Source organism: Haliotis cracherodii, unplaced genomic scaffold (assembly GCF_022045235.1).
Source record: "Haliotis cracherodii isolate W230 unplaced genomic scaffold, xgHalCrac1.p SCAF_5, whole genome shotgun sequence".
Taxonomy (NCBI): Eukaryota; Metazoa; Mollusca; class Gastropoda; order Lepetellida; family Haliotidae; genus Haliotis; species Haliotis cracherodii.
The window spans coordinates 66,266,879-66,392,051 of NW_027266308.1; the positions used below are offsets into that span (position 1 = coordinate 66,266,879).

Here is a 125,173-nt window from a genome sequence, read left to right on the forward strand (position 1 = left end):
GGGGTGCCAACTTCATGTTGGCTCATGAAGTAGCTGTGCTACTCATTTCCAATGCCAGTTGTATATGAGAGTACATTATTTTGATGTAAAAAGACCAATGTTTGAGCACAGACAGCGCTATTTTTATTATTAAAGGCTATTATCGACGTTTCCCTAATTCAGGTCTAGAACCCACTGAATAAAAGCGACCAAACCCTTGCCATATTCATACGAAATCTCTGCCAACAGCAAAGTCGATTACAGTAAATTGCGGGTATAACGAACCCAAACGACGACTAATGTTAGTTCGTTATAACCGTAGTTCCTTATAAGCATATATACAGCATAACTACAGCAAATAGCCGGGACAAAGAAGTAAGTTCGCTATATCCGTCAGTTCGTTATAAGCTAGTTCGTTATAAACGTAGTTTACTGTATACGATTCCGAATATAACATGAACAAGTTTTTGAATCACTATCAAATAGTGATGATACCAGGTGGTCACGAAAAGGTGAGCGTGTCCTGCCCCACTGGTGGCACCCGTCACAAACACATGCAAAGGCAAGTCAATTGACGCGACCATGAAGCTTTACTCAATATCTGTATATCGCTGACACCAAAGGGTTCGTGTGTAATGTTAAATATACAGGTAACCTATCTCTACATTGCGAACACAGTACGTTTATTTCCTAATTAAGCCAGTCAACCGAACAGGTATTAACAATGTGTCATTTTGATTTATAGATTCAATATGCCATTGGGGCGAACAATAAAAGGGTTTCGGTTACGCAGTGTGGTTTTAATAAGCGACTATGATATAGCTAGAATGTTGCAGATTGTACAACAAAACAGCTTCCATTCATTCATCTTGTCTCTTGTACGCACACCGTAACTGTATGTAACTCGTTAAGTGCTATATCCTTAACCCTGTTATTACGTGCATTTCTCTTGTGCATATAAATGCTCATAAAATTTAGTTCATTGCTTATTCAATGTATCAGGCCAATTGGATACTAAACAGTCAGGTAAACATCTATGAATGTACTGTTTAAATGTAAATGATGTATTTACATTTATAAATTCTCTCGAAAATAGTGATTTAAACATGTTGAATTGAGTTTTATAACCCCTTAGCAATGTTCCAGTCATATCACGTCGAAGTAACACCAGAAATGGGCTTCGCACATTGTAATCATATGGGCATTTGAACCCCAGGCCTTCCTTGTGGTGAGCAAACGTTTCAACTTCAAGGCTACCCCATTGCCCCTATGTGATCTATTGTATGAGAGGGGTACAAGTTTTCAATCATGAACTTGAATCAAGTTGTTGACTTCAAAAGCATCCTATAGATGGAATAAGTGTACAAGTGAGGTTATTAAGCCCCTTTAAATATTCATCAATATATTTTTGTTTTGTTTTTTATCTTCCGAATCCGGTATCAACTGATGTATTTGTTTCAACCAATGTCACCCCATGTCACTTCTCTCTTTTCTTGAAAATGCAGCAAGAGCACAAATTACTAGTATTTAGCTGGAAACGCATTTATTTTTCAAACTCATTCTACAGTAGCAAATATTTTCTTTGAAGCAAGTACATTGTGAAAAACCGATATGATGTGGTAAAATCTAACCGAAATTAGGATTGATAACAGGTCGACTATGTTTGACCTATGATTGAATAAAAATGAAACTTGGTTGGCTATACCTCTCAAAATTAACTTTTCATTGAATCCTCTGCACTTCACTCGTCTTTGTACACGATCTGGTTTCCAATCCAACCAGTAATAGTAAAGGTCAATCCGAGCAATTCCAAAGTATAGGAAAAATTTTAGTGATGTAATGCACACACACAGGTAAAACGTAATTGTGCCCTTTCAATAAACATACACCGTACACAATAATCATTAAAACGCAGAAGTATTCATTAACTACAGAAGTTTCATCATCCACTCCATCTCCCAGTCAAATATTTTCTGTCGAGCCTCATTTCTGTGTTGACTTCTTGCAAGACTTCTCTTCCTCCTAGAATGGCTCAGTTGGTGAAATGTGAAGGGGGATATGGCGAATCTGCTGTGATCGGAACAGATGTGTCCTGCCCACACGTCCAGGTTTCGCTGCACGTCAGCTCTTATCAGATCAACGTCCAGGTCATCATAGACATGGAACTCGACTTCAGTTACGTTCTTGTTGTAGACCATGAGAACCTTTGAAAGAAATACCCATAAGCAATCGTCACATTGATTGTGTCGTATGTATGAAACATCAATATGCAAGGTCATAGAGAGTATTGTTCGAAGCCACTGACTGCCATATCCTTGAACACAACTACGGGACACTACTCCGATCACTGCCTTATGGCGCATAATACAGCATGGCAACCTATGCACAAAGATCCGAGATGGCGTAATATTAAACAATAAAAAAATCATCTCATAATAATCTATAAGCAACTACATTTGATAAATCATATATATAATTCATAATACTGCATAGCAGTGATTACCTTCAGAATTCCTTTCAAGCTCTTCACATCTTCCTGGTGATCTATGAAGATCTGAACCCTGCCTGCGGCCCTGTAGGCCATCTCCTGCTCCACAAGTTCCATCAGTGGCATCGGATTCTTCTCGGAACTGAACATCAACATCTCAATACTACCTGAAGGCTCTGGTCGATAACGTGATGTCATCAACGGCACTGTAACGAGGCGTTATCACAAGTTAGCTGGAGGCATATAATTCTGTGCTGCAATTTTGTTACTGTAGAAAAAATATGTTTACACTATCCCATGTAAATCAAATCTGGTTTTCATAAATCTCGACTAGGTTTCAAATGAAACCACTAAACAATGTACGATCATGTATGATGATATTATTTGTTATCCACAAGACTGTATCACAAGAGCGATAACTACAACTTCAATTCCTTATTGAGGTTTTCAAAACGTTTCACAGTACACATGTGGAAGACATGTTGCCGTGGGTTTTTTTTAACAATGAACTTTGCATGCATTTGTGACCGGTGCCACCGTTGAGGCAGGATACACCGATCTGATCCCGACCACCTTGTATCATCACTACTTGATAGTGATTCAGAATCACATGGTCATGAAATAGTCGGAATCGTACAATCGATATTATTATTACCATGAACAGGGTTTGGTCGCTTTAATTATGAAAGATATACCCGCCTTTGGGTAAAAACATATCTTACTTAACAAAGAGTACAGCTGAATGTTTTCAACACAGATGTTGCCATCATGGCAGGCGAGGGAATGGACGCTTGACTCTGCGTTCTCGGTGTCAAAGAACGTTGCCCGGTCTGTCAGATCAGGGAATGCTCGGGTAGCTCGGTTTATGAACTTGTCCACAACCACTGAACAAGCCTTCACTTTCTCATCCCATATGTGACCTTCAATGCAAACATGAGGCAAATACACAAACAGCTTCTTTTATCAGGACCAACTACCCATTTCGTACTTCCAGCCTACATATAATATACAGTTAGTTGAAACATTAAAATGTCAAACCACAAACATTGAACCAGTAGATGAATTGCAGGATGAAAAGAAACACATTCCATACTCAGGTGTAATAAATATCAGCTAACAACGAAAACACGTGGACATGTCTTAGACATCAGTTCACAATAGCGTTTCTGCAGTGAATTCTGGCAACAGTGAAATCAATTATCAGTAGACACCAGCCACCATATTCAAATCTGAGAACATTCCCTCAAACCTTGTAACTGAACTATGGTGTATATGTAACCATTCATATGTAATGAAACCATGGTATCTGGCACAAAATGTGCTACCTGTCGCCGGACATCCCCCACATAAATTAACAAGACATTTCTGTATGTCCGGATTGATGTCTGCTCTTGGAAGACGGCCAAACCCAGCAGCTGAGGTCATTCGCTCCTGCAACTTTCTAACTTCCTCCTTGCGGAATGGTAACGTTTCACTGCAGAAAACTGGCTGCTCGGTCGTGGAACATAATCTAAAGTAAAATACAAAGGGCGTTTACCACTCCACAGCGGTATATAGATATGGTTGTTTAATATACAGTTTGAAGCAAATACCAGAGATGTTGTCAAGTGAATTAATATTGCATCTCATCTCAATATACCTACTCATTAATCAAAGTCGTTTAAGGCGCCACAGTCTCAGATGTGTCACAATCTTTCGTTCGTGAGTTCGAATCCCAGATTTTCCAAGATTTTGATGTTTCCACCAGTGAGCTTCTTACCTGTGCTCGAGGGTTATATCAATGTTGTAAACGTATAAGACCTTCATTAGTTTGGGATTTCCTTCCACTGTGAGCTGACACGCTGTGATATGACTAAGATAGTGCACAAAGACCCAACTAACATATATATATACTGAATAACAAAAGTTCCTGTGACATTGAATAAGATTTAATGCAAAGTTATGCTTTTTACCAAATCTGAAACAATTTCGGTAAACAGATAAAAGACTCCGGTAAGTGTTCAAATGCTTTAATTTGCCATACTGACTTCAGAAAATGCGTGATGACACAATGATTGACGTAACGTTCACCTCGATGTCGGTACACTCGAATCCGTCCATCGCTGTGGCTGAGGTGAAAACGAGACTCGTCAGTGAATAGAACTTGTCCCCACTGCATGGCCGTCCAGCGTAGACGCTGTCTGCACCACTATAGACTTGCTTGGCGGTGGTTTCCTCTCAAAATGGAACGTCTGGCGGGTCTTCTGGCGACAATGCCTGCACATCTGAAGATATTCGTCGAAGGCCAGGGACGCTTCTTGCAGTCACTGTTGCTGGCTGGAATCGATTTCGTAGGTGTGTTGTCCGAATCCAGTTGTCTTGTCCATTATTGGTTACGCGTGGTCTGCCACTCCGAGGATGGTCTCTGACTGCATTCGTCTGTTGCCAACGTTGCCATAAACACCAAATGGTGTTTCTGTGGACGTTAAATTGTCTTGGAACATCACGTTGACTCGATCCTGCTTCAAGCATACCAATGGCTCGCAAACGCTCATTTTCGGACAGGCGTGGCATTTCGTAATGTTGAATAATTGCGTAATTTTGTTGTTATTCTGAGTGGTTGTTGTCAGCACGATGCTAAACAATGCATATGTAATCCCGATAACGTACATGTTTTTTATACCCATTCTTGGGCAGTGAAATACATGGGGCTTGCATAAAAGCCAACTTTTGTCTGGAATGCATGCTTTTCTGTAGCAGTTGCGTTTTTGTGACTTGATTCCATACATGTACTACAGTATTGAAAACCAAACTTTACTTTACAGGAACTTTTGTTGTTGAGTACATTTACAATAAAAAAAGAACAGCTTTATTCCCGGTTGTTGTTGGAAGGATGAAACCAGAGGCGATTTTGTAACACTAAAACAGCATTCCTAATATGCTGCTGTCAAAGAGCTTCACTCAGTGCCACACTAAACGAATCACCACACTGCAGCTTTATTACATACCCCTTTTGATGAAACTGGAAGGTAAGGTACTGTTTCGCACCTCCTAGAGGATGCATGTCACAGATCCCTTTGTCAAAAGGATGAATAACAGGACCACCTGAGAAAACAAGGGTTTGAAAATGTTAATTATGCAAACATGTTCGAAAACACAGGTTCACGTTCGGATCTTTATTTGATATGACATTGTAACGTGGAGTTATGACAGAATCATCGTTTCGACTCATGCATATGTGCTGTTACGCATAGGGTAGTTATATCTGTATCTCACCGTCAAGCAACTCCTCTTGTAATTCCAGTATCTGCCTGAAGTAGGTCGTGTTCCGAGCGTTCCAAAGTGTGATGTAGTTCATTTCATTGCCAACTTGAAGTGGTCTGATATCCACATACAGTCGATCCTTGTGACACCCTACTCCTAAACCCCTCATCTCCTGTCTTAGAAAGGGCGTACAGGATCTGAACAACATTTTAGCCAAATGAACTAGTTCAGAATCATGCCGATACCCGGGTGGCCTCAATTCAACGGCCTGTCCTGTTTGGAATCTATACATTTCCTCCACATGCCTAATATCAAAATTTATCATATTTACGGACTGTGTCCGGTATCCGGAACCCTTAATTATTTCTACTTTATCGTCATATTCCTCGGAAATAAGATCTAGACACATGAGCAGCGACGAATCTACCCGCAAATAAGGTCTATTTGGACAACTCATATCTTCGATTGTGTAAAATTCAGATAGATGGGTTTCTTTGTCAAAACCGGTGAACAGGTTTGGAATTATAGCTTCATTTTCTAGTGATTCTGGGTAGAGGTATTCTATTTGCTGATGTGGAGGAGGGGCAACAGCAAGCCTAGCAATGTCCTCATGAGAAAACTCTACCCGTATCCCAATGAAATCTTCCTGACTCTTGACAAACACCTCGATAAATTGGGGGCTTGAAAAATTCATGAAATCAAACCCAGAACATGCAGCCAAAACTGCCAATCTATCTAAACTTGAAATTGGCGAACTTGTGAGCTGCAATCCCCTGAAAATATATTAAATATCATTGGTTTATGACAATATTCATGACAAAATCATTCATATAACATTTGTGGAAAACATTATTGAAATTGATTAACGTAGCACTTATTAATTGTTTGTGTAAATTTGCTTAAACTAGCATTGGTACTATATGCTGATGGTCAGTCTACTCGCAAAACCTGGAACATGCCTTTCAACACTTTTTGTCCAGCCTGGTTAAATCGGAAAATAATTATCTCAAATGATTGATATCTGAACTAATGTGTGATTTGCATGTTCCTATTTAGCAAGTAGAGAGAAACCAATATTTTCTTAATTAACAAACCCAGTGAACTACCAATCATACAAGCCTAGTATAGTTTTCAAATAATATGGCTAATTATCTCTATTGTCGACTGATCAATTGAATAAGATGATGAAATGAAAAGAGTGATTTTATCAAGGGTGCGGGTGAATGATGATGGTTCCTAATTTACACATTGGATCTTAGACGTGAATCTTAGGACCTGCAAATTATATGTTAATGAGCAGATTATGGAGTTCAGCGGAAACACAGGTCATGTACCTTCCTTCCCTGTAATGCAATGGCACGTCTGGTTGTTCAGTAAATGCTCTTTCAACGTTCACGCCTGCAAAACAATTAAAAACAAAAAATGCAGCAGCTATTTCCACAGTATTAGTTCATTTATCTTATACACCTCCATTTTCTGTTATCAATATGACATTAAGTGTTTTTCAATGACGTTTAGTTTTGTGTGAGTCAGGCTAACAAAGTAAAATATGTAAAACCCAACATTTGTTATATAGCCGTACCTATGGCTTCTGTCTGCGCAAGTTTAGCGAGTTGTCTTAGCTTTAGTGCCATCCTGGGTGTCATAAGCCGATTACTGCAATATGACCAAGGCTCTGTTTGGTTTCTGGAGGGAAGACAAGGTGTTCTACATCTTCGTGTAGAGAATCCACACACATTGGTGGAGTTCCCCTCAGGCCTGAACACAACATCACTCCTGTCGTAGTGATACAGCCTGGAACAGAGTATCTGAATTAAAGTAAAGAATAAACAATTTACCCGAGTACCGTATTCGACGTAATGAGCGTCCCGCTCTAAGCGACATTTGCTAAGATATTGGCTAGTGAACAATCCCAATTATCACCCCTTCCGATTGATCAATGAACACAATACTTATTTATTCGCGTATAATACACACTCGTGTGTTATATGCACCCTTAATTATGGGCATTTATTTCTGGAAAAAAATATATCTGTCGGACATAAACATTTTAGGCTGTCAACATAAACCACGAAATTTATCTTTCAACTCTGTTTTTTTGTCACTAAAATAACATTCTAATAAGGTCCCCCTATTTCTAATTTTGAGAGCGCCCTAGGCGCTTATTACGTCGAATACGGTAAACATTTAAGCATGGAATAGCATGGAACAGACTGCTGTAGTCAGCAGCTTTGCAGTGTGGCATGTCGTATTTTCATACCTTTCCATGTCTTCATAGTTCACCCTGCTCAGAACACCTTGAGGTGGACCACACACTTCATCTACACCTTCTCCAGAAGGAACGGTATCGCCTACATTCAAGGTGGGGGCCTCTCTCACACACTTTTGAAATCGACTGTCATTGACTGCGAAACACACAAAAAACAAAGTCAATTGCCAATTTGCGTTTCACCTCGAACGAACTCCTCATTATATTTTACATGAGATACCATTACTTTCTAACAACACTATTTATACTGTATAGGCGATATATGTAATGGAATAAAATTGAATATACTAGATCAAAATCAGTGTTCAAAAGCAAACGAAACAGCTTGTATAGGGCATAAAGGTAAAGGTGTGATGGGAATAATATAAATGGATCACAGAAAATCAGTGACACGCATCAATTTTTACCATCGTCAGCAATAAGATCTTCAAACATTGCTTTTTCAGTACTCGTGTTTGTTACACCGTCCCTCTTCATCGCAACATGGGCAACAGCGAGGTCTCTGTTAATGCTGACATAGTCAAATCCGGAACAGACGCACAGAGAGCCAAGTCTATCAATGGTCGTGTTGGCGGCTAAAAGAGGATACAGCCATGTTAATCAGACTTTAGATATGTTTAGTGTTTAGTCAGGTACATTAAACAAATGACACTGTATTACTTTGCTCAAACAAATATATACACAAACGTAATGTAAAAGCAAAACATATATGCAGTACCATTTACATACATTGTTTGTTTTTTATGAAACACATGCCAAAGACTTTAATCATTGCACGTATGATTAGAATTGGAAATTCTAACTTAACCTAAGATATATGAGATGTGTTTAAATTTACTGTTGACATGTTCATCCTTTGAATACAGATTTGTACAATGCAAATATGATAAAACATTCGATGCATAATGTATTTGTGAGTGTTAAAATAGAAGACGAAAAAACATCAAAACCACTTTTTGTTAATACAAAAACAGTTATATTTATATCTGCAATGCTAGGTTTGGAAAATGTTTTGTGATCAAGTTACTTGACTATGTATTGAGTTAAACTTAATCACCATTGTTATAGCCAAAAAGGTTTTAATTGTCTGAGACTATTCAGGTCTCACTATGGGATAAGTTATTGTACAAGACAAATCATGGTTTTATTTATTATGTATTGTATTACTGATCTTCATTATCATACTCTGAAAGCATTGGCGTCATCGATGTAGACTGGAAGATGTGCAGTGAAATAACAGTTATAATCCAGCTGGTTATTGCATCGTATAGCTCAAATGGACATCACTATCATAAGACGACGGCACCTTATCTCACAAAGTGTAGATCACTCCAATTTGATAAATAGCCGTATTTTGAATAAAGACAAGCCATTATTATGTATCTATGGTAGTCACCTAATCCGCGTTTGTTGGTTCCACCAAAGTTGTAAACGTATAAGTTGCAAAAGTGATAAGAGCCTTTCATAGTCGTTGGATAATAACTAATTTCAATTTAATATTTATTGATTACATTTGCATATCATGACATTGTTATTGTTTTTTCCGTTGCAATACTTGGCCTGAGAGGAGAACACACACAAACATATAATTGTGAGTATTTTTGCTGATATAACAACATAGTATTGTCCGATATGATGTGTTTGTATGAACGTATACCTGGCATTCCTGTCACCGTCACTACAGCAGCTCTGCCTTCATAGTGTAGTGAACTGTTTCCATGGTGCCCATCAGGAAAGGCTGGGCTTGGTTCATCCCAGGCAGCTAGTACTATGAGCGTAGCTATGGGAAATAAATTCTAGTTTTATCCCAGGCATGGTATCATAGTTACACTTGTTCTAACCCAAGGTAGTCATTGGCGCATAGTTTTTCTCAAGTTATTACAAATTTTCAATCTTACGTTTTCTACTGAAACAGTCGGATTTCCCGTGTATTTTAAAGGCGAATAATAGACCAACGGGATCGGGTGTCATCGTTTCCCAATTGCGTGTTGCGATGCTCATGATGTCAAGCACTGGAATGTCTGGTCTAGACTCGATTATTTACAGACCGCCGTCAAAAAGCTGGATTATTGCTGAGCGCGACGTTAAACAACAACCAAACAAAAATCAAAGGCGAATTAGGAAAACAGTTCTGAGATAATCAATATTACCAAACATTTTGCAGAATAATCATATATCACACATATTTAATGTGTTTGCACATTACTTTCATTTCCTGAAATTACCCCTCAAACCCTGGCAGGAAATGTGGCTCAATAAATTATTATGGGAAAAGACACGTACATACCATTTGACCACTCTATTTTGACCATTTGACTTAGTTTAGTGATTGCACGGGCGAGACGAGCTGTCACATATCGACTGGCACAAATGGTTGTTGAATCGGTGCTGTTGCATAGTGAACATGACAATGGGGTCAATTCACAAAGTTCACTTTCCTCAGCGGCAAACACAATGTCCGTTCCTTCCAGAACCTCGAACCTACAAAAGAAACAGAAACTCATATGATATGTCATGATCCAGATTTCATCAAGAAAAGGTGTAAAGTTCACACCCAAAAACCTTGGAACCTGGTCTTCTCCAAGTTCCTCTCGAATAAATTGAATAATAAAATAATTAAAACATGTCAACTTACTCGTTGAACTGACTGCTGGTCCTCACCACCCTGTCGCTCATTGCGCCACAAACCTGGTCCTGTGTGAGAGGAGGGCCGAGCTCTGCGGGGCCATCACAATGGGCCAGACAGGTAATGGACAAACTGGACTCTGTGAGAGTCTCTCTTTTCGATATTTGCGGATTTAACATAACATCCCTGAAATAAAAAATATTGTTACTTTGACTTATTAGCAATGCAAGTTGATGATATAACAACATATAATGTGTCAAGAGTTATGACTAATGGCAACTGTCGTTGCGTGCTCCAGTCAGTAGCATTCTATAGCTTCATGACGACGGCCTATTCATAATCGACAGGACAAGACAAATCAGTGCTCGAGCATAAACAATGATATATGATGACACAATCAATTACGTCACATATTGTAACCACCCTAATCATATTTGTCGGGTTTTGAATTTCCTGCCCTTGTTCTCCATGGGTGTTTTTAAAACAAACGGTTTTTATGCCATGGGGTGATCCCCAGTGTTAATCAAACAACCGCTCTTATTTCTCTAGAACTACGCAGATTGAACTGACTTTATTAAACATGTAACGTTGTCGTATGACTTTCGTATATCAGTGTTGTTTCGTACTTACCATATGTTTAATCCAAATGCTTCAACAGAGAGAACTGACTTTTCAACAGAAAATAATCCATCTACTTCAAGTGTCGCTTCTGTGCATACTTCTAGTCCATTAATGACAGATTCCATTTTCATACTTGGTTTTACTCTGTGTCAATACAAAGTCTATATTTGAGCTGTATGTATTTATATCATCAGGCGACTTTGTCCCATTTTACAAATATTGGTAACCTGGTATCTAAACTGATGTCCTAAATAAAGTGCACCAACTTTCAGAGACGTTTGAAGCAACGCGAAGTCATGTTGAACGTAGAACATATGTATTTAATGGGAGTGGCGAATTAGCATCATATGAAAACAAATTCACTCCATAAAAAAAAGTAACAATGACACGAAGAAACAGAAGGTCAAAATGAGATCATTCACAGTGTGTAACAAAAGAAATGTAAGTCACTGTAAAGTCATAAATCTTGATGAAACATCGCTCAAGGTTCAAACTGTTGATTGGTGGCAGCGGTCGCCTTCTGACTTGCGTGTTCATTCTGTTGAGGAAGTCCCGTGTCAGCCTTGTGGTATGGGGTCTAGGGTTATCAGGCTGGAATACTACTAACGCGTGGCTATTGTTGGATAAGAGGCATCACAACGGGTCGCAAAACTTCATCCAGATAGCTCTGTGCAGTGATGTTGCCTCGTCTCCACAGGCCATGACACCAACGCCTCTTAATGGCTGAACTTCCTGGACACGTTTCGGCGCTATGCGTTCACCTTGACGTCTGTCTACAGTCATCTCAAAACAGGCAAAACCTGCTCTCATCGGAGAAAAGGACTCGACCCCAGTCTCGAACCTGCCAACGCCGAACCCTCCATGGACATATCAACCGGTTATATCGGTGTTGTGGCGTCACGTCATCCCACAGCAGGGTCGATGTGTTCGGATGCCATGTTCCCTCAATTGCCGCGACACGGTGTTGCTGTCGCGGGGATAAAGCGGTGTCGGAGATGAAGTCCACGGATGTAATGGGTTTCAGTGGGTGCGGTCACGCGAGGTCTCCCGCTCCTTGGTGTCTGAACTTTTGACAAAAATTTCGCAAAATGCACGTTTTTCATTATATTCATATTTCAGCTATATTTCATCGAATACACCTGGTTGTATTTGTTCGAAATATTTCACCACGATTTCATTTCTATGTAAGTACATGTAATTTAACCAAAAACCAACGTTTTGGCGTACTTTCTTTTGGACGTCAGTGTAGTCCACGCTTATGTTTACAGAGTGACTTCTTCATCTGCCAAACCAAATTGCTTGATTATTTCATCACTATTTGTCTCATTTACATGTTAGATCCATGAAATTACATTATGTTTTATGTCAAGTTATATACAATGAACAAATAGACACATGTAAACAAGCAATGTGTATCTACATTATTTCCATTGGTGGGTACAGGTTGATCGTTATGTCCTTTACTTTCCAGGAAACAGATGCGTTGAAGAAAATCTGAAAAGTTACAACATGCTGTTTAGACAAAAGACTATTTGCAGTCATTGTTACTGTTCTTCAAAATATGTATATATACTTAGACATTTGGCTAGGATACATTTGTTATTAAAATTCTTCACTTTTTGTTTATTGGATATGTAAACCTGAACAGGGCTAACGGCAAACCTAAGCATAGTGAATTGTGGCGCCGGCCGTGCCACCTTGAAACACTGAGGCTTCAAAGATAATATCTGTCATTTGATATCACTAGATTAATGAACGTTGATCTTGACATTTAGGGTGCGGAAACTACACGTCATTGAAGGTATTTTTGACAATGACCTATCAGACCAAGCAATCAAATACCGGGAATATTATGATTATGTGAAATCATGCAGTCAAACAATTCTATCAACCCTCTGATTCGAATCTTGAAACTTGAGTCAACAATGCGGACATTAATAAAACGACAAATTTGAACATGTTTCTGTGATTGTCATGCTTTGTTTAGACATCAGTGGACATGCGATTGCGATCCTGAATTGTTAAGTGATATTACAACATGTTAGCCTTATATTTGCAGATGTACAAGCTAACACACACATATACATACACACACACACATATATATATATATACAATATACAATATATAAAATATATATATATATCAAGTTGCATACAAGTCACTCTGACCATCAGAGGTATGATATGCTTTGAACTAATACCTTCTGGAAAATATCTACTGTAACGTTGAGTGTATCTGGAACATTCATTTCCACCATGTCCTGTCCATCTGAGGTCCAGGCGTGAGATGTGATGTCTCCGTGTAGTGGTGATGATGCTTCAAACTGTTGGGCTGGAAAGGGGTAACACATTAAAAAATGAACCTAAAGTTTGTACAGGAGGAAAATAAATCTCTAGCCATGTTGTGCATTGTGATTAGATGTATATTTACGTTTTGCTTTGATAAATTCTTTGCTAAGTAATATCACGAACCTCAGTAAAATATCGCTTTTTTCACAACAACGTCTATACACCCTTTTGAGGAATAAGCGAGCAACCTAACAATGTCATTTGGGTTATTCATCCAAAGACACATTGGGTATCATTTCTGAACTGAAGTAGAATGTAGAAACTACCCAGAGTCTTCGATTTAATGACACGCTATCCACTCATGACAGACACGTTATGAATCGCCAGTGTCCTTTACAAAGATGAGGATGTATATCGCCCCCAGTGTCATGTAACACATATAAGACCAAACGAAATTCAAGAAACAGGAAGCTTGTTAGCATTACAATAATGACTCCACATATCACCAGAAAGGACACATATGTATATGTTTTACCCTTTCATCACATTGACATTCTTATACTATCAAACTGTTCCATGTTGTGGTAAAGACGTCCATCTACATATAACTTTGTTTATCGATTAACTGTAAATATACACACATATTGTATATCTGCCACTTGCTCTGAACCCTGTCCTGCCTCTAGCAGAGGCCCTGGAGTAACCAAAGACGCTAGCCAGGGCTTGTGTGTTGTAAGCAAGAGATAGTTCTACTGGAGGTAGTCGCCTGACCACTGCCACAGGTATGCGTATGAGCTGTATCGGCCCAGTCTCCCAAAGGGGTGTTGTGTAGTTCACACCCATTTCCTGGCTAAATTCTACTTCAATGTCAGCCCGTAGTTGGGATACACCTTCAAGCTGTAAGACAAGAATTAAACATATGTGTCGAACATCTGCTGGGAATCGACTCGTTAAGTTTATTTCAGTCACAATAAATCAGCAGTTATCATTAAGTAATTAATTGATACAGTTATATAGAAGGGTTTGGTGACAATAGGTGGCTTTTCATGTGTTCATAATGAAATTACTGTGATGTTTCTCACCTGTGATATGTATTTCAGCAGTTTCGGCTTGTTGTTGACCTTCTTTATGAGTAGTTCACTGTAATCATTAAATAGGAAGTCTTTGGTCCAAGGTATTCCATACACCACAACACGCAGCCAGGGGCATCAGTAATCGCGCGTTGAGTCACAAATTCATTGGTCGTTGGTGTGAAGACCTGTGCTTACTGGTTTCACCCATATTAAAACGTCTACAACATGCTTATCTTTGGATTTTCCTTCCACACTACGTTAAGACTGCCTGACGTTTGAAATATTAAAGCCACTAATTCAAATATTATAGTCCGGGAGACAACAGTCGGTTTGCATATATGTATTTGTCTTAACATGGGGATTCCGGGTCAGAGTTGATCCCCAACAACCTATGTTGGTCATCAGAGGCAACCAAAAGGATCGCGTGGTCAGGCTCGGTAACATGGTTGATTGCGTGCCATCAAACCATACCGCAGTTGATCCTTGTTCACAATATCAGTCACTGGATTGTCAGATGCCTACTCTGTTATTTACAAGCCGCCATTTTGTACCTAAAATATTGTTGAATGCGGCGCTGGAAACAAAAATACGAAACACAACGCTAGCTGTTGTGGTATGAACACACGGATATACACTTTTACAATATACTTACAACACATATGACATATCTGTTCCTCCGTGACAATCTATGCACCTCACGGTAAAGTCATCCTTCAGCTTGAGAAGGTCCTCTTGCGACGGGGAAAAGGACACATCTACCTGTCTCGATCCAAAGGTTTTGTGGACTGCAAAATATTTGTCAGCACCTTTGCTTTGATTATTATGTTCATTGAATGGAATTCTGGTTGAGAAATTGGCGTGCCAGGTGAGATTTCCGAGTATTTTGGTGAGGATGTTCGACAAGTAGCGACGATGACGTAGTTTAGTCTCCAGCGGCAGATCAGGTCGTCCAGGGCTGTAGCGGAAGTGAATGTTGGCTTCCTCTATCATGTCATATGGCCTTTGAAATGAAAACATATCCATTTGGTCAGCATACTATGTTATATTTTGCCATGCAACGCATTCACATTACGTGTACTGTTAATTACATACACTCTTTAAGATACGAAAATTGGACAAAGGAATATATCAGGTAACTAAATAGATTATTAATACTCTAGCTACAGAAGTGCAGGATCAACAATGAGCCTCACTGAAGGTTCGCACAGAAACGAGAAAGAAACTGACAAGTGTTATTCACCTATTTGTGAAGTTACTATTTAATAGTATTTCACATCAAAAAGTTGGCCTTGTCTGTAAGAGGATGTGTGTATGATATTTTGAGAATTTCGCATTGGAGCAAACTTTGAAAGTTACAATATATTTATTCACCAATGCCAGCATAAATTTATTAGTATATTAATTCACTGCAGCTTCGTGTTCCTTTGTACAGAAAAGAAATGTCGCCTTATATATTCACTACTTTCTTTACTGCCAAACGTCGATAACAACATTTTCATAGCTTCAAAACCATATTTCCTACTTTAGATTGTTACGGGGTTTCCTAATTGTTGCAGAAAGTTCATACTATGCAAACACCTTTATCTCACTAAACATTTATATATTAATTTCTTTGAATTACAGAATCCAGTAGTCTACTAAATGGGTCTTGTTCATGATGGTTGGTTCGAACACCTAACATTGTTTTTAGTTTTGTCAGTACCATATCCGTGATCATGGTTTGAAATATTATGAATTATTACTCACTCGCACATACAGGCACGAACGCACGAACGCACGCACGCACGCACGCACTCACGTGTTCATGATGGTGGCAATCCTATAAAATCCTACTCACTCACTCACTCACTCACTCACGTGTTACAATCCAAACAAGTCCATACAGATTTAAGAATTGGGGCCTTAAATTTATACAAGGACGGCAAATAGTAAGTGGGTCCATGTACTCTAGAAATTTTATATGAACGAATCACTGAAAATCAGTGATGACACCGGGTGTTCGCGAAACGGGTAAGCATGCCCTGCCCTACAAGTCGCACCTGCCACTATTTGCATACAAAGGAAAGTGTATGTTTGTTGTCTGACGCCACACAGCAGTGCTCCCACCAGGCGACTGCGGCATGTGGACAACAGAGACAATCAATTGATAGGCATGAAAATCTGTCAGACAACAGCGCATTTACTGATCCTATTGAAACTAAAAACGTAAATTAACTTGTGAGTGTCGCTTTCATAGGCGTTCCGCTTGTTAGAATGTGTATGTGTAAAATTCCCCGTCACTGTGCTTTGACACTAAATGTAATGAAAAGATATTACATTCAACATTATATCCTGCTTTAGTGTAATCTATATTTTCTTTCTGTAAACAATGATAAAATTCAGTCTCTTTTCAAGGACACCTTCCAGAAGATGTCGCAAATATTAAATGATGTTAAGGCTAGATACTATCCATCAAAATGACAGAAACGTTTTGCAAACAGCAATATGGTTTGGAGATCACCCGAACATACTCCCCTATCATCCGCCCTCATTGTATTCCTTGATTAAGTCAATTATTTCAAGTCGGCGTTTTCAAATCGTCTCAAAACTTTATTTGCGTGCTACTTGCTTTTTCGGCGTTCGAAATTATCGTTACATACTTTCACATTTGCCTTAAACACATTTGCTGGAAATCAATAAACAAATCTCTTGGAGTATATTTCCTTTAAGCAATTTGTGTGAGTAACTGGTGCTACCGGAAGGGCATGACGTGCTTACCCTTTTCGCGAACACCTGGTGTCATCTTCAGTGATCCATTCATGTAAATATTTTCACCGTCTTCTTTTATTTTTTAAGCCCGATGGAATCTGTTTCGGCAGATAATCCAGACTGAATATAAAATATTATCCATTACTTATTGTTTAATAGCCCCTGTTTGCAAATATAGTTCCCAAGGCAAACCATCTTTGTCATTAGTTGTATTTTCCTACATTTTACGAAAGCGGTTTAATCACAACACTTCCTTCCCTCCACTTCAAGTATCCTATGGCTCTTCAGAAGTTAGTGGCTTCTGTCAACCGTTATCACTGATAACCGCCTCAATTGCTGTCATCCGTCTTACTATCTCCAACCTGGGCACCAGCTTGTGGTCATGATTATGTTATCATTTTATCTGTAGAGTCATTTCCTCCAATAGAAGTGTTATCGGTCACTGAACCTCTGCTGAGGTCTGAAGGAGTTTCTATTATCTCCACGAAATAAAAGACAAACCAATACGTTCGCTCATCGTTCACCACTACTTCCCCGCTGAACTTTGCAGGAGTGTATGATGGTTAGAATAGACATAATCTCAGTTATTTCTTTAAAAAAAAAAAATCGAAATACTTTCTTTAGAACTACATATATATTTATATATACTCTACAAAAAGTAGGGGATACGAGATATAAATGTTATGATTGGTCAGCGGAAGAAAATCAGGTTTGACAATGACTGACAGAGTCAGAACGGATTCAGAACCAAAAGCCCCATGGGTCAAGAAATGAAGTTTTTCTTTATGTGTCATATGGGATAGTGATGTACATAAACAATTTAGAATAGTTTTGAATATTGATATATACTCCCCCCCCAAAAAGCCAGATTTGTGTGAGGTAGGAAAATACATTTATACGAGGAACCGTACACGGTATTGAGCAAAAACTTTGAGGAGAGAACGCTTGGTGATTGTAGTCATTTCAGGTATCGGTACATAGGAAAAGTCCAAGGTGGAGGTCAGCTGCCATAAATATCGCGTATGTCCCCCTTAAAAACCATAGTGACCTGCCATGTCCTGCCCATGGAAGAGACGAGTATGCGAATCACATCATGGGGAAAGGTAGCCCACTCGGTCTGCAACGCAAAAGCCAACTGCTGCAACGTCTAGGGTTGTGGTTGACGTCGGCGTAGCCTTCTATCCAATTATCCATCAGTTTTCTCTCTCGGGTTCAAATCCGGGGATCTGGGGGTCCGGGGAGAACATTAACGTTGTGGTTGTGTAGACAGGCTCTTGTGATCCGTGCTGCATGCGGTCGAGCGTTGTTGCAATACACCGTTGTCGTTGGTTGCAGTTGGTAGGACGTGTGGTAGGGGACGTCTTGGTGTAGACAACATCAGAGGTTCAGAAAACAATACTTCGACAGTGTACTGTTCACAAATGAATCCAGGTGTCATCTGGACAGCTTTGCTGGTCGTGCAAGCGTCTGCAGGTGTCCAGGAGAACGTTGCGTACCGAGGCTTGTGATACTTTTGTGTTTCGTCAGTTTCTGGTGGAAGTGTATGGGTATTGGATGGCATCCCAACTCATGGGAAAACACAGCTCATCATTGTTGATTGCAATTTGAATGACCTACGCCACCAGAACGACATCATTCGAGATCATGTTCTACCCTTTGGACAAATACAGTGACGTAAAGTAACGTTGGAGCAACATAATGGCATACGATACAGGTGTATAGCCTTGCTGTACTGTTATGGCCGCCTGTTTCTCCAGACTTCCAGAACACGTTTGGGATGAGAAGAAGCGAAGCCTACGATCGCGACATGACCAGAACCATCCGGTAATTCAGACAATCCATTGATTGACGCCATGGGCATCAATCTACGCAATTGGGATACGATGCCATGCATCAACAAAGTCCTGCGAGCCTGACCACCTGATCCCGTTACGGAGGCTCTCAGGCAAGTTGTTTTGTTCGAAATAAGCTATCAGTGAATAGGTACGCTATAGGATGAGACTGTAATGTAAATGTTGACCTTTTGCGGCTTAAATGCAGATTGGTTCGTATACCCCACAGGTCGGTGATAATGAAAATCGAATGCGCACTGATCTACTCATTCGGGTATTAATAATGTAGCTCCATGAGCATTCACTTAAGTGATTTTGCGCATTCTCGTCTTAATTAAAAAATATATATAAATGTACAGTCCATTGGAAAAAATAGACGCGAGATCGAGACTATCGTGATCTCGCGTTTTCATTAATATTTGTATATAACCGTCACCACCCGAATCTGCGAGCTCTTTCACCTATTGAAGGCTGCCATGAGTCGAAACGGTGCAAGCAAACAGAATATGTGTAAGGATTGTTGGAATATGATCCCGGTTATTCAAATTAATTTCGAATCATGTTCAAACAAGGGGAAATATACATTGTTCCGAACTGCAACTGATAGCGTAAAAGTATTGGGTAACCTGAAGTGGTAAGTCGTAGGACCATGTTCGATGATTGATTAAATACAAACTGTTGTGTTTATTTACATTCAGGACACGGCTCACTTGACTATTGTAGGGCAGCGTATTTTCTTGTTTTACAATGATTGTAACTGTGTTGGTTGGGATTCGGTAGATGCTCATTGCATTGAGTTTGGACAGTGATAGTCGTCAGGAAGTTACTATATTTAGATACCAGGTGCTGTGGTGTGTAAACTTCCGGTTCGGTATACCGCGGACGGGGATAGTATGTCATAGAAACATATGGAAAGTTATGTGATGTTCTAGTGCTGCTAGACTGGGTAGGACACGGTATAGAAACTACCAGTAGCTTGCTAGGCTGTATGTAGTCGGACAGGAGCGTGTAAACGTATCTCTCACACATTTGATCTCTCACTCTTTTTCATCGCTTCGGACACAGCTTTCATGTGAAGATCACCCTGGATTCCCAGCCTATGCCTATCTCGGAAGCTTGACCTCTTTCGCCGCTGGGTGAATATGTATCACTGACTTTTGCTACCACCACTGTGGGGAGTGTAAAACCACGCCATTCAAAGTAATTGTATTAATTAGTGCCACGTTTTTAATCGAAAAATTTGTGTTTGTTCAATATTCGGCTAAATTTGTCAACTATCATCAGCTGCTGAAGGGATCATTCAAATCCTGCTGGGTACCATGTAGGAAGAAGACGTCGATATTGCCAGATTGCGAGGTTTTATGTCTTGTCGAAATGTCGCATTATTTAGGAAAAACACCTTTGGGCTATAACACGAGAATACCAGATCTCGTGATTTTTGCCAAACTTCGCCTGCTGGTGATCTGTCTTTTAGCCATTTACCTGGTTTCCAAAGATCGAGGTCGCGAGCAAGTCCATAACAGTTTTCATAATTCGGAAACAGATATAAAAATACTTAAATTACTGAATCAAAATCACATATCTGTCTCTCTATGACAGAGTGAGTGAGAGAGTTGGGTTCAACGCCGCTTTTAACAATATTCAAGTTATATCACGGCGTGTCAGCTTAATGTGGGAGGAAAGCCCGAAGTGATGCAGGTCTCAGACGTTTACCACGAAACCGCGATATACACGTTTACAACGAAAACCCATGAACACGGGTATGGTTCTGACAAACCTAGAAACATAATCGGGGTGAACCGGGATTCGAACCCACAAGCGCCCAGGGACGAAACTCTGCAGAGCGAATCGCGGCGCCTTAGACGACTGGGCTACGCGTAGCCCCCTATGACAGGGAAAATCTTTATGGATTCATAGACACTGAACTTACACGTCATAAACGTTTCTGAACATCCTTCGCCATGGGACCGCCTCCGTGGTCTAGTTGTAGAGCGTCCGCCCGGAGAGGGGAAGGTCCGGGGTTCGATCCCCGGCCGCGTCATACCAAAAGACGTTAAAAGATGGTACTTGTTGTTACCCTGTCTGGCGCTCGGCATTAAGGGGCTAAAACAAGGACTGGTCGGTTCGGAGTCAGTATACTGTGTCTGAGTGGGGTATTCATGTTAAACTACGGCATGGTATCTCAGTGAGCTAGCACTATAAATTGGCATCAGTCCGGACTAGTTCAAGCAGCCACACAAACACACACACGTACATGCACGTCGCTATATGAGGAGGCGACGTTAAACCCCATTTCACCGCACCTCCTTCGCCATGGATAATACAGATCAATTACAATAAGTGCACACTCACCCAGCTTGGACAATATGTATTGAAATACGATTTTCAGTTGGGAAGTAGATGCTGGAGATCTTAGCATATATCCCATCCCCGCCAGATCCCTGTGAAGCGTTGCATCTCCATGCTGTGCTCCCAAGAATAAGCTGACCAACTCTCCAGTCCCTGCCAACATCGTTTTGAGTGGTTACCAGAAGGATCCTGTCATCCACACACACGAGTCTCTGAAAAATATACGTGCACTCGTGATCATAGGGAATATTTGGACAATGTTCTCGATTCTCGATTGAAGCGAGAGATATACGATGATTTTGACGAAATCAGTCGTACAGCTCGTAACTGTCATTTGGAACACCTCATATTAACCTTTTCGAGGTTGTATGAACACCGTTATACCTCACTTTCCTGATCTGGTTAGCGGCGCTCTGTTTAGTTGGATGAACGGTCGTTTGTTCAGCGGTAGAGAGAACTAAGATCTGATTTTAATGTGATTGTACACAAGAGTGCATTTTTGTTTTTAAAATAATGCTCTAAATGGTGTTTCATCTATATGTACAATCGGATCCTTGCATGACCGTGGGACAAAACTCTACGTCGCCTTAGTTACGTCAGGGCCATCCGTACCTGCATGTGCAAAATCAGAAAATACCTAAAATAACATCGAACCTCAGTCGCCGTAAATAAACATGTACACACAAACCTACCTGCAGCCTATCTCACCCACTCACCTTTAGTCCGTCAACGGCATCAAGATCTATAACATCACTGAGGACACCAGAACTATGTAGTTTGAAACGTTCCCCGTTGTCGTCAGTTGTGAAGTCCACGTTGTGGTGGAAGGAGTTGTCAGCAGAGAGACTCTGGAGTCCCACCAGAACGAAAAAGAGAACTAGATTCAACATGACAAGCGTGCGGTTTGTTCAGCTCAAAAGCATGGCGCGATATATACGCTCGATAAGAATCTATCCGTTCGACCACCAATTCATTCCTTGCAGGAGTGAAATACAACCCAGCCAAACTTAATTTGTTATCTGCGTGTCACTCACATTGCCAGTCACGCCCGCTTAACTACTGTAAGAGCATTGGGTAATAAAAATAACCTGTCAGTATATACACTGAGTTATAAGCTAAGGTTTTCACAGAGCTGCGCGAACAACGATATCATGAAGAGCGTTGGCTGGGTGGGAGCAGCCCTCCTGTTGCTGTGCTCATACAGTCAAGGGTATTTCTTTCAAGACGGCTTCGATCATCAGTATACCTACTCCTCTGTGTCTGAACTGTTCGGCCATAAAAATATCACCACTGTTCTTAAGGTAAGTTGACATTACTGTACTGTAATGTGAAGTTTTATTTGTTTTAGGTGTTTCGCTCTAGATATTCTTAACTTATTATTCGAAATGTCCATGTTGGTATACACCTCTCTGACTTATAACGGATCTAAGTCAGAAAGGCTAAGAACCCTGCTGTATATTTTAACAATGTACAGATTAAAAAACAAAACAACAAAGAGGGTTTGGGTGATCCTGGAACAGTTAAGCTGGTTAGGCTCATCAGCGCAGTGCCCTTTCCCACTCTACACACAGTCCCAAATGGGACTTCTCACAGGGATTTCCCGAAAGGGTTGAAGGCTGTATTCCTGGAAGCAAACCCGGGTACTCTCCCAGTGTCAGTCAACAGATTGGGAAGTAATATGTTTTTCCTGAATCACATTAGTGTCAAAAAGGACAGAGAATTCAATGATAAATTTGGTTTCATTGGATCTATCAAAAGGGACAAGATCAGGTTTGTTGGTCTGTATATGTCAGAGGTTGTACACGAGCCTATTCCAATTAATTTAACATATGTCTTTTTCCATGAAGCCCTCTACATATTCTGGATCTCGTGGATGGACCTCTGTGACAAAACCACAAGCAGGAAATTAAACCAACTGTTATTCAACATGCAGTAGACAGCCTCTTTAAAACATACTTTTCATTTAGATACAATAAAAATCCCAGGGGTAGAAGGCCCAGGGACTAAGTGCCGATAATTAAAAAATAATAAATTGTCCAACATATTTTATGCTGCCTTCCGCTCGTCCAAATAACTATCAGCTTTTGCATGTTTCTGCAGCTTTCATCATGCTTTCGGCATTTTTTGTCCTTTGACTAGATCAACTGTTTCGGCAGCCATATTGGATTTAAGTTTTTCAGTGAATTTGTCGTTGTTGAAGATGCATACTTTCCGCAATCTTCTCCTCTGAAGCCACCCGTAGAAACGCATCCAAACTTTTCATGTGTCACATATTTTATTGACGCTTCTTTCTAGTGTCCCGATCCTTTATTGATTGCAAGAAAAACCAATCAGGAGATGAAGCTACATATATTTTAATGACAGTGTGCAGGGGCGGGTCTTTATGGCTTATTGGATGTATCATGGTTATTCAGTACAATTCTGTTTGAAACCTTGCAGTGCTAATATCGGAGGAATCTGCATGCCTCCAACATTTTACTGTGTTATTTAAGGGTGCTAAATGGGTTAAGAACAATTATTTCAAATGTCATGACACTGAGTCAGTTATATTTGTTGTTTAACGCCGCACTCAGCAATATTCCAGCTATATGACGGTGGACCGGACCAGATAATCCAGTGATTGATATCATGAGCATCGATCCACGTAATTGAGATCGATGACATGCATCAACCAAGTCAGCGAGTCTGACCACCCGATCCCGTTAGTCGCTTCTTTCGACAGGCATAGTCGCCATTCACGGCAAGCATGGGTTGCTGAAGACCTATTCTACACCGGATCTTGCACGAGTGCCACCAACAATGTGACTGAGTTGATAAGAACATGTTTTTTCATATGTTTAGTTCGAGATCAGAGCCCTAAACACTACAGAGGATGGGGAGAGACTGCATTCCTTGAGTGTGATCAGTATTGTCCAGTTTGCGGATGGCAGATGTGAGTGTTTTGTTTTTCCTCCGCTAATTAATATTACCTTAAGACATCCAATACAATTCCGTAATGGATCCGGGTCAGAATAGTTAAAGAGACGCTGCTTGTCCTTGAGGTCGAGTCAGTCACATAGGTAGTCACAGTGTATCACCTGGCTGATAGTGTGTCATTGACAATGTGTATTCAGCATTTATAAGTAATATTTTCCTTATTTTGCAGACTTCAGTAATCCGAAAGGTTGGAATCTGAAAACAATGTGAGTTTTCTTGCACATATTATGACACCAAATACTGTTATTGATTTGTGTTTAACTGGTGGTTGGTTTCAATCATTAGACACCGTATTGTCAGGGTATTTCACTGATCGTTTGCCTTTAAATTATGTCTGTATATGAAGTAACCTTGGTTCAAATGAATGACTCTAAGCACCCAACTGAGCGCGTGGGTGAATGGGAACTATCAGGTCCCATCGGCAGTATTTCAGAGCATCGAACATATCGTTTTGGAAAGTTATTCCTGTTAAACGTATGATCAACATAATGTTGTCTGTGACCAGGTTCATATTGACCAATGTTGGTGCTTATTTAACTTACCTATTTTGTCTTAGCTGACTACAAATTTCAAGTGAACTTATGTTAATGTCTGCTTATCTGGAATGAGTTCATTGCGAGCATTTAATTGCTTATTTATTTTTTTCATTGCTTTTATGCCTGCATATTTTGTATATGCAAACATTGTTGTTGTCAGTAGACAATCTGACATTCCCTAGACATTCAGCGACAGGGTCAGTGGGATGCACATGCCTGCCCTCCGTGACAGGAGACCATCCACAGAGACAATACGCACTGTCTGAGTAGAAACATTAACGCCACTGGCATTCGGCGGGTCATTTCTGAGAGTGGTGGCAGTCACGAAGTGATGACCTTTGTACACACTCTGTGATGGAAATCTGTCGACAACATGTCGATTCCGTTCTATGCTGAGGACACTTTGGCTCACACCAAAGACGTTTGCAACGTAACGTTGCTTTGATACAGTTTCAAGCATGCCCGTGCATCTGCCTAATTCTCCTTTGTCACTGAGGGAACCTCTGTCGAAGACGTCTCTGTCGCTGAGGGGGCGTAAAGAAACCAGACAATCAATTATTCAATGGACCAGAAATTCGATAGACAGCACATGCACTGACCCTGTGGAAGGCAAACAACGATATGTCAAGCTTCAACCGCGTCGGCGATGCACAGGCGCAAATACCCTACTGCTTGTAAGCTATCAAATAGTGTGTTCGCGAAAAGGTGAGCGTATTCTACCCCACTGGTGTCACCCGTCATAAACACTTGCAAAAGCAATTATTTACCTGAAAAAACACGGGAACATGTGGCAAAGTCAAAATAGGGGATATAGGGGTATTTTTCACACGTTGCCACTGGATGTCAGTTGTTGGAGACCACCTCTAATTCTAGAGATGTCCTTATAATGTTGTATTAATCTCTCTGCAGATTTTTGTTTCGGACCAACACAAATGGATCTATTGACCTTGTCCATGTCCACCCTGAGGATGAGGACGAGCTGGTGGTCATCAAGAAGGCGGTCACCAGTCTCTTCTCTGTTACTGTCAGGGTATACATTGCGATACTAAATATATAACGTCAAGGCCTGAGATTAATCATTTTCGAGTATCTGCAAAAACATATTGCACTGGGTGTAAAAGCCAAAAAATATATGAATGGCGATGCATAATTATATAATATTAAATAAGAATGCATAAGATTAGCAAATACATTGTACATCAGCAAATTGTTTAGATTTAACATATTTATACACTGCCTACTCTGATGATCTGCTAAGCATATCTATGTAAATCATCAACGTTTCCTCTCTACAGCGCCATGACCTTGTTCTGATATAAGTATATCCAGTTGCTGAGCTTATACTTAATTCAAACCCACATTGATGTATTGTAACGGATATCTTAAATACATTGTGTAAATTATGTATTATTGTTGTAAAGGAAACTGGAGAACGCACGGACTCCTATGAGACCACAGACCGAGATCACCTTGGTAAGTTATCCCTCGTAGCAAAAAATCAACATGTAGTCCAACATCACGAGTTAATCACAGCCATCATAGAGAGAAAGTCCATATGATCTTACAACATGCATAATACTACAATCAGCACACATACATCACACATGGCTTAATTAAAAGAACCACTCCTTGTGTTTGCTAAATGTCTTACGTTTTGTATACTTCTCCAGGCGATCTGACGCACAAGTACAAAGTGGATACGACGCCGTCAGGGAGAACTCTGACTCGTTCCCACTTCAGTCATGACAGGGCAGAGAGAACACACCACAAAGTAAGACCACTCTTGAATTTTATAGATTTAACAGTTCTCTAGATAATACGTTGGAAACATGATGTTGCATGCTTCTCAAGACAAACTGCATGACACTGAATGTAATGAGGGGTTTTCGTAAACAATTCGATCTTCAATCATATTGGGCGAGGGTCTAAATTCACAGCCCTCGTCTACTCAACACCAATCTCCTGTCTGTTGCAGTGCAACTTGCTCTGTACATTGCATTTACTCTCTGTTCTCTTTTTATTCCGGCTTCTTCAGCTCTTCAGCTGGTCTTCAAGCACTCTGAATCAACTCCTTGAACCATGTTTAATCATGGAGGATTTCAAAGGCTACAGTCCACTTTGGGGTGCTTCAAACACTAACACTAAAGACAAATACTGGAGGGTGATATCTCGGTTAACAACGTATGCATAGTTAACGATGACCCCAACACTTATCTGCAGCCTGGTACCTTCTAACACTTCTCTATATTTGTCGCTAACCAATTCTAATCTACTAACTAATTTTAATGGTCAGTCCACAATGACCAATGTGGGAGTGATCATTTCCCAATTATCCTTTCAAGAATAAATCCATCGGATATTTCATCTTCAAGAAGAATTGAAGAAAGGCAATCTGGTCCTTTTTCAAACTCTATGCGCAAATAAGAAAACGAGTGATATTGTTGATCCTATTCCGGTCTTTTGATGACTTTTAAAACAAGGTGCATACCACCTCAGGGCGGCTCGTGATACTGCTACAGGTGTTTAAATATTCATTATCGGTTGCTTTTCCATTTTCTTGATTCCTGTTTAACAACACTGTTAACTATATTTGATCATATCTGGACAATGGATTATGCCCCTTGACCCTTCCAAGATCGCTTACTAGCTGTGTTTGAAAGGCCATAGAAAGCACGGTCAATAACAGATTAATATGGTACTTAGACATATGGTAGCATAATATTATCGGTAAAGTTATTTGGTATAAAAACTAATAGTTATCTAAATTTTGAAATTACTCTGTTTAAGTTTTTTCACATATAAGGAGTATCAAGTGATGCCGTACAACAAAAAGGAAGAAATCTACGAAATAAAGATCGCAAAAAAAAACATAACAATTATCATATTGTAGTGACTGTTAAATGTTTAGGGATAAGGTGAAAAATGTTCTCAGATCAAAAATGTCTAGAAATATTTTTTTATACTGATGATGTTTAGTTGAACTGTTACAGCGATTTACTTAACCCTACTGTGAGGGCTAACTGTTCTGATTTTGAATTGAATTTTTACGGTTTTGTTGGAAAACACTCATGTATTCATTGTACATATTTATCATTTACCGAACATCTTCTGTCTGGCGTAATAATTGAATGTGAAATTACTAAAGCTATTAATTTATTGAATCAGGAAATAAAACAATGGAAGATGGCATACCTTCTAATTTTTTAAAGTCTTTAATAAATTTGCGCTGCTTTATTTTAATACACAGTTCAATAATACACTAGATAATGGTGTATGCTTGGAATATTGGCATCTCTCTTTTCAAGTCTGGTAGTAAAAATGAGCCAAATACTTACAGAGCCATCACACTTTTAGATGTACTGGGCAATGTATTTACAACAATTTTAGGGGGGGAAATGAGAATACGGATGGATGTAATTGTATTAATATATGAGTATCAAACTGCTTTTCGTCCACTTTTCCAACATGAGGCTTCATGCACAATATATCTATGTAAACCAAAAGTGAGATTTGACTGTACGTTCATTAATTTTAGAAAAAAATATGATTTTTGACAGAAACAAACGATTGTATTTGCTACATGGTACGGGTTGCCAAGATAAAAAAAATAATTTCTGCTGTTAAGGTGCGTATAAAGGTCGGAAACTGTAACACAGAGTTGTTCCATTTATCACTTAGTTTACGTGTACTGTTTACTCTTTATTAATGAATTAGCTGATGTCATGTGTGACAATTTTGATCATGGTATACTTGTTACACGGTGTATAAAAGATATAATGTAACTCTGACTGATTGATGAAGTGGTAAAGTTCTCATACACAGTATCATTCTAACAAATACAACTAAATATTTTGGAAGTATTCTGTGATAAATTGGGTTCAGAAGTAAATATGGATAAAAAAAATGGTTGTGTTGAAATGAAATGTGAAAAGTTACTTCTAAGAATTCTAATTATTGAATTGGAAGACCAATGGTCACAACCCGACGTCAGGATCGTCAGATTGTGTGACAGGATCTTCAAGATCGCTTTGTTACTGCTGCGGAAACTTCACGACAGACCATGGGGACACACCAACGACATATTAGTGCGGACTCCGTGCGTCGCCGATTGACGAGCAGACACCTCCACTGTCACAGGCCACACCGAGGACCCATTCTGATACCACGTCATCGCCGAGACCGTCTTCAGTAGGCAACACAACACCAGCATTGGCGCCGCCATCAGGGGAGAAGAGTTATCTTCTCAGAAGAGAGACGTTACTGTCTCTCAACAGCAGATGGCAGAGGTAGAGTCTTGCGGCGCCGTGGGGAACGTTATTCGGATGCTTGTGTTGTTGAGAGAGACTCGTGGGGTGGTCTGAGCATTATGGTGTGGGGTGGAATTGGTCTATCACAGAGGGTCGGCCCTGTGGTCTTCCAGTACATCGGTCCAGGGCGAGGCAATAATGTCACAGCAGCTCGGTACATTGATCAAGTCTTGAGACCACACGCCATACCTCATTTGGCACATCGCCGCAACCACGAGTTTCAGCATGATAACGCCCGTGCCAACACTGCCAGAGCAGCAAGAGACTTCCTCCAGCAGAATGGCATCAGAACCATGCAGTGGCCAGCACTCAGTCCCGATTTAAATCCCATTGAGCACCTGTTGGACGAAATCCAAAGACGGCTGAATGACGTCCGATCAAGGCCGATAATTGCAGCTAAACTGCCTCAGGCTTCCTCAGAGTGTGGGATCAAGTGCCTATGGCCTTCATCAACCACCTCATCCATTCCATGTATCGACGTTGCATCACACGAGATACAGACTCGTGATGCCATTTTTCTCAGAGACTAGTATTGTGTTTCACTGTAAGAACATTTGACACTTTAATTTCAACCCTGATGATCAGTTTTGCCAAGTTTCATCCTTTTAATATGTCTCAAAGTATCTTTACAGTGTTTGGACAAATAAGGTTTCTCATATATCTATCCATGGTGACGTATATCATTTAAGACCGCCCTAGCTGTATTTAATAGAAACATTGCACGTTATTAATGAATTAGCTAATGTAATGTGTGACAATTTGGATCATGGTATATTTGTTACACAGTGTATAAAAGATATAATGTTACTCTAATATTTTGATGAAGTGGTAAAGTTCTCATAGACAGTTACATTCTAACAAATACAACTAAATATTTTGGAAGTATTCTGTGATAAATTGGGTTCAGAAGTAAATATGGATAAAACAAATGGTTCTATTGAAAAGAAATGTGAAAAATAACTTCAAAGAATTCTAATTATTGAACCAGTAATTATTATAATTATCCTGGGATAAGGTTTTCATCAATCAGTCAGCATCATGTGAAACGTTTGCCAGTCAAGCTATTTAATGCCGTTATTCCCGTGTGATCTCTTTTGAGGTGAAACAAATACACTGAGCCGCAAAAGAAACGTCATCCCAAGTGACATTGCATGAAAAGTTGTCATTTAAATATCTGGGTAAGTTTTGTCAAAGTTTCTAAAACTTAACATTACCTTGTCCGGAAAAAATTAAATTTGATGATAAAAAATCAAAGCAGACGTCAATAAAACCGATCACGCAAACGCATCACGGCAACGGCCATGGTAACCCGATGCACGTGAGTTCCGTGCAATTTGAAATGCACATGCGTTCCTCCATTTCTTGCCCTATAAAAATCCATCCAGATCGGATAACATTCCTTCGTTATTGAATTGCTACCACATGCCAAGATTGACAAGAAATCAGCGACATCAAGCCCTTGGACGATTGCAAGCTGGACAAACTGCCCAACATGTAGCAAATGCATTTCAAGCCCACGTTAGGACCATATACAGGCTCCGGCAACGGCACCAGACCACCAACACTACAGATGACCGACCACGTAGTGGAAGACCAATGGTCACAACCCGACGTCAGGATCGTCAGATTGTGCGACAGGATCTTTAAGATCGCTTTGTTACTGCTGCGGAAACTTCACGACAGACCATGGGGACACACTAACGACATATTAGTGCGGACACCGTGCGTCGCCGATTGACGAGCAGACACCTCCACTGTCACAGGCCACACCGAGGACCCATTCTGATACCACGTCATCGCCGAGACCGTCTTCAGTAGGCAACACAACACCAGCATTGGCGCCGCCATCAGGGGAGAAGAGTTATCTTCTCAGAAGAGAGACGTTACTGTCTCTCAACAGCAGATGGCAGAGGTAGAGTCTTGCGGCGCCGTGGGGAACGTTATTCGGATGCTTGTGTTGTTGAGAGAGACTCGTGAGGTGGTCTGAGCATCATGGTGTGGGGTGGAATTGGTCTATCACAGAGGGTCGGCCCTGTGGTCTTCCAGAACATCGGTCCAGGGCGAGGCAATAATGTCACAGCAGCTCGGTACATTGATCAAGTCTTGAGACCACACGCCATACCTCATTTGGCACATCGCCGCAACCACGAGTTTCAGCATGATAACGCCCGTGCCAACACTGCCAGAGCAGCAAGAGACTTCCTCCAGCAGAATGGCATCAGAACCATGCAGTGGCCAGCACTCAGTCCCGATTTAAATCCCATTGAGCACCTGTTGGACGAGATCCAAAGACGGCTGGATGACTGCCGACCAAGGCCGATAATTGCAGCTAAACTGCCTCAAGCGTTCCTCAGAGTGTGGGATCAAGTGCCTATGGCCTTCATCAACTACCTCATCCATTCCATGTATCGACGTTGCACGGCAGTCAGCAATGCACATGACGGACACACGAGATACTGACGCGTGATGCCATTTTCTCAGAGACTAGTGTTTTGTTTCACTGTAAGAACATTTGACACTTTAACATCAACCCTGATGATCAGTTTTGCCAAGTTTCATCTTTTTAATATGTCTCAAAGTATCTTTACAGTGTTTGGACAAATAAGGTTTCTCATATATCTATCCATGGTTACGTAAACCATTTACGGCCGCCCTAACTGTATTTAAGAAACATTGCACCTATACTGCGTTTTGGATCAGCCTTTTTATACATGAAAAGAATCGTTAGAATTGGTAATTGCTTCAAAATAATTTTAATACATCTCTTTTCTACCTGCTGTCTCCTCCTCCTTGTCAATTGGTATTACAATAAAGGCGACAGAACCCTTTCCATATTCATAAGAAATCTCTGCCCAAAACGGATTTGATTGTACAATTTCGACTATAAAGCCGGTAGACCCGACCTTTACCAAACTAATGAAATCAGAGACAAATTATACTCTTCAAATGAAACTTGACATAGATGTAAAACCACTTTTTGCCAAATATCTAAAATAATTACATTAAATGAGAACCAAAAAAGTCAAACAGAAAGATGATGTGTCTATGATTCGCGAAAACACATTCAAAGCGCATAAACGTAGCGTTTGGGGATCAATTTTACAGCTGTAAACCGCCTGTAAAACCGCCTGTAAATCACGTTCAGCACAGGATCCTGCATTTAGGCATGCAGGCCCCCCTGCTGAATGGGTATAAAAATCCACATCAACGGCTGTTCATACAGTCCTTATAACGGCAGTAAAGGTGGTGACAGAATGCCAAGACTGAATGCAGCTCAACGGAACAACGCCATTGGGAGATTACAAGCTGGAGGAACTCAGCAAGAAGTGGCCAGGCACTTTGGCGTATCCAGACAGACAATCTCCGCACTGTGGACCCGATACAACAACACCAAAAGAGTTGACGACAGAGCAAGGTCAGGAAGACCAAGGGTGACAACCCAAGCACAAGATCGATATATCCGGCTGCGACACCTCCGAGACCGCACTACCACAGCCACGTCTACAACCACACAGATCCCTAGGGTACGCAGAATATCAGATCAAACGGTACGCAACAGACTGAGGGAGGCTGGACATTTTGTACGAAGACCTGTTCGACGTCTTGTATTGACCCCGTGTCCTCTGGCGGACCGTCTGTTTTGGTGCCAACAGAGGGTTAGATGGGACGTGCAAGGTGGAGAAATGTACTGTTCACTGACGAGTCCCGTTTCCTACTCACACGTGCTGATGGGCGCACACGTGTCTACAGACGTCGGGGTGAACGTTACGCCCCCAAATGTGTGCAGCAGGTTGTCCCTTTTGGCGGCGGGAGTGTCTCAGTATGGGCAGGATTTCATCACGGTGGTAGGACGCCTCTCGTGCATGTGGCAGGTGCATTGACAGGTGTGCGTCACAGAGACTTGATCCTACAGCCTTATGTTCTTCCTCACGTCAAAGTTCATGGCGGACAGTTCCAGCAGGACAACGCTCGACCGCATATTGCACGTGTTTGTCAGGACTTCTTACAACACAGCAACATCCAGACATTACCTTGGCCAGCCCGGTCACCAGATTTGTCCCCGATTGAGCGTCTGTAGGACGAGTTGGATTGACGCGTTCACAGAAGGAATCCACCTCCCCAAACACTTCCGGCGCTTCTTGATGCACTTCAGCATGAATGGCAGCACATCCAACAGCGTGTTATTGACAACTTGATTGCATCTATGGGTAGTCGGTGTCAAACGGTGATTGATGCTACGTGGTGGGCACAACCGATACTGACATTTACTGTACCCCATGTGACATTAACTGTATCGTGTACGTGTGTCTGTCTAGGTGACACGATTAATGTTTTGAACATTGTGTACATTGATCTTCGAACAGTGTTTCAATTATGGTTTCTGTGTCCTATTTTAAAACAGTCGCATTATTTTACATTTTGAAAGTCAGTGTCAAGTTTCTTTTTTTTAAGAGTATAATTTACAGTACCAGCAAGAATATAATCAGATTAGTTTTCACTAGTTTTAATAGAACACTCGATTATTTCATCATTACTGTATGACTGCAATATTGCCGATGCGATGTAACATTTTAACTTATTCACTCACTCTTAAACAATTCGCTTGTCATTTACTGACACGTGTGCGTCAATGTTTCAATAAGTCAGTGCAAGGTCATACCTTTATACCTACTTTCATAAAAGGGTTTATGCAGGATCGTTTTCCTGGCAATAATTATGCTTAGCATTTGCTAACTAGGTTTGTCTAAAAAAATATGTATTTAATATATGCTACCATAATACCAAGACTCAATATCTAAGTGATACGTAAACAGACGTTCCTCCAGAAATAAATAAGTCATCAAAACATTGATCAAACATCAACAACTGATTAATTTTAGCATTGTTTCATTACAGCAATCATGCACCATTTTTCTAAAACTTCCATTTGCACAAGTTCTGAAAACACATGTGCTAAATAACATATTACATTTGCGCAGACTCTACACTACCAGGATGACGGAACGTTACACAGAGGTCTCGCCTATGACAAAATCCTCTTGAAAGAAAAGCATATTGTGAAGGAAAAAGCAAGGTCAGAAAATACCTCTCTAGTCTTTCTATTAATGTCATCTTAATGTTCTTCAATGCATGTATTCGTAGTACATTTTCCGGAATAGTATTGTTGAAAAGGCGAGGTCAGATAACAAAATATATTTAGTTTTATCTTAGATATGGTCCTTGCCTTCCTCATAGGCTTTTTTGTTATAGTGTCTTCGGGTAATAAGAAAAAGATAAAATACTAGTTGTATAAAACGATAAAACGAATGTGCATGAACACAAATGTTGAGTCCAGCTGATGTTTTTTACGTATTTATTTTTCAAGAGCGTTACAACCGGGAGAGAAGGTCCACGAGATATCGACGTCCGGGGGTACGTGCTAAAGCTGAGATTATTAAATGCAATTGAGATGTTGAAACATATATTACGTTTATCGTTAAAGAGGTAAGTAATTATAATAAGCATAAAAGTAATTATAAAACACATATAAACACAGACAAGTTATGTTTAAAATTCTTCATTTGAACAGATTTTCCTGAAATATGGACTGCTTCAACAACTACCATTCAATTGGACGGGAAAAGGTTCGTTTTTGAAATGTTGTTGTGCATTGTATCAAAACTACGGGACGACGTGAAAGAGTATTCAATAGAATTAGGGTGTTGTGTGAACAGCCGTTTGTTCTGTACAGGATATTAAATGATAATGTTCATTCTTTGGCAACAATGTGTATCATTTATGATATGTTTCATTATAGCTATGTCAACAGTCCACTGAAGGATAATGATGTGCAGGGTCTGGCTCGGGATACACTTGAAATTAAAATGGTGAGTGCAGACTTCATAGCCTTTCAAACAAATACATATCTGTGTTGGATGTTGTGTGCTGGATAATAATGTATTCCGGGGTAGATTTGGTCTCCCATAACCTATGCCTGCCTATGATTTGTGACAAGTGATTGTGTGTCATCCTGCCCTTCCCAGATTTAGCGTTGCTCGTAATATCTGGTTTATCTAGTCTAGACTCATTTATTTATAGACTGATTTGATATGGCTGGAATATTGCTGTTAAACAAAATTGACTCACACTGCTGATAGTATTGTGATGACTCTTATCATTGCAGAGAAAGGCGCATAAACGGATCCACGACGTGCGACAGAACATTTCTCATTACCTGCAGTGTGTTCATATGTATCCCGAGAAAGGTAAACACTATCAGTATATGGAATCCTACTCATATACTGTGGTAAATTCCATTTGATAGAATGAATGATTGAATATTGCTTTACGCCGCATCAACGATACTACAGCTATTCGCGGCGAGGATCCGTCATCCATGTGCAGATAAAGAACACAAATAGGAAAATAGAAGGAAAAAGGAAAATAGAAAATATCAGTCACAGAAAAAATGAGGAAAACTATATATATATTTGGACTAAAATCTATTTTTTGCCATAATGATTTGCCGAATTTCTTTTAAGAATACTAAAATCCTAAGGTTCTGAACTTGAGTAAAATAAGTAAAAAGTTCTTTCATAGTAGACACATCGAAATATTTCAGACGGATTAAAACTGTATCCACACAGCCATTTGAAAGAAACGAAATTAATATTTCTCTCATTTCTAATGGAATAATAGGAACCAAATTTTTCAACAACATCCCAAAGCTATTAAGTGAATATTAATGAATACAGTCAGAAGGTATTTGCAAAACACAAAAGAAAATCCACATTATCATCACAATTTATGTGTCAAATGCCTTCCTTGTTTTCATCTAATGTTATTACTTTTTCACTAATCATTGAGCTGACCGTGTTATTTTTCTTGGACCAACATGTTCAATAACTACAATCCAATGTCTCAAGTTTCACTATTACTTGAAAGTTTTATCACCGACGCCCACCGTATCATGTGTATGTCCTATCGATATTCTGTAAAGGTGACGCTAACCGGACACAGTGTGTGCAGGAGCTCCGGGAGATATTGCAAGCACTACACAAAGAGGACTACAAGGAGTTTGTTCACTCAGTTCTCAACGTGTCTTGTGGGGCAGCGGAGACTAACTGTTCGGTAGAAAGACTCGTCTTCATAGATATCGTCGCACGAATTGCTGATGAAATATCCCAAGAAGTGATCGTCAAACATGTTCTCAACAGGACAGACCCTGATGAAGAGGAGCTACGGCATGTGTTCATACACTGCATTGCAATTCAGAAGCCGATCGTGGTTGGTATATATTTACCGGGACACCTTTGATATGAATTGTAATTGACCTCATAAAGTTATGTTGGTTCAATAATAATACTCATATTCTTAAAACACAGAATCATGATATTTTCTTATTTGTAACAATTGAATTAATTATATATAAGACTGCGTCCGTGGTCTACAGGATACAGGGTCTCCACGGAGAGCGGCCGCGTCATACCAAAATGCGTTGAAAGATGGTACTTGCTGTTACCAGCCTCGCACTCGGCAGTAAGGGGCTACAACAAGGAATGGTCGGCAGTGGTCAGGAGAGTTGGGTATTCATGTTAATCTGCGGCATGGTATCTCAATGAGCTAGCACTATAAAACGCAAGCACACATACACACACACACGCATGAACGTACACATACACACACACACGCACGCACACGCACACACACACCTACATGCACGTCGCTATTTAAGTGCAATAATAACTTCACCTCATCACATATATAAAATTAAGAAATATTCATTCTCATTTTAGCAAGTGGTCCAAGCTGTAGAGGATTACTGCTTTGGTATTGGAGATCAGCATCATGGTATGTCATTAGAACATGGATAAATACAAGCCGAATATGACTCATAATGAAAAAAGGCTAGTCGCTGATATTTTACAGTGTATCATTTTTAGTCCTTCTTCGTATTGGTCTTCTTTGTTTGAAATGTTTTTATTACTATTTGACAGGGTCAATCAATCTGACAGTGGTACAGACACGGGCGTGTTTAGCCATAGGATCTCTTGCCAGGAATCTCCATCTGTACTCGAATTCCTCTGATGCTGTCAGACTGGTTGGGAAGATCGAGTCATGGATTACTAAACATGAAATGCGTAAATAGACTAACTCTCATTAATGTGCTACAATATTAACGTGCAGACGTGTAGAAGTTAAAAGAATTCTCAAAATCGTAGGGTTTATATTAGGTGATATGTTACATAATGTTCATACACCTGTCACCTTCAAAACTAAGTTCTTTGTTGAATCAATCATAGCACAGGAAAGCGTTTAAGCGGAGAGGGGGCGGTCGGGTAGCCTAGTGGTTAAGCATACTCTCGTCATTCTGAAGACACGGGTTCGATTCCCCACATGGGTACAATGTGTGAAGACCATTTATGGTGTCCCCCGTCGTGATTTTGCTTGAATATTGCTAAAAGCGGCGTACAAAATACTCACTCACGCATTTAACAGACATATATCTACCTGTGCTGCTTTAAACGCGATGTACCAACCTGCTAGGGTAACGTACGCCACCTGAAGACATGGGTTCCACCAAAAGGGTGTCATGTGTCTAGGTTGTGCATTACTTTCCGCTTTCCATCCACATACTAGCATAATGTGTTGTAACAAAAATACTGTTTAAACCCACCAAACACCAGCTCAGACGTACATAATGATATACAGAGTTATTTTAAAGTGTATGCTCTGTGTTCACAGATCCGCACTACAGACACAAAAGGTCAGTCCATATTGGAAAAGATAGTCACTACATTATTTCCAAGAAAATACTGCTCCACAGCCTAGGAAATGCTGGGCACCCACAATCACTTAACAGGATCATCTCCCATACTTCCCCTGGGCAGGGTCACCACGACTGGAGACGTGCGGCAGTTGAGGCACTCAGACACTATCGGTGTAACCAGGTAAAAAAGAACAACTGAACAACATAAAGCACAGATGTGTTCAACTTAAAGTTCATAAAAATATTTTGCAAGGACAGACATCAGGTCACTATACATGTAACAAATTTAAACATGTAACATTCATATACGTACATATAATTCTGAACTTTTTTAACAGAGTGCGGGAGCATTGCTTGAGAGTGCTCTTCGAGACGACAAGCAGAGTGTGAGAAGAGCGGCCAAATATCTGTACATCAGGCACCCAAGGGCAAACAACCTGACACGTGAACAAGAAAACATCATTCTCAGGTATTGGGATTGTCCCCGAAACGTTCTTCGAAATAGACTCTAATAGAAGACATAAAGAATGCTAAACGAGGTCTTGTGTAATACCAGAACTATTCATAAAGTTGGTATTACACAGGATCGAGTTTACCATTATATTTATTACTTGCCGTGTATAGTTCAGTTTCACTATCGTCAGTAAATAGGCTGCAGGCATCTACGCGATGTACGGCACAATCCAATTTAACAGAACAATACTTCAAACACATTAAATGTTGACACCTGTTAATTTCATACCATACATCTTCACACCTTTAGTATTCAGGGCCCGCTCGACAAAGCTATCGCAGTTGAGCGTAACATACATACGTAACATAGACTTATGTCGACTTATGTGGAACTGGCCCCACACAACAAGGTTTACAAACACGTCACAATACCGTGTGACGTATTTGTGAATTATTGTTGCAAGATATATCAGCGAGACAATGTCATGTGACGTCAACCTAGTAACAAGGTTGACAGGTCCAACGAGTGTGCATAAGCTCCTCTCAGTGATATATAATCTCTACACGCAATGTCATTTAATAATCCCAGGGATGTTGAGAGTTTTCAATGTGTTTTTGAAACTGGTTCCCGAAGTACATAAGCACGCGCTTTGATATGAATGTGATTAATTTGATATTGTGTAATACCAGCTTATTGTTATTAAACAGTGTTATCTTCAACGGGCGGGGAATATGAACGTGATTGCATATGAGACACACTTTGACTACTGTATATCTATTATAAAATTCCTTCATAAGGTTCTGAACCATGTTCTTTCTCACAACTTTATTGAACTTTATTGAAACCAAACAACATATCCATCTTGGTGATGTGGCAAGGGTTATACTTGAAATGCGTTTGATTATGTTTCAGTCACACATACGCATGGCCAGTCATTGCAAGACTAAGGAGAAGTGTGTTAGATGCTATTCTCTTCCAGTTTAGAATAGGCTTGCCACGCGTGGACTGGAAAAAGGAGATAGGAAGCAGTGCAATTGGGGCCAGTTTCGGTGTCCTTTTTGAGAATGAAATGTCTGCAGTGTTCCGTAAGTTGTATACAAAACGACTAACATTATGCTGATTCCGGATTCCAGCCACTTAGTAGTATATCAGATGAGGAACACTAATATAAGTTGACTGATGTTGTCCAAAGATTCCTATTTTCTATTTACAGTGTCTGAGTTTTAATTATCAGTGGAATCCCCCTTTGCCAATACACGCACGTGTATTTTACCGACCGATTACGCTTCTTTTTGCGTAAAAACTAATCAGTCCTTCTTTGAATATGTGTTTACCTTGTTTGAAACAACTTGCGTTTTACTGAAGCCAAACCATGTGTCCTGCATGAAGAACGTTATTTTTCAATTAATGTGTTTTCTTGAAATATCATGGGTCATTTGCTTACATGAATTATGTGTATTTTATATATACATTAGAAACAACTGCTGTGCGTCCATGAGGTGCACACTGCTGTGATATTCAACGATAAAACTTCTTTTTTTCACAAGACAGAGTGATCTTCTTTCAGGGCCTCTTAGCGGTTTTATTGATATTGATATCCATGACAAATTATGGGCTGAGGCACACATCGGCATCATTGGATTACATATCGACATCCTCCTAATTGAACTGTGTTACAAGGGCAGACTGGAATACAACGCAAACAAATTTAAGGTAAGTATTAAAATGTGTCTTTATTTTTTTCGTTAAACCTAGCAAATCCAACGATAATATATGAACAAACCTAGAATCATATACTAAATTCTATTCCAGGACATGAGCGTCGGGTTAGCACAGAACCTTGCAGGGGCCTACGATGACATGGCTAAACAGATCATGAAGCCGATGACCGATGAAGCCACTAGAATGACCTCTCAGTTTTTGGAACCTGATGGCAAAACCACGAAGAGCAACTTTGATCCACTTGCAAGAGCAGTAAAAGATATACCAGCCAAAACAGATGAAGCCCTGTCCTCGGTGTTGGAACTAAATACTCTCACTCAGCAGTATCAAAGTATGCCATGGGTGACCCGACTACAACAAGCCGTGGATCATGCACAAGCGTTGGTAGAAGGGATAAATACTGATGCCCTCAATTTCTACAAGGTAATAATGATACTACATTTCTATTACATGCATGTGTTTTTGAAATGGATGGGCTTTTAAAACATTATGCGTTTTCTGTTTACATATCTAAAATCTCTGTGGATTCCGGGTTAGAATTGGTTCTCAGCAACATATGCTGGTCGTAAGAGGCGACTAAATGGATCGTGTGGGTCATGTTCGGTGCCTTGGCCGATTACTCAGTCGTTTGACAGTCAGATCAGTCACTGTAAAGACGGGTCCAGACTTAATTATGTACACGCCGTCGTCAAATTGCTAGAATATTTTCATTAAAGTGGCAAGAAACACACGCACGCACGCACGCACGCACGCACGCACGCACACGCACGCACCCACACACACACACTCTAACTCACTCACTCACTCATTCACGGCGGCATGTGATGTTGCTTCTAATATCAATCACCGCTTTGTCCGGTTTATAATTGAGTATTTACAGACTATCGTCTTATAACTAAATATTGATGAGTGCTGCCTTATAAACAATCTAATTAACGATCATTCTGTCAATCAGAAAAGTCTCAACATCAACAATTAAGGTGTAAGCAAATTCCACCATAAAATGTACTTTTACAATAATGTACGTAATATACAAACGTATATCATAATGACATCATTTGTTGAGCAGTTGTCCAGTCCTGTGTATATATGTTTATATTTATATATACAAAACTTTTGTATTTTTATTAATGGAATCTGGTAAATCTTTTGCTAGAGGTCACTTGAATTCAAACGATGAAACATGGTCAAATTTCAAGAAATTTTCGATTAATTCTGAGCATTGTCCTGCCACCTATGAATGATTTTTAATGATTAATTCATTACCTGTTAAATGTCACGGTTGTGTCAATGTCAAGATTAGTTTGAAGGTCAAAAAGTGATGGTCTTACATGTGATTGGATGACGTGGAAGGTCAAGGTAACTCAATATTAGGGCGTCAAACACTTGAAACTCATTATATATGATCCCTGGGGAGGACGTCTCACTCACATCAACTATCGGGTGACATCTTTATGAGTTCAAGTAACTAGACATTAAATTATGGAACATGTTTCAAATTTCATGACTTTTCAGATTCATCTACGAAGACTCAATGCTTTTTACAATCAAAGTAACTGACTAAAAGCCTGTCACATGTCATGTATTTGTTAAATGTCAAAATCGGTTTGAGGGTCTTTCACTCAAGAAATTACTTGACTTCACTGTCAACATTTCACAACTTTTGATGTAGAATCGTGCATACTCTTTCACAATAGCCTGATGGGACTTTGATGACAACATTCAAGGTATCAAGCTTTCAAAACGTTTATAGTAGACATGTGGAGGACATTTCCAAATTTGATGCATTAGTGACAAAAATTGTGTCCAATGCAATTCCTTATTTTGACTGGCACCATGGTGAAAATTGACTTGCCTTTGTGTGTGTTTGTGATAGTGATGCTAACACATGCTCATGATATAGACGGAATCGTACAATCGACTCTGCTATTAGTAGAGTTTTCTTATGATATGGAAAAGGTTTTGTCGCTTTTATTTTATTTTTCAGTATGAATACGGAAAAGTGTGGGAACTTAATATTTGTAACACCACATGCGTTTGGAAGAAGTTTCGCATCGCATATGATTGCTTGTTGTTGAATGTCACTCTCTGGGATTTTAGCGTCCCCGAACTCTCGTGAAAACATGATATCTTGAGCATATATAATTGGAATTTGACAAAACTTACATACATGGCAGTTCAATCCTGAAATTAAAAGTCAGGGTTATTAAACCGGAAAAGCATATAACTTTGGTACTGAGGTAGCCAGAGGCCGCACTGCATTGGTCACGTGGTTTCATTAGCCAGAAGTGATGCCATTGAATGGAAGTGCTACCATCTTTGTTATTACGGCTTTTGACTTTCTGTTGCATTGGGCAAATGTGAGGCCAACTATTACCTCACGATGTCAAAATGGTTCATGATACATGTTCCTCATGTGGAAATGTCAGGACACTCGGGAAAAGATGGGATGGGGGCTGCTCCTGTTTTTGCATGTAATCCAAACACCTTTCAGGTATAGTTTCGAAATTACAGAAAATATCTGACGCAAGTATCGTGGCCTTGCCGGTGGGAGAGAAGGAAATAATGGATAGTGTCAACTCAGCAACCAAACTGATGGGCAAAATATCCAAATATCCAAAGCAAGCATTCTCACACTTGGAAAAGGCCAAACTTGGGTAATCTTATTTTTTCCATTACTTACACGTTAATAATGAAAACGAAATGTGTTTATGGGATCCCAATTCATCAACCTCACTGGTGTCAACAAAAGTAAACATCCATTAACATGCCCAATGGTTTTTAAATTTTATACACATTGGCATATTTCTAAAGTTTCATTTCCATGTATTTCCCTCATCACGTTTTCAATAGTTTAATGAATTACTTACTAATTGACAAAATATAAATTTCAGATTCCAGCTTGGAATGGGTAGAATTTTTTCAGGAAATTCTATCATCAGAAAAGCAACTTCTTTGCTGAAAGGTGACTTCATTTTATCATTTATTCTTTAAACATGAATCAATATAGTATGGGTTGCATAAAGGTTGTCAAAATAGCAATTAGCCTCGGTTAGTTTTGACCATTAATAAGATATAACGTATGTATCTTGCAAGAATTTTGTCTACGAAGAAATCAAGGAAACCTGTATCTGTATGCAATGTTTCCACCCAAAATAGAACAAATTGTTAGTGCAATCGGATTAACTATGCAAAATGGGGACGAAACTTTCCCGACTGAAGTTTTTTTCATCTGTATTAAAGACAATTATAATTAGTATTATTGTTGTTGTTATTTTATAAAATCATTCAGATGAGATTGTACATGTCAGTTTATTATCAATTTACAAAACAAAAAAACAAACGCATTTCATTGCATGTTCCTAATATTCCAAAGTATATCTTCAATATATTCAACGGATAATGCTTTTAATGCAATGCAAGAACGTACTCGGTATGTTATGATTTCACCGTGAAAAAAATCCTTTCTGGAATTATTGTGTCTACAAGTGGGGTTGTTTTAAAAGGAGTATTTTCTTTCAAAAATCCAAGGCATGCTCGTTAGAACATTTAAAAATATTAATTATATCCTGAACTGTTATCGATATTGCACATAGGTGGAAAGATGTGGGGTAGTGTCTAAACAGCAGCGTGCAGTCCCCAATTTACTTGTCATATGTTTAGTCACTGAAAATACATCATTATTGAAGGGCAAAGTTCATCGTGGATGTCCGCGGGAAGCGACATTACCCACGTCATGTCTTCAGTGAAGAGCGTTTTGTCATCTGGGTTCAAAAGACACAGGAGGAAGAAGAGGACGCCTTCGCCGTTTCATCAGGTTAATGATCTTCTCGACAAAGTGGTACGTACAGCTCAAAGCAAGATCTGTCTCTTAAACTGAATTATTCAAAAGTGGTAAGTAATATAATACTCGGAACTCTATGATCAAACGGCATCTCATGTATATATGTTATGAGGTGTTTTACCAATTGAAACCCCAAGGTTAACCCTGAACACGTAAGACCAATGAGTAATACACAAATTATACGTAAGCACACAATTGTAGATTTACAATCACAATAGGCAATCTAATGGGTCAGATGGGTGGTAGCAGTTCACTGCCGAATATCGTGAAATAGTCTCTGCTTTTGTGTTTGAAACTGGCAAGAATTGGATGTTTTCAGATACACGAATGTAGGTATCCCAGGTGCATTGGACAGGTAGACACGATGAAAATTAGGTCATAAGAATGCCTGGAATCGCCCTCTTGTTGCTGTTACATGCAGCCAGCTTTCTAGAAAACTGTGTCACCCCAAAACAATTAAGCCTGTTATAATGTGGCCGAGGCAGCCCTAGATATTTCACGAGCGCTTCAACCATTTGCAGTCACTGACACACTCTACAAATATATAATAATATGACTGGTTAATCAGAAGTTTTAAATCATAAAGACCACCTCTGAGTGAAGAGAAGGCTTACATGTGATACATGCGAGAAAAGTAATTTGATGCGCACGTACATGTATCTACAGCGCCATCCATTCTTTATTTCAAAGTCTTGTTGCGGTTTCCTTAATTCAAATCGACATACATTCAAAATACTGAACTGAATATTTCCGCCAACACCAAAGAGCGTGCGTATATTTTCGTGATGGTACAGCTACGTTACCTGGTCGGTTTAACAGTGCTAAAATAATATTTGAAACATACGCTTGACGTTCGGCTCCAAATTTTAGTCTGAAGGTAACCTAGCTCTGCGACCCGTGAAGATCCGGGGTAGAATACGTCTTCAGCAACCCATCCTTGCCGCTAAAGGCGCCTATGTTTGTCGTAAGAGGCGACTAACGGGATCGGGGGATCAGACTCGCTGACTTAGTTGATACATGTCATCGATCCCAATTGAGTGGATCGATGCTCATGTCAATCACTGGAATGTCTGGTCTAGAATCGACTATTTACAGACCGCCGTCATATAGCTGGAATATTGCTGAGTGCGGCGTTAAACAACAAACCAACCAACCAACCAACCTAGCTCTGCATTGAAAACGCAATATGTTTATCTACTTTGGGGGGTCCTCGGACTGCTTGACATTTCACCCTCCTCTACTTTGTCCTGTGATGCGATGATACATGCGTCACAATAGTTCCTATTTTGGTCCGCGAGAGTATAACTGTTGCTCAACATGTGACACGGAGCATTTTATCCTCACACAATGGCCTGCAATCTGCAATAGAATTGTTAGATACTACAGATAGATTACAACATTCTGTGACATACACAGGTAACATCGCTCTAAATTAAAAGAATATATACAGGGGGATTCAGCAGATGAAATATTCAGGAAAATTGAGACAAAGGCCAGCCAAATCATATCACAACTGGAATCTCTGAGGGACAAAGAACCGCAAGCGTTCCAAGAAGGACTTGACCATCAAAAGCTCACAACTGACAGAATACAATACAACTTCAAAGTGTTTCAAGAGACGTAAGTAGCGTTGGGCCTGTTCATAGACAAAATGTCGAAGTCTAAATGAGTTGATGGTATCGCAAGTTGTTCGTAATCTGTCTATCTGTTACCCTACCAACCGAGTTACGAGATTAGCCTAAAACGTTTCAAGGATTCCTCTTTGGGTTTTTTTTATGTGAAACATGTGGACAACAGTTAACCATCACCTGCTCAAAAACAAAAGACTCAGGGTGCTGATATTTATGTGGTCTTTAAATAATATCCACCATGTACATTAGTGACTGAAAACATGAGTAACGAACCATAACATTGGGTTATAATGATATGCAATGGGCAAACTCAGATCACAACTGCAGACCCTGAACACCCAATCCAAATTTACACAGCTCTTACCTCATGCATGAAATACTGGGAAATTCTAAACTAAAATCTTAAAAGATGGATATTTTAGGGGATATTTAGCTCTGCAGTTGAATTCAAATTAAAATATATTTAGAATAAGAATTTAGCTTATGTGTGTTCTGTAAAATTACAGACAACAATGTGATTTTATAATACCATATTTTGCGAGTTGGAATTCATGTAGAAGTATTATTTTCTGCTTGGCACCTTTTGTCATTTTGATATTGTTGAAAAAAACATATTGCATCTTCGCCGCTGAATGTCCTAACTGGCCTTGAGATTTAAATATATATATACTATTGTCCAAAAGAACGTATACCAAGAGTTTTAAAGTCAATGAAAGAAAAAAACAGAAGCATGTAGAAAGTCAATGTAGCTTTTGCTTAATGAAAGGGTGTACAACGGCTCTAAGAACCCGACGGGCATTCCCTGAATAATAACGAGCTTCGTTTTGACATCACAGCAGATACCTCCCCAGACCATGATTGAACTTGTTGAACACAATTTGGTATTCACGTTAACATCACTCAACGGTGGGGTCGATGTGCTGTGATACTACGTTCTCCTAATCGCCATGACTCGCTGTAAAACAGAGGTTTCAGAGATGATTCGTCTGGAATGGCGGTCTTCAATGGGCGTAGCCACCTGTGGTTTCCGCTTCACGGCTGTCTGAAGTCTGCCCTGTCTGTCGTAAACGTTGCATCAATCTGGTAATGGTGACATGGTGCCTCGAAACGTTCTTGCAATGGCGGCGTGCGAGGCTCCTCGAGTTATGAAACTAGTACTAAAATTTGTAGTTGGTATAGGTAATAAACTCTCCTTTTACATTTAAGATACGGGGTAGAATAGGTCTACAGCAACCCACGCTTGACGTAAAAGGCGACTATGCTTGTCGTACAAGGCGACTAACAGGATCGGGTGGTCAAGGTTGCTGACTTGGTTGATGCATGTCATCGGTCCCACTTGCGTGGATCGATGCTCATGATTTCAATCACTGGATTGTCTGGTCCAGACTCGATTATATACAGACCGCCGTCATATAGCTGGAATATTGCTGAGTGTGGCGCAAAACAACAAACAAACACTGATGTCATTCTTATAATCTGTTCCGTGATTCTAATTCGAACAGTTTGAATGTATACCCATGAAAAAGACAAATCTCAATAACTAATTTTTACAACTTTCTATTTAAAATCCTCAGGATAGAAAAAATGAAGTCTACGATACAGTCCCTGTTTGGATCAAAGTTTCATCCCGCATTCCCTGGTCAAAGACGTCCTTCAGATTCCAACTGCGGTGAAGGGACATATCCCTCTGGTACTAGGAGCAAGTATGGAACTGCGGGAATCGATCTCGTGTTGAAAGAAGGGTGGAAGGTATGGATTTTATACATTTTTGTTGAAAGATGTATGTTACACTTTTAAATTTTGTATTGCATTATCACAATTTCGTTATAATTATCATGGTCTTAAGATAGCAACAGGTAGACATTTTAATCTTCCTAGAAATCATAAGTATGTCCAGTATGTAAAAGAGGGTTATGTTGAAGATGAAAGTCTTCTGTGGATGATCTGTGTGCAAGACAAATACCTGCGTGATAAATAATTGCAAAGAAAATTCTTTGTACATCCAACACAACAAAAGCTACATATGCGCATGGCATCTACTGGTGTAAAAACTAACCTATTACATTTAAGATCCGGGGTAGAATAGGGCTTCAATAACTTATGCTTGTCATGAGAGGCGACTATGCTTGTCGGAAGAGGCGACTAACGGGATTGGGTTGTCAGTGTCGCTGACTTTGTTGATGCATGTCAATGCCAATTGCGTTGACCGATGCGAATGATATCAATCAATGGATTGCTTGGCCCAGATTCTATTATTTATTCGAACCCTTCGCGGAATGATGATTTACAAATAGGTCAACGTGATGGCACGGTGTCCTGTGCACAGATCATAAATCATGTGAAGTTAAGCAACGTTGGTCGCGGAGAGTCCTTGGATGGCTGACCGCGTCTCGGCAACTTGGCTCAGGTTTCAGGGGATTCGGTCCTGCACCACACTGAGACACATGCAACACATGTGGGATCTCCTTGGGGAAGTGACTTTGTTCGAAATGTGCCAATGTTAAAACAACAAAAGTAATAACATGACAAAGGTTGAAATTTAACAAAGGAAGCCAAGGCTCAATTAGCGCAGAGTTAAATTAACACTAATTGGAATAAGTTTTTGACTAATACACGTCAGGGGGATTATTAGCACTGATTGGTAATTAGCATTGGACAAATAGAAGTCAGCTGGGTGATCAGCCTTGATAGGGGGTACAGATTCATTCAATCAATAAGTTAAGGCAATAGGCAGATATGATCCCTGGTTATGGTTCATGGCTGGCTGGTATCTCCTAATGTCAAGGCATCTTGTAGTTCCCTTTGACGCCAATTGTTGTAGTTAGACATGGCCTTGGAAGCTTCCCACATGATGGTGTGGTTGGTTCTTGATGATGTTTTCAAAAATTGCGGATGTTAACGTTGAGGGGTCTTTTGAGGGACCTGTCAAGAAACTTGACCAGAAATCCGACCATACCATCATGTGGGAAACTACCAAACCCCACCGAACAACGGTAACTGGCGTCAAAGGAGTCCTCCCACTTCAAGTCAACACTAAGTTTTTGTTCTAATATTTGTATACAACAATTGGCAGGAAAATATCAAGTCATTTCGAAGGATACATTGTTTTCTAATAGTGTGAATTCCATTCCAATGATACTTTCACACACACAAAACAGTAGTAATAGTCAAAGAATATACAAGTACCTTTTAAGATTAGTCTCTGTTGAACTATTTCTTTAAGCACATCAAATGGCATTATATATACGCTATTCCTCCACCAGGTCATAAACCCTGTAGCTGGTATAGTTCGTCAAACAGGAGCTTCAGAGGTCACGATCAAACCAACTGATGGAGACTTCAAGCAATATGAGATTATTATAGCCAACATCAATTCCTCTGTCGGGAATGAGGACAAACATTTTGAACAGGCACAGGAAATAGGAACATCAGGCGGTAAGAACGGGTGTGACTGGCCTCACATTCATCTTGCTGTCAAGAAGAAATCTCAAGGTACCGGTGATGACATGTGCTTCTACATGGACCCGTCACCCTTTGTCGATACTGTGAAACTGAAACCTGTTTGGCACCAGGAATGCAAAGATTTCACTTTTAAACACATTGGACAAGTTGCTGATCTAATATCAATGCCTAATGCCTTGTCAGAAGTCCTTGGGAAGCTGAAACGAGAAGCACTAGATTGGCTGAAAGGATATGCTGTTAATCTGCTCAACAAAATTATCCCTCCCGATTCGGCGTTAGGGAAGGCTATGAGCTTTATTAGCAGTAAGCTTGGATCACTGTCTGATGTCACCCAGCTGTTCACAGGATTAGGGTAATTATCCGTATTATTTGTTTTATGATCGAGATGAAATGCCTATTCAAAGTCAAAAGTTTTGTAACAAGGATCTTTTTCACACACAGGCCCTTTTATGAATTTTTGGATTAGAAAATGGTTTTTGAAAAAGGTCGAAGAAATGCTACCAAACAAATGTTGCACATATTCCATAGGTTTTGCAATAAATAACGAATATTCGGGATAAATTGCTTCAAATGTTCTAAGATAGCTAAGAACATGACTTTGCCACTATAAGCAGTGGAAGAGTTTAGAAAACCACATTTCTTATGAGATGACAGCATGCCATGCCCCAGTGAAAATGACATCGCATTTTATGTCTATGACCGCAGGAAGTGAGTGAGTGAATATTTATCGTCACATCGGCAATATTTCAGCCATATCGTGACTAAATCAAGTTAGACAGTAATAGTACATACAATTTGATAATAAAACCTGTCGCCAAAGGAAGTAAAATAACTAGATTATCACAGATTTATATTTTAGGACTAGTATTGAACCATAAAAAGATGTCATGATAAATAATGTCAGCAGGAAGTATCATGGTACTTATGGCAACAATTTCAACAGAAAAAATACGTCAGAGACCCCTGTAGTGACTTCCAATCCATGATAACCCTCTTCAAGAGATACGGATTCGAACCACTCAACTTCGACTCTTATTTCTGACAGCAACTCTCAGCCAGTATTATAATGGGCAATATAGGAGCATCTGCGACGGCAGAACATCAACGTCTATGTCTCCACTGGAGCAGACAACTTTTGTCAGAGGACAAACTCCTTTTCAATAATCTTTCCTTCTTCAACGATCAGAATGCATGACACATGCAGATGTTGAGGTGAACATGAGTTATGCCATGTCTACTTAAAGGCGATCGTTTTGGAGGACTCAAATGATTGTGTTTGGTGGGCATTTGAATGCTTGCGAGAGTCCAGGATGAGATTTTGCAACGGTAGTTTCACCGTGTGTGCAACAGAAAGGCCCTGGAGTGACATACCAGGATAATAACGCTAGACCAAATGTTGCTATAATTGTACAGCAACGTCTGACTCAGAATATCGTGAATGTGTTACCCTGGACCTCTTATCTGTTATCATTCGAACATGTCTGGGATGAATTACGACATCATCCAAATCCCCCAGCAACGTTGCAGGAGCACCTGCTTATCCTTCCTTAGATATGGAAAACCATTCTTCATAGTTTAGTGGCCACAGCGAGGCGAAGGTGTTTGACCTGCATCAATAGATTATGTGGAGACACTTGCTAATGACTGTATGGACCTAACTCTCGTGTGACTTCATTTGCATATGAGCATGCTCCTTATCTTACCAACTGTCTGAATTCCATGCACAGTAATAGTCATTTTGTTTATTTGTATGTCATCATGTCACCATTTTGCCTTTAAATATATCATGTTATGAAGTTAAATAATGTGTTTTAAAAATATTTATTTTATTGAAATATTTTAATCAACCAATGCTGAATTTCAGGGGACACATGAATAGTTTCCTCTCATCAATAAACGCCAATGTCAAGAAGAAGGCTTTTGGAGCATTTTCTGAGATGTTACGATCAAATGTCCACTTGAAAACTCGTCTTCCAAAACTGTCTCGTTTGCTTGGAAATGCAACGTCATTACTAAAGAAAGTGCCATTCGGAAAATTGAAAACATTTGCAACTGGTGGTCTTGGTAAACATCTTGGAAGATTTGGAATCCTACCCAAAGGAGGGAGACTAGCCAGCACATCTCTCCTCAAGACTTCCATGTTTAAAAGTAAGAGCCACATATCCAGTAAATCATCAATTTTTGTTTGTATGAAACTGTGCAGCATCCACATATATGTTTGAGAGAGAGCAATGAAAGTGACAAAAGTCAGATACAAGTAAATAGGGCTGGCTGCATACACCTTCCCGAGGCAAGAGAGTTAACTGACTTTAAAAGTCCAGTTTCCACCCTTGCTAAACTAGGCTGGAATTACTGGGCACGATCGTAGCGCCACCAGTGGCTATTACCAGTTATGTCCCTTTTAAGCCTCTCCTATGGACCAATCAGATTCCCCCTCTCTCATCACTTCCGTTTGCTTCACACAAAATGGTGGCGCCAAGTCAGGGCGATCTTATCGATAATCAGGATCTTTATTGTGATCTTACATCGCGAAATGAAAACATGAAAAGATTTCGAAAATATCTGCTGACAACGAGTTGGCGATGCACATGTTTTGCACATCCTGCAATCGACTGAAATCTGCACGACAGTTTACGAACCGGATTTCGATTTCTTTGCGCGATTTTGATTGGACTATGCATAGACTCGTTGGTCCAGCCAAAATGTAACTCCATAATACCAGCCTAGTTCGGCAAGGGTGGAAACTGGACTTTTATAGTCAGTTAACTCTCTTGCCTCGGGAAGATGCGCTGCATAAGGAATGTTTAACTACTTGATGAAGGAAAGCATTGTTATTATTGATATGTGATAATATGAAATTACACGGTCAAACTTCGCTCACTGACCAGTATGTACTCTTAATATCAGTAAATATGGTTTGTATTATGTAGCTGCATGTGGCTGAAGGGTAGAGCAAGGTGCTAATTTTCGCAGAACAGAGATACCCTTATTATGCACGTTGGTTTGTTAGTACTATACCTGTGCTTGTTGGTTTCACTGAAGTAGTAAACGTTTGAGACATGCATTACTTCATGCTTCACTCCCACATCAAGCATCAAGCTGACATGTCCTGCTATATCTAACATATTGTTCAAAGTCGTGTTAAACTAAACGCACTATGCTAAGATACTCTGGTATAAATGAGACATTGTCAAAAGTGGCATCTCGTTCGTGAGCAACTACACATTAGTCTAAACTGGCATACTAAAAATCAGGTTGGTTGGTTGTTTAACGCCGAACTTAACAATGTTCCAGCTATACTCAACAACAAAAGTTCCTGTGACACCAATATTTTAGTGTATTTTTCAAACAAGTAAAGTTTGGTTTTCAATATTGTAGTGCATGTATGGAATCAAGTCACAAAAACGCAACTGCTACAGAAAAGCATGCATTCCAAGCAAAAGTTGACTTTTATGAATGCCCTATGCATTTCACTACCCAAGAATAATATAAAAATATGTGCGTTAACGGGATTTCATATGCATTGTTTAGCATCGTGCTGACAACAACCACTCAGAAAAACAACAAAATTACGCAATTATTCAACATTACGAAATTGCCACGCCTGTCCGAAAATGAGCGTCTGCGAGCCATTGGTATGCTTGATCGGATCGAGTCAATTAAACGCCCACAGACGCACCATTTGGTGTTTATGGCAACGTTGGCAACAGACGAATGCAGTCAGAGACCATACTCGGAGTGGCAGGCCACGCGTAACCAATAGTCAACAAGACAACTAGATTCGAACAACACACCTACGAAATCGATTCCAGCCAGCAACAGTGACTGGAAGAAGCATCCCAGGCCTTCGACGAATATCTTCACAAACCGTAAAGTTGCCGCCTCAGATGTGCAGGGATTGTCGCCAGAAGACGCCCCATTTTGACAGGAAACCACCAATGCAATGCAGTCTGGACCAGACAATGCAGTGATTAATATCATGGGCATCGATCCACGCAATTGGGATCGATGAACCGGCAGTGGTGGTAAGTTAATATTACAATGTGATTTACCCTGTATCCATTTGGTCGCATTTTATTTTCAGAGTGTGCTCACTTCAAGACGGGCTTCCTTTTTGGACATGATCAGATGTGTACTGCTGATGAGGATTGTCTTGGATTCGCCTGTCATATCGATATACCACTCAGTCGTATTAAGGGTGGGATCTCATTGAAAGTCAGGGTTCATCCGCTTGAGGCTAAAGTTGATGTTGAACTAAATGGTGAAGGAAAGATTGCCCCCAGAGGTAATGACATGGATCTTTAATTTACGAAAGTCAATGGTCAAGTAATACGTAATTTATGTCAGTCACTCATGAGGTTCATTGTAGTATCACAGGCCGACAAAGCCAAAATAATAAACCATCGGCATCAAACAATAAATTAACCTAATTCAACGTCAGCGAATAAACAGTCTTGAAAATCTAGTGAAATAGATTTATAAGGCGTTGAGACGAAATTGAGATGAAAATTATGACTAAATCAGAAATGACACCATGTGTTCGCGAAACATTTAAACATAGCCTGCTCTACCGGTTGAACCAACCACTGGCACAACTCTTAGAAAAATGTGGCTTACTCTCATCATGTTGATAAGCAATATGTCATATTTTGTCGATTCTTCTGACGGTCTACTGTTATTTTATTTTTTTTGCAATGACTTACCAAGCTTTCGAGGGTGAAACCTTCATCAAATAGCCATGATGTAAGCAAAATGTGTCTTTCAAAGAGATTTGAAACAAATGTACATACTGCAAAGTATCTAAGCAATTGAGAAAAGTACTTGTCTGAAGCTAGAGGTGCTCTTGAAATTGAGGATTAGGAAATTTAAATCACCCCTCTTGTTATACACGATGGTACAAAAGCTTAAATGGATTAATATCACGTGCTATTAAAGTGAATTTCATCCACTCAGAAAGACATTCAACTGGTTCTTACTCTCGTTTTGCAAACATTTCAAAAGAGCAAGTTATTGTCTAAATTTATTTTGCATTGGTTATGTTGTGTGGGGCCGTTCTGAAATCTTTTTGTAAAGTGACATTATTGTCAATTGTCGAAATATCACTGGTGATGATATGTGCAGCATTGCATTTGCAGGATGTGCTCTCTAATGTATTCAGTTTTTCAGGAATTGCTTGTAGTTTATTAACTTGATAGTAAAGGAGTTTCATTTGAATATGTGGAATTATGGTGCTTGCTGATCTGTTTCTTTGTGCATACGAATGTGGCCAAGAACTTTTAATTAGATTCAGTAATATCGATGATCTTCAGTAATGGTGAAATAGTTATTTCCCTGCAACTGATTTACCAATCTTAACTAGAAATGAAAGAGACAAACGAAACCGCTTCATCTGTTTCATAAAGATATGTGCAAAAAGATTCAGAGTGACCAAAGCCTCCCCACAAGACAGGTCAACTGTCCCATAGCCTTAGAACAATTGGTATAGTCTTTTTTGCTCAAAACATGTTTCATGAGGGGTACATCAGTAAAGTTTTCAAAATATTTTATGGCAGTGCCTTTCAGTGAACAATTAACCAGTCTTTGCATGTCCTGCAAAGGGGGCAACCGGAGGGGCAAGATACGTCTACCGTTCGCGAACACATTGTATCCTGTATTATCACGATTTGAGAGTGATTCATAAACATGTTCATGATGTAGTCCGAATTGTACAATCGACTCTGCTTTATAATCGCACAATGGGGATTTCTTATGATTATGGGAAGTGTTTTAATGCTTATTTTCTGAAGATATTGCCAAAATAAAAAAATCCATGCCCTTAAAATACGTTTTGTTAACTAGTATTACCATTCTTCTGCATCACTAAACAAAATTAAAGATATTGATACTGGTAGTTTAGAAGTGAATGTCTTCAAGAAACAAGGCTGGCATAATGATTCATATTGTCCTTTTCATATTGTTGCAGCACATACTATCGTATAGTATCTTTTTTTAAGGTAACAAGGTCTCAAGGACTGGGGTTAAACTTGGACCAATCTCCTTTAGTCTCAAGAGTTCAGTGGAAATACGGGGAGGTGGATTGGTCATCTCACTGTCTGTTAAACCATGCTACAGATCCATGTGTCACCGTGACATCAAGATCATCAGGAACCTAGCTTTTCACCGGAGGCACAAACGAGATATTTCTGGTAAATAAAACAGATTACTTTGTAGGTTATGTTTTATGTATTGTCTATGGATGTAAGTGAGTGAGTGAGTACTGTTTTACGCCGCTTTTAGCAATATTCCGGCAATATCGCGGTGGGGGACAGCAGAAAAGGGCTTCACACATTGTGTCTTTATGGAGAATCGAACCCGGGTCTTCAGCGTGATGAGCGAACACCCCAGTCCTTGAGACCTTGTCACAAGGCAACCCCACTGCCTCAATGGTGGAAAGAACAGGTTACGTCATTTATCCTACTCACAGAACAACCCATATTTCTGTTTTCTATTTAATAATTGAGGGGTTGATTTTCTTTAATTCTTTCCATAACCGTAAATTAAGGTTTCGCTGAACATGCTGTTGCCCTCTATGAAATATATTGCATGTCTTGAAGCAGTGACAAAAAATACCGTAGCTTTAACAAAAATCCAAAAAGTAATTTCTTATGTGATATTGTGTTGGTGTGCATATTTATGTGTTCACTGAATCCATCGAAACCACTCTTGTTCATTCCGTCCTTGCCTATCTGTAAACAGCTACGGTACAGAGAGGCATTTCAAAGCTGGAAAGCATGGATTTAACCTCAATCACAGATCAGCTGACTAACCTCAATGTACCTGGTAAAGAGTTCATAGGACAGATGAATGAAATGTTGGATGGAATACGAACAAAGGTGCGGAAACGCTTTTCATGAAAACTATATTATTGGATGTGATGTAGAAGATGTTTGGATATTCAAGAATTATTTTACGCAGGAGAACTAAGAGCGCTTCAAAAACGAAGTTAACCGAAAGGGACCTTTAGCTTTTCTTCCTTTGTTTAAGTGCGTGTAGTAAACTAAAAGGAGCGTTGATGGTACGATCAATAAATTGGATACAGTTTCATTGAATTTAAAACGACGGCACATGATCATGATTTGACGACAACTTTATGATGTATGTCATTGTAGTATATTGGGGTCAATGTAATATTGGTGTCACAAATGGTCATGTAATAACCAAAAAAATGTGAAGACCTCTTTTGTTTTGCTGTATGAAGAACAGAAACATGTCTGTTGTATTTTATTATTCCAATTTAATTAATAACACACTGCTTTAAACTGCTTATTCGTTTGAGCAATGTTCCTATTGTTACATGTTATAACGTGACCATTTATTTCACACTACACCACCAGGCAGTGTGAAGTATGTTTCTTTGGAATACCACGTGTTTGGCAATATCAGCTGTTGTTAAAATTGTTCTAATGATCATATTTTCTTGCCAGATAATAGAGCATGCAGCTGACCCAGCTGGGGCTTTAACAGACGAGATGAAAGCTGAAGATGATTATGAAGACCAACAGGATTATCCAAATGGAAAGCCACTCTACTTTCCTTTCTTCCCACCTGGTGCCATGACCTTCCCATATCCAGCAGGACCTGTTATGTTTGTTATATGTAAGTAACCTCTTAATGAAGATTAATATATGACAGGTAAAGCATCTTCTTGATATGAGGCGGATTACAGGTTTTGAAAGAATTTGATTGGTAATGCCCATTAATTTCTCATTATCTAAATTTTCAAGTTGGAGACTTCACGAAAAGTTAACAATCGGGGCGCTTCAGGTTTAGAATATGACGCAAACAATCTAGACACTTGGCATCGAAAATGGGCAAATCTGTTACTGTGGAATACTTGGTTAAAGCTTTAATTACATAAACGTTATGCTAAATAATAGTGTTACCATATTCCAAAACCAACCGTTTTCTATTGAATCTTATGTTTGATCTGGTCTCCAACAAGGGAATTGATAGCTGGCATTGTAGTTAGGCACTACTACTGTGTCTTTGCTCAAATGTCAAACAACTATGACATCTATGTTAGAGACATCATCGCAGGGCCCACTTGCACAAAGCGATCTTAGCGCTAAGACTATTGTAAGCCTATGTTAAAGTATGGGAGTTACGATCATCTTAGCGCTAAAATCGCTTTTTGCAAGTGGGCCCTGGTCTTCATATCCCTCGTAATACCCTTTAGGGCGGTCAGATAGCCTAGAGGTTAAAGCGTTCGCGCGTCTCGCCGAATACTGATAACGGCGTATGACTGGATAACATGGAAGGTCACAGTATATGTGTATGTGTGTGAGAGAGAGACAGAGAGAGAGAGAGAGAGAGAGAGAGAGAGAGAGAGAGAGAGAGAGAGAGAGAGAGAGAGAGAGAGAGAGAGAGAGAGAGAGAGAGAGAGAGAGAGAGAGAGAGAGAGAGAGGTGAGGTGACACGAGGTCATTTTGCGAATTTGGTACACAGTTTATTAAAATAGAACGCTTTTTTCAAATCAGTTAGAATAAACCCTAAATACCCAACTCAACATACATCACATTTAGTCAGATATCTAGGTTAATTTGAAGGGCATTCACTCACAACTGTTTTGTCCAGGAAGTATGGATAGTATGGTATGGAGATCATATATAAGTTGGCGAGTAATGTTCCTACGTTTTACATTTTATATATATGTTCTAAAGGGTTGATCTTAAATTGAGAAGCATCTCGATGCCCTCCAAAGAATGTCAAGGTCACTCTTGTGTCAACAAACATGTATTCCTTAATTAATTACAATACAAAGCATTTGTTTCAATTAACATCACAAAAGCACTTTCTTCTCTGTGTCAAGGTCATGTTAAATGTCAAGATTAGTCACATATGAAAATAGTAACATTTGTAATAACACATGTCCTCTCATGGCTTAGGTCAAGGTCAACGATCTCATAACGGTAGCATTGAGGCACAGTTTGTTTCAGATTGGTACTGTCAGTGATGTAGCGAGGAACATCATATTGTCGCCAAATCCATCCGATGTCAAACTATCGTATTCTTCTATTAGACGCTGGGCCGTCTATTAATTTCGCAAGGGCTGTTGACTTGATACGTTTTACAGTTCCTATGGGTGATCGATCGGCTGCCATCTAATATGAATCCATATGTAGGCTATCAATGTATTCATACGCACGTTTTTTGTGTGAAAAGGCTTAACATATTTAAAAAGGACTTCCGTATCAAAAAGGAATTCTCTATTGAACCACACAGAATCAAGCATTCTTCAATGTCATGGTAGAAATTCTGGCAAAATTATTGCAGGGAACACCAGGATGGGATTCACAGTCCAGAAAAAGCGGGGATGCTTCTTCTTTACACTGATGTGTTACAAAATAGATTAATAACTGAACCAATATACTCACTAAAATGATTGCCGAACACCCGATTCTTACTTCGTTTCGGTCAAAACTGTAATACCCTGAGCTATTTACACGATTGCCGCCTTCTTTGATCAACAAATTATCGTCAAATATAGTTACTTGCATTTTCGTTAGTTCAGTTTTTTCCTTGTTAGTTGCCCTTACAGAGGCATTTCTTATTCCTTTAGATATGATATCTGGCTTTACCCATGCCATTCTGTGTTGTCTATTCTATCCGGTACACCATTTTGTAATTGTTTTACTGTTTAAGCTAGTTATTCTGCCCTTTATTGAAGTAAACATGGTGCTTGTTTGGATGTTTTATGTAAAACATTGGCCATGATTTTTCATTGCAGCTATAGATGCTGGAGCAGAACTTGGTCAAGAAGTTTCTGTGGATGTACAGGCAGTCAAATCAACTATGTCGGTGAGTCTAATACCACATCATGTGTGAACTAATAAACGTTGTGATGTAAAAGTAAAACTAGGATTCTTAATTGCACTTTGAATTTACAATCCAGAAGAACTTTTATCAAAATTCCAGAAGTATCACAGTGGGGGGACACCAGAAATCGGATTCACATGAACCCAGGCAACTAGGCTATCTCCACTGCCACGTCGGGTTAAATGTAGTCAATAATTGGGTAGTACTCTGAACAAATATTATATGATGTTACAAAATTTGTTTGATGTATGTAGCATTGTTCTTTTGTGTATTAGACAAGAATAGGACCATTTGTTGCGGGAAAAGTCAAAGCATCTTTTGGCATATCTATCATAATTGCATCTGCTGGAATATCTCTAACTGGATGGCTGATGAGAACAAGTTTTCCTTTTATACTGGAGATGAACTACGCAAAAGTACCAGCTGTTGCCATGTGAGTACATATAAGTAATCATTGTATACTAATAAATGTGAATAAGCTTTGGATCATGTTTTGGGCATAAGATCAGTGGTATAAAAAACTGGTGAAAGAACAAACTTATAGATTGATAATAGTGTTTTAGTCCCCCGCTATGTAAAATGATGCACACATATTTAAGAAATAAACAATGTATGGTCCATAACATATTTATCAGTGCAGGATTCATTACTCAAATGCATGACTAAGACAGTTTTGGTAATCAGCATAAAATACATGCAGAATCATTTCAAGAGCGATAGCATGGTGCAACTAAACTGGTCATCTCGAACATAGACCAAACACAGTTCTTCAAAGGTTGAAATTTCTGAGAGCATGCCTTTTCTTGGCCACATTTAACCAGGAGAGAGATTCATCAAGCCACGACCTCTTTAAAATTAACTTTAAAGGGTGGCAGGGAAATGGATTTGCACAGAATGTACAGAATTTGTAATAGAATTTATGCAGAGGGGTTGTAGTGCTGAATGATATGATGCTCAACAGTGTTAACCACGAGCAAACTTTGCATTTCATGGATTAATCCAGATGCTTTCTAAATTTCAACAATGGCAGGAACCTGTCTGAAGGAATGATTTACGGACTATATCACTTCACAGAAGGAGTGGGAATCCTTCTTGTGTATGTTGGCATACAACCCAGGTGTCTTACTGGTCTTGTCATCAGACTGGGTGCTCTGCTTGATGTGTTATGAGAAAGAGATTATCACACCTATTATAGATCCTCCTGGTGGCCGTCATCGTTATGGATGATAACACTCGTCCATATTGAGCACGAGTAGGCTTTGATTTCATTCATTCATTCTAACAATTGAATATGATCGAGAGATCCCAAGAAGTGCATTTAAGTTTGCCCTCACTTGATCATCTTGAGCAGGTTTTAGGGTAGCGTGGAAGAATATTCCCAAGAACTAACACCTTCACGCGCATCAAGGGGTGATCTGCATTGTTAAATCTCATGTGACCATTGCACAATGTCTGATCGTTGTGACATCAGTATCTATTGCTTGGTATTTTTAAGGGTAGTTATTGTTGATTACAACATGAAGTTCCAAACAATCTTGATTCTTTACTCTTTCTTATTCTTGTGTCTCAACTCTCATGTACAAATTAAACATTAGATTAATTGTAACAAATAGAAAGGATTTCATTGAGTATATGGCTTTTCAATTTGATTAATTTACACATTAACTTCATAATAGAGCAGTATTATACTAAGTTGGGCTTGTTTAATTTACAAAGGCATGAACATTTAACAATAAGGTGTACAACACAAACCTGCACTGCACTAAATAAACAGGAAGCTTACAATTTCATATACCTTTCATAAATTTAGGCCATGAGGATATTTATGAACAAAGTTGAAGTCTAGGGTGTATTTCCATGAGCCAAGTTTAAACCAGCCACAAACCCTCAATTATGAAAAATTAAGATACTGTGTATGATAGAAATTAAGAAGATGCATCTCTTAACAAATTCCTATTTATGAATTTTCAAATGAGTGACTAAATGTGCCATACCATTGCTTTAGACTTCACTGGCTCCTAGCATGACTTCCTCCTGCATGCTGCTTAAAGCACATGGTGACATGACCACACCAATCTGTGCTTATCTCCCTTCTAAATAAGGTTGATGTAAAATTGGCACATGACCAAAAAATGAAACATAACATTCTAACCCAGGAAATTAAATAAACATCCTAACAATAACAAATTATTTAATATTGTATATTGCTGTTGTTATATTTGTGGAAATTCTAGAAACCAGATTTCATACCTCCTTCACCAATTAAGCTATCTTAATTGATAGAAAATAGAATTAAACATTTTGACCATTACAGTTATGTTTGGGTACTCTTCATTCTTTTCTTGTACAGTAACCCATTTTTCAACTATGGTGTATTGTTAATACTTTACAGTATTTAATTGCATCATTTCAGAGTTGAAAGTTCCATTGATGAGTAAGTTTATTTTTTATGGGGGTTTACATACTATCATAAAATTACAATGTATATTAGAATGTAACTCTAGACAGAATGCATCTTATATTTCAGAAAAAAACTTAATGTAGAGCTGACTCCACTTGAACTACGATTAAGAGCATGGGTTAAAATACTTTTCATTATCAACATGCATTTTGACATATGGCACTGGAGAAGCCCCACATACACTGGTACCATGTGGGAACACCGAGTTGATCTGAATGATAAAACTCCACCACGATTCCCTAACTGTGACCACAGGAAGAGGTCCTTGTCAGGGAGTTGCTCAGTTCGGCAACTTGATGGAAGACATCCCAGTGACACAGCATTCATCTTGGAAGTTGACAGTGAAGATGAAAATAGCCCTCTTACTCTACACTACAGTATTGGTACTTCTCGTGGTGGCAGAGATGTGAGATCATTGGTGGAGATGAGAGGGCCCTCCTTAACATTACCCACAATCTCATTGCCTCATGGAGTTCCTTTGTATTGGACTATCAGGGCTAGAAACCAACAAGGTATTGAGGCAACAGCTATGTGCATGCTCGACACCTTTGACAATACAGTTCCAGATGGAAGAGTGGATGCTGGCTATCAGTTTACAAGTCATAGGACAGTCATCCAAGCCAACGTTGTCGTATTTGAAGATTCTCCGCTTACACCTAATCATTCGGTTGCTGTGGGATACAGTCCCGGGGAATTCGGAAAAGAAATTTTGGATTGGCAAATCCTTTACCTGAAAAACACAAACGAGAGACAGGGCGTCTTGTCCACATTAAAATATTTTGCCCCATCTAAGGCTGGAAAGTTGTCGTCTGCTCCATTTTCTACATCGTATGCAGTTAATGATATTAAATGTGCAAGACTTTGTCTGCAGACAGGATCAAAATGTATTTCCTTTGACTATGAAATGCATACTCAGTCATGTGATCTGCAGGAAACTGTAGTGGGAGCAAATGCAAAACTTCATCTTGCTGCATCTTATTTTCACTACGAAAGGCTTGGTGTTGGTTACAGTGCATTTCTCGAATTCTCCCACTCATCACTTGAACATGGCGCTCAGTATTTTGTTAATGCAAAGATCACCAACACTCTAGGATACATTGCCTACCTGCCATCAACAGGGACTCTAGCTGACTTCACTCCGCCAGAACCTGGTCCTGTGGGAGAAGCTGTCTCTGATGTATTACGGGCAGATGGATGTAAGGCAGCTGTTACTCAGAGATGCATTGATGTTACCAAAGAGCTCAACCACAGGTAAACCTCACTAAATAACGTACTTCTTCTTTGTGTTATTTTCTATGTGTAATATGATTTCACAAAATGGTATACACACATATTATATACCAAAGAACAAATAACATGGAATAAATGTCTTTTACAGAAACATAATTGATGGGAATGCTGGAAGAACAGTTTTTGGGGGCAACAAACCTCTTGAAGATTCAAAGTATACGCTCGCTAACAACTATATTTCAGGTAATCTGTTTTTCCAAGGTATACTATTCCATGGTCTACGTGATTACACATTTGGAAATATATCGAATTGTACTGGGGCACTAGATAGTTGCATCATGAAATACATATACCCTGTGTCTCTGTGTCCCTCCAACTTCTAATGCCTATCAAAGACCCATTGTGGTGATATGCAAAATATATTTCTTAGTATAACAGTGACTAATATGTTCAATGTGTTTTTTGCCATTGTTGACTTTTATGTTTACTTTTATAAAGGAAACTGTGATGGATTCCATGATGACGAGAGTGGTATTTGGGGCTACACGTGGGCTGCTGGGACATCTGTGTGCGGATCTGATGTTGTGAACTTCACCGATCCTCATGCTCAGCTGCAAACCAGGCAAGACTGGACATATACCGGACTGGGCAAGAACCTCCATCTGGCTGATGGCCAGTACTATATAACCTTCCAAGCTATCAACAACGTTGTTCATGGAGGAGCCTTGGTTACAACGGTGTGTCACTCTACACCTGTAACAGTTGATACAACACAGCCAGTTGTACATGAGGTAGGGGATCTGTTGTTTGATGAGGATTTTGATATCTTGGGCGTCTACTTCAATGTATCAGACGATGGATCAGGTATTGCTAGGGTGGACTTTGGTCTTGGCAAAACAAAGTATGACGTATTTGTGAGATCCTACAGTCGTCATCCCTTCCTGAACAGAGCTGACCCATACCTTGTGATAGAAGATCTTGGCTTGGCACCAGGTGTGCAGGCTTGGGTGCGAATCAGAGCCGTAAATTCAGGTAAGGAGAAGCTTCACTAACATTGTTAACTGCAAACTAAAACTGCATATTGGACAATTATTAATTGTGTATGAATCGTTTTTATCACCTGACACTGCTGTGGTATTTGGTTACAGTGGATCTCTCTACTGCAAGCCATGGTGATGTACCAATACTGATTGACTTTACACCTCCAGTCATTGGTAGAGTACTTGATGGGAACAAGCTGCTGCAGGATATTGAATATCAACATGATACTGACATGATTTGTTCACAGTGGGTAGATTTCTATGATCCAGAATCTGGTATTGACAGGTAAGTGACACCAGTTACTTCTTAAATGCACTATATATCAATAGTATAGGTTTTTATGGAATCGGTTTCCAGTAACATTTATATATACTCTTCATAAAAGAATGCAAATGTAATTTCAGATGTATATTTCATACATCATATAAATGGTAGTCAAACAGATGGATCGATTGTTCAAAATTGGCACACACATTATTTTCGATGACCCAGGTTCTATATGGCGCACATGGAACAGTAGATTTTCAAGTTGAAGATCATCTGTTCTCAGTATGCTGTATGGCCACCATTAGACTCCAAAACTGACTGGCATCGTCGCCCCATGGAAGGAGTCAGATCCCGCATTATTCTCTCGGGAATGTTCACCCACTCTGCTTGTAGTACTTGTGCCAAATGACAGAGGTTCTCAGTTCTTTTGGTCGGGTGTTGTCTTGTTGGAAAATGACGTTCGCTTGTTGCATAATGGAAAGGACATGTAACGTTGTGCCGTTTAATTTCCCAGTACTTGCACCAAGTCTGTTCCACCAGAGTAGGAGATTTCTGCCCACATCATCACACTTTCACCACCACCACCACATCTGTCCACTTCTTGTATGAAGTTTACTGCAAAACGTTACTTGCGATGCCTGTAAAGTCGTCGCTAAACCAAACTTGTCTCCATCGCAATTGTCGCCATACCCTGTGACTTTGACACCATTGACATCACAGCTGACGAGGCAGATCCGTCAAAATGACACCTCGAACTGCTCGTTCAACACGATTACTTTCAACGCAGAAATGGTTCCTCACTGTCTTGGCTGATATCCTACGCAATACCCTAGTATTGCCATAGTTATAGAGGTATCCGTGGTGGTTCCTGCACGTTAGTGGTGTAGCTGTATGGATCTGTCCTGTGCTCTCGTGGTCTACCGGAACTGGGAAGGTCACATGTTTTCCCGTGTGTTTGATTACGATTCCAAAGTCTTGTAAAGGTGTTTGGTGCTGCGTGCTAAAATCTGACTACAGCTGAATATGTTTCTCCTGTTCTCCTGGCGTTGTTGCGTTGGCCTTCCGTCAGTGGCTGCATCTAAGTTCACTTGCTGTAACATCGTAATGGCATACAAATGAAATCCCATAGCCCAACAAGTGCATGTCATGTGTGTGTCACGTGGTTGACATCTCTGCACCACATTTCTGCAGTACCTCATTCTCATACATCATATACTTTTTGTTATATCCTAGTTATTGAATGAATTAATGTGACAATCATTAATACTTTCAGTTATCTCTGGGGTGTTGGAACAACAGCTGGAGCTGACGACGTTCTTCCTTTTACAAATTTTACGCATCATGTTAAAGCTGCGTGCAACGTCACAAGTCTGCACCACAACACCACATACTATTCAACAGTTGTTGCTTTCAACGGGGCAATCAATCAGAAGGAAATTCAGGCAACATCTAATGGAGGTACATTTATAGACATATAGATATAGATACAGATTAGAATGGCAAGAGGAAGTGGAAAATGGTATATAGAAATCTGTGAAACGAGGACTCGGTCTTTCCATGTTCATGTCCATTATGATTTCATTCTGATAGTGATGACAATTAAACCTTTCCACTTTTCTTTCAGTGCTGGTAGATACAACACCTCCACTGCTTGGGTATGTCTTTGATGGTGCTGATCTTCTGAGTGATGTGGAGTTCAGCTCTGAGACGGCCACTATTGCAAGTTCCTGGGCCAACTTCACTGACCCAGAAAGCCATGTACCAGAATATACAATGATGGTATTTGTAAATGATGAACTAAAAAAGAAATTCCATGTTGGATCCGTGACCAGTTATACTGATCATACAATGAGCACAAAACACAAGGACCATGTCCGAGTTCAAGTCACAGCAATAAATGGAGCACGACTTGAAACACCGGCAGACAGTGATGGGTATCTGGTCGACGAAACACCACCCAACATGATATATATACAAGATTCTCAAACAGGCAAATACCAGAGCGATTCTACACACATTGGTGTTAAGTGGTATTTTACAGATGACGAGTCAGGCATCCTGGAATACAGATACACTATATTTGAAAAGATCGGGGGTCAGAAAAAAAGGTTTTGGCCAAAAGATGAGACATTTGCAGTCATTGAAGTTGAAAAGGCAGACATACAGTTGGATTCCCTTCCTCTTACAAATGGGGCTTTATATACAACATCCGTCACAGCTCTCAACAATGCTCTTCTTGCAACATCAGTCGAATCAAGTGGAGTTCTTATTGACACTACAGCACCAACTGTAAAGAAAGTGAGTATCACCATCCTACAAAATAATATTCAGTAGTAGTTCACAAGGACATTTGAGTTAACCAAAAGATAATTTTATTTTATTTTCAAGATGACAATGAGGACACAATGATGTATTTTTACTTTTTGAAATAGTACTCAAATCTCATGTATTTGAATTCAAAGTAGTTAAGAAAACGCTACCACGATTCTTTATACAATGCTACAAATATTCAAACAAATACACCTATAATTATATATGTCAACATTTGCGTTACATGTTGTAGGTAATGATAGGTCTACCTGGACAAGAGGAGGAGCTTGATGATTTGGGAAATGTAATCCACATGGAGGATCAGCCAATGCATGTGTCTTGGACAGCTCGTGATCCGGAAAGTGGCGTTGCTGAAAGCCTGCTTTGTGTGAAGGACAATGTCATACAGTGCACCCAAAGTGAACAGTTTACCAGCTATGGAAGCACGTCATCAGTAACAGTGGATGCTCTCAATCTTATATCAGATGACATTGCCAAATACTTTGTAGTTATCAGAGTTATAAATAGAGCAGGCTTGACAGCAGAAGCTATGTCAAGACCAATACACGTAGAGAAAGGCAATTCTCCTGGAACAGTCTACGATGGCCGAAGTGTCAGTGAAGATACAGATTTCCAACGGGATCTTTCGAGTCTAGCTATGTCATTCGATGGCTTTGGTAGCGATGCATGTGGAATAACCAGCTACGACTGGGCGATCGGAACACAACCATACCTTAGTGATATAATGCATTTCACGAACTATGGACTTACGATGGTTGGTGACGGTGCAGGATATGCGGAAATAACAAATACAAACTTCAACAATGTGAAGTATTTTGTTACAGTCCGGGCTGTAACTGGTGTGGAATGTCAGGAATCATACATTGTATCCTCGTCGAATGGTGTAATGGTCGACCATGAAATCCCAGTGATAAAACAACAGTACAGAGATAAAATGATGACGTCATCCGTTGTGTTTGAAAACCAAACGACAACTCTACCATTGACATGGTCTGTAGAGGATGCAAATATCAAGTCTGTGATATCCTGGTCAATAGGGAACCTCCCACTCTCTGGCGAAAAACATGAAGCCAATATTTCAAAGTCAGGTCTTGATCCATTGGAGATAAGTCTTTCAGCAAACAACACATATTTCGTGACAACATATAGCACTGATATGGCAGGCAACGTGGCTTTCATAAGTTCGCCTCCAATCACAGTCGATAGGTCCCCAGCTTCTGTCATAGACTATGATTGTACACCCTTCATATCAATGAGGTTAACAATTGTAACATGTTCTTGGCGGTTTTTTAAAGAAGCAGAAAGTACCATCACCAACGTTTCAATCACTGCACGAACAGGACCAGGCAATTCGCATATATTAGTGGTTTCAAGACTATCTGCGACTGAGAGACTTTGGAGCTTTGACACAAATGGAGTTTTGCAAGATGGCGTTTCATCTCTGTCTGTAACTCTAGAAATTGACAATGGTGCTCATCTGCACAGTAAATTCTTCAAAGAAATCATATTTGATCAGACACCTCCAACCATTGGGGAACTCACAATAGTCACATCATCTAACCTATCATCGAAAGAGGAAGTGGGCTGTCAGCATCAAACATCATACATATCTGCCCTTGTGAATGGATTCAGTGACCCCGAATCACAGATCGACAGGTGAATGACAACAACCCATTTTACTTAACATTGATAAAAATGTAACAATAGTGTTCCTAAGTTTATTGAAACATCTATTCATACAAAGTTGTTTCCTTTTGAACTACCTTCCTTATAATCATTATACTAGAAGAATTGTTGTATGTTTCAGGTATGAAACAGGACTTGGGAGTAAGAGAGGACTGACGGATATTGTTCCATTCACAAAAGTCAGTTTGTCTGATGGACTGTTTGTACTTTCAAATTTACACTTAGAAACTGGAGCCCTTGTCTTCGTCAGTGTCCGTATATTCAACAAAGCCGGGCTGTTCACGGTAAAAGAAAGTAACCCAGTGGCTGTCAGCCCTAAACCCTACTTAGTTGTTTTGGATGGAGCAGGATCTGATGACGTTGACAGTCAACATGATCTGTCGACCATTCAGGGTAGCTGGGTCTACTCTGATCTTTGTCCAGTTCTTTCAGCTGAGTGGGCAGTAGAGGACATCACAGGGGAGCTTATCAAAGACTTTGAACACACCCCTGGGAATGGGCATAACTTCTACAATGATGAACTTACACTGGGGTATATGAAGACATATAGAGTCATTGTGAGAACCACCGATGCACTGAACCGCACTATGGAAGGTAGATCTGATGGTGTGATGGTCAAGATTAAGCCTCCAGTTCCTGGGAATGTTCGAGATGGCATTGCTGCTGACATCAACTACCAGCTCCCTACAAATTACCTTGCAGCAAATTGGGATCCGTTTGGAGAAATTGATGATATGGACCCATCACAGAAAATAGAATATTATGAAGTGGCTATAGGAAATGACCGGAGATATGCAGATAGGAGATCCAATGTTCACTACTTTGAAAATGTTGGTCTGAACAGAAGTTATTTTTTTGAGCATTTAAATCTAACCGCGAAAACAGTAACATATTACATCACAGTGAGGGCATACAGTTCTGCCGGAAGTTATGAAGAGTCATTTTCAAATGGAATCAGAGTTGGATTTGGAACAGACATCGTGTCAGGAGATATAGAAGTTGCTGAATACCAATCCAGTACAAGTGAAATAGAAGTATCATGGTCTGATTTTATATCTGACTTTAACATTCGGAAATATGAGGTTGCTGTTGATACTGAAGAATATCCAGAGTCAAATACCAGCTTGGAATGTCAGAATATTGTGTTTCAGCCGCTTGTGCCATTTGAACATGTCAACAAAGACACGATAAAAACTATAAAAGATCTGCATTTAAATCATTCACATGTTTACTATGTCCTTGTCAAAGCTGAGGATGAGGCGGGAATGTGCAGGATTGCATCAAGTAAACCAATTACAATTGATACAACACCACCTCAACCAGGACAAGTGATTATTGATGGTCGACAGTCATCTGGTATTCTGTATGCCACGCAACTGCACTCCATTCATATAAACATGACAGGATTTACAGATGAAGAAAGTTCCATTGATGACTACAAAGTGACTTTATTAGGAGGATCGTTCTGCACTGATTCAACGTCAGTTTTCACCAAAGAAACAAATATTTTACGTTCTGTTACTGTCTCAACTTCCAATGCCCATTTCAACGATCTCATGCTTGACACAACCAGGCCATACTATGTACAGGTTACCGCAGCTAATAAGGCAGGGTTGAAGAAAGTGGTAACAAGTCAACCTATTTTAGCTGATTATTACCCTCCAGTGACTGGAAACATAAAGTTTGGGTCAGACTGGAGGTACAGTGCAAGGTCTTGGGGCGACACGAACCTGTTACAAGGCACAATTCTCATCAACACCAACATTCATGATTCTACATGTCAAACTGAGAGGGAAGTACTGAAAAATGACTATAAACAGGAAATACTAATCTTAGATGATGTCTTTCAATCACGCGCTGTTGATGTTTTAGACAATATCCAGGTCAAGATATATGCAAGACTTGACCCCTCTCTGCAACTGTTTGAAAAAGGAGCAGTGAAAACGAACCCGATGGTACTGGCTGAAGGGAACTATTCATTTTCAATTCAAGCTACCGCAGGACACCATGTTTCATCTGTCATTGGTCTTGTTCAAAGAAATCTCCAAAATCCTGATGATATTCTAAAGGCTTACATGAAGATATTTATAGATAACTGCAATGGGAGTGCATGTCCTGATGGGGAAAAAACTGCAGTAAGTGATGATGACAGTTGGAACCTTGGAGTCCTGTTAACTATAAATGACAACACGTCAAAGCCGCTGATTCTTTTCTGGGCCAAAGATCAATCGAGAATCAAAGTTCATAGTGTCCATTTAGACTTTGATCCGAGAGTATCACTGAACGACTTTTCCTTTCAAGCAATAAATGATTCAACACCATCAGCAGATTCATGGAATATAAATCTGTTCGTCAATGGTGAGTTGAAGGGACAACATGCTGGACTGAACATTCTAGGACATATGGCAGCTACAGTGTTCACCTGGAACAATGATGGATATATTCCACACGTGGATGATCCGTTTGACCCATTCACAACTAACCTTCTCCTCTCATCAGTGAGACTACCGCTCCAGCAAATAAATCCATGTAGGTATGGAAGAGCTTTTTTTGATTCACAGAGTGGGCTGAAGGATATATTCATTGGTCTCTCAGATTCTCAGAATACAACTGCCAATATTGCGGCTTATGAAAAACAAATGTCATTTTGTGTTCCCTGCAAGGATCTTTGCAAAGAAAATTGTGGCTTTGAAGGTTCCTGTTCTCAGAGTACAGAACTACAGGGATTGTCAATCAAGCACTTCGAGCTCAGCAATTTGACATTGGCGCCATCTCAGATGTCTGATCGCATTAACTACAATGATTCAGACCTTAGTGCCTACTATCTTGATGTGAAAGTAACTGATCATGCTGGTTATGAAACAGAAATCAAGTCTGACGCCATCATCATCGACACAACACCTCCAGTGGTGACTGACGTTACCTGCTTTGATCCTGAGTACTCCATGTATGAACCTGCTATGTTCATTGGAAATGACCATGCTGTCAGTGCTAGTTGGGAGATATCAGAGGATTTCAGTGACATCATCGCCGTTGTTGTTGGAATTGGAACTAAATGTGGACTAGATGATATTCTTCAACTACCCCTTCATAATAGACTGAAGAATGTCACTTTGAATTCAACAAAAGAAAATCTTCAACAGGATCAAAAGTATTTCGTTGGTGTTACTGTGGTAAATTCTGCTGGTCTGAACCACACTGCATGTTGTCCATTTATCATTGACATCAAATCCCCGAACATTTCCTCTAGTGAACCAGTGCCACTGTTTGTCTCAGCAGAACATGTGCCTGGACTTAATGTTTCACTTACCGAGTACAATGACCGGGTTGGAATCCAGTGGGATGATCCACATAGTGATGTGGACTATTTTGGTGAGGCCGATCTTGATTTTTTTCCTTTTACCTACATGTATGTATAGTATTCATAGGTACAGATGGAACAGTATGTAGTTGGTAATGTTTGGACAGGTGGTCTGAGGTGTTTTAGCCACACTACTGAGCATGGGTTCGAATCCAAACTTTATTACTGATTATGATCCTTAATTTGTCAATACCTTTCCCGTGCACGTAGATAAACGTGAATCGTGTTCAGCCGTACCATTTCTCTCCATTTCATAAGTGTTTGAACAACATTCCTAAAACTATGTTTATGAGATTGAATTGATGTTTCAGACTGGCAACTGGCTAGTGAAGATTCTGTAGAAGAAATATATCCAACAATGCGCGTGGGTTCAAACTCAACTCGACGTGTCGAGGTCCTGAAGGGGGATATCAGTCTTTCTCATGGTGCAGTCAACGCGTCAGTGTCTGAATTTCTCAATAGAAACTTCTCTGATGGCCTCAAGAGTGCGGACTTCAAGAATAGTCCTCTCTTTCTGGAACCAGGCAAATGTGTCATCCAGACAGTGACATCTGTCAGTAGAGCTCACAAGAAAACAGATTTGACGTCAAAGAAGACCTGCATTAAACGTACTTTTTTATTTACGTATTTGTTTATATGTCGTGTAGATGTGTCAACATATAATTCCCCTGTGAGGATTCCAGGTTAAGATAAGTCCCTGGTAACCTTGTAAGAACCGGCTCTATGTATTGGGTGGCCAGGCTCGGTGATTTGGTTGATTGCATGTCACCGAACTCAGACTGCGTAAGAAGTCGCTAATATTATCTTTCACTGGTTTGCCTGGGCCAGGTTCGATCATACACTGATCGCCCTAATGATGCTGAAATATTGCTGATGTGTTAAACAATAAACAAACAACATATTATCGTTCATATTACAAGTGTAATCATTTGGTTATTTTAATACAATCTAGTGATATTGTATGTTGTCCAGGCAAGAAAGACATGATCGTAAAGCAGGGCGCCAAAGAAACGCTTGTGATTGATGGCGATACCATCTCCGAGTCATCTGCAAAAAACAACCGTTCTGTTTGCAAATTATCAGTGGCAGGTAAGTAGTTGCTAATGTTGTAATGTGTGTCAACTTACTTAAATTTCCAGACAATTATAATGGAGTTGTATATATATTCCACTCTACTACGTACTAAATGGCTGCAGTTGTGTAGTTTCCAGTGGCGCCTTATCGGTTGGTGTACTGAGCGAGGCAGACCAACATAAGGCCTACGGTGCTCCAGCCGCCGTGGATTATTCCCCTTACATCGTCAGCCCTGACATCACATCGACACAGCTGTCCCGATTCCTCATTGGAAGGTGAACTTTTTTCTCTGAAGCAAGTGCATATACATATTAGTATCGATACTGCCCTGCACTGCTATTTACGTGAATCTAAGGATACCAACCTCACTTCCAATAAATACTAATAATTATTTTGTATTCCACACTATGACGTGGTGCAGCCATACTGAATAATCACAATATTTAGATTCTAAACATGTTCATTATGCTTCTGTGCAGACTCTACAATGTTGTTAGTCCCACGTTCTACCTGTCTCCTATCAGCAATGTACAACTTAAAGAAGCCATCAACATTGATTTGCCAATATCCCCAACTGACGAACACCTGGAATCAGCGATCATTCTGTGGGACTCAGGTAAAATTACGACTATCCAAACTCGTTAAGCATGACTGTGTTGTGTCATAATAACAAATAGTGAATTAGCATGGTTTTATGCCGCTCTTAGCAATATCATGGCAAAGGATACTAGAAATGGGCTTTATACTTGGTACCCATGTCAGGAATCGAACCTGCAACATCAGCATGAAATGCTAAAGCTTTAACAACTAGGCTACCCCTCTGCTCCACTTTGAAGGGAAACACTGTTCATTATTATATTCGTGAGTTTATTTTTGCACACAGGTGACAAAGTCTGGCGCCATGTCAGTGAAATCTGTGGTACTTCATCTTTGAGGAATGACGCCACGAGGAGTGATCTTCATACATTTCAGGTGAGTAATTGATTTCGGTATACACCGGTGCAAGTATTCTACACTTTGTAATATTTGCTAATGATCTACTCTGAACATAGACATACGATTTACCGATTCAAAACTAAAGGAAAGATTAAATGTCACTTTTACGAACATATATACTTTAACTAAATTAACTTATTAAAACCTGTCAAGTGTCAAGGTTGTGTCGAAGTTCAAGGTCATTTTAAGGATATTCACTCATTAACCTCATTTTAAGAGGTTCATTAAAAACTTCTGTAAACAATATTTATGAGTATTCATTATTGAAACACGAGTTAATAAACATGATATCTATTAATGGTTCTTGACCTGATTAGATATAACTGTATGTGATGACCTTTGTCCTCATCTATCGGCTTTGCCCTTGTCTATCGGCTATCAAGTCAGAAGTGGCATTCGGAGTTCTGGACAAATTCCTGGGATAATTGTTACCAGTATTATTAACAATATAGTGTCTCAAACGGGGGCGTGAACGGGGTAGTTTACAAGTGTAGACAACATAGAGATTGCAATTAGCAACCCCTGTTAACGCAAATCTGTATTTTCATGAATTTGCTTCAATTTCAGGCTGTATGGGTCATTTCATAATACAAAAAGTGCAGCACAATTTGTATCTATCTAAGCCCAGCATTTCACATATTGTTTGACATTTGCTTGTGTGACAACCTCTGTGAATCTGTGACCGGCCTAATTTAATAAGGGACCTCAATGTATTGGATACATGCTATTGATAATAGGTGTAACTGTGTGATTACTGCCCATGTCTCCCTGATATCATTATTATATTATTACCTAGGCATAGATGTAAGTCACTAATCCAAATCAATTCATGATCGCGAACCTTGTTTTCAGATCTGCAATTTAGTCTTCAAGAGAAGCTTGACAAAATCAAATACACGTGAGAAGAGGACAGCGATTGCTTACTCGAGTCCAAGGATGCTTTCCGGAGCCATTGTGTCTAAACGTGTGAACAATACACCCCCCATCATTGACACCATTGTTGTACAATGTATTGAAGACAGCTTTGTAAAGCAAGCCATCAAGTATCACGATCTACAAAATGACAATTTAACATTTACAATAGTAGAATATCCTGATCATGGCCAAAGCAACCTTTCCGCAGAGGGAATATTATCCTACCGACCAGTAAAGGATTTTAATGGCTATGATAGCATTCTTGTAAATGCAACGGAAGTTTTCGTACATGATTTGGGAATAGTACCAAGTACATTTACGAAGAGAATACACTTCAATGTCTCAAATGTTAATGATCCACCCGTCACTTTCTACCAGAGGGACACCAAGTCACCAATACCATCGTTTGTTGAAAGTATTCACAAGGTGTATGTTGAAGGCAACCTTACGGATCACCCTCTGGGTTCGTTTTGGATAGCAGATGTTGATGACCCTGAGGAGTTGAACATCCTTCAAAAGGATGTAAGTGGACTGGCAGCCAACTTTACACTTACACCCGTCAGTGTGTCAGGGGAAGATGAAGAGACATACCGAAACATGTCCGTGAGCTACTCGGCCAAAACTATTACCAAACGTGACCTGAAGATGAAGACGCTAAATGAATTCCACGGGGGCATCGAATTCTCACTCCGGGCTGTTGATAAGAATAACAGCTACAGCCACGCCCTGTCCATCCACGTGTTTGTTCTAATCAGCCCATGTTATCATGGTACCTGTGCTCCAAGAAACACGTCCTTATCTTGTGAACATCCAGGCAGAGCAACCAGCTTTCAACCATATCACTGTGTGTGCATGGCTGGCTACGAGGGAGGGTTCTGTGAAAAGGAAATCAATGAATGTCTAAAGGCAACCTGTTCCCTTCTGTATGATTGTGAAGACAGACTGGCGGCCTACGACTGTGTCCTGAACATTCCGAAGATTCTGGCTATACTTGTGTGCATTTGTCTGCCCTGTCTTGGTGTTGCCTTTTACATAAGTCGCAAGTACAAAAAGATTCGGAGTCAAGCAAAGATTTGGTAAGTAATATTATTAAATTCAAGTTATCATGCCCCTTTTTTATCAAATTATAGCATCACAGCAGACATGGTAATTATATTCTTAGTCTGATTATGTGGATCTGACAGTCATCAATGGTTTACAGCTTGATTTACATGGTGTGTCCGTCACATTGATTGGCGAATCTTAATGCATATGTATTGGTGTGTTTTTGTGGGATCAACGTTTAAGACATCTATATTTTGTTTAAAGGGATTTGCCAGACAGTCCTCCAGACACAGAGACAAATCCTGTATACTTACCAAGGCACACATCAGTAGATCCACACTGTGATGGTAAAGTAGACACGGATCAGACGACTTCCGGGTCGACCTCTACCACGGACCAAGTTGAGGACGAGACGCCTGTCAATCTGAATGACAGCAGCACGTCTGACTTATTCATGGGTCCAGGGCGAGCCAAGATGCCTCACAGGAAAACAAACTATTCAAACATAAGGAGCACAGACACAGCCCTTACCAAAGTTGTTGATTGAAGTAACCGCATCCAAAGAAAGACTTTATATGTATTTTGCAATTCTTGCAGTTTTGTCGTTTATGCTGTGCTGCTTTTGTAACTCATTTGAGTGGAGCCTATTAGCTGTTTGTGTGAACTCTAAAATCTTCAGTTTTATTATACAATAATCTGATTCACAATCTGAGTGTTAATTTAATATTATCCATATTATGAGTTATGTTAAATATGTATGTGGAATGCAAATGACATCAACCAAGAAATTTATTTCAGGAAGCAATTAAAACATGTATATACAAATTTACGTCTTTAGCATTCAAATTAATTTTCTAACTTGCAGATTGCATTGAGTGTATGTGTTTAATTTATATGAAATGAGTGTTAAGATATGAAATAGATATTCCCATCCTTAAAAGAAATGTTGATGACACATATTGTCATTTTGTTAATTGATCATGTGTTTGACAACATGCTACTGATAATAATTATGAAAGTAATCTATATCACGTAAACATTACTTTCTTTGAACCGAGTGTCGTGTCCATGTGATCATACTAAAACAGCAGTATCTATCTTAGTTTAGTTTAACGCAATAAACGTTATTATCGTTTTCCGTATTTGTTGTCATCGTGGTGTGTAAGCGCAAGTTCTTGTGAGTACCTTACCAGTACTTCGAAATCAGAATTTTGTTTCCAGAAATGGCTATTATCAGGGCTCACTAAACACAATCAATAGAAATGGTTAGCCAGATAAGGAATCGTAGTGCGTTTCAGAAATGTAAAGCTACTCATCAAAATATCACAATACTGTTGCAACAAAATCGCAAAAACAGTTTTAACTATTGCAACTGTTACATTAGACTTTACGTCTTCATCACTTTAACCAGCTAGATGTTTAAGTGACCATGTAACATTACCCTCTGCCAATGATGTATTGAACTGCTATAAACATATGCTTCCATATCACAATTGCATATACTTTCTTTTGTCAGAAACAACCAAAACCGTAGTTTTCTCCACAACATGCCATTGTAGTCCAAGGGTGTTTCCATTTATAATTTCCAAATCTTTGGTTGGTATTTTTTGATAATGTGTTCAATGGGATTTCTGAAATCCTTGCATCTTAAGTGTCACTGTTGGTGGATAGTGGCACAAAAGGTCAATGACCTTCATAGTTCAAGGTCAAATACAGAAAATGTGTTCTTCAGAAAGAAAAAATCAGCATATGAAAAGGAAACTTTATCTTGCACTATTGGTTATTACTATAGTTTCCGCAATATGCGATACTTCAGTTTTGTTTGTTTGTTTAACGCCAAACTCAGCAATATTTCAGCTGTATGACGGCGGTCTGTAAGTAATCGAGTCTGGACCAGAAAATCCAGTAATTGACATTAGCATCGATCCACACAATTGGAATACGATGACATGCATCAAACAAGTAAGCAATCCTGACCACCCGATCCCGTCCAACGACAAGCAAAGTGACCTCTTAGGTGCACCTTATATACCTAAAACCTCCACCCTGTACACCTCACATACATGATACCTCCTCCCTGTACACCTCACATACCTGATACCTCCTCCCAGTACACCTCACATACCTTATACCTCCTCCCAGTACACCTCACATACCTGATACCTCCTCCCTATACACCTCACATACCTGATACCTCCTCCCTGAACACCTCACATACATGATACCTCCTCCCTGTACACCTCACATACCTGATACCTCCTCCCTGAACATCTCACATACATGATACCTCCTCCCTGTACACCTCACATACCTGATACCTCCTCCCTGTACAACTCACATAGCTGATACCTCCACCCTGTACAACTCACATACCTGATACCTCCTCCCTGTACACCTCACATAGCTGATACCTCCTGCCAGTACTCCTCACACACCTGATACCTCCTCCATGTACACCTCACATACCTGATACATCCTCCCTGTACACCTCACATACCTGATACCTCCACCCTGTACAACTCATATCCCCGATACCTCCTACCTGTACAACTCACATAGCTGATACCTCCACCCTGTACAACTCACATACCTGATACCTCCTCCCTGTACACCTCACATAGCTGATACCTCCTCCCTGTACACCTCACATACCTGATACCTCCTCCCAGTACTCCTCACATACCTGATACCTCCTCCCTGTACACCTCACATATCTAATACCTCCTCCCTGTACACTTCACATACCCGATACCTCCACCCTGTACACCTCACATATCTAATACCTCCTCCCTGTACACTTCACATACCTGATACCTCCTCCCTGTACACCTCACATACCTGATACCTCCTCCCTGTACAACTCACATACCTGATACCTCCACCCTGTACACCTCACATACCTGATACCTCCACCCTGTACACCTCACATACCTGATACATCCTCCCTGTACACCTCACATAGCTGATACCTCCACCCTGTACAACTCACATAGCTGATACCTCCTCCCTGTACAACTCACATACCTGATACCTCCTCCCTGTACACCTCACATAGCTGATACCTCCTCCATGTACACCTCACATAGCTGATACCTCCTCCCTGTACACCTCACATAGCTGATACCTCCTCCATGTACACCTCACATAGCTGATACCTCCTCCATGTACACCTCACATACCTGATGCATCCTCCCTATACACCTCACATACCTGATACCTCCTCCCTGTACACCTCACATACCTGATACCTGCTCCCTATAAACCTCACATACTTGAAACCTCCTCCCTGTACACCTCACATAGCTGATACCTCCTCCATGTACACCTCACATACATGTACCTGATACCTCTTCCCAGATTTCCTCACATACCTGATACCTCCTCCCTGTACACCTCACATACCTGATACCTCCTCCCTGTACACCTCACATACCTGATACCTCCTCCCTGTACACCTCACATACCTGATACCTCCTCCCTGTACACCTCACATACCTGATACCTCCTCCCTGTACACCTCACATACCTGATACCTCTTCCCAGATTTCCTCACATAGCTGATACCTCCACCCTGTACACCTCACATAGCTGATACCTCCTCCCTGTACACCTCACATACCTGATTCCTCCTCCCTGTACACCTCACATACCTGATACATCCACCCTGTACACCTCACATACCTGATACCTCCTCCCAGTACACCTCACATACCTGATACCTCCTCCCTGTACACTTCACATACCTGATACCTCCTCCCAGTACACCTCACATAACTGATACCTCCTGCCAGTACTCCTCACACACATGATACCTCCTCCCTGTACACCTCACATACCTGATACCTCCTCCCTGTACACCTCACATACCTGATACCTGCTCCCTATAAACCTCACATACTTGATACCTCCTGGCAGTACTCCTCACACACCTGATACCTCCTCACTGTACACCTCACATACCTGAAACCTCCTCCCTGTACACCTCACATAGCTGATACCTCCTCCCTGTACACCTCACATACCTGATACATCCTCCCTGTACTCTGATACACTCTGTCTGTACACCTTACATACCTGATACCGCCTCCCTCTATATCTTACATACCCTCTCCCTGTACACCTCACATACAAGATACCTCCTCCCTGTAACCTCACATACCTGACACCTCGTTCCAGTTTTCCACACACATCTGATACCTCAACCCTGTAATCCTCAAATACCTGATACCTCCTCCCCGTACTCCTCACATACCTGATACCTCCTCCCTGTACACCTCACATACCTGATACCTCCTCCCCGTACACCTCACATACCTGATACCTCCTGCAAGTACACCTCACATACCTGATACCTCCTCCCTGTACACCTCACATACCTGATACCTGCTCCCTATAAACCTCACATACTTGAAACCTCCTCCCTGTACACCTCACATACCTGATACCTCCTCCCTGTACACCTCACATACATAATACCCTCTCCCTGTACACCTCACATACCTGATACCTCCTCCCAGTTTTCCTTCCCATACAAATCTACCTGATGCGCTCTCCATGTTTGAGTAGTTATTGCAGTTATTTGATAACGCATTAATCATTCTGAGACAATCATAAATTGTCGAGTTTCAAGGCAGATAACTCGTGTTGCCCTTCAGTCGCGTCAACGTGAGACAGGCTTCATTTTCATGTGTTATTCATTGTTACCTGTCCGGTCTGTATGTGTGACGTATTCAGGTGAGTGATATAGGAGCTTAATCTTAAATACACATAAAATGTGACCATTACAAAGGCCATAATGAGTCTATAGTACGATCAGGGTGATTCAATGGCAGGACTAGGATAAGTTTTATTCCATACTGAAAGGCCTCCATAGTACAATTCTGTTTTCAGGAGTGGTTACATATCCGTTTAACAGGTCAAATTCTAATTAACACAGCATGATAAATGAACATTGATAGATTTTTTTAGAGTATCTTTGTCAGCTGTTGACATGATCGTTGTAATTGTTTGTAGATCGGGATGTACATAACAAGGCAGATCAATAAATTTACTTCTTAGGTGGTCGTTTTTTGGACAAACTAACAGAAAATGAAACTCATCTTCAATCACATTTAAATCACATTGCTCACATATCCTCAATTCTCTGTATATGTTTCTATGCCTGCCTACTTCGATCCTAAGTCTATGAGAGCTGCATCTAAATTGTGCTAAACTTATTCTAAACTAGAAGCAAGCCAGCATGTATACCTTGGCACAAACGTATGTAGATAATTTATGTCAGGCAGCGTGCGTAACACGTGCCAGTTTCGGAAAATAATACATTTTAAAAAGGGGCAATAATTTCACTTGTGATTCTATAATCGTTGAAAATAATGCGCATAATTTTATTCAACTGCCCCGAGCATAAAAGATCATGCAGTCACATTTGAACATTTCCGCAGATGTGGAAAAAATGCATATGTATTCACAGCAGTCACTATTTATAGTTTAACTGCGAATACATGTACAACTTCAGTCAAAACGTCATACATAATGTTGTAGCATTACTAAATGGATTGGCAACCTCTACTTTCGTTTGGTGTCTATAAAGACTGTTCTTGCGGTCGCGTGTGTATATTGCGTCAGACGCCGCCGTGAGAAGAACTTGTCTGACGGTGAGCTGCAGTTGTACAGGTCGACAACGTCGAAGTGAGTTCCGTCATGGCTGATGCTAAAGACACCCATGTCCAGGAAGAGGATGAGGTCACCCCGTGGACTGTCCAGAGCGTGTCCCAGAAAGGCGTGGACTACAACAAGCTCATAGGTATGACCCCTCCTTTGACTTTCATAGGTTTCGCCTTAGGAACGCAAATCGACACAGCGGCTATTTAACAGTCAAACTAATTGATGAGGATAACAGGGACAATACAATAATTTTCATTCATCATTAGAACGAAACACACGGAAAACTTCGTCCAGAGATAGCGGACTGCGGTATCACATGTATATGCGACATGGGTATGGCGGGTTAGAAATTAGACTATTTCACTTCTTCATTGTGTTTGAGTATTAGATCGTAGATATGTCAGTGAACACAAGTCAAGTTCTTATTGCGTCGTATATATATTTTTAACCTTGTTTTGGGGAAGTTTCATTTTCAATCATTATATCACGTGCATTGTTAAGTAGAATGCATTGGCCCATGACTATGGCCTCGCTGAACAATCAAACAATCGCGACCCTTGGAAATCAATGGCCGTGTTCCCAATTCCTCGGGAATTAGTGCTGACGTGACGTGGCGTGTCTCATGTAAACATAGACGTTAACGCTTAACACTTGATGTGTAATATATGGTAGTATTGCGGTATTCACCAAATATTGTACTGACAATATGAAAGACGGCAGACTCCATAAAGGACACCAGTTTGGATACGCACATTGTATTGTAATTTTTGAAATTTAATATGGTCGAAATAGTGAAATAGAAGGTTAAATTAGTATTGTATACGTGTCTCTGTCCCTTTTGTTCTATGAAACATTGACTCAAAATCCAAAATGTTTACAGCACATTAACATACATATATATATTCTTTGATTTTAAGGTGACTGAATAAAGAATGTTGGTTCGGCCTCTAAGCAGGGCGGTTCATGTTTATACACAAGTTTATGTGACCGTTATGTCAGTTTGGGAAGAATGACATTTTAACCAGAACAAAATATGTTCAAAAGTGGCAATTTCACTTTGGCAACATGTACAAAAATTACAATGTACCAACGCTAATTCCAATCATACAAAATGCTTTTGTTGCTATGAGTGTATGCAAAGCTTTATTGGTTTTTAAGCGAGCACCTGGAGTCATAACTGATTTTCAGTGAAGCATTCATTTGATGTTCACGGCTATTTTGCCTTTTACTCCCGATGGAGTGTGTTTCGTCGGATAATCTATTATTCTTGTTATTCTTTGGTATTGATGTGGTACTTGTTTTGTTAACTATTATACAAGTTTTGTTGATTTCAAGATACATGGAGAATTACGCGATGTGAGTGGTCGCGAGATAGAGTGTGTATATTTCACCTAGTCTTCTACAAACAGATGTATCGTCTTAAAACAGTATGAGTTTGTATATTATACTCCTTGTATTTTTTCTGCAAGGTTAAAACTACGCACAGCGAGTACCTATCATTTAGGAATATGTCGTATTAGTTTACAATATGACAAGTATTTTTCACTTAAATTCAATTCTGCTCTAGGTGTTCGAAGTCTTTCATCTGTCCCATATTTGGAAACCGGTTTTCATGTATTTCAATCCTGCTCTTTGACGGTTTGAGGAAGTGGTAATATGTTAAATTCGTGCAAAATTAATAATAACTTGTTGTTGAAATCCGTGTAATTTCATTTCATTTCATTTTTTAGTACTATGGGTTATGATGACATCTTTAAAAAAAAACTTCTTTTTTTTATTTTTATTTTTTTAGCGGGGTTGGGGTGGGGGACTTTTTATTGTTCCCTGAGTTGTGGAGTTATACAGTGTTCCGTCAACACAGATTTCGGATTGCATGGATTGACACAATACACTCCAAAATATGTTAATAATTGCCATACTTATGTTTGGAAACTGTCAAGATGAAACTTATCGATTGCAAGTATGGAGGAATAAATTGAATCGGTAGATGTTGAAAATATTATTGTGAGGAAAGAAGTCTTCTTATCTATTTTACTTTCATGAATGTAGTGATGAAGTTTCAAATTTCTCTTTGAATAGTTATTTATCGACACCTTGATTTTTCTGTTTTGTCACGTTTTCCAGACAATATAAAAATAATCAGCAAACAACATGAAGTTCACATTAATTGAAAAACATTATACCAAGATGTTTCAAAGGCTCTTTCGAACATAAAAGAGGAACAGTGTTCAGGGAACATGTCGAAATGAACATGTTAAAATCTTGGGTGGATAATCTGAACTGTGAACTATGAACTGATGTTAAGTTAACAAATTGATTCCCTTTAACTATTATTTCATATTGGTTTCTAATATAAATTTTTGGGTTGTTAAGACTTTGCATTTCGGTATCGCCGAGCGTATGATACAAAGATACCATTTCATTTGTGTCGCGTTTTTAAGACAAGGGAGGGTGAAGAACCGGAATCTTTTTGTAGAAATCTGGAATCATATATTTTTGATATTGTAATTTCCTTTTTCACCCTCTTCACACCATTTCGTTTTACTTCTAAGAATAATGCCCTTTATGTTTCTTGTCTATTTTCTTCTCATTTACCTCTTTGGGTTTTAAGATTTTGATCCGCATAGTTTAGCGTATCATATGAAGATTCCATTTCATTTACGGTTTTTTTATCTTGTTCCTTTTCATTATTCAGTCTTTTTCTGACAAGTGAGTATGTAATCATTTCTGATCTTAATTATTTTTTTTTTATTTGGTCATTCATTTGAGTTTGTTGTATCATCTAATTTACCTGATACAATACTATTCTTTGAAGAGTTCTAAAAATTTATCATCTTCGTAGTAATATTTCTCATTTGTGTGTATTCTCTTTCTTTTTGATATTGTTAAGTGAAATTCTGACCCTAAATAGCTACTTCAGATGATTTTCCTAATGAATATTTTTTCATTTTATATTTCCTTATTTGTGACTACCCTCGTTATAACCTGAATAACGCGTGATTACTGAAATGTCTGTCATAAAATAATACAACCATTTTCCATCTCGCCAGACAAATTTGGCAGCGTAAGAATAACGGAGGACCTCATCAAGAGAATTGAACGTGTGACAGGGAAGAAACCACACCGTTTCCTCACAAGAGAAATATTCTTCTCACACCGGTATTGTCATCTCTTCACATCATTATCATGACGCTGTTTAGTATCAGGAATATATTTAAAATGTTAAAAAAGCAATAATAATAACGATATTAGTAATGATAGTAGTAGTCGTTGTTGTTGTAGTTGTAGATGTAACAAGAATAATGAAAATTGGACACTTTGATACTTTTACACATTGTTAAGGAATGACATAGGCCTTTTAGATCTCTTACGTTGTTAGTGGTCATAAGTTTCTTAAATTGGGACAGGTTTGGAAACTTAAGATAATGCCTATTTGCGAGTTCATATCGTTATTTGAGAAATGCTTCACATCGAAATATATAATGAAATTCATCTCTCACAAAGTCACTTAGCCTAACCACCCGATCCCGGTAGTAGTAGTAGTAGTAGTAGTAGTAGTAGTAGTAGTAGTAGTAGTAGTAGTAGTAGTAGTAGCAGTAGTTTCAAAAAAGCTGTCCTTATCCACCAGTAACGTCCTATATCCTACACAGAGAGCTAGGTCAGGTCCTGGACATGTATGAGAAGAAGCAGCCGTTCTACCTGTACACTGGCCGCGGACCATCTTCAGAGGCCATGCACCTTGGCCATCTAATACCATTCATCTTCACTAAGTGAGTCAATCATACAAGTTGATATGATACGATGACCTTATACACTACATGAGTCAATAATATCTGATAATACATCACAGCGACATTGATGAACCTCATACCAGGTATTTTCACTGTCGTTCTGATGAGTTACATGCAGTACTTTTTCAGCTCTTATTGAAAAAGAGCTAAGTTAAGTCCTGGACATGTATGAGGCGAACCAGCCCATCTACCTCTACACCGGCCGTAGGTCATCATAAACGGCCATGCACCAGGGTCATCTAATACCATTGATCCTCACATCATTTATTTTCACTGTCGTTCTATTAGTGACGTGCAGTACTATCTCAGCTCTTCTTGAAAGAAAGTTGACTTTTGGTGACAAACATTGTATCGTTGTTTTCAAAAACATCATTCACGATAATAGAATGTTGCTATGTTCAAACACTAACTTTATAAATACACAGGTTATAATAGTGTTGAAATGTGAGATATATAAAATAGCTGAATGGGCAATATTTCAGATGGCTACAGGAAACTTTCGACGTTCCGTTGGTGATCCAGATGACAGATGATGAGAAGTTCCTGTGGAAGGACCTGGAACTGGAGGAGGCACACCGCCTCGCGCATGAGAACGCCAAGGACATCATCGCTTGTGGATTTGACCTTGACAAGACTTTCATATTCAGCGATCTGGAATATGTTGGGTAAGCCATGTTTCCAAAGCAAACATTGTTGTCGTTGTCGTAACATACTCCATGATTATGAGAATACTGGTGGTATAATGATCTAAAGAGCTTCATTTTGTTTTGTTGTTTCGTTACTCAGTGTCAGGCTTGTCAACATGATACCCATGTTAAAGGTGGTCACCGTCCATAAATTGAATTTATATATTAACAGTGTGGGGAAAGTATATTTTCGGTCTTCAGAATCAATGATATCCAAATTCAAATTTATATTGTTTGTTTAGAGGCTCCATTGAATTTTACAAGAATATCTGTCGAGTGGAGAAGCTGGTCACAGTCAATCAAGCCAAGGGAATATTTGGCTTCACAGACAGCGACTGTATCGGCCAGATCAGTTTCCCGGCCATCCAGGCGGCGCCCAGCTTCAGCTCCTCTTTCCCACAGATCTTCAACGGAAGGAGTGACGTTCCCTGCCTCATCCCCTGTGCAATAGATCAGGTAGCCGACAATTTGTTCATCAGATATCTAGATATTTATATCCATAATGCTGAGACTGATACGGTTCAACTCAACAATCGTTCATGCGTGTACCCTTTTTACTTGAGCACAAACAAGAAATTTTTGTTAAAATGTTGTCAGGACCCGTATTTCCGGATGACACGTGATGCGGCACCCCGGATGAGATGCCACAAACCAGCCCTGATTCACTCCGTATTCTTTCCTGCTCTGAAGGGGGCTAAAGGGAAGATGAGTTCCAGTGACCCAACATCTTCAATCTTCCTCACTGACTCGGAAAAGGATATTGCTGACAAGGTGAGATGATAACTGAACGTGCTCGAACATATGTGGATAGAAACGGTAGTAAATATGTGTAGGAAGGTTAAACTGGTTGTGATAATTATTTTTACAGTTAAAAAGAAAGAAGCACACATTGTTTGACGTTTTTCTTTGCAGATTAACAAGTACGCATTTTCAGGCGGCCAAGACACAAAAGAGGATCAGGAAAAACATGGTGGCGACTGTTCCATTGATGTGTCCTACCAGTATCTCAGGTTCTTCCTGGACGATGATGCTAAGCTGAAACGTATCGAAGAGGTGAGTGTGGAATTAGTTTGGCGTGGATTACACAACTAATGGGATGGGACGTAGGTTAACTTTATACATGTACATCTCTATCGTCAGGAAAATTTCAGGAAGTTTCAGGAAAATTTACTGTTCTCAGTAAACTTCTGATGGAATTTGCTTTTATTTTTGACAAATTGTCCTGAACCTGTTAAAATAGAGATGGACCAGGTTAGAACAGGTCTTCAGCAACCTATGCTTGCCGTAACAGGTGACTATGCTTGTCGTAAGAGGTGACTATGCTTGTCGTAAGAGGTGACTATGCTTGCCGTAACAGGTGACTATGCTTGCCGTAACAGGTGACTATGCTTGTCGTAAGAGGTGACTATGCTTGTCGTAAGAGGTGACTATGCTTGCCGTAACTGGTGACTATGCTTGCCGTAACAGGTGACTATGCTTGTCGTAAGAGGTGACTATGCTTGTCGTAAGAGGTGACTAACGGGATCAGGTGGTAATGCATGGTTCATGCATGTCATCGTTTTCCAATTGCCCAGATCGATGCTCATGATGTCAATTACTGGATTGTCTGGTCATGATTCGATTTTTTACAGACTGCCGTCATATAGCTGGAATATTGCTGGGTGCGGCGTTAAACAACAAACAAACAAACGAAGATAGAGATACAACTATGATTGTGTTCACTGTCAATTGTGATTGTGTTTAATAGCAAATGTCCCATGGATTAAGGAATGGAGTTGTTCATTACGTTTGTCATGTGGGATAATTGTGTAAAAAGTTAACACAATTGAACGTTCTTTTGAGCTTTTGTGAATCCACATATTCAAATACATTCTGTATGTTTAAAGTAAGTCCTAACTTGGTTGTATTAAGGATTATGTTTGATGTTTGAAACAGCGATTTAGTGGTACGTTTACTCGATAGTAAGACTATCTTCACGCACTGCATTTGCATGAAGAGGGAGAAGAGATGTGAAGGGAGTGAATGTGAGACTTTAAGCAAGCAATAGGTATTGGAGGCACTACAACAACATGATTAAATGACTGTACAGTTGCGTTAAGTTAAGTATACACTTTGCTATAAGTACCGACACCAAATGCTAGAAATCGTGCTCGAGGACATACTTGGAATATCCTAAGGCTGGCTCCAAATGACTTCATTACTTTGGCTTCCAGTCATCCGACGACGTTGTTTCATTGTGCTCCAGTTACTTGTGGCATGACATCGCAGCTAAACAGTTTTTATTACCAACCAGCAAACTCACATCACCTATGCAATTTTTTGTAAGGACCTCCATTACCATATTGTTATATGCTGTATCGTTGTATTGCGTGACCATCTCACATTATGACCTTTTTCACTTTTTCGACATATTGGAGGTGTTGTCCACATGTCATGTCATTCTATTTCTTTTTCGTTCTGTGTTATTGTTATTTCGATTGTGGCTATATCGCAATATCGTTATATCGTATCGCAATATTGCATCTTACTATCATTATAGACTACGGTTCAGCGATGCCCCCTCTCGTCCAGCATATCCAACACATGTTCTATTTTGTATGGCCAGTAGTCATTGAAAGACAACAGAAGTTTACTTTTATGTTGCAGCGGTACACCAGTGGACAGATGATGACAGGAGAGCTGAAGCAAGAGCTCATCAAGGTCCTTCAGACCCTGGTTTCCGGTCATCGTGAGCGGCGTGCACAAGTCTCCGACGCCATGGTGAACTACTACATGACGCCCCGGAAACTCAAGTACAACTACACCGACCCATCTAAGCCTCTGGGTACTTGCTGAGGAGAAACACTCCGATAGATAGGGAACGGTCATTGTGGGTTAATATGTTCCTATTTCCTGATTTCAAAGATACGTACATCCAGTGTATAAGGCCTTTTCACACACCGCACTCGTTCTTTATCTTTTAAATCTGTATTCTCAATTCAGAATTACATGGAAATCATATTTTCTTCTATTGCATAGACGTAGAACATGTTAGGAGCAAAAGCAAGGCGTATGCAGCACAAATAGTTGGTAATCGAGTAAAACAGTTTCAGGAAACCTATTTCAACAAGTTAGAATACTTGTAGAATACACTGCTTAAACTTTGTCGTGCAACTTGGAACGCCGAGGATGACAGTTGGAATCATGTATTTGGTGTATTATACATGCAATGACGAATGGGTTACAAAACGTTTATGAAATCCGATTCAATTTTGGGTCGTAATCCATTGAGTTGTGTAAGAAAACAAATTGCTTAAAATGAAATACAACTGCCTTTCTTGTTTGAATTTGGAGCATTCGTCTCGGTTTTTTAAGCTTTTTTCAAAGTACCTGTATAATTGTAGAGACGAGAGACATTCAAACTTGAGCAAATTGGCAAAATGGATTTTGTGTTGTCGGTCACTCCTATTACTTAGACATTGAATTACAATAAATATGAACTAAAATCCTACATGTTGTTGAATGTCAATCGCCCTGTTTAAATCCTACTCTCTGAATAAATGTGAAAAATCTCAGTTTATGCTTTGTTTACTGTCTACATTTGAATACGTTTTACATTTATTGGATATTATCAAGGTCCCAGCATGCAGACAGGGATTCTAATTGCTTATGGTTTCAAATACTTTTCACCGCTGTATTGCATTTTACGCCCAATGGAAGCTGTTTCGTGGGAAAATCGAGGTTGGTTATTCTCTAGCACTGACTTGTTATATTTCTACAACAATGGTTGTTTACGACATGAGTATTGGTTGATAACAACATCTGGTCATACATATTACCAAACAAAATTGTGTTATACCTGTACTCTTTTTTTTCATATGTGACAATGCCTCAATTTCATTCGATGAATGTTAGACCTAGCCACGGACTCATGTGTGTCATAATCGGAAAAATACCGAAGCATAGAATTTCACCTGGTTCTATTTCGAGAGCCATTGAACGCGGCCCATTTAAGTGAAATTAAATATCACACAGGGATTTAATCTCTTGTGCGTTTTGATCGAACAAAGCAAGTGTGCATGTGAGTGCTTTTTCGGCTTTGGGCTATGAAGATTGATTGTGTTTTTCGTGTTCACCATAACATGTTTGAAAATCCCAAGTAGAAAATACAATATACTGATCTTTTGATTCCGAAAGAGTAAGATAATCCGATAAGTTCATAACCTGAGTGACTGAGTAAATGCATACCTGATTGCTTTATTGGTCAAAAAAATTAATGCGATATACATCAAGGTGAGTAGAATGAATCTGAATAGGAACAATCCAAGAACAGTGAACAGATCGTTCCCGATAATAATAACGTGAAACAAAGGATATTCTGCATTGAGACGGGTTTTTTTTAATTATTTCTGAAGCTTTATTTACTTCTGAAACTTAAAGCAGAGACGGACTTAATCCTTGATTAACTAGTTGTTAAATGCCCCATACATTTCATCAATTTCTTGTCGAATAGTAATTAAGAATGTATGGTGGTCTAACCAAATTTTCAACGTAAATAAAAAATACATATTTATTCTACATATCTTGAGATTGTTGAAGGATTGTTTTATATTGAACCAACAAATGGAAGAATTGCATGTTTCGTGCGAGAACCCTGGTGGAAAATGTTTTAAATGTCTTTATTCACAGTTGTCCAATACGCGAGCAACTCTCGTTCAGCCTGCTTGTTATAACCATCTATGGCCGAGACGTTATAACAATGCAATGTGTGGGGTTCACAGAATTCTTCATATTTGGACCTATTGCCCATGCCAGATAGATCAGGCAATTTATATTGAAATATGTGAACCTATATGCTCTGCTAAATGTCAATGTACAAATACATCACCCCATGGAAGTCCGTATGTAATAATGGATGCTAACAAACGCCATCAGCATAAATAACACCTTTACTTGTCAAAGAAGACTCCTGGGTTCTAGAATTCAAAGAAATATGAATGTCATAATCATAAATATTAACTTGAAATAAAAATTATGTATCATCAATGTTTCGTAGAACAAAAGGTTTCCATTCATTGTGAAACCTAGTAACTGTCCAAGTGTTTACCCGCAAGTAGTAACCGACTGCCTCTTTAAACTAGGATAACAATTGTCACAAACACTGGTAAACGTGCGAGTAAGTAAAGTCCAACAACAGTAAACATTCTGTATGAACATATATTACCTTATGAATTGTCATTTACATCTTGACAACATCATAATAAAACATCAGTTTTCATCACTGTATTTGGAATGCTCCTCATTACATGGCATTTCGATATATCTGGAAATCTATTGAATAAACTTGCGACCTGGAGTCGTCATATCTCATATAAGTGGTAACTGGTTTATTTTCCTATGTACATATATACGTAAAACGAACATCCTTTGAAATGGCCCACGAAATATATTTGCAATGTCCCCGAAGGACTGTGCGGCCAGTTACTTCCCGTAGAAGGAGTAGTGGAATTAATATACGATACATGACCCAACCAGTGTTTAGTTACGTAAACTGAATAATCCGAATAATCGCATCAAGACATATGAGTATAACAATACACATTCTCAACATATACGCTCACTTAAGTTCTCTATAGCCTTGTGACAATATTGAATCATCTAACAATGTAATAAATGATCTATAGCATGTATAATATGAGCTGTGATCCATGCATATAGTATCATGTAATCATTAACCTGAAATAAAACACATGCAAAAATCAAAATGAGGTTGATCAGTCACCAATATGGAATATGCACTGCTGTAACTAAAGAGTAAACGAAATATAACAATTAATCTGAAACCATATTTGAAATATTTGAGAATATATTCAGATTTCTAATGCTTTTTCTTTAGCGACCTCTGTATTATATAATAATGTAGCCTCCTGTACAGTGAACATTTTCTAGTGAATCGTGTGTGTCTCTCCATTGAATATGCGCTAGACTTTGTTTTATCTATGAAAACGCAACCTTTCTCTGAATCCTATGTAGCATTTCGCATTTGTAGCACCGGGCTTGTCATGCCCGGAAGTCATTTTGCCTTTTTGGTTTTGAGTTATTACTTTTGGGGTCTGATATTACACTAAGAGGGTAACTGATTGTTCTGTGATAATACAGCTCTGATAATGCATCTGGTGCAGTCACAATCTATACGTGTTCGCCGTCGTCAGCCGATTTCTGCTCGGTTCTTTGTAGTACCGAACAAATAAGAAACATGCGGCAAACGTGACAAGTTTTTGTCTGAACGATACTGAGTGATTTGTTGTTTTTGATTGGGGAGGACTGGTGATGTTTGTCAGCGAGCGAACAGGAACCTGTTTTCGTTCTCAGGTTGACCAGCAACAGGTGGTATCACAGTGCCATTTACCCAGATATGAACAACTGTTGAACCATTTTGAATAGTGAAAGTATGACATTGAAAATTGCTGACAGTACCATGCTGTATCAAGACACCTGAGCCTAAAATCATTTGAGACTCTAAATCTGCAACAATTTGAAAATCAACAATTTTGATTGGAAGCATAACGTGTCCTAATACTGGTACTATATTTTAACCTATCCATTGAAAAGATGTCACATCTGACTTTTGAATAGGGATTTCTTTCCACAGACCCAAGTCATTGGAAACTTCAAGACTAAAAACACGAATAGCATTGCCTGAATCTACAATTGATGAAAATACCTGTTCTCCCAAAACAACACCAGTTCTAGGCCTGTATCATTTTTAGGTGTGGCCTGCAAAACAGTAGATTTAGGCCTGTTGTCATATGGAGAAACGGAAACCGATGACTTATAAAAGTGGGGTCAACAGTATTCTCAGCAAAGTGGGGCACTTGCGTGCTCCGTCGTGACTGTAATTGCTTTCTGCTACATACTCAATAAAAATTGCTGCATACTAAATTTTCTGACAAAATGACACTTCGCATTGCGTACAGGATACTTAACATATGACGGACTAGTCTCGTCTTAGACTTGACAAACAGAGTGGTATCGTTCTGCCTCAGTCATGGCCAAAACCTCTAGCTGGTGCTGAACGTATCTTTTTTAATGTGTTCGAGCCTACCTTTCTTTGTCACATGTAACAATGCCTCAATTTGATTCGGTAAAAGTTAGCTCGGACCATGGACTCATGTGTGTCATATTCGGAAAAATACCCAAGCCTACGTGCCAGATTGAGCATCTCTCTATTAGTTTTGTATTATGGATACCCCACTCATAATACTAATCCATTATAATGACACTGTGCAGGCCAGATCTCACAAAGGAACGCGGAAAGGCACAACCTGACTCTTCTGGCTAGCTGATGCGATCAGAAGATGACAGACTTTACGAGTAAACCTTAATTGTTACAGACTTTGAATAATAGGAAATCCATGTAGTTTTACTCGTAGCTGCCTTTCACTTGGAAAGCTAGTTATTTACGTGTAAAGCTAAATTAATCACGGTAAAGACTGACCAATGGAAAATTTAAAACATGTTTATGCGTAAGTCACTTGTTAATCTTTACGTGTAAAGACTTTGACCAATGGTTTTACCAGTAGCATCAATCGCTTTTCGAGTAATGCATTTCTGTGTTTGGTCAATCTATCGGTTACATGTCTAGATACTGGCTACAGTCATCACGCGTCACCACACAAAATGATGAAAATCAACAAATGTCATAACTTAACCATGCAGCTGAAAAACTGCTCAGTGTAGTGCGAAGCAGCAAACAAGCAATAGTAGGCGTGGCTTCGGTATTACATTAAATCCCCTGAAAGGATTTCGAAAAGTCATTGTGACATATGGTTGCGCCATGACGTGTTGCTCATAAACTTCACATACCTAAAAAGTGATACATAGTGACTCCCTGTTGAATATCGTCCATGTTAGTTATTTGTCGATTTCCTCAAGCGTCAAAACATTTCTGAGGAATGGAAGTTGAACAATGATCGTCTATGTTAGTCATTTATGGAATTCCTCAAGACTCAAATCATTTCTGAGGAAACGAAAGTTGAGCAGTGATCTATAAATACGTATGACAACCATCGGTGGAAACTACGATCTGTGGGAAAGAACTGAAAACGCTTGTGAAGTAAGGATTTCTATTCTAAAAGTTTATAGAGAACATTCGTTTATTTCACTTTTAAAATCCCAAAAGGGACTCGACATTAATATGTTATAACACACAGAGAGAGGGGGGTCTGAAACTTAGTCCGTTTGAGAACATGAACAGGTGTCGAAGACGATTTAACAGATTTATTAATAAAAATGACATTTCGATCAATGACAGCTACAGATATTAAATAATCTACTCACCTATCTTTCCAACCGTATATGCATATACACTTCAGCACCACACAGATCAGTGCCCATCAATCTATACATTCCCCTTCGAGATCACTTCAGCACCACACAGATCAGTGTCCATCAATCTATACATTCCCCTTCGAGAACACTTCAGCACCACACAGATTAGTGTCCATCAATCTATACTTTCCCCTTCGAGAACACTTCAGCACCACACAGATCAGTGCCCATCAATCTATACTTTCCCCTTCAAGATCACTTCAGCACCACACAGATTAGTGCCCATCAATCTATACATTCCCCTTCAAGATCACTTCAGCACCACACAGATCAGTGCCCATCAATCTATACATTCCCCTTCGAGAACACTTCAGCACCACACAGATCAGTGTCCATCAATCTATATATTCCCCTTCAAGATCACTTCAGCACCACACAGATCAGTGTCCATCAAGCTATACATTCCCTTCAAGATCACTTCAGCACCACACAGATCAGTGTCCATCAATCTATATATTCCCCTTCAAGATCTCTTCAGCACCACACAGATCAGTGCCCATCAATCTATACTTTCCCCTTCGAGAACACTTCAGCACCACACAGATCAGTGCCCATCAATCTATACTTTCCCCTTCAAGATCACTTCAGCACCACACAGATCAGTGCCCATCAATCTATACATTCCCCTTCGAGAACACTTCAGCACCACACAGATCAGTGTCCATCAATCTATACATTGCCCTTCGAGAACACTACAGCACCACACAGATCAGTGTCCATCAATCTATACTTTCCCCTTCAAGATCACTTCAGCACCACACAGATCAGTGTCCATCAATCTGTACATTGCCCTTCGAGAACACTACAGCACCACACAGATCAGTGTACATCAATCTATACATTCCCCTTCAAGATCACTTCAGCACCACACAGATCAGTGTCCATCAATCTATACATTCCCCTTCGAGAACACTTCAGCACCACACAGATCAGTGTCCATCAATCTATACATTCCCCTTCGAGAACACTTCAGCACCACACAGATCAGTGTCCATCAATCTATATATTCCCCTACAAGATCACTTCAGCACCACACAGATCAGTGTACATCAATCTATACATTCCCCTTCGAGAACACTTCAGCACCACACAGATCAGTGTCCATCAATCTATACATTCCCCTTCAAGATCACTTCAGCACCACACAGATCAGTGTCCATCAATCTATACTTTCCCCTTCGAGAACACTTCAGCACCACACAGATCAGTGCCCATCAATCTATACTTTCCCCTTCATGATCACTTCAGCACCACACAGATCAGTGCCCATCAATCTATACTTTCCCCTTCAAGATCACTTCAGCACCACACAGATCAGTGTACATCAATCTATACATTCCCCTTCGAGAACACTTCAGCACCACACAGATCAGTGTACATCAATCTATACATTGCCCTTCGAGAACACTACAGCACCACACAGATCAGTGTCCATCAATCTATACATTGCCCTTCAAGATCACTTCAGCACCACACAGATCAGTGTACATCAATCTATACATTCCCCTTCGAGAACACGTCAACAACGCACAGATCAGTGTCCATCAATCTATACATTGCCCTTCAAGATCACTTCAGCACCACACAGATCAGTGTACATCAATCTATACATTCCCCTTCGAGAACACGTCAACAACACACAGATCAGTGTCCATCAATCTATACATTGCCCTTCAAGATCACTTCAGCACCACACAGATCAGTGTACATCAATCTATACATTCCCCTTCAAGATCACTTCAGCACCACACAGATCAGTGTCCATCAATCTATACATTCCCCTTCAAGATCACTTCAGCACCACACAGATCAGTGTCCATCAAGCTATACATTCCCTTCAAGATCACTTCAGCACCACACAGATCAGTGTACATCAATCTACATTCCCCTTCGAGAACACGTCAACAACACACAGATCAGCGTCCATCAATCTATACATTCCCCTTCAAGATCACTTCAGCACCACACAGATCAGTGTCCATCAATCTATACATTCCCCTTCAAGATCACTTCAGCACCACACAGATCAGTGTCCATCAATCTATACTTTCCCCTTCGAGAACACTTCAGCACCACACAGATCAGTGCCCATCAATCTATACTTTCCCCTTCAAGATCACTTCAGCACCACACAGATCAGTGCCCATCAATCTATACATTCCCCTTCGAGAACACTTCAGCACCACACAGATCAGTGTCCATCAATCTATACATTGCCCTTCGAGAACACTACAGCACCACACAGATCAGTGTCCATCAATCTATACGTTGCCCTTCAAGATCACTTCAGCACCACACAGATCAGTGTACATCAATCTATACATTCCTCTTCGAGAACACATCAACAACGCACAGATCAGTGTCCATCAATCTATACATTGCCCTTCAAGATCACTTCAGCACCACACAGATCAGTGTACATCAATCTATACATTCCCCTTCGAGAACACGTCAACAACGCACAGATCAGTGTCCATCAATCTATACATTGCCCTTCAAGATCACTTCAGCACCACACAGATCAGTGTACATCAATCTATACATTCCCCTTCGAGAACACGTCAACAACACACAGATCAGCGTCCATCAATCTATACATTCCCCTTCAAGATCACTTCAGCACCACACAGATCAGTGTACATCAATCTACATTCCCCTTCGAGAACACCTCAACAACACACAGATCAGCGTCCATCAATCTATACATTCCCCTTCAAGATCACTTCAGCACCACACAGATCAGTGTCCATCAAGCTATACATTCCCCTTCAAGATCACTTCAGCACCACACAGATCAGTGTCCATCAATCTATACTTTCCCCTTCGAGAACACTTCAGCACCACACAGATCAGTGTACATCAATCTATACTTTCCCCTTCAAGATCACTTCAGCACCACACAGATCAGTGCCCATCAATCTATACATTCCCCTTCGAGAACACTTCAGCACCACACAGATCAGTGTACATCAATCTATACATTCCGCTTCGAGAACACGTCAACAACACACAGATCAGCGTCCATCAATCTATACATTCCTCTTCAAGATCACTTCAGCACCACACAGATCAGTGTCCATCAATCTACATTCCCCTTCGAGAACACGTCAACAACACACAGATCAGTGTCCATCAATCTATACATTGCCCTTCAAGATCACTTCAGCACCACACAGATCAGTGTACATCAATCTATACATTCCCCTTCGAGAACACGTCAACAACACACAGATCAGCGTCCATCAATCTATACATTCCCCTTCAAGATCACTTCAGCACCACACAGATCAGTGTCCATCAATCTATACATTCCCCTTCAAGATCACTTCAGCACCACACAGATCAGTGTCCATCAATCTATATATCAATCTACGTGTTTAGCTCAGCACAACGTGTTGATCAGAGTTCATCAATCTTTACACTCCCAACACTTCGAAAAACACAGAGTGGTGTCCATCTATCTGTACATGTACATCCGTAGATGCCTATACATGTACATCCGTAGATGCCTATACATGTACATCCGTAGATGCCTATACATGTACATCTGTAGATGCCTATACATGTACATCCGTAGATGCCTATACATGTACATCCGTACATGCCTATACATGTACATCCGTACATGCCTATACATGTACATCCGTACATGCATGTACACTTCAGCACAACACAGACCAGAGTCCTCTACATCTTCACATGGCAACAAAATGAAACGTGAAAGCAAAGGCTGGATCGGGAGGAGTAACAAAACATTAAATCATTGTTAAGTTTTAATCTTTATAAAGCAAGTTTAATTACGTACACTGTTCACCTTTTATCTCACCTTTTACTCTTTTGGTGAGCAAATCCAAGGCATTTATACAGAGGTAGGAATATATGTCCATTTCTATTGTCACTATTATTTTTCAGGTTCGCCAGTAGAAACATTTTTTTTCAATAAAAGTGACAAACCCTTTCCATATTCATCAGAAATCTATTCCGAAAGCAGAGTTGACTGTAAGATTCCAACTATATCATGAGCATGTGTTTATGAATTAATATCAAATAGTGATGATAACAGGTTTTCGCACAAAGCTGAGCGTATCCTGCACTAACGGTGGTACCTGTCTCAAACACAAGCAAAGGCAAGTCAAGATTCACCCGAAAATGCACGGAAACATATGGTATAAGTCAAAATAGGGATTTGCATGAAACATGTTGGTTTTTTTTGGTCAAACTGATATAAAACGTTTTGGAAGCAGTACTGAGGCCTTGAATGTTGTAACCTTGGTCAAACAACTCCTGAGCACGAGTCGTATAGCGCTCTTTCAAATATTGGTAGAAAGAACATGCACGATTGTATCACAAAAGTTGTGAAACGTAAACACAAAAGGCTGGAGCTGCTGGAATATTGCTCGACATGAAGGGAAAGTTGACTATTGGAAGGTTGAAGTCATCCCTCTTGTCTTACAGTCTTCTAGAAAGTGTTTTTTTTTTCGATTCCTTTGCTTTAAGAAAGAAATCCACAAGAGGGGGAGCACAGCTGGTGCCCATGGGGATGCCTACTTCTTCCCTAAATGTATTACCCCCACATTGTACGTAGATATTATCAATGAAGTCCAGCATTTCACATATTGTTTTCTCAGTAAAGTTCATATGGCATTTGCTTTCAATTTTGACAATTAGACCTGACCGCCTGAAGAAAGATATGTAACTGCATCTGTGGTCACCACGTTTTGAAACAAAAGCCCCATGGATCAAGGAATGAAGTCATGTGGGATTGTGGTGTCGAAAGTTCAAAAATCAAACGTTTTGACTGAACTAAAATTGGTTCTTTTCTGAGATTGTAAAAACGTCAACCAAATGCTTTGAGTTTTTCACAATGCACATGGTATTAATTTCTCCAGTCTCAAATAGTTTCTGCGAATATGCAGAAAGTCTTTCCTTGATTGTGTAAAGAAATATGGTTAATCGTTGAGACTTATTTGCTGGACCCAGCTATATACATTGTATCTTTGTTTGTACGGATTGTTATGGTAAGTGCAAAAGAGGAATGGACATATCTTCAGGTTTTAGAGTTTATAGTTTTGATGTGTCACTTATACCAAGTTCACTTTTACCATAGGGTAAAAAGATCATGTAATCGCTCCATCATTTTTTGCCTTTTTCATTTTGCCTGTACAGGTAAATTTACCACGGGAGTAAATATGGTGTTGAAACTGTCATCCAATCATAATATTCCTGCTATTAATTTGATTATTTTGAACAAACACATTTTCACGAACAAAACGCACCGAAAGCAAAATATTTTGGTACCGATTCTACACTGTATTATCCTTGTCATGATCTTCAGCTAGATGTTTAGTAGAATTGAACTGCTTTGAAGGAAATGAGGTTTTGTATTTCAGGTGAGTATACTTCATAGGTTTTTCGTTGACCAAACGCCTATTCCTTGTATGTTCTTTGTTTAGTTTTTTTACACTGCCCTGTAATCCACACAGACAGACGGTTTCGGGTACTAGGGACCTGTTCTGACAAGTATGATGCCCTATATCAGATCATGAAACCAGCAACTGGGGACAAGTGTGTTTGTAACAGCAGTGTTGATATATCTAGTTAAAATTTGGAAAAACAAGAAACACACACACCCACACACACACCCACACCCACACCCACACCCACACCCACCACTACACCCACATTTGGACTGTTCTTGAGCACATGATAGAAACTGCACTTGATGTTTCTCGTGATATCGTCCTTGTTGGTGACCTAAATGAAGATCTTTTCAATACGAATATCCACCATTTACGTGACATAAAACCACGCAAGAACTTACGCAGTATTAAAAATGAAGCAACACGAATTACAACACATTCGGCTAAACTTATTGACCCTATTTTAGTAAGTAATGATTGTAATTGTTCCTTATCCAGTGTACTAGATTTTAGTTCCGATGTATCGGATCACAGGGGTGTTTTCGTGTCTATTAATGTATATCTTAACATAAAAAAATCATATAGAAGAAACGTATGGCTCTACAAACAAGTTAATTTTGCAAAAATGAACATACAAATTAAGAATAAAAATTGGAACGAGTTTTTTAAAGAATGTCTGGACTTTAATGAAATGTGTGACAAATTCCACTCCCAACTGAAAAATTACATGCACGACTATTTACCCTCTAAGTGTGTAACTATTCGCGCAACGGACAAACCATGGTTCGATAATGACCTCAGAAGGGAGCGTCGCTCCAGAGACCGCTATCGAAAAAAGGCATTACGAACTGGTAAACTAAGCGATCTTGTCAACTACAAAAAGCAAAGAAACAAATTTAATAATATGAAAAAGATAGCCAAAGAAAAATACTATAGCAACATTAACGGCTTGTTGGAAACACATCTGAACTCAAACAGTACCAACTACTGGAAATTATTGAGATTCATCATCAAAAATGCTAATTCACCAGTATGTATCCCCCCTCTGTGTACCGACCTTAATAAACCCACAGCATTTACCGATGTCGAAAAGGCTGATGTACTCAACAATTATTTTGTTTCTATTTGTGATGTTGATGACGGAAATCAACCGCTTCCGGATTTCATTCAACGTTGTGAAACCTCTCTCTCGGATATCACAGTTACTGAAATAGAAATAAGCGATCTCATAAAGTCACTACCATGCAATAAATCAAGCGGACCAGATAATATACACCCTAGACTCTTAAAACCCTTGGCTGACAGTATTGCCATCCCATTATGTATAATTTTCAATCTATCTTTAAAGGAAGCAATCTTTCCAGGAAAACTGGAAACTTGCTCACGTCATGCCATTATACAAGAAAGGTGACAAAGCATTACCCTCAAACTACAGACCAATTAGCTTATTATCTATTCTTGGAAAACTACAGGAGAGATTAGTTTTTAAACGCTTATACAACTATTTCAATATGAATAGTCTCCTGTATAAATATCAATCCGGCTTTGTACCAGGACATTCTACTACCTCACAATTAATAGGGGGCGGTCGGATAGCCTAGTGGTTAAAGCGTTCGCTCGTCACGCCGAAGACCCGGGTTCGATTCCCGACATGGGTACAATGTGTGAAGCCCATTTCTGGTGTCCCCCGACGTGATATTGCTGGACTATTGCTAAAAGCGGCGTAAAACCATACTCACTCACTCACTCACTCACTCACTCACTCACTCACTCACTCACTCACTCACTCACTCACTCACTCACAATTAATAGAAATTATTAATGATATTGTCTCATCTGTTGACAAGCACGAATACTATTGTATGGTATTCTGTGATATATCGAAAGCATTTGACAGTTTGGCATAAAAAATTACTTCATAAATTATAAAAATACGGTGTTACGGGCAAGCTATTACTATGGTTAGAAGACTATATTAGTCAGAGGAGACAAAAGGTTTTTGTAAATGGCGGCTTTTCATCTTTGAAATTCACCAGAGCCGGTGTACCCCAGGGCTAGGTATTAGGTCCCTTTTTGTTTCTGGTCTACATTAACGATCTCGCTGATAATCTAGTGAATTCCACTCGCCTTTTTGCAGACGATACTTCCATTGGTACACCATCTCTTCACTTACAAATGATAGAACACGGATTAAACAGTGATCTAGAGCTTCTCAATACCTGGGCCAATAGATAGCTAGTTAAGTTTAACCCTGACAAAACAACATTTATTCTATTCACTCATTGTAAAAACGGCACTGCAGATATTATTTATAACAATACCGCACTTAGCGCATCTATCTCGCACAAACATCTGGGCGTTACTCTCTCCCATGATATGAAGTGGACAACTCACGTTGATAACATTTGCCGCTCAGCTTCCAAAATGATTTGTTCGTTAAGAACCGTTAAATATTTACTTGATAGACAAACCCTGTCCAAAGTCTATCTTGTTTTCATAAGGCCTATATTAGAATATACTTCAGAGGTATGGGACAACTGCAGTCATGAAAATTCCGAAAAACTTAAAATGATTCAACTCGAAGCCGCCTGCATAGTAACAGGTCTCCCTAAATTCTCCTCAAGATCGAGTTTATATTTTGAGACAGGATGGGAATCACTATCTTATAGAAGGACAAATAAAAAACTTTGTACAATCTACAGTATTGTTAATAACCTATGCCCATCGCATTTACATGACATGTTACCACCCAAAGTTACCACTTTTAGTAGATATCAGTTACGAAATCAGAATAATCTGAATTTGCCGCAAGCACGAACAGTTCCATACCAACAATCATTTATACCTTCTTTAATCAAATTATGGAATGAGTTACTCCCTGAATACAGAAGTGCAACATCATTATCAAATTTTAAACATATGATTAAAACAACCATTACAGCTCCACCTCCATACTTCTCAATCGGCAACCGTAGAGCTAATATTTTACATACACGCCTAAGGCATTCTTGCAGTTCCCTAAATGCAGACCTCTTTAAAGTAAATTTAGCTGATACTTTGTCCTGCTCTTGTGGAAGCCCATGTGAAAACAACATACACTTTTTTCTTGAATGTCCCAATTACACTATTCCCAGAAATATCATGTTCGCTAACATTATAAAAGCCGGAACTACATGTACAATACAAAATATTCTCTACGGTGATGTATCCCTATCTGAAAGTCACAATAACCTCATCTTCAACAGTGTTCAAAAATATATACTGTCGACTAACAGATTCGAGTAACCCTTTATCATTAATACAGAATATCGCTCTGCGACCATTTATTATTAATTACGCCATCAGTGAATAAACTGCATGCATGTATATGAATACATGTGTATCTCTCTACCTCCTTCTGTAAACATGTTTACGGGTATGTGTGTAAATATGTGTAAGTGTATATATATATATATGTATGTATGTATGTATGCATGCGTATTCAAGGGTATATGTGTATGTATGTACATGTAGTGTGTGTATGTAAGCATATGTGTACATGTACATAAGTGTATGTATGATTGTGTAATCATATATGTAGTCTTGCATGTATTTTGGACTGATGTGTATATACAAGTAAACTGTGTCTATAGGCAATTCTTATGCATGTCTATGTTATTCTTGCAAACATTATGTTTATGTTCTTGTGTAAATATATTTCTCTTTGTTACTATAAATGTAAATTGTGTGTATATATGATTATGTGTATATGTTTGTATTTCTGTATACGTATGTATATGTATGTGTGTATGTATATGTGTATATATATGTATAATCAATGTCTGTACATACAGAGTAGGGAAAGGGCCACCTAAGTTGGATAACTTTTGCCCAATCCCGTTGACCATATATGTCAATAAAATATGTTTAAAACAAACCCACACCCACAACCACAACCACACCCACACCCACACCCAACACCCACACCCACACACACACACACACACACACGCCACACCCACACCCACACCCACACCCACACCCAACACCCCGTTTCAAGATGGTACAACTTTTTGGACACATAACCTGGGCGCTTGATACATCATAAAGATATATAGTGCAATATTCATATTTGATCATTTGTCAAAAGTTTACTTTCCTTTTCCCCATATCTATCATAAACATAGATAATTCAAAGCATCCACGAACTGAAATAAATGAACCTGACAGGGACGCAACACAGACGTTAAAAACTTGATCCGTTTCGTTAATGGCATGTAGTCCACATATCCACATACATGGTATGCTGAAAGTCAACTGTAACATGTGGTTCGACAATTTGCATTTGATTTGTTATATATCTTGAAGTCATATGTCAAAATGACATACACATTGTTCATTGAGACATGTTTACCTTCTATATGTTGACATTATTTCAATGCACAATTATTTTTTACTCCCTGAATATCTTAATACCCATCAGTGCATACTCTGTTGTCAATAGATCAGACTGAATTGGGTTTAACAGCACTCCCGTGAACCATGTGAATAGATTAACTCGAGCCCTTGTTCAAGCACTCGGGCATGACGAGTCATAAAAACCTGGTAAGCGACAATAGACCACCACGTAGTTTACCTGGAATTTTAATGCGATCACGGCATTCTGTTTTCCAGGAAAAGCAGCGACGTATCATGTGCGGTTATTACTGAAGCTTGATTGTATGTTACTTGATAGTAGTGTATATTTTGACATAGTGCTGGTTTTGAAACATAAGATATGTAAGTATTTCATGTGTCCTCAACGTTCAAACGTACACATAAATACACATTAACAGTCAAATACTAAACATCAATCGGATACTTTACTTTCCTGGTGTAGGATGGCATAACATGTTTGATCACAAACATTTATAAGTGATATTGGGTATAGATTAGTCATGAAAATATTGTTTCAGGAGCAGAGAAAATATTTTCTAAAGTAAACATGTGAAAGAATTGTTTTGGAATAGAAAAGGCTATGTTTTCCTTAAAATAATTAAATTGTTGATTCAATTGTTGATAGAGAAGATCCGCTAATAATCAGATATACCTATATTACTTAACACTTGGTGTCATTGCTTTAACCCAACATGGATTAAAAAGTATAGTTTTTGAAAAGATTGTCGCTCCATTGTGTTTAATTCTATTGACCTGAAGGAATATCCCTTTGGCATTGACGTTTCGAGGATGTTTCTCGCAAGCCCTGAATCTATTATAATATTTATTGTTTGGGAAATCTTCTTTGTATTGTTCTGAAGTTTACTGAGAAAACAATATTTAAATGCAGGACTTCCTCATGGATAACAACCATGTGAAATTGGGGGTTTCTATCTGCATACGAGTCAGAAGTTCAGCTCGGATTGGCAAATTGAAAACAATGGAATCTAACTGATATCATTCCATAATGGTCAAACAGCCAATTTCTTTCCTCTAACTTACACAGCGCGAAATAAACGCCTCGTGTGTTTAAATATTCAGAATGACAAAGACCAATCCACAAAATTGTGTGACTGGTAGCACATGACACTCACACAATTTGCATGCAAAGTAAGTTCTCCTTCCACATTAAGGCCGTCTGTAAACAATACATCTTGACCATGTGACAGAGTCTGGATTTTGTCCCAACTAAAAACGAATTCTTAATTTTGATGAACTAAAATATGGGACACAAGTCAAACCGCAGTATATGTTTCACATTGAGATTTATGCATAAAGAATGAGAGTGACAAAAACTTTCCATAAGACTGCGATTTTCCAACAGTCAACTGTCCCTTTACATCGAGCAATATTCCTGCAGCTCCAGCCTTTGGTGTCAACATTTCACAATATTTTAGATACAATCGAGCTTTTTCTTGTACTAAGGTTTCAAAGAGCGTCATATGACTCTTGCTCAAAAGGTTTTTTTCGATTAGGGTTACAACATTCAAAGCTTTACTAATGCTTTCAACAGGCTTTATGGTAGCCGAGTCAAGGACACGTGACGCATCAGTCACAAAAATGATGTCTGATGAAGTTCCCTATTTTGAATTGTTCCCGTGTTTTCTCTGGTGATCAACTGACTTGCATGTGTTTGCATGATGTCATTGGTGAGGCATCAGCCCTGATAAAGTCCGTAAATACCTATCCCCACTTAGTACTCTTAATGCCTATCAAAGAAGTTATCCTCACTACTATATTTATCCACCAATCCTGAACATCATGAACGGTTGGAAGAGAAAGTAGAAACCACATGATTGCTTCAAGACTGCATATAACACACGACTGAATCTGTACAGTGACTGACTTGACACAACATATTGTTCAGTTGGTTTACACCTCACACCGGGTAAGACCGACGCTTTTACATATTTAACGAAACAAATGCAAAGGGTATGTCTAAATCTTCTATGTAATTTCATTGCAAAAGATGTATGTATGCATAAATGCCATTTATGTGATTTTTTTAGAGATCTACTTTGCATATTCTTCTCTTTGTTTTAGGCAATAGTTATTATTATTATTTGAACAGGTACTGATACAGCGACTTTAGATTCGTTTGGATATGTGCCCTGTTATGTAGAAAAGAAGCGTATTGGTGGGGCGTTTGCAATTGAGCTATATGTCAATAATTATGTAAAAGGATTATTGCCGTTTTATTCCAAATATGCATGGTCAAAAGATGGAATCTGAAAATATTTTCGACAACACTCCCCAGCCTTACATATAAATATTTAGAGAGAGAGAAATTGTTTATAAGCGTGTCACGCGTTACAATATTACAGATTAATTATATACAAATTCAATACATAAGTAAAATATGTAACGCCCATCCATAGGGCTTATGAGACACGATGTAAACATTCTTAAAACTATGAAGCTATAACAATTTCAGCACTATAATAGTATTTTTGAAGACAATTCATATAAAAGATATTAATCTTTTATACCTCACTAAAAGGGTCTTAGATAAACAACACTGTAAGTCATCCGATTTCAATATAAAACATAACTTATGCATATCATCAAGGGTATAACAACTCTGGGATACATTGGAAGCTTCATAAAATAATTCATATCTTAAATCTTCATAAAAAGCACAACATGTAAGAATGTGCTTTCATCTTTAACAGTGCGGATATTTAATACATTAAAACAATATTTACAAATTCTCTCACATAGTAGGGTTGGTGGTTCAGAATAGCGTCCGGTTTCTATAGCAAGGGATAAACTTCCACATTGGAACATAGCAAAAAAAAGGCGTTGATCCTTATATCTATATAAGCTTAATAACATAATTTTCAACAGTCAAGTCTGATTTTAAAAAACCTGCATGTTCTTAACGTATTACCATTTATGGTATTTCTATCATCCCAAATGACATTTTTCCATTTCTGTTTGTCATCTTGTATGAGAATATAAATGTATTTTTGTATTTTTGACTTTTTAGGGATGAATTGAACCTACAGGCAATATTTTCAACTTTGCTTCTCCATGATGTTTTAAATCGTTTCGACATCTTAAACATATTTTTTACAAGACGATAAAACATAAGGATGATCAATACAATCTCAGTTAGAACGGCAACCATTCTGTTCATCCACTAAAATGTCATTTTTCTCCAACCAATTGCTCATGAAATGGGTGTTAAGTTTATCTGCATAAATCTTGCCTGGAATTGATATAAGGGTTATGCCCCGATATTCAAGTGGGTTACAGGGATCACTCATGCCAGATTTGGGGATGGGGTTAACAATACCTTCGTTCCACTTGGAGGGCACTACTCCGTTATTAACACAATATTTGATGATTCTATACAGTAAATCAACACAGGGCACTACTCCGTTATTAACACAATATTTGATGATTCTATACAGTAAATCAACACAGGCGGAATTTCTAAGAACCTCACAAAGGTATACCATTAAGGCCACCTGCCTTACCAAGTTTAGCATTATATTTTAATTTCTGTTTGGGATTTACATGGTTCGATATAAACATTCTTCAACTTGTTTACATCTTTGAGCTTAGCTTTGGCTTTCAAAACTTTATCCATTTGTTGCACAGTGTCCAGTGTGGCAATCACAACACTGGGGTACTGATCTCTTCTTCCTCTCAGCAAAGACAACTTTTATGTCAGACATTTTGAGAATGTCTCGAAAAACTCACACCACCTTATTGTCAGGGATCAATTTTTCCGTGGCCTCATTTTCATGTAATTTCAGTTTTTTTAGCACAATAAGGCGACAGGAAATATCATTGTTCCCAGCTTTTGATTTGATGCAGTCTGCATAAGACTTTTCAAACTTAGCTAATTTGCTTTCTAACTGGCTAATATTTGCTTGAAATTCCTTTTTCACATTGTCATCTTCTTCCTTACACTTGCTGTTAATTAGTGCGGCAATACGATCAGCGAGTGAACGTTCTAGTCTATCCTCTAAACTATCCATACGTTTGGTGATAGTAGAGTTCATATTCGCGTTCTCTGATCTAAGGCAATCACTCATACCTCGCACGACCTCTATTTTCTGATCTGCTGTTTCGCCTTTCTTGCTTGTCTCGGATGAAGCGTCACCGGAGTGTTGTTGTTTTCTGTGACCGAAGCTGATGAGTGTTGTTCAGCATGTTGACTGCTGTGTTGTTGATCAACAGGTTGTATGGCGTTCTGGATCTCCGCCATTACGGCCTTGACATATTGTTGACTATCTCCAAGTCCAGTTGACATGCTATTCTGTCACCACATTCACATGACATTCACATGTTTATCAGGGCTCGCTGCCCTGTACTGGCCGTATGCTAGCTATATAAGAATCGTTATACTAATGACGTTCATTGATCTACCCAGAGCGTCCGCCCGGAGAGCGGAAGGTCCGGGATTTGAACCCCGGCCGCGTCATACCACTCACTCACTCACTCACTCACTCACTCACTCACTCACACACTCGCTCACACACGTTATATACGTGCAATAATCTTGGACGCCACGTTAAACCCCATTTCACCTCACCTCACCTCACCTCACCTCACCTCACCTCACCTCATTGATCACCCAGGACACATCTGGTAAACGTCTATATGAATTACATTTTCCTGGCTCGTTATTTTAAGAAATGCAGTCCGTGCATGGTGGCCTCGCTATAGTTAGTTTAGTTTCCATATTAATTCAGGCTGTAACAATGATTGGCCCACAGTTCAGTCACGAAAGTTAAACAAATAATTTATTTTTTTCAAATTTCTTTACTGTTTAGAAAATAATCTCATAGCAACAAAAATGAGTTGTTTGCAATTAGGGAATTTTCTCTTCTTCTACATTATATTATTTTATTCTTTTGTCTTTGTCTTTAACTTACAGTTTGGAACTGAAAGGGCCATGGCGGAGAAACCCAAGCTGACATATGACTCCTACTTGAAGGTGACCTTATCCTATGTCCTCACATAGCTTATACATGTATTGCATCAGTAGATATTAGTGAGTGAGTGAGTGTGGTTTAACGCCGCTTTTAGCAATAGTCCAGCTGGCGGGGGACACCAGAAATGGGCTTCACGCATTGTACCTATGTCGGGAATCGAACCAGGGTCTTCGGCGTGACGAACGAACGTTTTAACCACTAGGCTACACGACCGCCACCAGTGGATATTAGATTTGCATGGTATTTAAACATTTATCTTAACAAGGAATCAACTTCTAAAGAAATGAACCTCTTATCTATTTAAACTTAAGTTTAATAACATTCCGCGGGGATAAAGCATGGTCATAATTCCTCAAGTGCTATTCTGATCAAAACTCCACTGTGTTAGAGAACATAACACTACACATGGACGTTTCTTGATCGCTAACACGTTTGTTGTTTGCATACGGCAGATCACACCCCTACTGGAGTGCCAGGAGCCAATATCAGAGGCACATGATGAACACCTGTTCATCATTGTCCATCAAGGTATTTAAGTTTACATGTTCGGTCATTACTTTTCCTCAAGGTATATTTTTTTATACACAAATTTACATACACTAAAGTTCAATGTTGAATTCCATCTTTAAAAAATACTCCTGTGTGGTATTTTATGCTTATTTATGTGATGTGTCTAAAGTTTCCATGTCAGTTCTCCATAACAATAGCAAATTGGTTTAAGTAACCAATGTTTCATTTCAGCCTTCGAGCTATGGTTCAAGCAGGTTCTTCATGACGTCGATTCTGTCAGGATGCTCTTTTATGACAAGGTACACTGTAGCTCTGCCGTCATTAGCCACCAATCTATAAGCACACTTTTCGCCTGGTGTTAATAACCAGGTGAAATGGTGAAATACAATTTTGGTGTTCATCCTCTGTGTCATTATTGTTTCAATACATGTTCAGATATATGAACGTGGAATCTGTTATGGTGCACTACAAACTGACCCAACTTTATCATCATTATGACAACCTGACACTTTGTTTTAGGACTGGGATAACATCCGATTACACAAAGCAATCAACCGCCTGCAGAGAGTCGTGCTGGTGTTGAAGGTGAGGCAACAGTTTGAACCTTTCACGCGAAGATCGATATTTCTAAAACTAACGTTACCTAGTACGAGCTTATACTGATAATATATGTTCAATATCCTCATCATTTATCTCGTATGATTTCAGCTGGTTGTCGAGCACTTCCATATCCTGGAGACGATGCCGCCACTGAATTTCGTTGACTTCAGGTGGGCAGCCGTGTATTATCATTTATATCACTTACATCCATGTTATGTCAATTTATGAGTGTACAGTTCTTTTGTAAACAGGGAACGGGTAACTTAGTTACACGCCTCTTGTATGTTACTACTGACACGTCTGTTATATTGCTGTGATTATGTTCCAGGGACGAGCTATTGTATTGCTGTGATTATGTTCCAGGGACGAGCTATTGTATTGCTGTGATTATGTTCCAGGGACGACCTATTGTTTTGCTGTGATTATGTTCCAGGGACGAGCTGTTGTATTGCTGTGATTATGTTCCAGGGACGAGCTATTGTATTGCTGTGATTATGTTCCAGGGACGAGCTATTGTATTGCTGTGATTATGTTCCAGGGACGAGCTATTGTATTGCTGTGATTATGTTCCAGGGACGAGCTATTGTATTGCTGTGATTATGTTCCAGGGACGACCTATTGTTTTGCTGTGATTATGTTCCAGGGACGAGCTATTGTATTGCTGTGATTATGTTCCAGGGACGAGCTATTGTATTGCTGTGATTATGTTCCAGGGACGAGCTATTGTATTGCTGTGATTATGTTCCAGGGACGAGCTATTGTATTGCTGTGATTATGTTCCAGGGACGAGCTGACCGGGGGGTCTGAGTTCCAGAGTCTTCAGTTTCGAAAGATCGAGAAGCTTCTTGGAATCAAAGACGAATGATACAACCGTTATCATCTACAAACATAAATCTGTGATTGATCATGATGCTTTTAAATCTAAACTTTACAGTGACTATCGATAATGTATCTAAATCCTTTTGTGTAACATATACATAGCTACATCCGTCCATGACGTCTGTCATACAGTTAACTTTTGGCGATTTAAATCCTGTGAAAATATCTTCTTAAATTTTCTGCGTTTCTAGGATAAGCGCGAAAAATACGAAGATCAAGACTATCAAGACAAGATGGACCCAAACGATAAGGAGATTCTCCTAAAATACCCAAACAAGGATGCTGCTGATGGAAGAACTCTCCGAGGTGTTGTTGAGGTGAGGGTATTTTTTTCTTTTCAGGGAGGGCAGTACAGTTGTGGCTTTTGTTTACAGATCAAATATAAAAGGTTTGTGAAAATATGAACTATTACACAATGCTTAACCAATGAAGTTTGCAATAGGCCTATGTGCTATGTGCAGATCACTACATTGCGTGAAACACTTACATAAGTATAATGTTATTTTCCCGACGATGTTATTCTGATGTATGACTTTATTTGTATCTGTTCCATGGAGAATGTGAAGGAGGAAAATACGTTTTGAACGAAACAATTCTTTTAACGATGCAGATATGGCTTGCTTCTACGCCGGGAATAGATGACAGCAAGTTTTGGGGCAAGTACCGTCAAAACAAGGTAAACATTGATGTTGGCCTTAATATTCTCTAGGAATAAGAAAATGTGTGTTTTCATCTTTCGAATAAGAACAATATGTCAACATTATAGCGCTCCTATGTTTCTCTACCAACATAAACTAATGCTTTGTCTTTTCTATTTCACTTTCAACAGGAGGAACTGGACCCTCTGCTCGATGAATCGAAGTATAAGACAGGTAAACGTACTTCGTTTAATGTCCATGTTTTGTCCTCACTGACACGGGGCGGTGGGGTAGCCTTGTGGTTAAAGCTTTTACTCGTCACGCCGGAGATTCAGGTTCGATTCATCTCATGGGTACAATGTGTGAACCCAATATTACAGGAATAATGCTAAAGCGGCGTAAAACCTATTTCAACTTATTCAGCAACATGATTGTGACGCCATACAGGTATTATAACGGTATCTGTGATCCTTAACGTGTATCTGTGAACAACTGGTACCCTTCTGTGTTTTGTGACAGGTTCCTGGCAAATGAGTCAACGGTCGCTTCAAGGAGCCCTTCTGATCATGCTGCACCAGGACAAACCTGAGTTCCAGATGCCCTACCAGATCATCACACTGCTGATGGACATAGATGTCGCCCTCATGAAATGGCGGAGTAGGTACCAACATATGTACTAAAGAATGTCATAAGATAAGATAAAGTGAGTGAGTGAGTTGGGTTTAACGTCGCTTTTAACAGTATTACAATTATATCGCGGCGTGTCAGCTTATTTTTAAGAGAAAAGCCCGAAGTGATGCAGGTCTTAGACGTTTACCACTTCGGTGAAACCCACAAGCACGGGTATGGTGCTGACAAACTTAGAAACATAATCGCGGCGAACCGGGATTCGAACCCACAATCATAGGTTTCTGGCGTGCCCAAGGGACGCAACTCTGCACAGCGAATCGCGTCGCCTTAGGCCACCCGTACCCCCCGATTAGATAAAAAAAACATTTATACCGAGATCAGTTGACACCTCTGACTCTTCCGATTTCCTTCCTTTATATTAAGGCACCCACATCCACATGGTACACAGGATGATTGGACAGAAGCAGGGTACTGGCGGAACAAAAGGCACTTCCGGCTATGACTACTTGAGAGCAACCTACAAGTAAGAAAACATGCTTCTATTTTCAGTGATCGCAGCGACGAATAAAAGTACGACCACGGAGTCATGAAACACATATTAAAAGTTTCTATTATAATGAATTATGAAAATAAATAACCATGTCTTCTCCTTCATTCGTTTTACTATGCTTGCCGTAAGAGGCGACTAACAGGATCGGGTGGTCAGGTTCGCTGATTTGGTTGATGCATGTCATCGTATCCCAATTGAGTAGATCGATGCTTATGATGTCAATCACTGGAGTGTCTGGTCCAGATTTGATTATTTACAGACCGCCGTCCATAGCTGGAATATTGCTGAGTGCGGCGTTAAACAACAAACATCATCATCATCATCATCATCACCATCTTATCATTCAATTTGCTGTTACCTCATTGGCGTGAGTACGCTGGAATGAATTAGCCACTAAAGCATTACATGTTTATGTTATGACAGTGATAATTACAAAGTTTTTCGGGATCTCTTCAACATGGCCACTTACTTGAGGCCCCGAGAGGAAATCCCCAAAATGACAGATCCCACAGGATGTTGATGCTCTTGACCCAGTTTACAAGGACAAAGCTGGATCAAGCTTGCTGTTGCGGCAAGGAACACAGTATCCTCATACTCTCACCAAACGTTTATTCCCGTTTTTCGTTTGCACAAAACCAAGTGTCCTTGTAACGTTGTAGCGTTATTAGAATACATACGCTGTATAGTTGAATAATGATGAGGAGGTTGAGAAAAACCTTAAAGAGAAACAAAACAATTACTAAGTATACAACACTAACCTGCACCGTTCAAATTATACAAATATTCAAATTCCAAAGTGCAAAAAGAAAAATTACTTAAATCAAATGTGTTCTGTTTCAGATCATTTGTACAAAAAGCCATAATAAGTGTAGGGAAACAAAACTCACATTTGCCATAACAACCCATGAACCCTGATCCAAACATGTGATCAGGAGCCAGGATGTAGATATAAAATAAAAGCTGCAAAAGTTTAGGTAACTGGCTGGGTTTGAACCCTGCACCTCAGTATTACCAAATGCTTAAATTGTCGTCCAAATGTTATATTCATTAAACCAAGGACACCTGTGTATTCATGTTCACATTTTAAGAATCATAATTAACTGATACTTATAATAATTTGAAACTTGAGCCTGAATGACACACGTACACTTGTTTTACCTGTGAATCAGATGTTATAGTTCGTCAGTCCGTCAGATACAGTCAGGTCAGCCTCAGGTTTTACTTTTGATTATTTTTGCAAATTTAAGTACTGACGACATATAAGTGAACTACACTCAAGTGGGTTTTGTTGCATGGTGTTTTTTGCTTTTTAATCTGTAATAAAAATCGTGATTAAAGATTAATGAGATGTGTCATTCTTGCAAGCGTTTTCAGCGCCCTGTCGTCCCCAACCTATATAACAAGTCTCGATTATCAGATGCTTATGCCACTTGGGCGTATAAGCAAAAAGGCGGTGAGAACTATGTGAATGGATCCCTGAAAATCAGTGATGAAAGCGGATGTTCGCAAAAGAATTAATGACAATTTAACGCGGACTATATTTCCCTTTTACATATAAGTTTATAAACACTATATTTGCATTCACAAGTGTGTTATTCTTGCGAGTGAACTGGCTGTACTGGTGATAAGACTTGTGTTTTTACTTTGAACACAATTTGTATTGATAATCTGAACATAGACGTATGTGATAAAATATCAGTTAAATTTCCTTTATGGGCGTAGAAATGATTCAATGTTCCCCCATGAACAGACCTATCATTCAGATCTGTTCAAAGGGTATATGAGTGTCCATAAATAATAGGCCCGTGAAGATCCGGAGTAGAATAGGTCTTCAGCAACCCATGCTTGCCGTAACAGGCGATTCTGCTTGTCGTAAGAGGCGACTAACGGGATCGGAGGGTCAGGCTCGCTGACTTGGTTGATGCATGCCATCGATCCCAATTGCGTGGATCGATGCTCATGATATTGATCATTGTCTCGATTATTTAGACTTTGGAAGGTTGTAACTTAGAAACGTATAAGGGGTGAGGTGAAATGGGGTTTCGACGCGTCCAAAATTATTGCACTAATATAGCGACGTTTGTTTGTTTGTTTGATGTTTTACGCCGCACGCTGCAATATTCCAACTATATGACGTCGGTCTGTAAATAATCGAGTCTCGACCAGACAATCCAGTGATTGACATTATGAGCATCGATCCACGCAATAGGGATTCGATGACGTTATATAGCGACGTGCATCCACATCCAGATTGATGCTCCGGATTGAACTCCGAGCCGACCAGTCCTTGTTTTAGGCCCTTAATGCCGAGCGCCAGACAGGGTAACAACAAGTACCATCTTTTAACGTCTTTTGGTATGACGCGGCGGGGAATCAAACCCCGGACCAGTCCTGTGCAAAAACATAGCACTCCATGGATGTTGGGTAGGGAGCATGAAAGGGGCTAACGAGCTCGAGAAGTGAATGAACTTGCGGAGCACTTGCCTGGCCGATTTCGTGTGTCTTACTCGTCACACTTATTGGTCAACGCTGCTTAACTGCACCAGCGGTAATGCTATCGGTGTTAGGTAACCAACCACAACACAAATGACAAAGGACAAACTCGTTTCTATGATACTAATAATACTTACCCCCTACTATTGTCTAGTTTCAGAACTGTCCAATACATTTTGTGTTGTGGTGGGGTATCCATGTTTCTAGGGCGCTTGTTTGTTTGGTCGACAACAATTGACACATGACAGCGAAATGCCAGTTATTTTTGCTTCATTTTTACCCGGTACGATGGGTGTTTCGTTACCGTTTCCAAGGGGTATTTTAGGCAATAAAGAAAAATACAGCTCCATTGTGAATATTATTTCAAAGTTAACAAGTTTAAACTGTATCGTTGTATTAGAATAGGAAATAAGGATAAGAAGACCAGTGAGCCTGTATGACAAGAGGTTGACTTCAGCTTTCTTGTAGTCAACATGCCTTTTAATGTAAAGTAATATTTCACCAGCTCCAACCTTTGGTGTCTACATTTCACATTAATTTTGTGTTAGGTACAATCGAGCATGCTCTTTCTACGAAGATTTCAAAGAGAGTTATAATACTCTCACCCAAAAGTTGTTTGATCGGGGTTACAGCATTCAAGGCATCAATAATGCTTGAGTGAGAGTTGTTTGATCGGGGTTACAGCATTCAAGGCATCAATAATGCTTGAGTGAGAGTTGTTTGATCGGGGTTACAGCATTCAAGGCATCAATAATGCTTGAGTGAGAGTTGTTTGATCGGGGTTACAGCATTCAAGGCATCAATAATGCTTTCAGTGGTAGACATGTAGAGGGCAGTATCAAACACGATGGCTGATGCGATTACCTATTTGGACTTATACCACATGTTCCGGTGTTTAGGGGGTCAACAATTGACTTGCGTCTGCATGTGTTTGTGACGGGTGCCAACTTCAGGGGAAGGACAAGAAAAGACATGTTATCACTGTTTGATAGTGATTTATAAACACATGCTTTTGATACCGTCGGAATTATACAATGAACTCTGCTTTAAGAAGAGTCTTTTCCATGATTATGGATTTGTTTGTAGCTTTTTTTTTAAACTAATTATAGCTAACATAATGTATGCATATTTATAATGATATTAGAAAAAAACATTCTTTAACAGCAGACGTAATCCTAAATTAACATTTCGTTTTTAGTTTCAGCAGAAACAGTAAATGCGCCATGGTGTGACTGGATTTCTGCTCCGTCACTTGATTGTCTTGTTTACTGCAGGTTTGGGGCGGTCGGGTAGCCTAGTGGTAATAGCGGTCGCTCGTCACGCCGAAAACCCGGGTTCGATTCCAGACATGGGTATAATGTGTGAAGCCCATTTCTGGTGTCCCATTTGCTGGAATAAAAACCATATTCACTCACTCAGTCACTGCAAGCGTGAGTGCTGCTGTGCAGCGTCGTGCGAAAGGCAAAATCTTTTTTTTATGTCGGTGTGGCAGGACATGCTTGCCCTTTTCGCAAAGACCAGGTTTCATCACTGGTTTTCAGTAGTTTTCGCCTCTGTTTCGCTGTTTTGCCATTTGCGATCTGTGGAATCTGTTTCGTCGGGATACGAGAACTGATGTTCTCTTTCATTGTGGTTCTGTATTTACTAAAGTAGTAGCAACAGAGCTGCACTCGACTCTCCAATATGCCCGTGCTACCGTCAGTTGTGCTGTTTAACATTGACGCTCCTATATGCCTTTGCTGAAGTTAGCACTAATGTATAACAATGAGTATCATAAATGTCTTTGCTACTAATAGTTATAGTGTATGATAGCAACTCTCGAAACAAAATATGTGCTACATTTTCTAAAACATAATATAATGCCCGAAGCATACGTCAATCTAAAAAGTGAATATCACTGCCCACGATTCATATTAGATTGACGAATGACTTGCGTGTTGGTTATAAACATGTGAGGTACATTAGTAATGACCAGAGATTCTTGATTGGAAAAGTACTATACATGTATTGGTAATTTATACATTGAGGAAATCAAGGCCGACACATTGAAAACTCAGATAACAATCAAACGACGCAATGCCTTGTCTCGTCCAGCATGTGTGACTGTGACTAATGCATTTTAGTATGTTATAATGATCGTTTCCCAATCATTTGTAGTGTATGGTCCATTCTCGATTATAAACAGGCCGCTATAGCTGGTGAGGTGAGGAGAAATAGGGTTTGACGTCGCGTTCAAGATTATTGCAGTTATATAGTGACGTGCCTGTACGTGTGTGCATGTACGTGTGTGCATGTGGGTGGTACGTGTGTCTGTTTGAACTCGTCCGTACTAATGTAAGGGTATGAGTGTATTCCCTTTGTTTTATTAAACCTAGACATGTAAACACTCACATTTGACACATCCACCGTGCGAGATATCAGTGATTAATCAATCAATGTATTTTCTGTAAATCCTTTGATGACTACGAACGATCCGCTGATTTACAAAAAAAAAGTAAATCAATTGATCATTCATCTCTTGCTGGGCTGCCACGTGCATATTACATAACACACATTTCGCCTCACTTCAAACCTGGATTTAGATTGAATAATTACCCCAGACACAATAAATGCCAAATGGGAACCTTTATCCAGGCAATCCGAAATCCGAAAATGTTTTCACTGCATTGATACTATAACAATCAGGGGTATTTCCAAATCATGAGCTCCGCCGTTCTTTTTGTCTATTTGTTTAGGCTGGAGAAATTAATTAACATGCGCTCTTCGTCCAATCTTTATAGATCACGGTTAACCAATCAGTGTTCAAAAATGGGTAAAACAAATATTGCCTGCAAGTTTATTTTGCTCTCCTAGCAGACGGTAGCCCAGTCTCTTGTCACGCTCAGTTGCGTTGCGTATCATCCGGGTACTCACGGGGGGAAAAACAATAACAAAGGCAACAACCAGTCCCGGGGAATTGCTTTAGATCAGTGCCCTTTTAAGGGGCTAACACAAGGAGAGGTCAGCTCTGAGTGGGGTATTCATGTTATAACTGCAGCATGGTACCTCAGTGGGCTAACGCTATAAATCGACATTAGTGCCCCTTATATGTTGACAAACAGAGGGGAGTAGTGCACTTTACCGGGCGCACTTTTTCAGATCCAATTAGCGTTAATTGGGTCCGAACGCGCTTCGACGGCTCACCGGCTTGGTTAATTAACCGACGCTCTACCGCTGGACCACGAGCGCTATCATATGAAATCGTGCTCGTTTAACGGGTCATTAGCACCCCATTAACACGCCTACGTATGTATGTAAACAATGAATTGCTCATGCGTGTGACGTGACGGTCCTCTCCAATCATCATTTCTTGAAACCACACCCGTCATTGTTTATGTCAACATGACCGACCAATCGAATGAACCGGATTAACCCTTGAAAAGGTAAGAATTTATGGCTAACCCTTGCCCTAAGCAAGCTGACCCTAAGGACCGAAAAGAGGTGTTGGATCGTGAAGCGTGAGCCACAGTTACGTTATCGCGAGACAACGGTCGCGCTATAGCGCGGTAATTAAGGGGATGGTAGAGCTCGGGCTGCGCCCGGTAAACTGTATAGTGCCACGATATTTTCTACGTCTGTCAGTCTCGGCTAGCATATCGCATCGATGAAATAATGCAAACTCCTTTTATTTATCAGACTGTGTTGTTTCCCCCTGCAAGTCTAGGCATTCAGCATTCAAAACTTAAAAAATAGTTCTCTTACTACCATAGACTTCAATGTAATAAAATTGGAGATACGCCTACATTTGCATCACATGCATGTACAAAGACATCTTTGACAGGCCTTTACCACTGATCTATATAGTTAGTATACATCCGTGCTTTTACAAATAATTGAAGAAAAATAAACGTTCAGAATAAAACAACTGATGTTAAATTTTACTTTTTATATCACAATTAAAGTTACATCTCCTTTTTATATGTTTATCCTGACATTATGTTTAAGAAATATGCAAAATGAAAGTCTACCATGCATCTATCAAGCAATCAGATACTCAGTTGCAATATACATATCAGTCATCATACTTTGAAATAAGAGTGAGCGAGTGAGTGAGTGAGTGAGTGAGTTGGGTTTAACGCAGCTTGTAACAGTATTCCAGTTATATCACGGTGTGTCAGCTCAATGTTGGAGGAAAGCCCGAAGTGATGTAGGTCTCATTTGAAATAAGAGATTTACCCACCTGCACCTTATAAAATGTGTCCCAACAGTGAGTGCTTTGAGTCATCACAGGTTTTACTTAATTGATCCACAATTTCTTACAGATTTCATATACTCATATCCTTAAAATAGTAGTAAATTACAGCGATTTGTCTCAACAAACAAAAAATCATACTGACTGAAAAAATATGACAGGATTTTAGACAGACTGACTGAATTGAATTAAGACTCCGTAATTCAATCTCTTCATTTTAGTTTAGATCTATTTTGATCTTACGAAGATCAAAGTAACTTATGTAAGTACTTAAAATGCCTTCACAATGAATTGATTGATTCTCCAAACATGAAAGAATACTGGAGTCTTTTGTTATGTTACTTATCTTTATTGAATAGCATGCAGTTCAGTAACAGATACTTAAAAGTTATGCATGTGCAATCTGATACTAGTACACATGCACAAGTATGCCAAGATATCAAGTAAATTATTAACAGTCTTTGTGCAAATTGCAATGCAGATATCTTTTGTTGTAAAAAGAAAAAAAGAATAACATTAATAATTTGTTTATGTGGGAATTTGAAACATCAGTTTAGAATAAGGAAACATAAAAAGCAAGGCCGAATGAAATTAAGAATGAGCGTTATCCGTATTACAATCATCTGGTGATTGTTAAAACAAACTGAATGTAGACACTGCAATGTTAATACAATCAACATTACAGTGACTGAAAAAATAGTATGAATATACTGTTTTTAATTTTTTAAAATTGTAGTTGTTATAAGTTCTCTTGAATATGTATTTAAACTAATGTATAGGGCCATCTGTGTCTGAAAATATATCTTTTTATTTATAAATTTAACAAAAGACCATAATAATATATATCTTATATTTATCATATTGAAATATAACCATGGTAGTAATTGTCAACAAACAGCCACCGTTCATCCATATAAAATGTTTATACAACATGCACAAATTTACCCTTAAATGTCAAAATAGATTTAAGTGATTTCAATTTTCTTTTATATTGAACATTGTATTATGATATCTTGTTGATGACATAATTTGTCAGTGCCTGTTTCTCTTGCAATTTCTTTAAAAAAAACATTTATCGCTTCTCTGAGTTATATATCTGATAAATACTTACATGTGTTGCTGTCAAAATTCACAACATTTAGGCTACTGTCAACTTTTACATTGCATAAGACCTTCGCATTTTGCCTACCGTATCGCCTTACTGCTGTACTGAAATGCATGCGTATGATGTAGCCTGCTCGGTGATACTTTAACATAGATGCGGGAAGGTATACCAAACTTTATTTCAATTTTAAAAATGTGATATTCAAACATCAAGGGCATCACTTTCAGAACCGATTGCAAAATGTCAACAAAGCGACCTGAAATGAACAATCAACTTATCTCACCGGCTCGCTTCGAATGGCTATCAGGTGGTTGATTATACGGTATTTAGCAGTCGCGTTCATCCCAGATGTATCACTGAATCACGGGGCATCAATTTCCAGAGATGACAACAGATAAATCATTGTTTAAGCAAAACGATATACTGTCCATACATCAGTGTGACCGTTGCCGATAGAGGTGAAGGGTTTACTGGTAAACTGTCTATAGGTGTGATAGTTACTTGTACCGCTCGTATCACGCTTACAATATGCGTCGTTAGCTTAAGGTTGGACCGTCAGGGTCAGCGCACCTAGCCGGTTAGTGAACACATTGAATACATCGAAAACGATCGCCCATTGGAAAGCTAAGGCCAATGTTTATATATTTTCAACAATATGTTCACTTTCTCAACTTTAATGGCATGTTTACTATCTGATAGCCAATTCATATAAGAATAAGTGTACTACCAATTCATATAATTTTAAAACGTTTATATCCGAGTGTTGACATAACCCCCCATCTGGCGGAAATTAGAGTTCTGATATTAGAGCTAATTTTGAGTGCTTATCGTTCTACATGTGTTACACCAAATCTGTGCAACTGTCCATTGGGGGCATTGGGTAGGCCGTTTACCCAATGCGTGCAATGGGCAATACAGCTTGCCCAATGCACGCAATGTGCAAACAATCATCTGCTTATTGCATGCAATGGACAATAGTCGTGAATGAAAAACAATTCTCCAAATATTTCACATTATGGGCAACAAGCTTGCTCATTTCTCGCAATGGACAGGTAATTGTTCTGCCCAAGCACGCAATTAAAATAGGTATAGTTTTACATGTTTTGTAAAAAGTAAACTCTAAAGTAAACTCTATTATTAGGTGAATAAACTGTAATAAATAACAACCATACAAATATGTGATCTTAAGAAACTTTATTTTCTAAATATAAACATAAACGAATTGTTGACTAATTTACTACCTATATAATGTTTTTGCTAGGGCATTAGACGAAGGTAAATATAAACTAAGCGGCAAAAGAAAGTATAGGTTGGCAATTTGTAATTTTCCTAAAAACAGCGATAACTAATGGAGAGTGGGTATAGGGAATATGACTGCCCAGGAACAGGTACCAAAAACACCTCACCCGAACGCGCCACGTGCACCTTTGACGGCGCTCGTGCGGTGACTAAAGAATAGTGAAACAGGTTTACCGCCTATGGCATAAACTGCACGTGCATGTTAGCTGTATAAAGGCTTTCGTCTGCAGGGTATAACCACACGTGATGAAAGCACACAAAAGAAATGCCACGACTGTCACAGGAGCAGAGAGAGAGAGAGAGAGAGAGAGAGCCATCGGTCTGGCCGAAATGGGGGCAACACAGGTCCAAATTTCCAGAAGCTTTGGTTGTACACCATTGACAGTAGCCAGGCTGATTCAACGGTACAGGCAGACAGGGAGGACACAGGACAGGCCTAGAACCGGACGAACCCGAGTGACAACACCACTGGAAGACGGTCAGATACGGCTCATTCACCTGCGAAACAGTTCGTAACGGCGACGGCGACGGCGACGGCGACTGTCAGCAACAGTTTTGGGACACCCCATTAGCCAACGTACAGTACTATGACGACTTCGTGCTGCTGGAATCCGAGCGTATTGTCCTTTTCGAGGAATGGTACTGACTGCTCAACATCGACGCCTGAGATTGCGATGGGCGAGGCAGGTTCGACGCTGGCAAGTGAGATATAAGCGTCGAGTGCTGTTTTCTGATGAAAGTCGGTTTAACTTGTTTCGAAATGACGGCAGAGAACGAGTTTATCGACGCAGAGGGGAACTTTTGGCTCCGTAGAGTATTCGAGAGGTCCATCCATTCGGCGGGGGAGGTGTCATGGTGTGGGGCGGTATTTGTGGAGATCAGAAGACTGATTTGGTGATTATACAGGAAAACCTGAACGCTGTGCAGTACAGAGACCAAGTGTTGCATCCAGTTGTGCTTCCGTTCTTACAAAACTAACAGAAGGGGACATTGTTTCAACACGACAATGCCAGGCCTCATACTGCAAGACTGACTCGGAACTTTCTAAACCAGCAGAACGATGACGTTTTGCCCTGGCCTGCCCACTCATCCGATATGAATCCTGCAACCCAAAAGCCAACTGCAGCAACGTCTTGGGTTGTGTGGTTGACGTCAGCGTAGCCGTCTATCCAATTCATCCCACAGGTGCTCTATCGGTTCCAAATCCGGGGAGGGCCAGGAGACAGGCTCTTGTGACTGATCACATGTTGACCCATGCCGATCCAATAGCCTTGTGATGGTGCTGGACGCTACATTGAAAACCCTGGCTACAGCTGATCGGGATTCCCCTGCCTGCAAGCGGCCTATGACGTTGCACTATTCCGCTATTTTTTCTTTTATGGCCAAAGATATCCGTCCTGCGTTTCGTTGTTTTTTTTAAGAGTATATTAAGATCACCACATCTTCCAAGATTTCCCCCATTGTGATCCTCAGAGAGATTTGCAGCAGTTTTTTTTATATTCAATAATTTCGATCATTTTGCACAAATTCTACGAACTGAACTCACATTGTTCTTGTGTTTTTTACTTAATGTGTCAAATTTCTCCTTTAATGTATGCATTGAACCAGAGGATGTTGAAAACTAATTAAGAAACAGCTTCTTTACTGAAACGCTATTCACACAATGGCAGAAAACTATGGAAACGGGGTACCCATCTCTCTGGAACTGGGCTATATTTTGATAAAAAGATATGAACTGGGCATCTTGTTTAATTTTCATCAGAAGCAACATAAGATGCCCTCAGCAGTGAGATACAGCAAACCTAATCACAGTAATTGCCTGTCAAGTTAAAAAAAATGTTACCAAGCCAGCTAAAACCACTTACAGAAGTAAACACTACTTAAAAAGAGAGAAAAAACAGACATTTCTAACTATAAGAGAGTATGTTACTTAGGTAGCCCTCTGAGCCTCATACTGTTAAGGTGCCTGTTACGCTGGAAAGTAAGTAAGTAAGTGAGTTAGGTTTTAACGCCGATTTTGACAGTTTTCTAGTTATATCACGAGGTGTCAGCTTAAGGTGAGAGGAAAGCTCGAAGTGATTCAGGTCTCAGCCGTTTATTATTATGGTGCGAACAAACCTGCCCCAAAGACGCAACTCTGCATAGTGAATTGCGGTGCCTTTGACGACTGGGCTGTCCAGTGGCCCTTAGGCTGTGAAGTAAACTGCCGTGGAGGATCCTCAACCCCACTTTTTTTTAAATAGTCTACCAAGTCATTGCCAACTGGAGAAGCTCACCCTGATATGTAAACGATATGACATGTCTGACCTCCACCTCTTCAATTTTTCTTGACAGGCGGTGACATAACTGAACATTGTTCATGCATTTACCTTTGTAGCATCAGAATATTGTTAAAACTACAGGAATGAACTAATAGTCCAAAGATAGCTCAGTGTTAGTTTTCTGAACAGTTCTTTCTAACAGAGGTCATCAATTTTTACCATATGTGTTAAGAGAGCCCTGCTACTAGAACTGGTGATTCTGCGTATGCTTGGTTACACATCAACAAATAAAGAAAACGATAATAATGTTTACTGAGCTAAACTAAACTAGGATAGGCATCTCTCATGGACATGACACGCGGTTTATAGAAACTAACGTTTACATGTTATAAATTATTTGCATCAATATTGTCAATATCATTTTGTCAAACACAAGTTCCATCTACAAAATGACAATATATGTCATTAACATCTTAAGAGTATAAGGAACTATTTCACATCTTTACACAAATCAGATAAAATGGATACATACAAGCAATACTGTCTACATGCTGGGACCTCTGTTCGCATGGAAACCACTTGTCTATTGTGCATTGATATATACTCATAAACATAGTAGGGGATACTCGGAATTACTTTCATTTTCTAAATGATAAGACATATTAGTTTCTAGAAGTGATTGTATGATAATAAAACAAACAAATTGGGAACACATTACAACCGCAAGTGAAATATGTAGATGTTATGACCGCCAACGATCTTGAAGTGCGATTGGGGAGAGATGTAAAATTTCAAAGTTGACGTTTTTGAATCAGTAAGGCATATTACATACCGCCATAATATGATAAACAATCATTCACTCGACGAGTCACCCAATGGCAATTTCAAGGAGGGTGTCCCACTCCTCTTGTTATGCCTGGCCAAGTTCGCGGCCTAAGACGTTGACGCACACGTCTCAATATCATGTGCAAAGGGGGACATTCTGTTGTGCTGCTGGAGGTGGACATTGACTATTCGTGCACGGTGAGAACAGGAGTTGTTGTCCTTTAAGAAGAAACGTCGACCCAAACATTGACCCTTTTAAAAGTATGTTGTCCTGATAATACTGTCCAGTGATCCTTTCTCACATATGGAGTGACGATTGGCAAGGGGCGGCAAAAACATGTGGCCGTCGAGCATGG

General features: G+C 39.5%; 4 protein-coding genes and 1 long non-coding RNA gene across 5 annotated transcripts; 4 read left to right on the forward strand and 1 right to left on the reverse strand.

Moving 5' to 3' along the window:
• Nucleotides 1-1,592: 1,592 nt before the first annotated feature.
• On the reverse strand, nt 1,593-22,487 carry LOC139442621 (uncharacterized). The gene is made up of 21 exons (XM_071223476.1): nt 22,236-22,487; nt 21,523-21,731; nt 15,243-15,590; nt 14,600-14,657; nt 14,159-14,414; nt 13,430-13,560; nt 12,647-12,720; nt 11,236-11,370; nt 10,615-10,791; nt 10,267-10,460; nt 9,637-9,759; nt 8,387-8,554; nt 7,971-8,115; nt 7,293-7,504; nt 7,045-7,108; nt 5,723-6,483; nt 5,455-5,551; nt 3,793-3,977; nt 3,190-3,387; nt 2,483-2,673; nt 1,593-2,183 (listed from the first exon to the last, which is right to left on the reverse strand). The coding sequence occupies exons 1-21, from the start codon at nt 22,407-22,409 to the stop codon at nt 1,908-1,910; spliced, it is 4,176 nt and encodes a 1,391-aa protein (XP_071079577.1). The 5' UTR covers nt 22,410-22,487; the 3' UTR covers nt 1,593-1,907.
• Nucleotides 22,488-26,458: 3,971 nt separating this feature from the next.
• LOC139442713 (uncharacterized) lies at nt 26,459-34,403 on the forward strand. The gene is made up of 3 exons (XR_011651699.1): nt 26,459-26,504; nt 26,702-26,802; nt 34,318-34,403. It is a non-coding gene; the product is annotated as an uncharacterized lncRNA (long non-coding RNA).
• A 517-nt stretch (nt 34,404-34,920) lies between these two features.
• Nucleotides 34,921-76,011, forward strand: LOC139443841 (uncharacterized). Its single transcript, XM_071224743.1, has 38 exons — nt 34,921-34,962; nt 35,502-35,583; nt 36,318-36,604; nt 37,114-37,168; nt 37,315-37,458; nt 38,063-38,268; nt 38,426-38,556; nt 39,454-39,626; nt 40,109-40,254; nt 40,354-40,686; nt 42,778-42,920; nt 43,158-43,228; nt 43,953-44,104; nt 45,558-45,727; nt 47,313-47,487; nt 49,002-49,552; nt 51,065-51,348; nt 53,285-53,485; nt 55,194-55,385; nt 55,936-56,072; nt 56,664-56,835; nt 58,967-59,037; nt 59,331-59,488; nt 61,583-62,767; nt 62,895-62,989; nt 63,245-63,778; nt 63,895-64,072; nt 65,328-65,512; nt 65,679-66,352; nt 66,618-68,041; nt 68,193-71,443; nt 71,744-72,040; nt 72,405-72,521; nt 72,637-72,781; nt 72,986-73,122; nt 73,390-73,478; nt 74,355-75,493; nt 75,726-76,011. Exons 1-38 carry the CDS (start codon nt 34,921-34,923, stop codon nt 76,006-76,008), a joined length of 13,809 nt encoding a protein of 4,602 aa, XP_071080844.1. The 3' UTR covers nt 76,009-76,011.
• A 4,915-nt stretch (nt 76,012-80,926) lies between these two features.
• Nucleotides 80,927-89,151, forward strand: LOC139442255 (tryptophan--tRNA ligase, cytoplasmic-like). The gene is made up of 8 exons (XM_071223043.1): nt 80,927-81,264; nt 84,176-84,284; nt 84,776-84,895; nt 85,399-85,581; nt 85,845-86,058; nt 86,200-86,373; nt 86,515-86,655; nt 88,249-89,151. The coding sequence occupies exons 1-8, from the start codon at nt 81,162-81,164 to the stop codon at nt 88,435-88,437; spliced, it is 1,233 nt and encodes a 410-aa protein (XP_071079144.1). The 5' UTR covers nt 80,927-81,161; the 3' UTR covers nt 88,438-89,151.
• Nucleotides 89,152-108,756: 19,605 nt separating this feature from the next.
• On the forward strand, nt 108,757-113,123 carry LOC139444396 (tryptophan 2,3-dioxygenase-like). Its single transcript, XM_071225360.1, has 12 exons — nt 108,757-108,798; nt 109,249-109,324; nt 109,538-109,605; nt 109,826-109,891; nt 110,015-110,076; nt 110,690-110,765; nt 110,977-111,102; nt 111,396-111,461; nt 111,615-111,657; nt 111,943-112,080; nt 112,477-112,576; nt 113,027-113,123. Exons 1-12 carry the CDS (start codon nt 108,757-108,759, stop codon nt 113,121-113,123), a joined length of 960 nt encoding a protein of 319 aa, XP_071081461.1.
• The last annotated feature ends 12,050 nt before the right edge of the window (nt 113,124-125,173 follow it).

Coding starts and splice junctions, on each gene's coding strand:
- LOC139442621 (XM_071223476.1), bottom strand. CDS start 22,409: ATGTTGAATCTAGTTCTCTTTTTCGTTCTGGTGGGACTCCAGAGTCTC. Junction 13,561..14,158: donor AAGTGGCAGATATACAATAT/GTGTGTATATTT, acceptor ACCCCTTTCCAG/CCCAACAGTTTGAAGCATCA. Junction 12,721..13,429: donor CAGTAGATATTTTCCAGAAG/GTATTAGTTCAA, acceptor GTAACTTTTCAG/ATTTTCTTCAACGCATCTGT.
- LOC139443841 (XM_071224743.1), top strand. CDS start 34,921: ATGGACTGCTTCAACAACTACCATTCAATTGGACGGGAAAAG. Junction 59,038..59,330: donor CAGTCAAATCAACTATGTCG/GTGAGTCTAATA, acceptor TTTGTGTATTAG/ACAAGAATAGGACCATTTGT. Junction 62,768..62,894: donor ACCAAAGAGCTCAACCACAG/GTAAACCTCACT, acceptor TGTCTTTTACAG/AAACATAATTGATGGGAATG.
- LOC139442255 (XM_071223043.1), top strand. CDS start 81,162: ATGGCTGATGCTAAAGACACCCATGTCCAGGAAGAGGATGAGGTCACC. Junction 84,896..85,398: donor ATACCATTCATCTTCACTAA/GTGAGTCAATCA, acceptor GCAATATTTCAG/ATGGCTACAGGAAACTTTCG. Junction 86,374..86,514: donor AAAAGGATATTGCTGACAAG/GTGAGATGATAA, acceptor TTTTCTTTGCAG/ATTAACAAGTACGCATTTTC.
- LOC139444396 (XM_071225360.1), top strand. CDS start 108,757: ATGGCGGAGAAACCCAAGCTGACATATGACTCCTACTTGAAG. Junction 109,892..110,014: donor GAGTCGTGCTGGTGTTGAAG/GTGAGGCAACAG, acceptor GTATGATTTCAG/CTGGTTGTCGAGCACTTCCA. Junction 111,103..111,395: donor CTCTCCGAGGTGTTGTTGAG/GTGAGGGTATTT, acceptor TTAACGATGCAG/ATATGGCTTGCTTCTACGCC.